The sequence below is a fragment of the Cupressus sempervirens genome, chromosome 3 (assembly GCF_028749045.1).
Source record: "Cupressus sempervirens isolate cs-2001-9-10 chromosome 3, ASM2874904v1, whole genome shotgun sequence".
Lineage (NCBI taxonomy): Eukaryota > Viridiplantae > Streptophyta > Pinopsida > Cupressales > Cupressaceae > Cupressus > Cupressus sempervirens.
The window spans coordinates 916,203,310-916,347,488 of NC_143120.1; positions in this window are offsets into that span (position 1 = coordinate 916,203,310).

A 144,179-nucleotide genomic window follows, 5' to 3' on the forward strand; every position below is an offset into this window, starting at 1 on the left:
TGCACTTAGATATTTATGTTTGATGATTTATGGTTATCTCTTATGGTGATGTATCATGTATGATGTATGGTTTCATTTGTGTTATTGCATCATGGATTAGAATTATAATGATATTATACTTTATTTCACATATGTATATTATTTTATGCCTTTCATACCCTGTGACATGTATAATAGATGATTGAGAAATCTGAAATGTAATCACATAAAGGACACTTCTTTATTGTTTAAGTACGTTGGATGTATCATTATTTATTCATGAGGATGTGATGTTAGATTATTAGTTAGTTTAGATGTAACTCAACATTAAGGGATCCATGAAGAATGTAACCTGTTATGTATGTTATGTTTACTTCCACTTGTACTTTTTCTATTGCTTTCGTTATTGTGTATAAGTGGTATTTACTTTCATGATTTTAAAAAAAAAATGCTACCAAACTTAGTGAAATTCTAGGTTAATTCTTTGGATCCCTTGGTGGGGCATTACATTTGGTATCAGAGCCCGAGTTTCTACATTGGGAGCTCTAGGTAAATTGGAACAAAACTAGGACTTGAAACTATTATGTGTATCTCTTTCAAACTTGAAACTAGGTGAACTAAAATAAAACTTAAACTGTTACTTGCATATTTTTCATACTTCAACACTTAGGTTTCAAACCTAAAAATTTTACTTAAACCTAACCATAGGCAAAACTGAAATTGAACTTAGTCTATTGCAAACATGTGTCTTTTGATTGTAATAGTACTTTTTACTATTGTATGATGGTATTTGGAACTAGGTCTTCTATTAGAGGCCATGGTAGAGGCCTTGGTTTTGGAAGAGCTATCAGTGTCCATGAGTTTGGCCATGGGGGATCTACTCATGAAGAGAGCCAAGGAGAGCACACTAGTAAGCAACAGGAAGAGAGCCGTAGAGAGGACCAAGCTGAGTCTGAGGAGGATAATTTGAGACAGATGATGCAAACCATTCTTGATTGTCTACCTCCTGCTCATGAACAACATAGAGCACATCAAACAGAACAAGAGCATAGACCCAGGTCTAGGAGCCCTCAGAAGGATTGAAAAAGATGCATTGTATCTACTCAAATTAAGGACCTTTCGAGATCCAAGGTCAAGCCCTTCAATAGGAAAGGTTCTGGTTATGTGGCCGAATAGTGGCTTATTGCCCTTGATAGGATTTTTTCCATGTAGGATTTCAACAATAATGTTAAAGCAAGATTCTACATTACTAATCTGGAGAATTTTGGGGCCACTTGATGGAAAATTAAGGAAAAGAAGCTAGATATTGATATGACAAGTGTCACTTGGGATCTATCCTTAGAATTTTTTTGCGAACGATTCCTACCAGAGGAATGGAAGCAGCAAAGGGCAGATGAGTTCCATAATCTTAGGCAGTATACTATAATAGTGATCAAGTATGAGTTTAAATTTTATGAGCTCATGTCCTTTTCAAGATTCAGTGAAAATTTAGCTCAGTTGACACAACACTTTATTAGAGGTTTGAACAATCGTTTAATTGGGGGTGTCAAGGTATTTGAGTCAAAAACCCTCAAGGATGCGGTACGTAAAGCCATCCTTGTTGAACAAAGTATCAACCTTGGTCAAGGAGGTTTTGTAGGAGCACCAGTAGTGTCAAGATCTAAAGGCAACTAAAATTTAGGTGGGAATAGGAAGCCTTTTTTTTTTCTAAGGGGAAATAGTATCAGCAGCAGCAGTAGAAGGGATCAAATTCTCAGGCTCAAGGTGGTGGCGGAGGTTCTAACTTCAAGAACAACCACAATACTTAGTGCAATAAATGGAATCAACCCAATCAACTAGCTCACAATAGTTAGTCTTTTGTTAGCAGGACTAGCTATTAGCAGTCAAATGCACCACCCATGGTAAAGGATCTGGCAGGAAATACATAATGTTTTTCATGTGGACAGATTGGACATTATGCAACTCAATGTCCATAGCGAGCACTTTAGTTTTTAGGACCTAGGCCAACATCATTAGAGCCTATAGTTGGAGATATAGGTAAAGCTCATAGAGTGTTTGCAGCAGTAGATCACTGTTAGGCAGATCATCAGGGAAAAGTGGTTGAGACCATAGGTGCTATTCGAGGTATATCTCTTTCAGCATTGTTTGATTCATGAGCTACAGAGTCATTTATTTCTCCATCTATAGTTGCTAAGTGTAAGCTAGATGCGGTGAAGCAAGATCATGGTTGGCAAGTAGAACTAGCCTCGGGCATTAAGGTCTCCAAAAATTCTATAGTTCATAAGTGTGAGCTTAGACTAGGAGGATTTGATACTGCACTTGACCTTTGGGTTATACCCTTTGGTTCCTATGATGTGGTTTTGGGCATGGATTGGCTTGGATCTCATAGAGCTAGTATAGATTGCAGGAAGAAGATTATGTTGTGCCAAGATGACCAAGGGAATGATGTGAAGATTGTGGGCATACCAAGGCCTATATCTCTACGGATGATTTTTGTTATGCAAATGAAGCAGAGTTTCCATAAGGCATGTCAAATATTTTCTATTATGGTAAATGATCTTGATGAGGAAGATCCTCTGAGGAGGACTTTAGATCACCCGATTTTACAGGAGGACGCAAATGTTTTTCTAAGTGAGATTCTAGGTATGCCTCCAAAGAGGGACATCAATTTCAGCATTGACCTAGTTCTTGGAGTGGAGCCTATCTCTAAAGCTCCTTATCGTATGACTACATAGGAATTGGGTGATTTGCATCTTCAGCTAGAGGAACTCTTGGCCAAAGGGAGCATTTTACCTAGTGTGTCACCATGGGGAGCTCCAATGCTCTTTGTGAAAAAGAAAGACAGTTCTTTGTGCCTTTGTATTGATTACATATAGTTGAATAAGGTGACCATTAAGAATAGGTATCCTCTGCCTAGGATTGATGACTTATTTGACCAGATCAAGGGAGCTACAGTATTCTCCAAGATCGAACTTAAGTCAGGATATCACCAGCTTCGCATTAAGGAAGCCGACATTCACAAGATCACCTTTCAAACTCGCTATGGGCATTATGAGTTCATAGTGGTGCCTTTTGGTTTGACTAATGCTCCATTGATTTTCATGAGTTTAATGAATGGGGTGTTTTGATGTTATCTTGATAGGTTTGAACTTGTGTTTCTTGATGATATATTGATATATTCTAAGTCTCACAAGGAGCATGAGGAACACTTGTGATTGGTTTTACAATGTTTAAGAGACAATCAACTTTATGCCAATGTAGCTAAGTGTGAATTCTTCAAATTAGAGATTCAGTATTTAGGGCATGTCATTTTAGGTGATGGTATTTCAGTAGACCCTACAAAGATTTAGGTAATAGTGGATTAGCCTACACCGACTAATGTGTCAGAGATTCATAGTTTCATGGGTCTAGCTAGTTATTATCGTAGATTTGTCCAAAATTTCTCTAGAATAGTGCACCCTATCACTTACCTTCAGAGGAAAGGAAAGAAGTCTATTTGGATAGAGAAGTGCGAGGAATATTTTTAGAAGCTCAAGGAGCTTTTGACCAGTGTGCTGATCTTAGCAGTACTCGATTCGGAAGGTGATTTCATAGTGTGTACAGATGCTTCCCTAGAAGGGATTGGGGCAAATTTGATGCAGAATGGACGAGTGATTGCGTATGAATCACACAAGCTCAAGGATCACGAGCTAAATTATCCTACACATGATCTTGAGTTAGTAGTGGTAGTTCATGCTTTGACATGGTGAAGACATTTCTTGTTGGGGCATAGATTTGAGCTACATAGTGATCATCGCAGTCTTCAGTACATTTTCACTCAGCCTAATTTGAAAGCTCGCCAAAGATGATGGATGGAATTTCTATGTGAGTATGAATTTGAGGTAAAGTACATCCAAGAGAAGGAGAATGTGGTGGCAGATGCTTTGAGTCATAGGAGACATGTGATATCATCTATGACTCTTAGTGTTGATTTGAGGAGTCAGATTCTTCAGGCACTTCCTACAGATTCTTGGTATCAGGAAGTGTGCAGATAGATAGATTCAAGAAGACCTTTGGAGGGTAATTTTGTATGCTATGTCCAAGAATCAGATGGTCTTTTGAGACAATCAGGGAGGATTTATGTGCCATTACAAGATGAGCTTCACACCTTGATTCTAGTAGAGGCCCATCGTACACCCTACTCAACACATCCAGGTGTCAAGAAGATGCATGCTGATTTGTGGAATTTATTCTATTGGTCCGAGATGAAGCAAGACATTGCTGATTATGTGGCTAGGTGTCTTGAGTGTCAGAGAGTCAAGGTAGAACAACAGCACCCGGTAGGACTTTTGCAACCAAATCTCATTCCTTCATGGAAGTGGGACATCATCTCTATGGACTTCATTGTAGGATTACCTATGATTTTTTGTCGTCATGATGCTATCATGGTCACTGTTGATTGGTTGACTAAGGTGGCACATTTTTCACCAATCAGGTCTTCTTACATAGTAGCTTCTGTAGCTAATGTATTCATGCATGACAGTGTGAGATTACATGGTATTCCCCAAAATATTATTTAAAATAGGGATCCTATATTCACATTCACATTCTAGACATCACTGCAGCATGAGCTTGGAGCACAATTGAATTTCAGTTCGGCATATCACCCAAAAATAGATGGTCAGACAGAGAGGGTGAATCATGTTCTAGAAGATATGTTAAGGATGTATGTGATGGATAGGTAGACACATTGGGAGGACTATCTCTACCTAGTGGAGTTTTCTTACAACAACGGGTATCACATTTCTATTGGCATGGCACCTTTTCAGGTATTATATGGACATCCTTGTCGTACACCCTTGAGTTGGGATAGTCTTGAGGATCGCATCCTATTGGGTCCTAAGATGCTTTGTGATATGGAGCAATAGGTAGTGTGTATCTGTGAGCACTTGACTACGACATATGATAGACATAAAAAGTATGCTGATGCACATAGGACAGATAAGTAGTTTGCTGTGGGAGATAAGGTTTTCTTGAGAGTGCGTCTGTGGAAGAGTCCAATTCGATACAGAAAGGGTTCAAAACTAGCTCCTCACTTTGTGGGACCATTCAAGATTCTAGAGAGGATTGGCCCAGTTGCTTACTACCTTTCTCTACCACCCAACCTAGCTCGCATTCATGATGTTTTCCATGTTTCAGTACTTAGGCAGTATATTCCTGATGTTGTACATGTTCTTGATTGAAATGTGTTGCAAGTAGAGGATGGGCAACTAGCTTTGGAGCTAGTTTGTATTCTGGAGCAGCGGGAGTTGACCCTCAGGGGTTGAACCATCAAGTAGGTAAGCGTCCAATGGGACCCTACTGATGATTGTTTAGCTACATGGGAGGATGCAACTAGATTATGGGAGTTATATCCCTACCTATTTGTAGGCTTCCAGGAGTAAGCCTAATCCAAGGGGGGGGGGTGGATGTAGTGCCTACCCTTGTTAACCTTTTTCTGGACACATTGTTGCTATTATTGTTAGACTAGTTTTATGTTGATGGATTAGTAGCATTGTTTCGAGACTCTTAGACATTACGTTATGGATTCAGTTGATATATGATGAGATTAATTAGACTCTACATTTCATGTATGCATGATGATCATTACATTGCTTTCAGTTATTGATTATCATTAGTTAGGTGGTTTATTCTCACATGTGTTTTATTATGGATACTTACCCCATACTTGCATGTGTATGGTGTGCATGTTTGTTCTTGATGTGGTTAAGGAAGGGAGTCGTAGTCACCTGCTAGTCAGGATCTACACAATGCACCACTTCCTACCATTGCCTATTTAGCTTAGCATTATATATATTGTATATACATGCATGGTTTTTATGTAGGTTGCAGGTACCGGGTATCGACTTCCCTGAATTGCCAGGATGAGCGTACCCCATTACACTATCTCAATGATAAGAGAAGGGAGATAAATTCTCAAGTCCAAATCCCAAACCCTTAAACCATTTTTCCTAGAGAGAGAGGACAAGTATCTGGATATTTTACCTTCCGAATATGTCGGATGACATAATTCATGACTTTTAACCCTTTAGACTGATTTTGTATGAATTGTTCTATGATGGATTTTCATATTTTATCTTGGAGGTCTATGGTAAATTTTCTATTAATTAAGTCTTAATAAATAGATTTAATTAATAAAATTAATTATTGGAGAAAAATTAATATAATATCATGATCTTTGATATTTCGACTATAATTAATTAAATAGAAGTTAATTGAGAAAAAGAATTAAATAAAAGAAATTAGAAATTAAAATTAATAATAATAAAAATAATAATAAAGTAATATAAAAATAATAATAATAAAAGTTATAAGAAAATTAAAATAAAAGTTATAAGCTTGCCTAGGAGTAAACACACCTTTTGATTGCACATATGTCAACAGCATAGGGGTTAGCACACCAATTAAGCACATGGTGTCTACAACCTTGTGACTCATCTAGAAGGTTGGAATAGACTCATGCTTAGTTGTCAACACCTTCTAGTTGTTTCTAGAGACATTCTAGGTGCTTCCTGAGAGTTCTTTATGTTTAGGCATTCCTAGAAGCTTAGGGAGAGCATTTGGAGCATTTTTGGAGGACTTGGAAACGTGGGAGAAGGAAGGAGCTTGCTTTGCAGTTTCTGAGGAGAAGCGAACTAGCATCAAAATTCGAGTAGACTCTTGTGATTTTACCTATGTTATTTTCGCTTCTTGCACTTCCTGTCTTCTTCGTGTCTTCTGAATACTTTTTGAGGATTCTATGTGTGAATGCTCCAATTATTTTGATCTTGTCTTGGATATTTAATTCTTATGTGAGGAAACTCCTCATGTGTAGATCCGAGAAAATTATGGGTCTAGGGTTAAAATTTATAGTCAAATCTATTAGAGGATTAATGGGTAAATTTAAAGAACAATTATTTTGTAGTAAAATTCTTAAATTATAAGTTTGGAAAACCCTTCTTGTTTAGAAATTATGTATATATTTTCTTATACATGTATGTCCCGAATCTACATATATATATATATATATATATATATATATATATATATATATATATATATATATGTATTAAAACACTGCATATTAAAAATAGTGGGGTGAATGCATCAATGAAATTATTATTAAAAAAATGAATTGGATCGCATATGAGTCAAATGTTTATTAAAAACTTTTTATTTAAAAAAATAATAATGATATAATGGAGGGCGGGTAGGATACCCCACCCCCGACTGCAATACATGGTAGGACTGCAAAGATCGCAAAGTACCTACGCGATCGCGGTGTACTTGCAATCTGCAGAGTACCTGCGATCTATAGGTCTCGCACAAGTACATGCCGATAGTGTATGAATATTGCAATCATTTTTTTGTTTAAAGGTCTGAAACATTAGAATTTAGTAGTATATGGATGTTTCTAAATAAAAAAATTCCTTAATTTATGTTAATATTTGTTATTTCATGTGTCATGTAATATATATATATATATATAATTTTATAATAATTAATAATTATTATATTTATTATAAATGAAATTTTAATATTAATTTTCTTTTAATAAAATTAATCATCTTATAATCTTTTAATTCTCATGATATAAATTTAATTTAAATTGTTTGATAGAATTTAAATGTGAAAGATAGAAAAATAATAAGGGGATAATGGTACTATTTACAATGTGTCCTATTGGAACTCGATAGGGGTCATTTTCAAGCAACGTTTATATTAACAATATATTATTAGAATAGTTAGAAAATTGAGTCTAATGGTTTTGGGGAGAAACTTTTATCAACAAATACATGAGTCTGGTAAAAATGTGTAATTTCTCCAATTGATATCTAAATTTGAAAAAAACAAAAAAATTAAGACCTCCAAACTTAGCAATTTAAACAAACCAAAACATGTGTTTGCATTGTGTTTTCTCTATGCTTTTATTTTGGGTTGACTAGTGTTGACCAGTTATAGGATGTCTACCAGAGCCTCGGGGGTTATGATTGTGATGTCATGATGATGTCTTTTGATTCGATCTTTATAAACCCAACCATAGTTATGTGATGGTATGCTCTATGAGATGTTTGTATTTACTGATTGTTAATACTTTTCAGTCTTCTTGAGTGAAGCTAAGTTATATGTGTCTGAAACACTTGACTTAACCATTTTGAGTCATCGATCAGTTATCCTTGGATTACTTTCCATTCGCCATGATGGGACAAAAATTTTGATTTATGATGTCATGTTGTGACATGTTTTGACTCAACCATTTTTGCAGTCTTCAATCAATATGATTTTGAGATATATTTTGGTTATTAAGAACTAATGGATACTTTTGATTATCAAGGATACCTTCAGTTGCCAATATAGAACTGTTGTGGTCATGACTATCTATTATGCTTTTCAGTTGACTCATGGAGATTTGATGTTTGTATTGTGGATTATCTTTTGTGATTTTGAGATTTATGATTCCATGAACTTAGGGTAGGTTATCTACTTGTAGTGTCATGAAGTGGCTTGCAATGGGGGCCAGGGCCCTAAGAGGCTGCCAGGGTAACTCATTGTAAGTTTCCTTAATAAGTGAAAACATTCACACCTAATACTAACTAAATGAACCTGAAAAGATAGATGTTTTGTTCTCACCCATGTCTCGAGTGCTAGTACAGACTAGGATGGGAGTAGAGAGAATGCTTGGTTGCGACCTTGCAATTCGTAGTATGCTTGCAATTCGTACTAGGGGGCCAGGGTCTATTGGGAGACTGCTAGGGTAACTCTAGCGTGATCCATATGATGACACTTTCCTACTTGCATAGTAGGTTTCCTAAATGTCTTTGTGTGCCTCTGGGATTAGATGTCATTTTTTGATTTGGAACCTTGTAGTTAGTATACTTTTAAGGATTCCTATACTTAGAGAGTATTTATACATTGTGATTGTTAACCTATTTGGGACTTGAGATTATCTCTTCATCATGGTGGGAGTGGACCACTTAGGTTCCATGTAGTTGGGCGGTAGTGTTTATCACTCTTATCATTTGAGATCCATCTGAGACACCGTGGCTGATGCATTCTTTGTTGGCATCTATCTTCATGGATTATGATGGTGGACATGTATCCTTACATTAATGATTTGCATATGTTAGATGATGATATCTTATGCTTTACTTTGTATGTTAGATTAATTTCTGCATTTGATGTATTATGATTTAGGAGTGACATTCCTACTATATTTATACCAATGGTCTCTTTGGTGATTTAGAATGTTACACAGGGAGGGATGGCTAGGACCCAAGATGGTCTAATGATGCTATTAACAGTTGGGACGAACCGTGCACTTAGATATTTATGTTTGATGATTTATGGTTATCTCTTATGGTGATGTATCATGTATGATGTATGGTTTCATTTGTGTTATTGCATCATGGATTAGAATTAGAATGATATTATACTTTATTTCACATATGTATATTCTTTTATGCATTTCATACCCTGCGACATGTACAGTGGATGATTGAGCAATTTGAAATGTAATCACTTAAAGGAAACTTGTATATTGTTTAAGTACATTGGATGTATCATTATTTATTCATGAGGATGTGATGTTAGATTATTAGTTAGTTTAGATGTAACTCAACTTTAAGGGATCCATGAAGAATGTAACCTATTATGTATGTTATGTTTACTTTCACTTGTACTTTTTCTATTACTTCTGTTATTGTGTATGAGTGGTATTTACTTTCATGATTTAAGAAAAAAAAATGCTACTAAACTTAGTGAAATTCTAGGTTAATTCTTTGGATCCCTTGGCAGGGCATTATAGATGATGAGCAACTTCTATGGGAACGTGAGTGAAATTCCTATGTAAGGCAAAAATATACTTAAGTGCATCATAACTATTACTTTTGTGTTCTATTTTGATGGCTTAGTTCGTAGCTAAATAGGTCAATTATTGATGTAAATCGTACAAGATGTCATTGTTTAGTACACCATAGATGAAAATTTTTTTTAATGTAGAGAACCCTATGATTTATGGGGAATCCAAGGCACTTGATGATGAGGGCCTTCTTTCAATCATTGGATTGTGACATCTAGGAGTGTTACAAATTTGAAGAGGTAGCTTATCATTCAATAGTCAACTCTCTCTCATGTATCCATAGGTTGGATTCAAGTTGGACAACTCTTGATATCCATATGGGGGTCATTATTGGATTGGTCTCTTAGTTCCAAGTAGGCACTCTGACCAGAGATCACATGAATGTCTATGAAGTTATTCATGTGTGCATGGCAAAAAGAGATTCACATGTGTGATTAAATTAGTTGTAAGGTTTACAAAAGAAATGGTTTCTATTTCATGCTATGTCCAGAAGAAGGATCCCATTCTTTGTTGCTATGCTAGAGATTTGAAGGAATTCTTGATTTGGAATGAATATTGTATGTTTATCTTTAAATCTATGTAAGGGTTGCACTACATGGATCCTTATATTCGAGCATAACATAAATGAATAGATGAGAGGAACAAAATTTTGAATATGGGGCATAAGCATAAACATAGGCATGTAAGAAGAAAGAGAAATGAAATCTTTGGAATGGTTACAAAATGCATTCCCCTCAATGTCTCTGAAGAAAAGTGTATCTGCTTATTCTGACTCCAACTGCAATTCGTACAAGTTCACTTACATGGTCATGCTATGGTCAAGGAGAGAAAGAATCAATTTTAACATCTACCTATAATGAGTGTTATTAGAAATGAGGATAATTCCTATCAAAATGGATTCATAAGGATATTGCCAATATACTTGCAGTGAACCTCTTTTATTCTATGCCTCCAACATACCACAAAAGCACTTTAGTTGAGAAATTTGATAGCCAAGATGAGGATGCCTACATGGCCACATTTATAGTTAGCATATGAGGTCTTCTTACAATGTACTTTTAACATATGTGTAGCAGATGTCAGACTATTGCTATCATGAACAATTGAATGAGCTCCCTATAGAAAGATGGAGGCTGCAATGGAAGCAAAATTAGAAGTTGCAACACTTGCACTTGACCATCACCAAACGCCTGAATTTAATAAAAAATTTCTCACATGGAGGAATTTCCTAATTTGATGCACATGGACCTTCATTGGAGTAACTTATATTATTGTAGATAAGTATTTATTATCCTCGGGTATTGCATGTATCTACTCATTGTAGTCTCTCTCTTATTTCGTACTTTTATAATTACTATAAAGAGCTATTTGCCTTGATCTTTTCCTTTTTCTCTGAGGATGTTCTTGTAGGAAAAGAAGATTGGTACATTAGGCATGCTACCAAATATTGTGCAAACTCAATATTATGATAGTAGCTTCAAAGAAGGTGTGATTTAGGATTCATTAATCATCTGACAATCAGGTTGGATAATTTGAGTCTCTTGAAGTGAATATCATTGATGATTGACATTATGAGAGGGAGTCCGATAGTTCAATAGAGGTAACCTTGGAGAAAGAGAGGGAGTACAAAATAAAATTCTTCAATCAAACTTTTGATGATCTTGGTTTAGAAGGAGTAGACCTTGTTGATGGATTCTCCACTAATCAGAAACTATAACAGCTTTAGGACTATGATTCATGGGATAAAGTCTCATGTTTGTAGGCTGGAAGACCTTATGCTATCAGGATACCTATTAAACTAGGTAAGCATTACATGACTTCCTACCAAGAGGTTAGAGGGATGATAACAGGTTGAGAGGAAGTTTGACACTTCATCAAAAAGAACCTTTTACTAAGAGGTCAAAAAAGGTGATAACAAACTAAGAGGGAGAAACCTTATTCTCTGACATGTTTTATGGTGAATGTTGTGACAACACCACATGATAGTATTCATGGAGACTCCATGGGAACTTTTGATGTCATACATGTATGAGCTTGTCCCCTGTGTACATCATGAAGAAGTGACGACTTCTAAATGATTATCACTTGAATTAGGAGAAGTTGTTGTAAAGTGACATCCTTACAATAACTTGTAGCATGATTCATTTTTTCTGAAAGTGTTTCATGTAAGGGCTTTATCTTGTAAATCAAGAACTAGGTAGTTGATATCATTAATTTAATTATCTACAAGTTGTTTGTATAAATATATTTTCAGTACTTGGTGTATATCATGCCCTGATATTTTGATAGGCCATTACCACATTGAATACTTGGTGGATATCATTTAGTTGATGTTCTAATAGGCCATTACTAAGAGTATTTGGTGAAAATCATTTGATTGATATTTTGATAGGCCAATGCTCATGTTACCAAATATGATATCAAATAGTAATTGGTGAATATCATATGTTGATATTCTAATAGGCCAATACTTACATGATATCATATTTTAGAAATCTTTTGATCAAAGATTTCCTATATATGTATTATTTTTGAAATATTACCTATGGTATAATATCTATGTGTTTTATCCTTCTTCATTAAGAGGGAGTGTTAATGTTATAATTTTGTTGGATAAATTATATTATATATATGAGATATATAAATAATATATGGCATATATTATATATGGAATAATTTAACTTATGTTATATATATATATATATATATATATATATATATATATATATATCTATATATATATATATATATATATATATAGATAACCAGTATAATATATTGAGAATATATTACTTGTATTATGACTATAACTAAGTAGGTTAATATATTAAAGAGACATGTCTCTTCAAGAGACATGCCTCTTTATTTCATATATATATTCATTCATATAATAACTTGGAAGACACATAAATATCTATAAGTGCTATTACAAGTTATAGATCAGATTTAATGGATCCTATCACTAACAAGCAATAGCAATGATGTTGGAAATCATTGAAAACTGAACATTGAATATGAAAGAAGACTCCCACTTTTGGTTTTCTATAGAAAAATTGATTAGTATCTTCTACTAAAAGCATGATATTGCAATGTACCGAATGGAACATCTCAATGGCACACACACTTCTACTATTTAGATCATACAATGCTAGTAGAAATATTTAGATCAAATTTGGAACTCGCAGATTGAGTTCAAAAAAATTAAGCTCAAAAACATTAAAATGCAAAATAGACTTGTACAGGGTTGTGCCCTAGCATAATAGACTAGTTAAATATCAATAGAGGATATCATGAACTCTAAATTACAAGTGATATAAATGTACATGTTGGTTTTGGTCTCCCATCAATGTACCTGCAATAATACCATTTGAGCAATCCAAATTAAAACCACCATGGGTACTAAATTGAATACTTCATAGCTCAAATTGAATTACTAAACTAGAGAATTACCAGTATAGACAAAAGGCCATTGATAATTTAGATGATCCTACAAAACCCCTAATAAAAAGGAATTCCAAAATAATTAAACAACTTGCACAATATGACATACTAAAGAAGGTCATGAGGCATCACTCCACATCAAAAGCCCTTGCATTCACAACTTCCTATCATGTTTACATCTTGCAAGAAAACTCTTATTACAATATAAAAAATAATTATTTAAAGTACCTAGAATCTTAGGACATTTCAAAGGCATTGATTCATCATCGTCAATCAACAACGATGTTTGTATAGCTCCTATGCTAGAAACACATGTAGCTCTAGGAAATGATGGTGAATTATCACAAATACATGCACTATGATCCACATTTGGCGGTGTACCAGATGGTTCATCTCCTACCACACAAAAAATAATACACTATGTGATGTACCCAAGATTAAAGTACAAATTATCAACTTATAATTAACACAAAACCAAATATAATAGAACAAGGATTTACCAGCTTGACATCCCCTTGTTGCTGACATTGTAGTTGACAATCTTGTATGGGTGTCTGTCAACCTCGTAGGAGTCTCTTGTACTAGATGACCTGAATAATACATTGCTAGCAAAGACATTCTAAAATAATAAAAGTAAGAGTTAAGAAGTTTTGAACGTTTGAAATAAAAAATTCATTCTAACTTGTCAACTAAAAGATTATTTTACCAGTGGTAGTCGAAGCTCTACTACTACCAGCCTCACCACGTTGTCCTTGACTAGGTTGTCGATCAATTGACAAAAAATCCTGTATAGCGAGAATTTAGTAGTTAAAGTTTCTTACAACTCTTTCAAAAAATTGCATCAATAAAGTATTTTTGCACATATTACATATTTTACTTCACAACATAAAAGATTATAAAATATAAATCTTTATTGAACTTTTGTTATAACTAAAGATTCATTACTACTTACTTCATAATGATGAGCTTGTGCTCTTAAATCTGATAGCCTCTTCATCATCTCCTCGGATTTCATATTTGGCTCATCCAAAATTTTCATTATTTCTAAATTAATTTTTAAATTTTTTTTCTTCAACATTTTTGTTACATTGGGAGTTTCAACAATATCCTCATAAGAAGGCATAGGTAGTGGCTTGGTACTTACTGCTGGTGCTTTACCCTTATCCTGAACATCAAATTGTGAGAGGAATATCAGTAAAACTATCGTAAAAACTCAAAAATTGTAAATAAAATAATGTAATAATATAACAATTTTCAACTATCTAATTTGTACAATTTCAATAAGGTTTACCCTTGCTAAAGAAGGGGTGGGAGTAGCATCCTAGTGGTCTTTATCATCTGTTGGATCCATATCATCTTGTCACAAATATTAAACATAAAAAATTCAGCTAACTAATAGACAACAAAAAAGAAATTATTAACAAAATGGTATATAGTATTTACAACCTCATGATAGTAACTTTGTTTGTATGTATGTGATTTAAATGGTAATCTATTAGCAGTTCTTTGCCTACACTTATTGATTTTATTGCACAAACAAAAACTTCATTCCCCTCACGTGCCTCAAATATGCAATTGGGTTTCTTACTAGTTGAGGAAGGTCATGTACTATTTATAAAACCTGCAATATTACCTATTTCTTTTGGTCTCCCATCAATGTTCATAGAAAATCTTTTACTTTGATCATTTTCTTTCTGTTGTATATAATTAGTTGATAGTGCATACCTACACATACTTTTTTTATATCAAACTATCTGCATCCAATCATTGTAATTGTAACATGGACCGATACTTGAACAATTTGACAACATTGTTGTAACATACCTTTATCCCATCCATGGAAAATAGGCCCAAACCATGTAATGAGGATGGAGCAATGCAATGTATCCTCTCATTAACACAAAAATCTGTGTTAATTGGAGGTAGCTCATTGGGTACCCATTCTTTCTCAATGTGTGTGTACTGAAAGAGCACCTTGATCTCACCTTTGGTCTCATCATCATAAGAACATGACCCCCCATTAGCAAGGAAAAATTACATGCATTTATCAAATTTTTTTCTAATCTTTTGACCTCTAGTTGATCTCCCTATTTTAGCCATACTACATGTAGATCTTTCATCTACCATTTCCTCATTCGCTCATTCAATGTAGATGGATCAGACAAGTACCTATTTGGTGGGTCCTATAATCCATCAAATGAAAAGTGAAAGTGACAAATATAAAATGTAGTAAGTTGAAAGTGATTATACAATTATATTACTATACGGACCTTCTTTGTCTATATATACATTATATGATTATATAATATGTCTATTTATAACATACGTGCTCAATGATAAACAAGAAGAATATAAGAAAATTATGTCTATTTATTGACTTATACCTATTGATCCATGTCACAGTGCATGATCCATGCCAGAGGGGTCAAATTTCCTACATATGTTAATCATTTATCTTAAGTTAGCTAAAAATTACATGATATGCGTAAACATGAACAAATTTACCTTATATATAGAATGCAAGATTGTCAATAGAAGGGGTGACGATGTACCTGTAGTCAATTGACTATTTGGTAAAAAGGTGATAATCAGACACAATATAAACATTAGTAATTATAAATAACATATGTTGTAATCATTAGAAATGAACACAATAAATATGTAATCAAATTTCCTGCATATGTTAATAATTTACTTTAAGTTAGCTAAAAATTACATGATACACGTTTGCTATAAATAACTTAGAAGACAACATGAACAATAGGAAATATCATAAACATGAACAAATTTTCCTGATATATGGAATGCAAGATCGTCAACAGAAGGGATGATGATGTACCTATAGTCAATTGACTATTTGCAAAAAGGGTGATAATGAGACACAACATAAACATTGGTAATTATAAATAACATATATTGTAATCATTAGAAATGAACACAATAAATATGTAATCAAATTTCCATGCATATGTTAATCATTTATCTTAAGTTAGCTAAAAATTACATGATACATGTATGCTACAAATAACTTAGAAGACAACATGAACAATATGCAACATCGTAAACACAAAAAAATTTACCTTATATATGGAATGCAAGATCGTCAGTAGAAGGGGTGATGACATTTGTAGTCATTGATTATCTTCTTATTCATCATCATCATCATCATCATCATCATCATCATCATTGCCATCATCACCATCATCATCGCCATCATCACCGCCATCATCACCATCATCATCACCATCATCATCGCCATCATCACCATCATCATCGCCATCATCACCATCACCATCATCATCATCATCACCATCATCTTCATCATCATCATCACCATCACCATCATCATCATCACCATCATCGTCATCACCATCATCTTGATCTTCTTCATCATCTTCAATATCTTCTTCTTCCATAACATTATACTTTATTGGCCTTCCTCTCAGATCATGTCTAACAACAAATGACCAACCCTATTTATGTGGAACCTCTAAGTAAAACACTTTCTCCCATTGGCTTGGAAGAACATAGGGCTCATCTCCAACTGGCTCAAATGACCTTGTATTAATCATTGTAAATCCATTATCATGGTGAATAACCATTCTATCTGGATCATTTTGATTTAGTCATAACCTGTACTATTTAACAATGGATATAACTACTTTGAAGGTGTTAAATTCACACTTAATTATATCATCCAAAATGCCATATTATTGATTTTGAGATTGTTGAGGATGAATGTCATTTCTAGATGATATATTAGTGACCTCAAAAACTACAGTTATCCCAAAATCACAAGTTTTCTTTGTGTCATCCAACTTTTTTATGCGAAATTTGTCACCATGATAGTACATAGATTTGTGGTGCTTGACCTACAAATTTTGAAGTGTGTGTAAATTATTTGCATCGTGAATTGATACAAAACATACGTTGAATTATGATCATTAATAAATTTCTACGTACCTCTCCACCTCTTAAACCCTTTACTAGATCAATTACCATTGACATAACATTGGAATATCCATTACGAAAAGCTTCTTTAACCAATGAAGCAACACCTTCCCATGTTAATGAGCAACCATTTTTTTGACATCATTCAATCCATTCCATCATCTAATCAAGATTTTTTGCAATATACAAATGTATTGCATCCCACTCTCGACCACCTGTTTCAAAAAAAATACACCAATTATAAATAACTTATATTAAAGATTTATAATAATTAATTAACCACAATAACATCTTAGATTTATCTCTTACTTTCCTCGTTCTACCTTTGCCCATCAAGTACTCCCCTTCGAATTTTTTAATTGAGTTGGGATCCCAAATATGATCTACATGGATCTTTGCTACAAACTTAGGAAGATATTCACTAATGTACACCATGGTCTAGTATACCATATATTCCTTCACCATAGAACCCTTAAGATATGCTCTCTATCAAACCAAGCCTTTCAAAAATTTCAAGTGCCTCTTAACCATCCACATTGACCTAGTTGGTGTAGGTCCACACAATTAAATCTCCTCAACTTCATGTATGAGGTAGTGTTCTTATGCATTGAAAAAACTTGAAGGTAGACACTTTTTCATCACACATCATAAGAGGATTTTTTCTCTTCCAATATTTTATATCTTCTTTATTGATTTCTTTAGATGACAACCACCTCATGTATTTTCCAAGATCATATATAACCTATTTGACATTGTTGGTGAAGTGGTGTGGGAGAGATAGAGGTAGAACATACTGTAATATTTGTAAAGTTATCTTGTCAATATTTTATAAAAGAATGCAATTAAAACTACATGTAGTATATAAATATATAGTGAATACAAAATAACATGAATTACCTTAATAAATGTATGCCAATCGTGTGTTTTCAACCCTGACCCAAATTCACTTTTCTCTGATATGAGATTGTTTATGTTTGCAACAAATCCTTTGGGAAATAGTATTTTTTTTTACAACTTCTTTTATGGCATTGCTCTGCTGCTCTGACAATAACCAACTAAGGGCACTTGTATCAATCTAGTCTCCATTGTTATTTGATCAAATGCCATTTTTTATTGCATGGTTTGATTCTTGAATGTCACTACAAGTTTTGACAATTTGGTCTTTGTCACACCTTCCATCCAAGATTTTCCATAATGTCTCTATTACATTCTTTCCAATATGCATAGGATCAAACAAATGCACAATTGGGAGTTTTTTGTAGTAGGGTAACCTAGTAAATTGCATAGGATAAATTTTTAGTCCCTTTGGAAGTTGGTCATTGATGCCTTGATGACCTTCACAAGAATCAATCACATCATTAGTAAAAAAAACACAATATCAAAATATAAATTTGAAACAAAAACCATTAGATGGAATGACCTTACCTCGACGATTTATTTTATTGTATGCCAACTTCCATAGGCAAGGTGTCATTCTCTATGGCTTTGATGTAGTCTCTTCTTTCCCATTGAAAAGATGTTTTTCGGTAATTCGATACTTATGATTCCTATGCAGAAAGTGTCTATTCTCATCGAACACCTACTTTCTTAAACTTTTTGAATGACAAGATTTCATCTTTGGACCACAAACTGGACATGCAAATTTTTCCTTTGTCTGAAGACCTATAAGATCATATATAATTGGATTAAATGTGTTAACTTTGACATACCAAAAAAGAGGTGTTAAGAAGAGAACATACCACAAAAATGTGTTAGCCTAGAGGCATTGTGTATTGTCCATACAAGCATTACATGAAATTGAAATTGTCTTTGTCCTACTGGTCTACAGATGTCATACATAGTAACCCCATTCTATAACACCATCAACTCATCGATAATAGGTTCAATATATACATTCATATCTTTAACTTGGTACTTACCTAGTTGAATAAACAAAAAATATTACATAATTATTATGACCATTTTGCTGGATTAGTAATAATAAATTAATTTAGATGACCACTAAATCAAAAAATACCTAGAACAATCAGTGTCAACATTATGTGCTCTCTCTTTATGGAAAACCAAGGAGGTATGTTATTGTTGATAACAAAAATAGGCCACACCAAGTAAGTATATCTCATCTCTCCAAAAGGATTGACATTCACACTGCCTGCTACCAATGAAAGCTTGAGATTAGAAGGTTCTTCTTTAAAGTGTGGCCATTTTTCCTCTATTTCCTTAAATGTCAAACCATCTGCAAGCATTTGCATAATGTTATCTTGACTTCTATTGTGTGCATGGTAATCCATAAATTGTGCCAAGCTATTGTACCTGAATAATCATTGCAAATGTGGAATAATGGGAATATGCCGAAGAACCTTGCGATGCACCTTTTTTGTTAATCGATCTGATTGATATCTACTAATATTACAAATAGGGCATTGTGTTGCAAATTCATGTTGTTTATGATATATAATATGATCATTCAGACATGCATGTATTGTTTGATACTCCATTCCAATATCTTTCATGATGGCAGATAATTCTTGGTTTGAGTGAGGTAGAATGTTTGATGGTGGTAACAAACAGTCACCTATCAATCTACGACCAAAAATATAATTTCTTAATTTAAAGAATATTAATTGCTACATGAACCCAATGTTAATTTTAAGGGAACTACGAGTAAAATAATGAAAGAAGATGGCATCCCTTAACATACATGTCATTGCTACGTTGCATAAACCATTCATAATGTTCAAGTTCACCAACAACAATATAATGGAAAGAAGAGTTGTTTTGGAGCCTTCATATAGGGACTCATGTACCTTCTCAAGTATAGGCACATCAAGCTCTACATTAACATCATCATCATCATCTTGATCATCTTGATCATTGTGATCATTTTGATCATTGCGATCTTCATCATCATGGTATTCTTCCATGGTATCATTACGTTTTACTTCAATATTCACACCTCCATGTTCCCTCATTTGGAAATCTGCATTCTCTGAATTGTCATGGTCCATAACATGAAACTCAAGGATGTTGACCTATATGAAAATGATGACCTTATATTAACCATGACCATGATGTCATCATCAAATCTTGTCTTATGTAATTTATAAACTATTAAAATACATACCAATGGATGATATTCATTTCCCCCTTCAATGTGACCATGTTGCCTATAATGTTGCTTAGTTGTTGCGATTATATATCTTTGAGTCTTTAAGCTCTTACAAATTTTGCAAGGAAAATAACATTTTCCATCACCTTTTCTTTTTAAGTTAGACCATAGTCTAGCAATTTTCTCCCTACCTTTTTGTTTGTTGATATCATTAGACATGGTCTTTCTTGAATGGAATGACTCGTTGGTGGAAGAAGGATGATTTTTTTGCAATCTGCAGATGGAGAAGTAAGAAGAAGACACATATAGAAATGAATACTAAAGCGAGATAGATAGAAAGAGGTAAAGAAAGAGAGATAGATTGATAAAGAGATAAAGAAATATAAAAAATGAAAAGAAACAAATACTTAGTTGATCTTCCATAACTTTACCTCTACATATTGCACTTGCTACATATAAGTACTTCCTGAGAAAATGGGCACCAATAACCAAGAAGGGAATATGAGAGTCCATTTGGCTCAACAGGAGGATGCACAAAGTGACCAATGGGCAAGAGGAAATTCTAATCTAGAGAGAGGAGAGTTTCTAATGTTCAATAGAACCCTACTAAAGACTATCACAAAGCAATAACCTCCCCAAAGAAATCCATTTTTTGGAACTCTTTGCAAGGTGCGAGGTAAGGTCTACAAAGTTATTGTAGATTTTGATTCAACTTATAATATAACCTCAGGAGAAATGGTAGAGAAGCTTGGATTGAAGAAGTTGCATCATCCTAACTCTTATAAAGTTTCATGGCTAAATAAGGAGTAGTAGGTCATAGTAAATGAACAAGTTAATGTTCAATTTCAAATAGGGGAGAACAAAGACAATATTGTCTATGATGTTGTAGAAATGGATTCTTGTCACCTATTGTTAGGAAAGCCCTAGCAATTTGATGTGAATTCTAAGCCAAAAATGGGAAGGAATACACCATGAGACCACTACCAAAAGATAGGAAGGAGATCCAACATGCATCTAGTGTGATGATGATTGGAGAGAAGGAGTTTTTGAAGACCCTCAAGGTGAAAAAAACCCCTTTCTTTGCCATAGTAGTAAAGCCAAAACTTGGAGAAAAAGGAAAGGAGTTAGGACATGCTAGAGTGGGGTCAGCTCAAGATATTTTGGAATCTTCAAGAACCTGGTAAAGGGTATCTAGAAAGGTGAAAATAAACAAGTATTTTTATAGCTACAAAGGAGGAATTGAGAGCATTATAAATAATGAAGAAGAAACTTAAATCCAGATGGCTTCACCTCTACTTACAATTTGACCTTTCTGCATGTGAAATATGACAATATACATCATTTCTAGTCACATTTTCACTTAAAAAAGAACACCAAATATACCTTTTCTACAATATCTTCTTCAAATTCTTTGTTATCAGATTCTTCAAAACTACAAGCTCTTGTGCAGAAAAAACATGAGATGTACTAAGTAGTTTTTGATGGGAAATATTTAAACAAATCAACTATCAATTTAAAAAAAAAAAAATTTAGTTGCTTTATTATGTATCGAAGACTTAGCAAGATGTTCCCACTTCTATGTATAGAATGCCTATTTGCACGGTTGTTTGCAAATAGTCTAGTATGGTGCCGCTTTTGAACAATAACAAATTTCACTAGGGCTGGTAATTTGGATCAAGAGATGCACAAACCTATTGACACCACATAAATTTTAGTTCATATAGCATTTAGTTGTCTTCTTTAACAAAATCCAAAGAGAATACAAACAAACTAATGAGCTGTGTCTATCTCAATTGAATAGCAAGTACTATAGTGAGTATTAGGAAACTGACCTTGTGAATATCATCCAGTTCATAAAGTAGAACTTGGTAAAATTGTCCTTCACTTACACCATCTCTGAATAAATACCAAAGCTATCACTAAGGAGACATAAGAAATGCATAACTAAATCTCACCACAAAAACCAATCAAAATGAAATAAATTACCATAAAATATGATTCACAGAGGCTTTTGTCTTGTTGATCTGTGAAAAGAAATTAGTAGCTCCTTGCAAAGAATCAAAGTGAAATAATCCTTCAAATTTTCTAATATCATACTTTAAATTTCAAGTAGCAAGTGAATTTCCAAAAGTCATATTTTTAATTTTGAGAAGCAGTAACTTGTCTAAGAATTTTCAATTTCATTGGTTGGTTCAGTGTTAATAAAATGCATAATAATCAAGGCACAAATTATGCTCTAGAGGGTTTTCTCCTCTTCCTCATTTAGTAATTTAGAACACGTCCCTAATCCATGGTGTGTGAAGTTGTAAAAGTTTTCCCCAAGTTAATTCTTTGTGACTTCAGTCCAGTCTTGAGATGCAACCACTTGACATTTGCACCAAACCCAAAATATTAAGATAAGCATTTCTCATATGAATTGTGTGAACCAGAACAACAACAAAAAATGATCTATATTGAAAACCTATTGCCACTATTGATGGACTAGAATCTTCTCCAGGGTGTGGATGTGTAACATTTGCCCCACAGGACTCTAAAAGACATTGTGAACTTTTTAATCAAGTAATTTTTCTTACTTTTAAGAAAACCTCAGAAACACAAAAGTTGATAATTTGAAAAGTTCTCCACAATTGCACATTAAATAAATAGCAACAGATCTGTAAAATAATAAAAAGGAAACTCAACACCAATTTGTATCAAGAATAATTGATCAAACTCGGATCACTTCAACATGAAAATTCATTTAATATATGGTGATTAAAAGTTAGGTTTTTTTCTCAAAATGGCTACAACTCAGAGGACCAAATATTTGCTGATTAGTTTAACATAGATTGGTGAACAGAAAATTCATAATAAAAATCTGATTTTTTTCCACACTTGTTCAAACCATATAATGAATGACAAAAAATGAATTGTATATGAGTCACTCCAAATCCTTAGCTTTTAATAAAATTCATAGATGAGATTGCATTATATGGATTGAACAGGATGTGGAAAAAAATGAAATGACAAAAACACTCCAAATCCTTAGCTTTTAATACACTTCATAGATGAGATTGGTCATGACTCAGTTGATGATTTGGAGTGATAAGGATACAAATAGAGTGTATTTGCTTTGTAAGCTCATGGTTTTTAAGTCGTTTTGAAGGTCACTATGTTGGAATAGTCAGAACCAAAGGAGTGTATGGAACAATCAAAGCTTTAAGTAATATATGAGATCTAAAATTACTTGTGACATCAAACAACCACTTTGATATGGCTTAGAGAACCTAATAATCCAAACATTATAGGGAAGCATCTAGCACAAACAAAGTATTTTTCACATACTTCACATGGATGATAATTTTACAAACTTGGAGACAAATAAAGCTCACTTAACCTTGAACAAAACTAATATTTTTTCTTCAAAAGTAATGAAGATAATAGAATACCCAAAAAACTTAACTTAGATTTGGTTGAATTTAACAAGAAGGTTCTAAAGACCATTCATTAGAGAAATCAATTCAAAGGTGATGTCTTGTTGCATATGGTAAGAGAATTTCACTTTCTAAAAGAAATAGAATGTTTACTAGCTTTGTGACACATTTTGATACAAAGAATTATAGTGACTAGTCAAAATATCAATATGCTCAATTTGGTATTATATGTCAAATTTTATAGTGCAACTTGACTTCAAAAGGCATAGGTACTATCTATCTTCAGTTTCTTAGCTCCTATTATTTAAGTAGACTTTGATGCAATGAAGCTTGAACTCTATTTTGAAAATAAAAGAGTTGCTGATTATTAAACTTCCACCAGTGCCACTTATCCAATTTATATAAAAATAATACCATCAATATTTGATAATAATTTCCACAATAAGCTGATGTAAAAAGAAGTAGAATGAAAGTATAGTAATAGTCTAGATTGAGTTGAAGACAAATTTATGGTATTCATTGATTGTGAAGAATATCAAAATCATATATTATAGATTCAAAATTTTGAAATAGAAGAAGATGTGAATGTTAATTTTAGTTCTAATCCAAGATATAGTTCTAGATATTTTTAATGGTTATATACATACTCCTGTCAAGAAATAAGCTTATTATTTTTAAAATAACATTTAATCTTCAAAGCCACCCAAATGAAAACACACAATATTTTGGTCTTTTTGTTTCAATAATCCACTTATCCAATGAGCAATCATATCAATAAAAGCTTCATTATAGTATTTATAAAGGTCTTAAATTTTGTCAATTTCAATCTTCCATAGAAAGAAAAGAAGTTACCAATTGCCCAGCCTAGATAATTTTGTTGAAGGAGATCTATGTTGTGGAACACTTCCAAGAAATGCAAGTTACACTTCAACACAAAAAAAGAAACACAAATTCAAATGGTACTTTCTACTTTTATAAATTCCATTTAACCCTAATATTAACATAAAATAGAATGAGTTTAAATGACCATAAAAAAATTGACTTTAGAAACTTTCATTAATTCTTGGAAATTTTTGAAACATTTAAATTGAAACCCAAAGTAACATGAATATTTGAACTTAGTTATCAAACCTTATTTTAGTAGCATACTGAGGACTCCAAGATCCTTACAACAACCAAGGAGGGTGGAAGTAATCCACAATTGGTAAGAAATAAAGATTGCATGTGCATATAGCCTCAATCAGAGAGGATGATCTTAACAAGAACATCACATAAGAAATAAGATTAAATATTGGAAACAATGATAAAAAACTTCAGACTGGTCATTATATCAAGCCATCATTTGGATAAAAAAGTGGATCATCACATACACAAAATTGATGAACATCAGAAATAGTGATGAGCATATTACTTTCAGATTGATTTAAAGTTCTATATTTGATTGATACAATATAGAAATAATATTCAACAATATAAAACCCTTCACCAATCAATACTTAAAACTTCAAGAGATGATACCAAACCTTGCTATAGCCCTAGGTTTCTTATAACTTTTGTTGATTTTTTTTGTGTTTAGATTCAATTAGCGTTCATATACACTTTTCTATTTTAGTGTTAGTTGTCACTCTAAGAATGATGCCATCAATACTTCCTGATATTGTAGTTAATGTCATTAATCTCTCTTATCAATGACTTGAAAACCTCACTTTTCTTTTACAAATTCCTGTTATGTTGCTGAAGATTACCTAAAAATCTTGTCCTTAAACTAACAATTTTCTTGACATCTTACTTCTATTTGATCAATAATTGATTGTCTGATACATCTTTATATGCACATTTTTAGAAAATTTATGTGATCTGTTTTGCATGGTGCTTCCAAATTTGATAGTCTGCACATACAATAGTCTACACATACATGTTCAGACTATCAATGATTATACATTAAAAAAATGTATCACAAAACCACCTTAAAAGTGCATATAAATAGAATAGTCAATTCAACTTGCCTGATGTACCTAAGAAGAGCAAAGTCATCAAACCTTAGGTTCAAATTTGAAAGATTGAAAGAAAATTTTATAATACGCAAAGTCTTGCCTCAATAATGTCTATCATTATTTCCTTAGAATGCTTCAGCAAGAGAAATGGCTCAAACAATGAGTGGTTTATAAGATGTGTAGCCTATCAACAATTAATAACTTATTATGAAATATATAATATAAACTACCAAAAATTATGCATAAATATTTATAATACATAAAACTAATAACCAATGTAACCTACAACATGTTCCTAAGGAAAGAAAGTTTCATCAATACATGAAAATGTTGTAATGTGCAAAGTCTTCTATCAAGAAAGTCTATGCCTATTGCCTAAATATGTTTCCAAAAATGTAGTAGTTTACCAAACAATGGTTGGTTAAAAGAATGTAGTTATCAACAATAAATAAGCATTAAGACATTTTTGAATGCAATAAAAATTTGATTGAACATTAAAGATCGTGATGATGCATAAAACAAACTACAGTCATCTCTCAAAAAATTGTGCCATCATGTGTGTGCAGTGTGCATGCCTACACACTTAGACAAGGAAAATTGTTTGATGAGAGGTGACTACAATTGTTTTATTCATAATAATATTCTCCAATATTTATTCATCACTTTTATTATACTAATTCATACCTGTATATTGTCAATGGCTATATTAAACATCCACTGTTTGATGAAAGAAACTAGATATATCCATCGTGATCTTGGAAACTAACTAACTAATTAACTCTCTATGTGTGTGATAGCTTGCTTTTTTTACTATAGGGGAAACCCCCACTTTCCATAGCCTAATTCCATGAGAGCATCAGGTTCTGGTTTGTACTTCTATATAAAGATATATAAATACACTAAGTGTATAAATTGTGAAAGGCCATTGCATTTTGTTTACTGCATCATTATGATCTTCAGTAATCATTTAACATTCTTATTTCTCTCATTCATTTCCTTTTCCTACCCATATATCTATGTTTATTACCTATAAAATACACACTAATTAATGAACTATTTGTCTTCTAAGCATGTGTGGACAAACTTTTTCTAAAAAATGAGAGAGAGACAAATCCAATTTGTTTCTTGCATTATCATAAATTCAACATTTTTAGTGCACCACCAATTGTCTCTGACTCTCTGGATTAGCCTATATATTATGTAGCTTAACACCATTAAGAAAAATAAATTGCTTCTTGTTTACACCCCAACTATCATGCACTCTTAACTTGTTCAAACTGGGTAAGTGAAATAAATTGTTTACTATTCACATCCTAGCTACTATATATTCTCAACTTTCTCATATTGGGATATTAATGATCAAAAAAAAAAAAAAAGAGTTATCATTTGTATTCTATTTCTAAAAAATTAGCAAAATAAGCTAATACATCACCTTGGGACATTACACTACAGTACTAATTCTCTAAGATATATTTATTGGAGATCCTTCCCAAAGATGGTTTGTAGTCAAAGTTCATTAAATTTGATGCCTATATGAATTTGAAATTTAGATACCAGCTTAATGCCTTCTAAGTTCTATAGTTAACATGTATCTAGATTCCAATGAGAAAATGGAGATTATGCCTTCTAATTGATCACTGACCATATTAATTTTGTACAAGTGATTATGCCTTCTAAACTTGACAATAGCACTTATTGCTTTAATCATAGTACCCTAAACCCTAAACCCTATCGTAACCTCTTCTATCGCATCCTGAGGACCTAAGGATGGATACTTGGATAAATCATCTAAAGCTCCCACTTTGGCCATGGTCAATTTGTTTGCACTATTGAATTTTGAAATCTCAGTCAAGAAACTAGAACAAATGATGTTGCATCTAATTGACTTGGCATAGGCTTAAGCTTCTCAAGCTCTCATTTTGTCCATGGCTGATTGCCATATTGGATTTTGAAATCTTAGTCAAGAGAACTAGATAAGTAGAGTTGCATTTGATTGATCTAGCATAGGCTTAACTAAACAAAGAATAGATTTAAAAGTAGTGGCAACCACCATAATGTCATACTCTTTAAATAAATATTTATCATCATCCTAAACAAGGTCACACAAAAGAAAATTCTTTAGATAATGCATCAAGTGTTGATATATTGAATAATTGTGATCTTATGCCCTTTAATCCTCATAGATAGTATTCTTCTGCTTGCCCTTGGGAACTCAACCCTTGCAACTTAAGGACTTTTTCCATACTAACCTCAATATTTATTAACTTATCCTATCACAAATCTCTCACCCAAGAACAATGTTGAATGTTCTTTATTATCAAAACATGTAGTTGATTACTCCTCCAAATAGTCTTTGAACCGAACATGATTTTAATACACATATATTTGGACATCTTCTAGACTCCACATTCTTCTTTTGATACCCCTCACAATGCTTCCCTATTTTCTTGTATGGACAAATTCACATCTACTCACTCTTGTCTCCATCCTCTTAGTAGTAAGATGATTTTCTTAGGCCCTTCTAGCACCTTTTGCACATGTTTCTTTGTGCATGACATCCCGCATCCTTGTGGATAGATTTTATATACCTTTCCACATATTATTTCCCAGATGTTAGATCTTATTGCATGTAAGATAATGTTAAAATACATTTCATACTGTTCTTACTTAACCTATATTAAGGTTTTGACAATTCCTAGAAAAATGATTTGATCTTTGCAAATAGCATAGGTTCTCAATCCCTACAAATGCCAAAGCAATGGATATTCAATACTCCACCATCTATACTAATGCATCTTTAGCAACACAATACAAAACTATGAAAAAAGAATTAGACTGTTAAAAATGTCAATATATAGGAATTATGTAGGAAATTCAATACTTTATTTGTTCAAAATAGGTTTACATTCATTCTCCTCATGTCATCAATCATTGAAAATTTTATAAACTTATACTAACTCCTAAAATTGACAACCAACCATAACTACCCCTAAACTGACCACAAACTACTTATTTTTTTAGTCTATTACATTATGTGTATGATGTCAAGTTGATAACAAATTAAATTTCCCTTGCATATGAATATTGGAAAATTATATCCAAATGATTGTTTCACAATATAAGGAACACATTTTGCTGACTATTTCTTAGTTTACCCCATCAAAAGATTCAAAAAGTATGAGTGCATGGGTAAAAACTCAGTGACATGGATAGCCAGTTTCTAGCTATCAACATAAATGGGTAATCTTCTGCTGACCATTTTTTCAGTTTCAAAGTATCAAAATCTAAACAAATTATATGGCCACCATAACCCTTGCTTTCATGAATTCCCCAAATACAGTCCTTGTTGACAAAACTTACTCTAAGAAACAATTTTTTGGGAAATACAATTGTTTCATATTTAAATCTTAAGTTCCCATCAAGCTCAACAAGCTCATTAAAAATGAGAGCATTTGTATGTACTGGTGGCTCACCTTTACAAACCAATATAATTTTGCCCCTGTACATAAAAATTTCCTAGGTCTTGTGCCATATACCTTTCCTCCCCACTAGAATCGAAATATTCTGGATAATGCCTTCTCCATTCAAATCAAACACAAAGACATAATCCCCATTTGAAGAAACCCAATAGATTTTCTGGTTCAACATCAAAATATTTGGAGTGAAGCTAAGTGTCCTAAATCTAGGAATCCCTCCTTCATAGGGAGCATCTCTTTTTTCCAATCTCTTTTTGGCAGCTTTATAAACCCAAAAAAAAAATTTCTTATTTCTGACATGGTAAAGAAAACCTATTATCACATTGAAAAGATTATTGTCTAAGAGCAATGCCAAGGATGATCTAGTTGCAACTAGAAAAAAAATGTCAGTTCAAGATGATACCTTGGTTGGCATCAAAGTCAAGTCCCTACACAATGCTGAGTTTGGCCCTACACGATGTCATCTCAATTTTCAGCAAAGCTGGCGAAGGCTATATAAACATATGCTGACGTGAGTCCTCTCTTTGGGAACCCCCCTTGAAGATCACACTATGCCCTCATGCGAAATGTTGGAATGCTCTGGAACCCTCGACACCGACTTGCGCTCAAATAAAATGTGATTTTTGCCTCTCTTTTTTTTATTTTTTATGTTGTCATGTGCATCACAATTGAGACCAAAATAATTGGTTGCAATTGTGACCAACACGAGCATGTTATTAAAAAAAACAAAAAGTTTGTTTCATATATTGACCAACCAACCCATTTAAAAGACTTGGTCAAATTTTTTGGTCAAAATTAAGGGTTAAATGCACTAGTGGAGGATACACCAACAATAATAAAAAAAGGAACAAAACCCTATTTGAGGATATACCAAAAGTGATCAAAGAAATGAGTACATATGTCAATATGTGGTGGACAAAAACACCATTTTAAACTTGTCAAAAAATAATTTGACAGGAATAGTTCCTCAAGGAATATGTTATAATAAGCATGAGATTGTTAAATCATTTTGGAAATCATCTGGAGTGTTCCAAAAGAATTTGAGGAGGAGTATTTGGGTTTTAGGGAATCGCAGGAAGGGGAAAATGGTGTTTTTCTGATACTACTCAAAATGGGAGAAGAACAATAAATGATAGAAAACACGTTTGTATCTGCATCTAAGATGGGAAACGAGACTTATTCTAATCGAGCTCTTTATTTCTTTTGGTTGCACCAGTTATATTGTTGCCTTAGCCTTGGGAATTCCAATGATAGAATCTGCAAGGTCTACATTTGTTACTTTTTTTTTAACATCCATCAAGACATCTTTTACAATAGATGTAGCTACTAGAAATTTATGTGTTTTGATAAGTAAATATAAATATAAAGTTTGGATTTAATTTTTTTATATTTTTTAGTGGAAAAAGAAATTATACACTAGGAAAAATAGATATTCGTATCTTGATTTACAATCAATTTCAAACATATAAACCCGCAAATGACAACATGATCACATATGGAGGTCAACATATCAACCATCATAATAAGAAACTAAACTTGGTCTAATAAAAATTCTTTCAGTTTATCTCCAATATATAGATTTCAAATTGAATAAAACTAATTTAATCATTCATTTTCTAGTCATTAGGAAAAATAATTTACCTCACAATATTTAGTGCTTCATCCTCACTAATTAGCTCCCATGTTCATCGTGAATGCAAATTACCCAAATACCATCCCTACTAGATGTATTTAAGATGACATGCAAAGATTGAACTGGCTAGTGAAAAACTCCATGGAAATATATAGTCAAAAATCTGAGTGTTTGTTGTGTGACTAGACCGAGTTTGGAAAACTATTCACAATATACTTATGTACTCATCTTCTCTCTATAGGCCAATTCCATAAAAAATAAATCAAAAATAGATTTTTCTAATTATCAAAATTTAAATATAAAACATCTTACTTATATATTTATCAAATAGACAAAATCATTGGATTCACTAAAAGGATGTAAAAATTTTAACTTAAAAAATATCTCTGTATTATTATATTTACATATAAATGAAGATACCAAATTTGTCAAATTGTACATTTTTCTCATAGTCTATTTGAAAAAGTTATTAGATTCGATTGGATAGGATTATAGTATTAATTTGAATGTGATATAAATGATTAGTTTAGGAAAAACAATGATTTTTTCATGATATAACTTATACCAAACTTACTACATTTGGGAAAGAATGTTGATCTCTTTCATTTGAAAACTATCCAAACTTATCACATTAATAGGGAACACTATTTTTTCCCAATAGGTAGTTGAAAAATTATTCAATTATGAATTTCCTTCAAGTGATATTGCTTTCTTTAAATATTTTTGTATTCCATGCATAGATAGAGAGAATTTTTTTTCCCATACTCTTCAAATCTTGTAGAATATGATCTTGATCTCATGGGACTAAATATAGCCAAGATAGCTCATCTATATAGATTACAAACCATTTACTTTAATGCATCATACTTCTTTCTTTTTGGACAAGGGAAGATTATAGAGCTCTATAGAGATCTTGTTGATAATTGGTTAATGGATTTTTATATCTCCAAAAAAAATAAAAAAGAGTGTATCTTAGGTTCCTCATTTGAAGTGGTGCAACCTTTAGTTGATCTTAACACTTTAACAATAAAAAAAGATTGCAATAGAAGATAGAAAGTTCGAGGTGGGTGGGGGGTGTGAATTAGTTATTTGATCAAGAAAACTTTTATTATCCTTATTAAATTTGAAACATGTAATGAACAAGTGGAATAACCTTAAGAAGATAATAATACACAATAACACCAGATTGTTAACTAGGGAAACCCTAGTGGGAATGGTACCCACAAAATGATCTACCAATTTATAAGTTCCTTATAAGAGGATGAAACCTATTAGGAGTCAATAAAATATATTTAGTATGTATTAGTCCTTATTCAGAGACTTTGAATCCTTGTGAGGAGATTCTAACCTATTAGAAAGGCAAGGTTGTCGTTGCATCAAAAGATTGACATGTCAATGTTTGATACAACCAATAGTCTTATATAAACATAGGAGGTGGTTAAACCATGTCACCAATCCTAGGAGGGATGCTGACCCACTACCAACTATCCCCCTCCTAGTGTCACTCCCCATGGCCTGTGAGATTCAAGCCTATCACCAAGCTCTGATACAAATTGTTAGAAAAGCTAGGGTTGTCAATGCACCAAAAGATCGACATGTTAGTGCTTGATACAACTAGTAGTCTTATAGAACCAAAGGAGGCAGTTAAGCCATGTCACAAATCTTGTGAGGGATGCTAGCCCATTGCCAACACAACCATGTTAGGAGTTTTGTCAACCCTATTAGGAGTTGAGGAAGGAAGGACCCATTGCTCAAACAACTTTAGGGGCAAGATCATTGAACTTCCTGTCCAACTGATCTCTATATTAGATTTAACATAATATTACCAAAACATTACCACTTGCACTCTCTACCAAATATAATAACTGTGCTCTTCTTCTTTGACTCTGCATCACCAATTACTTCTCAAATCTTAATACTAGATCCACAAACTTGCATCACATTAATTTCTTATATTTCTTACTTGCATGTAATTCATTTTTACTTGTTCTAGGCAATCCAAATATAAAACTTGATAGAAGCACAATTATATTATATACAACAAAAAACATTTCACTAAATATTGCATGATACTAGGAATTTCTACACTAAAGACTATCAAGAATTTAAATATGAGGATTTTTGTGGAGCTCCTTTCAAGGTACATATATCTATTACTTGATGCATTATATTCCTCCATACAAAGAAAAATATAAGTTGTAAAATGTGCTTTGTGAGCTATCACTCATATTTATATTCTGTAAACACACATATTATTGTGATGCTTGATGATCAATTCAATTGGGTAGTAAAAGAAATGAAAAAGTTCAAAAAGAAAAACTCCATATCATGAAGAAGGTTATTCAAATCGCAAAATGTGTTTGTGATGCCCTAATTTTTTTTTCCTTTTCAACCCTAACCTTAATCATAACGTTTAATTAAAATGTATATAAGTTTTGAAAGAATCTTCAATGATAAATTGACATGTCAATGTCTGATACAAACAATAGTCTTATATAAACATAGGAGGTGGTTAAACCATGTCACCAATCCTAGGAGGGATGCTGACCCACTGCCAACTATCCCCCTCCTAGTGTCACTCCCCATGGCCTGTGAGATTCAAACCTATCACCAAGCTCTGATACAAATTTTTAGGAAAGCTAGGGTTGTCAATGCACCAAAAGATTGACATGTTAGTGCTTGATATAACTAGTAGTCTTATAGAACCAAAGGAGGCAGTTAAGCCATGTCACAAATCTTGTGAGGGATGCTGGCCCATTGCCAACACAACCATGTTAGGATTTTTGTCAACCCTATTAGGAGTTGAGGAAGGAAGGACCCATTGTTCAAACAACTTTAGGGGCAAGATCATTGAACTTCCTGTCCAACTGATCTCTATATTAGATTTAACATAATATTACCAAAACATTACCACTTGCACTCTCTACCAAATATAATAATTGTGCTCTTCTTCTTTGACTCTGCATCACCAATTACTTCTCAAATCTTAATACTAGATCCACAAACTTGCATCACATTAATTTCTTATATTTCTTACTTGCATGTAATTCATTGTTACTTGTTCTAGGCAATCCAAATATAAAACTTGATAGAAGCACAATTATATTATATACAACAAAAAACATTTCACTAAATATTGCATGATACTAGGAATTTCTTCACTAAAGACTATCAAGAATTTAAATATGAGGATTGTTGTGGAGCTCCTTTCAAGGTACATATATCTATTACTTGATGCATTATATTCCTCCATACAAAGAAAAATATAAGTTGTAAAATGTGCTTTGTGAGCTATCACTCATATTTATATTCTGTAAACACACATATTATTGTGATGCTTGATGATCAATTCAATTGGGTAATAAAAGAAATGAAAAAGTTCAAAAAGAAAAACTTCATATCACGAAGAAGGTTATTCAAATCACAAAATGTGTTTGTGATGCCCTAAGTTTTTTTCCTTTTCAACCCTAACCTTAATCATAACGTTTAATTAAAATGTATATAAGTTTTGAAAGAATCTTCAATGATAAATTAAAACTATTAATTAATAGCTAATAATAAATCATAAGGCTGTAAAACCTTTTGCAAGGGATCCAATGCATACAATAACATACCATCTCAACTAAAAGTTAAGATTCTAAAATAGATTTAATATCTTACATCCAATGCATATATTTTTTATCTTCCTCAAATTGAGGTGAAATTAGAGACCTTTAAGTGGCCACCTCAATGAGAGATTCATTAGAGGAACAATGTTGAACCCTAATTTATCTTAGTTATAATTGTATAAAATCAATACATATTAACACAATGGCCAAAAGGCTTAAAACAAAAATAAATAGTGTATCAACACTTCATCATACATAATCTATTTATTTTAGATAAAAGAAACAATTTCATTTAAGCATGAGTTTAAAATTGCATATTCTTTCCCATGACTTCCACTTAAAGCGTTGAGTTCATGTAATATGGTACACATTATTCTTTTTCTAAATACAACTTGTAAAATACATAGCACTACACTTTGACATCAAAAGACTTGGAAAAAACCATAGAAAATTGTCCAATGATAAAGAGATACACACCAATTTGGCTATAGGTTTAAATGTGTGGTCAAGTACATCAATTACTATAATAAAGAAAGCTTCTACACTTTTCTTCTCTTATTCCTTATGCCACTATGCATTTTGCAATAATAAGTATCACGTAAATGATTGAATATATATTTTTTAAGCTTTGTCAATATAAGGTTTTTTTGGTCCCCTTTGTAACCACCTTTTATATAAAATAAGAATATAAGGTAGAGATCTATGCTTATTACATTAGTCATCTATTTATAAAAATGTAACCTTGACCACATGTAATAAATATGTTCTAACGAGTTTAAACAAAGTATCAATTTTTTTTGTCTATATTTGTGTGTGGGAAAGTGTGTACACAAACTCGTGCACATATGTTTCATTTATTCAAATGAGTTAAAAAACATCATAATATTATTATTTGAATAATAAATGGGGTTTTTACTTCATTGCAACTTATCCTTTTTAACATTTACATCTTATTTTTCTATGAATATCGTTCAGTCATTAGATTGTTTGATTATTGGTATCATTAGAAAGCATTAAAGACATAAATGCAGAGTAAAAAAATGGCTACCTATGATGCAAAGAAAAATAAAGTGCATGTGAGGAGAAGTAGAAGTCATTGGTAGTATGACAAGTGATATAAAATTTCTAGGTAAATGAAAGAATTTTTTACTTCTCATATATATATTATGTATGTATGTATGTTGAAGTTATGTATTTTTTTTAAAATGCAAAAGTGGGGTTACCACCATATTTTTATTAATAAATAGATTCAAAGACTCCCTCATGGAAGAACTAGAAAGAAACCCTAGGATCATAGTCGTATACAAATATATCAATATATCATTTTGTATATATTGGTTTACATGAGCAAACCATAAATCATTATAGGTTGATGCTTTAAAACACAAAAGTACTCTAAGTTTTATTATGCCAACCTAGACCAAGGACAAAGTTTATGAGAAGAATTACAAAATTGCAAAATATACTTATCAAGCATGTCGATGCTATACACTTGTATAACTAGTTTGATCATTCTTCCATGGGGGAAGATAAGCACTGAGCTTTTTCCCATAATACCATCTGCCAAGCAATAACTGTCGAGTGCAAATATGAATAGTGATAGGCATCACATCCATACACTTGAGGAGTCTCCATCAAATTCTACCTTGTCCAATTGGAGTATATGCTATATCTGGGCATCCTATTTTAGGATTACATCAGGAATAAAAGATTCATTGTCATATCCATCTCAACCTTTATTTGCTAAATAATTTGCTAGTTTATTTCCTTCCCGCAATGTATGCAAGATGTGGACTTCTTGGAATCTATCCAACAATTTCCATATTTTTTTTAGAATGTATGCAAGTCTCCAATTATGAGAGGCTCAGTTAATGCATGATTAAATTATGACCATAGAATCACCTTCAATATGAATATGTTGACATCCCCCCTTTTTTGCCAATATTAATCCCTCAAATAATGCTTGGGCCTCTATTATGTTGTTTGTTCCAAATGGTAGTGGGCAACATTTTATTGCTATTAATAAACCTTGGTGATCCTGAATACATACTCTTGCCCCAAAATTTCCCAGTTTACCTCTTGAAGAGCCATCAAAATTTATTTTACTAATCCCATTAGATGGTGGATTCCATTTGATTAATGCTCTCTTTTGAACCTTATTAGATTCTAATTGAGAGCACAAAAAACACATAAATTTTTTTCCATTCTTGAATTATAGATGAATCCCATAGAGTCATATAACTAGATTATGCTTTAATTTACTCTGACTAGCATTAAACTAGTTTAGATATTGATGTCTTAAGATGAGATATGATTGGACTGATAAGGTAGTTTTGTGAAAGATCCTTTTGTTTCTCTCCCATCATAATGCCCACACAACTAGCTTTGGTACACTTCCAGATAGCAAAGAAGAGGGATGAGGAGTAAAATTGTTGCCATGATTCAAATAGATCCCATAGCCTACATGGGAGTGGAGTAGAATAGTGTAATTTCCCAAGAACAAAAAACTAATAGTCCTATGAAAATTGACAATTTAGGAATAGATGATTTGTATCTTCATGATGATTATCACATAGAGGGCATTTGAAGGGTTGAGATATATTGAGTCTGTATAACCTTTCACTAATTAATGCTCTATTGTTCAAAGCTAACCCAGAAAAACAACATGCCTTTGGTAGAGTGAGATGATTCAAGTAGAATGTTTAGGCACATGATGGTTTAATGGTTGCATCTCTTTGTTGGATGAACTTATAACTTCCTTGATGGTGAAATTTCAATCTAATCCTAGTGCCCATATCAATTTATCCTCCACATTTGATAAGTAGACTATCTTTTGAGAGAAGCTCTTTTCCAAGCATTGGATCTCTTGAGGGGTCAAAGGTAATTCATGTGGATCCTTCTATATCACCTTCCTTTAATGTAAACATACTACTGATACATAATCTCTTAAGTAAGTACCCGGAGTATTTTTTGAAGTAGTAACTATGTCCTCTAAATCATCCATTCTAATTAAAGGTGGGCACCATTCCATGAATCATGCCAAAATTTAATTGAAAGACCATTATTCACTTCCCACATAATGAAGTTACATATTATTTCCTTGGAGGAAATCATGAAATCCCAAATGGTTGAACCTTTAGGTGGGTCTGATACTGTGAAAGTTTTGGATGAGTTTGCTTCATCTAAGTACTTCTTTTGCATAATTTGGCACCAGATGTTATGTAGTTTATTATACATTTTCCAAACTAATTTACCCCCAAAATCTTGATTTAATTTTTGCAAATCATGTATCCTTGCTCCTCCTAGCTATTTTACTTGTACCATCTTTTCCAGAGAGACTAAGGGAACTTTCTTTTCACCATTCATGTTGCCTATCCATAGGAATTCTCTAAGCATTTTCTGAATTTTTTGGATAACTAATGGGGGCACTTTGAGAATTGATAAATAGTAGTTAGGAATAGCTGATAGGAATGATTTGAAGCCAAATTCTGCCCGATAATGACAACAATCAAGTCTTCCATGCTACTATTTTGGATTTGATCCTTTCAATGATAAGTGTCTAATAGTTGATTTTCTTTTCCTCTATAAAAAAGGGAATTCCAAGGTATATAGATGGAAGGAAGTCTACTGAAAATCATAAGAGATCGACAATTTTATTAGATATAATTTGATTAGTGTTGAACAAGTAGACTTTAGATTTAAAGGCATTGACCCTTTGGTTTGATGCTATTGTATAAAGGTCCAACACTTCTTTAATTTTCCTTGCCTTTGATATGTTAGAGATTCCAAATAGTAGTGTGTCATCTGCAAAAAGGGAATGTGTCACTAAAATATGTGATTGGCCAATCTACACACCTAGCCATTTGCCTAGCACTTGTTTCCTCTGAATAAGTTTGCTGAATGATTCTTCCATGAGAATGAATAATACTAGTGATAGAGGATCCCCTTGTCTAACTCCTTGTGTGGATGTGAAGAAACTAGCCAGTACACCATTTATCAAAACCGAAAATCCAACTCCAGAAATACATGCCTCAATCAATTTACACTAACCTTTTGCAAATCCAAACTTCTACAATACCTTGAGTAGGAATGTCTAATTTACTCTATCATATGATTTCATCATATCCAACTTGATGACAAAGTGGGATGATTTACTATTGTTAATGGAATGGAGGACTTTATGTGCCACTAAAGCACCTTCCATTATTTACCTACTTGGTACAAAACCCCCTTGAGGTTGTGAGATAATGTTAGGAGAGAGATGTTGCATCCTTAGATAGATAGCCTTTGTGATGATTTTATAAATAGTATTGCATAGAGATATCAGTAAAAAATCTGCAAAAGTTTTTGGTGTTTTAATTTTTAGGATAATGGCTAAATTTGTAGTGTTGAAGTTCTTCAGCATGAATGTACTAATTCTAGATTCTTCAACTACACCCAAGAGATCTCATCCAATCCAATCCCAACATATTTGAAAAAATAGAGCAGCAAATCCATCTGAGCCAGGGGTTTTATCTGATGGCAAGGAGAAGACCACATTTTTGAGTTCTTCAATTTATGTATTAAAAGTTATAGATTTCTTTAATTTGGATAAATATTGTATGTTATTTATGATCAATAGTTGGGATAGGCAAGATAGGTTAATATTTGTGTTGGATGTTACTTCAACATTCAATCCTTCTAATGTGTGAAAATGTTTTGTGAATTTATTTAATGCTTATTTAATCTATATATTTAAAATTATGAATGTGAATTTTTTTTTTGAATATTAAAGAATCTTTTTGTGTTACATTTATTTAATTTGAAAATGATTTAAAAATTTAGAACATTGCATATTATTTTTGTCTTTTTAGTTATGTTAATTTCTAAGAAATTATAATTTAGTACCTATGTTAAATATAATTAATCTTAAAAAATTGTATGGGAGAATATATGAGGAATGTGAACTATGTAATAAAATGCATACAAAAAAAATATCGCCTATGTGCATAAAATGAATTTGTTGAAAATTCTTTGTAAATGCTTAATCAAATGGAATTAGGTTGAAAACTGGGCAAGTTATAGTTGTTTGTTCAAGTTATGAATGTCTGTTTCAAAATTAGGTGTATACAACAAATTATAATGCAATCAAATTTCTTATAATGAAGCGAGAATATCTCACTATAGGCTTCTCTAGAGATATGAAGATAACCTTGCATCCCTTATTCAAGTGAATCATTTTTGTAGGGCTAATTGAATTTTCATCTTAGTCTCCTGAGTTTTGACTTAGTGTTTTGTTTTTAATCTATAAAATTAGAAGTATGAGTATTCAAAGAAAGATGTTGAGGATCTTGTGTCCCTAATTATTCAAATAATAGACAAAGATATTAACAAGAAATAAGAAGTGGGGAAGCTGTTGACATATCAATCAAGTTTTTTATTAGTGACATACACTTATTGTATAGTTAACAATGTTAACCAAGAATTTCAGTTACTACCGAGTTCTATAGTTGCTACTAAGACCTTTGGACAAATTTCAGTGTGTGTCGAGTAGTTACAACTAGTGAGAAGATCAACAATGTAAACTAAGCTTCTTAGTGTATGCTGAGTTTACTAGAGGAAACCGAGCTATTTAGTTCTTACCAAGTTTGTAGTTCATGTAATGCAAGTCCACTGTTAACCAAGTGATTCAGTTTATACCAAGCTCGTTGAGGAAGCATTGAATGAGTCACACAATGTGAATCAAGCGATTTAGCTTATACGTTGAGTTTCATAGTATTCACCAAGTCACCAATGTAGACTAAGTTCAAGACTACTTGGAAGTGATCAATATGGACTGAGCTTCTACATCTACCAAGTGCATGGTGATGTCGAGCATTGATAGTGGATTCTGAGTATTAGAACCTCACCAAGTTAGTCTTTAGAACCCAAGTGTCTACGTTTGAGCTGACTTTGTAATATTTGTGTAAACTTGTATTATGGCTGACTTTGTAATTGTATAATTGGATTGGTATATATGTAATGAATTGTATCATATCCAAGTGTGTGAAAGCAATGCAATGTAATCAAATATAATTAGAGTAGAGCAGAAAGACCAAATTACAAAGGCTGCAACATTATAAGGAGCAACAAAGATATATCTATCACAACAAGATGATTTGTACACAAAGAAATCTCATTTGGAAAGCCAAGTTACAGATTAGATATTAGCTACTACTTCATCCTAATAGGTGGATCTATCAAATCCTTTAACAAGGTATACCTAATAGTCTTATGCAAATCTCTTTACCAAGTGCATACTTCATTGTATGTTTGTAAATCCTTTGACAAGGTGGACCTAGCAATCCTTATTGCTCCTAATAGGGCGTATAATCAAAAGTGATCAATGTAAGCCTTAATAGGCCAACTTTATACTACAAAACTAAATTTTGTGGGCATCATCCCCACCTCAGTTTTACTTTCTAGTTGGAAGGTTTTTGGGTCACCAAATCTATGTGTCAAAGTGTTATGTATGCTTGCATGTTTTTAGTTTCTTATGCATGCAATTAGATCAGAATATATGCAAAGGTTTAATTAGGTAATTGAAAATAAAAGTTTTAGATTTACCGATTCAACTCTCCCCTCAATAACTTAGCCTTTCATAATATTTCCAAAAATTGGTATCAGAGCATTTTGGTTCTTAGAAAAAGTTTAACAGCTTGAGCAAAGATTAAAAAACCATGGAGATATTCAGACTTGACAAGGTTATTAACAATGAGAAGCTAGATTTGGAAATGGCAATTGCACAACTTAAGAAAGCAAATGAGCAACTCTCTCAATCCCTAGAAAGAAGAAAAGATCTTGCAATTCAAATGAATTATCATCTCTACATTGAAGAAAGAATTGAAGACCTTCATCCATCAAGTAGCTCAAATGAAGAAAATGAAGCAATCAAAGAACTCTTGGAAAAGAATGGATCACTACAACAATAAGTGAGAAAACTAAGAAGAGAGCAAGAAATTCAGTCAGTGAGGCTATGTGAAGTCATGGAAGAGAAAAACTTGATAAAAGCATAAATAGAAGGAAAATATAATGAGATTCAACATCTATCCCTTTAGAAAACTAACTTCACTAACTAGCTCACCAATGCAGATGAAGAAATCATGAACATGAGATCTGAGAATGAAAGATTGCAGAATGATATAAACCTTGAAAGGAAAATCAACAAAAGAATGATGAAATCCCAAGTAGACATAAATCATTTGAATGAGAAAAAGCTCTATAGACAAAAAGAAAAAGTAGGAATTGGATACAAAGAAGAAGGTGAATCTCCAAACAAGGAGCTCAAAAGAATCAACGACCTACTTGCAATCACTATGGTAAGATAAGTCATACATCAAACAAATGTTGGAGCAATGGAAAATGAAAATTCAATGGAAAGTGTTACAATTATAACTAGCATGGTCACAAGGCTAATGAATGCAAAGAGAAACCAAAATTTGAATGCACATGTCACAAATGCAAGAAACATGGACACAAGTCATTAGAATGAAAAACCAAGATATTGAATCCAACAGAACAAATTGTGAAAGCTATATTTGGTTGGAACTATAAAACTTGGTGCATATTTCATTACTGTAGAGAATTTGGACACATTGGAATGAATTGTGTAAAACATCATATGAGGAAAAGAGACACTACTAAAAGATGTTTCACTTGTACAGAAGTTGGTCATCTTGTGAAGAAATGTATGAATACTAGAAGGATAGAAGATGAAAACAAGGAAAAAGAAAATAGCATCTAAAAATAGATGAGATAACAATGGGCTCCAAAGTCTACCATGAATGCAAGTCCAAACAATGGTGATCAAGTCACTCAAGAATTTAGTGACTCTATCATTTCTACTTAAGTTCTCAAAGGAGAACTAGAACTAGGCTACCAAAGAAGACATCCAAATTAGTTCTAGTTGAAAGGACAAAAGATCCATATCTATTTTTAAGATATAAAGGGATCATTGAGTGAGAGGGTACAAATTATTGCCCAGTTACTTTCATTACCAAGCGAGGTCGGGTTAAAGACTTTATCGAGCAAGGTTGGGAGTAACTAAATTTTATAAGGTTACTGAATGATGGAAGACTCTACTGATTAATCAATGTAAGTGAGCAGATGAGAGTCTATCAAATCAATCTTCCATTTGTACCAGACATTTATTGGGAAATTTGATAAAAGGAAGGAAATCAAAGTCATGTTTACCATGAAATTTCAAGAGCATTCAAGTGATTTGAGTGAATTACTACCAAAAGATTTTAAATTCTCTCAAAACCTACCGAGTGAAGAAGGCATCTAGTAGCAGCAAGGTGAAATGAGGTTCAAATATGTTGGTTCATGGTGTAGAATGGAAAGCATTAGACTTAAAGCTTACTCTAGCAATCACTGAAACCCTAGATCCGAGTGGTGTGCAATTGCAAATTCCTCCAAAGTTACTATAAATTAAGGACATTCATTCTCATTTTAAGTGCACAATTCAAGATATTGGTACTTTGGAAATGGACGATGCCTTAGAAAAGTTGTGTGTGAATGGAGTTTTGAAAACCGAGCATCAAAACCTCGAGACTAATGGATTAACCCATATCCCTCACATGCCCTATGATTTCCAAGTAGAATGGATTAGGTTTATTCTTAGTCAAGTCCATAATGGGAAGTTATGGTTAGAGTAGCTAATTGATGCAGGAGCATCCAGAGGTATAAGGGCAATCCTGTGTCACCCAAAAAAATGTACTTAGACTTAGTTTCTATTTCATGTCTTTACATTTTTGGATACCCATTTGGGTCAAATAAAGGTTCCAACTCTCACAGTTCAACTATCAATGTGCTAGAAAATCCCAAAAGAATAGGAGTATGCAATTTGGTAATCATTTTGGTGACCTAGAAGGTGTGAAATGGCCAGATGAATGTAGTCATGATTTAGAGCATTCCAAAAAAAGAATCAGGTCAAACGGCCCCACGGTTTGAAAGTTATTGCAGTTTTTCGGGTTTTGGAGACCTCCTAAGAATGCTTCAGAGTTAGGTTAGGGGCATTAAATGACCTCAAAAGGGGTTGAAAATGGGGGACAAGTGAAGCTTGTCTAGAGGGCTATAGAGCGCTTCGAGAGCTTTTCAAAAATGTAAATAGTTGGTCAATTGGAGCTATGGTTCAAAAGTTATGCCTCTCGGAAGTTCGGTTACCATTTTTGGATCCTTCTAGATTTGCACTGACTTCTAATGCAGCTTCTGGAACCTTCTATTTGGTCGGTGGATGCCTAATAGCACTTTATAGAATGTACTCCTAGTCCTTAACCCTCTAGGGTCTATTTAAAGAGATTTATGGCATTGTAAAAGGCAATTCGGAGTGGAGTTTGAGAGGAGGTACTAAAAGGAGAAATTATCTCCAGCTTTATGCTATTGTAAGCCCTTAGGGCATGTCTTGAAGTTTATTTTTTCTGTACTATTTGTACTAGCTTATTTTCTCAGTTAATACAATTTCCCTTTTCTGTTGTGTCCATTCTTTTCTTGGGTTGTGTCCCCATCAAGTGGTATCAGAGCTGGTTTTCCTGAGTGTGTAGATAGAGCGCCGACTGTGAGGCAATTTGCACCAGGACTGTGTGGTTGTGGGATTGAGTTAGAAGATGCCTCCATGAAGAGAGTGTGGAAAAAGGTCCAGAGCTATTAATCCTAAGGAGGTTAGAGCCTTCCAAAGGTAGGTACAAGCATTGCAAGAGGAGCTCCGTAGAGGAGCAAATGTTGCCGCAGGTGACAACAATGAGGATGAAAATGAAGAAGAAGTAATAGGACGAGAAGAGGAATTTGATGGGGAAGTTATGAATCATGTAGAGGAAAGGCTTTTTAGGGACATTACTAAGTTTGGGAAAAGACCCATAATTGAAGTGGGTATATTTTCAGGAAATCTGAAACCAGATGAGTTGATCGATTAGATCAATGAACTGGAAGAATACTTTGAGTATGAGGATATCAGGGACCCAGATAGGGTTAAGTTTGCAAAGGCCAAACTGAAAGGCCATGCCAAAATCTGGTGGCAAGAGGTCCAATTGGAAAGAAATAGAAGAGGAAAGGAGAAGATCACAAGATGGGATCGCATGGTGGACAAATTGAAGAAGCAGTTCATTCCTGTGGACTATGAGCTTGATTTGTTTAAGAAGATGCATGGGTTAAAGCAAGCAAGAAGATCAGTCCAAGAATATACAAAGGAATTTTATTGACTCTTGATTAGAGCGGGGCATGCAGAAGAAAATAAGGAGAAGGTTGCTTGTTATATCAGTGGGTTACGACCTAGCATCCAGGAGGAATTAAGTCTAGTAAGAATGACCAGCATTGAAGAGGCATACCAATTTTCCCTATGAGTTGAAGAGAAGCTGAATAAAAGGTTTGAAGGAAGAAAAAGAGGGCACGGTCAAGGAGGAAGGGGAATCAGTAGGTCATCTGGAGGCCATAATGAAAACCAAAAGAAAAATGAAGATGAGGGTACTAGCAGGAACCAGAGGAATGAGGGTTTCAACCGCTCCCATGACTAAGACTTTGGAAATCAAAGAGGAAGAGGTAGAGGATGTGGAAAAGGAAGAGGAGGCTTCCATGGTACCTATTTTCATTGCAATGAAGAAGGTCATCATGCCTTTGAATTCCCTCAATGACAAGGAAGGACAGATAGGAGAGTTGAGGGCCAAGCTAGGGTTGCTCATGTGGATGAGGATGCACAATCATCACATTCAGAGGATGTAGAAAGAGGAAAGACCTTGGTAAATGAAAGAGTCCTACTAAATGGTGAGATTGAACCAGGAAAATAGAGGAGTTTGTTTCGTACCAGATGCAAGTGTGAGGATAAATGTTGTGATGTGATCATTGATGGTGGTAGCACTGATAACTTGGTATCAGAAGAGATGGTCTCTAAGCTAAAGCTCAAGAGGGAGAAAGATCCCCAGCCCTATCAGATTGCTTGGGTAAAAGATGATCATAAGGTCCTAGTAAGTGAACAATGTTTAGTGAAATTTAAAATTGGGAGTTACCATGATGAAGTTCTCTGTGATGTTATTTCGATGGATGTTTTCCATTTCTGTTGGGTAGACCATGGCAGTTTGATAGACATGCAGTGCATGATGGACATGCAAACACATACTCTCTGACAAAGGATGGAGTTCGCCACAAATTGAAGCCCATGAAAAAGGAAGGTGAAAAGGTATGTAGCAGTGCTAGGATTTGTCTTGTTGATGGAAGAAAGTTTTTAGATGGCATGAAACATCAGCATATGTGCTATGCTTTGATTCCTAGGAAATATAAAGAAGGTAGTAGTGAAATACCACTTGAAGTTTCAGATTTACTAGGGGAGTTTGGAGATATTATCTTTGATAATGTTCCAGATGGATTACCACCAGTAAGGCAAATCAATCATCAGATAGATCTGATTCTAGGAGCTAGTTTGCCTAACAAGGCTGCTCACAGGATGACTCCTACTGAAACAGAGGAGCTAAATAGACAGGTTCAGGAGCTGTTGAGGAAGGGCTTGATTCGAGAGATCCTGAGTCCATGTGCAGTACCTGCAATACTCGCACCAAAGAAGGATGGAGAGTGGAGGATGTGTATAGATTCTCAAGCTATAAATAGGATCACCATCAAGTACCGGTTTCCTTTGCCAAGGATGGATGATATTATGGACTACTTGAGTGGAGCTTAGTACTTCACAAAGATAGATCTAGAGAGTGGTTATCACCAGATATAGATTCAAGAAGGAGATGAGTGGAAAATAGCCTTCAAAACCAAGGAGGGTCTTTATGAGTGGTTAGTCATGCCCTTTGGATTGACGAACGCCCCGAGCACCTTTATGCGACTCATGAATGAGGTACTTAAGAAGTTCTTGGGAAAATTTGTTATTGTCTATTTGGATGATATTTTAATTTGCAGCAAGATTTTGGAAGAACATTTACTGCATATTCATAGTGTCCTTGAAAGGCTAAGGGAAGAGAAAGTATTAATTAATCTGAAGAAATGTATCTTTGCAAAAAGGGAGTTAGTCTATTTGGGGTTTTTTATAGCACCTGAAGGTCTCAAAATGAATCCAGAGAAGGTAAAAGCCATCTTGGAATGACCTACTCCAAGGTTTGCTACTGAGGTAAGATCATTTCATGGTCTAGTTAGTTTTTACAGGAAGTTTATTAAGAATTTCAGTGCCATATGTGCACCCCTAACTGATACAATAAGAGGGGATAGAAAAGAGTTCAAATGGACTGCAGCAGCTGTGAGAAGTTTTGAATTGCTGAAGAAGAAGGTAACACAATAGCTTGTGTTGGAACTTCCAGATTTTAGAAAGGTTTTCCAGGTGGATTGTGATGCTAGTGGCAGCACTATTGGGGCTGTATTAAGCCAAGAAGGTAAGCCTATTGCATATTTTAATAAAAAATTGAATGATGCAAAGAAGAAGTATTCTGTTTATGATCAAGAGTTCTATGCAATAGTTCAAGCCTTAAAGAAATGGAGGCATTATTTATTGCCAAAAGAATTTGTTTTGTATACTGATCATCAGGCATTACAGTACCTAAATAGCCAAGGTAAATTGAATCAGAGGCATATGAAGTGGGTAGAGTTCTTGCAGAGCTATACATTTGTGTTGAAGCATAGAAGTGGAAAATCTAATAGGGTTGTAGATGCACTAAGTAGGAGACAATTGTTGCTTACAGTAATGCAGGTTGAAGTAGTTGGGTTTGATGAACTCAAGAATTTGTACCCCGAGGATCCTGATTTTGTTAAAGCATGGAAAGCTTGTAAAGAACCTATTGCTGTAGATAGAACCAAGTGGTTAGACTATTTGATTCAAGATGGCATGTTGTTCAAAGGTAGTCAATTGTGCATTCCAAGGAGTTCCATGTGGCAAAATCTGATTAAGGAGAAACACATTGGAGGGATGGCAGGACATTTTGGTCAAGATAAGACCATTACCATTCTTAGAGAACATTATTTTTGGCCTCAAATTTCACAGGATGTGAAGAAGTTTGTACAGAGTTGCCAAGTTTGTCAAGTTGCGAAGGGTTTTAGTCACAATACTGGCCTATATCAGCCATTACCTGTTCAATCAAGGCCATGGGAGGACATAAGTATGGATTTTGTTCTTGGATTGCCAAGGACACAAAGGGGTAATGAATCAGTATTCGTGGTGGTTGATAGGTTCTCTAAAATGGCACATTTCATTCCATGCCACAAAACTCATGATGCTATCCATATTGCAGACTTGTTTTTCAAAGAGGTGGTAAGACTATATGGTCTTCCAAGGAGCATAGTTTCTGACAGAGATACTAAATTTGTGGGGTATTTCTAGAGGACATTGTGGAAAAATTTGAGAACAGACTTAAAATTTAGTTCCACACATCACCCACAAACTGACGGCCAAATAGAAGTGGTAAACAGAAGTCTGGGCAATTTGCTGAGATGTTTAGTTGGGGATAAGCCCAAGGGATGGGATTTGATTCTACCACAAGCAGAGTTTTCTTACAATAACTCTATAAATAGGAGTACTGGAAAATCACCATTCCAAATTGTATATGGGAGTAGGCCAAGGACTGCACTAGAGCTGAGGAAGATAGAACAAGGGGAGAGGACAAGTGCTGAAGCTGAGGAATTTGCTGAACATATCAAGCATCTACATGAGGAGGTTCAAGCACACATTACCAAGATGAATGAAGAGTATAAAGCTAGGGCTGATCAAAGGAGAAGACATAAGGAATTCCAAGTAGGGGATCTAGTCATGGTGCACTTACGAAAAGAAAGATTTGCAATTGGTACTTACAACAAGTTGAGAATGAAAAAATTTGGCCCCTAAAAAGTTTTGAAGAAACATGACTTAGGAAATGCATATGAGGTGGAGCTGCTAGATGGTATTCACATTTCTCCCATTTTCAACATTGCAGATTTAACAAAGTATCATGATGATGGTGCAGATGAGGAGCTAGTGTTAGAGCCATGCCAATTCCTGCTTCTAAGAAGGAGGAGATAGAAGACATTCTAGATCATCATGTGGGTAGAAGTACCAGAAGTAGGCAGTATGAAGAGTATTTGGTCAAGTGGAAAGGACGGCCGATCGAGGACTCAACTTGGATTTCAGCAGCTGAGGTTTCCCATTTGGGATTTCCTCTACCATCCATAAAGCGACAAGGTCACTTTTCAATCTACCCTTGGTGTCTAATGCAGGAGCATCCAGAGGTATAAGGGCAATCCTGTGTCACCCAAAAAAATGTACTTAGACTTAGTTTCTGTTTCATGTCTTTACATTTTTAGATACCCATTTGGGTCAAATAAAGGTTCCAACTCTCACAGTTCAACTATCAATGTGCTAGAAAATCTGGAAAAAATAGGACCATGCAATTTGGCCATCATTTTGGTGACCTGGAAGGTGTGAATTGGCCAGATGAATGTAATCATGATTTATAGCATTCTAGAAAAAGAATCAGGTCAAAAGGCCCCACAGTTTGAAAGTTATTGCAGTTTTTTTAGTTTTGGAGACCTCAAAAGGGGCTGAAAAATGAGGGACAAGCAAAGCTTTTCCAAAGGGCTATAGAGCACTTTGAGAGCTTTCCAAAAATGTAAACGGTTTTTCAATCGGAGCTATGGTTCAAAAGTGATGCATCCCGAAAGTTTGGTTACCATTTTTGGATTCTTCTAGATTTGCACCGACTTCTAACGCAACTTCTAGAACCTTCTATTTGGTCGGTGGATGCCTACTAGCACTTTCTAGAATGTACTCCTAGTCCTTAACCCTCTGGAGTCTATTTAAAGAGATTTCTGGCATTGTAAAAGGCAGTTCGGAGTGGAGTTTGAGAGGAGGTACTGAAAGGAGAAATTATCTCCAGATTTATGCTATTGTAAGCCCTTAGGGCATGTCTTGAAGTTTATTTTTTCTGTACTATTTGTACTAGCTTATTTTCTCAGTTAATACAATTTCCCTTTTCTGTTGTGTCCATTCTATTCTTGGGTTCTGTCCCCATCACTAATTTTGATTACAAAGAAGATGATTCATAGAATTACTGGTCTCCCAATATTGGCCAAAGCTAAAATGACCAAAACCTTAGGTCAGGCTGAAGTAGAAAAGAAAATTGTAGCAGAATGGGAGAATAGAGACATGAAAATAAGTAGTATCACTGACATAGAATGGAGTTTGGCATTCACATCATTGCACACAAGATATGCAGTTCAAGCAGGTTGAATAGTGTGTCATGTGAAGTAGTTGACCTAGCATACAATGTAGTCAAGAATAATCTTTCTCTTGACCTTGTCGAGCTACTGCTGATACAATTCAACAAGAACATGGAGAGCATTAGAACATCAAAAAACAACCCATGTAAGTTTGGATCCCTATTGACATGTTTATTCTTTTATGTTAAAGAATTCTTTCCTTCAATTGACACTATTGTATGGAGAAAAGATGTGCTAGTACTTTACCGAATTAATGAGTACATTGCTAAAATTGGAGTAAATTATAATAGTTTCATGGATAACTATTTTGATGCATTTAAGGAGAAAATTAATAATTGATTCTGAATCCCCAAGAAGTTAGTTGAAGATTACAAGGATGATGTATGTTTAATGCTAGACAATGATAAGGTATACATTCAAGCAATCAGGCCTAGAATTACATGGGTGAAACCTCTTGGATATGAGGTTAATATTGATGAAACTAAAGATATTATTGAGGCACTTGTAAATGAACTAGTTTATCCCAAGGCAACATATTTTGGTACCTATGGTGAAGTAAAAGCTAGGATATAATTGGAGATCAAACTCCCTTAGGTGGTAAGCAAAGGCAAGAAAATAATTGCCAAGTTGCAAACCAATTCTACTCTTTTTTTGACCGAGGGAAAAGGTTAGGATAAAGAGGAAGATCATGAAGAATTAGAGGAAGAGAAACCACTAAATAAAAATGATAAGGTAATCATTACCAAGCTAGCCAAGCCATCCACTATTGTCTTTACCAAGAGGTCATCTAGGAAGAAAGATGACAAGGAAGGAAGAGACATTGTATTCAAAAAACCTCCACCCACCTTCCAAGATAGATTGAAAGAACTTGAAATAGGAGCCAGTATAACAAACTTTAAAGCATTAAAGTATGAGACTAGGACTAATGAAGAGAAAAAGAAGATAGAAGATCTAGTGATGGACAAAATGGGTAAGTGAAAACACTCACCTAACTAGCTTACTTCTCAAATTCATAATATTTTGATGAATAAGATCAAGCCAAGATTTGAATTTTCCATGAAAAATGTGAAAGACATCTATGGGAAAACCCATCAAATATTTTACCGAGTATAACAGACAAGGAGGTTAAGGAATCTCTAAAGAAAAATGAGGAGAAATTAACTCTAAAAGTCAACACTTGTCTGGTACTCATGAAAGGCGTTGAGCATGTTGTAAGAAATGCAACAAATACATTGAAAAATGTCTATCTTCTACATAAAATGAGTGACTTTCCTGTCAACGTAAATGATGATGATAATGATGATGATCAAGAAAAGGATGAAGAAGGAAATGATGAAGAAACAACACATTTTGTTACTATTGACTATGAAGAGTATAAAGAGAAAGAGGCTACTGAGGAAGCAACACAAGATGATGAGGAAACTGATCCGGTTAAGATTAATGCAACAATTATTTCCTCACTTCCTCACTCTCCAAGAAAGTTATTGAGAATATCAAACATGAAGAAAACCTCAACAAGATTGATTATGACCACCAATGACAATACAAACATCCAATCAATATTTGCACTAGTTTAGCTTAGCACATCATTGACTGAAGTATCAAGTACTTCATCTACCAAGATACAGATTCTTCCATTTTCAATAGTTTTGAACACATTACTTTTGGACACAACAATTTTGAACACATCAATTTTGGATACTATAGGTACTTCTACTAGTATTCAATTCAATAAGTGTAGTATCAATTTTTGTGGCAAGTCCTATTATGTCTACTATTGTTTCCATTCCAAGTAAGCAAGAAATAAGTGCAAGGATAGTTGAGACCAAACCTCAACTGAGCACAAAATTTTTGAGCAAAGGAAAAGAAAAGGAGGAGGAAATAGACCTAGATGAGGAAATTATAATCCCAAATTGGGACATTTCCAAGCTCAATTCAGATCAAATGCAAACATTTGGTGAACTTCTCCAAAAGAAATCCAAGTAGTAGAGGCTAAGCGAGGAAAGGGACAAAGAATTCAAAGTCATTGAGGACACCAAGAATATTTTGGCAGAGGCTATAGGCATAGAGGTTGACTCTACTCAACCAATTTTCCATTAATTGGCAAAGGCAGTCTAGAAGTTCAATGAAGACTTGGATGGTAGGACAAATTAGTGCAAAATATAGAAAAGAAGTTTGAAAATAAATTGTTAGAGCACATTGTTCAATAGATTGCCACATACCAAGTAGAACTCTCTAGAATTGTGGGATTTCTAAAAAAAATTTGTACCAATGTATCATCACTTTTTGGCAAGTTATGTGACGTTTCAAATTTTACCAAGGAAATAAAGGAGAAATTGTCCAAGATAGATGAAGATCTCAAGGCTAGTGCTCAACAGTTGTAGCTTGACCCTAGTTCATGTTCTGCTCATTTCAAAAAGATAAGATTTGTGACAAATATGTAGGATGAATTACTTAGAGAAGAAGCAAGAAACAAATCTACATTAGTAGATTTTCAAAATATGATTCTCCCTAACATGGATGCACTACAAAAGAACATTGCTCATGCAAAACCCCTCATCCATGACAACAACTTCTCCATTGTAGACCACATGATTGAGTTGTTAGTAGAAGTGGAGATTGCACTACACACATATAAGGTCTTATAGGACAATTGAGACAAAACCTTGGTAATTATTCTCAAGGTACATTCAGAATTCTTGTCTTAGTTGGGCATTAATTTGTAAATATATAAAATAAATCTTTGGCATTAATATCAAAAAGGGGGAGAAAAATGTATAATTGTGTAAAAGAGGAGATAGATAAAAAGTTGTAAAAAGTTATGGGGGAGAAAATGTAATAAGTTGTAAAAACAATGGGGGAGAAAGATGTGTAAGAAGCATGTACAGAAAATATATAGTGTATATAGAAAGGAGATGAATTGTATACTATATATTACACTATGGAGGAGCCTTACCATGTACAAATATTTATCTTACAAAATCAATTTTGAAAAATCTCAAAATAGTATACTCTATTGATCTCATAATGGTTTCGACAATTGAGTGTCAACACACTTATGCTATTTTCTAAGTTCATGCCGAGCAAATAGACAGTGCCGAGAAAGTAAATGTGCCAAGTAAACAATAGATGTTGAGCATGTTCAGGTGCTGAGCAAGAGAAAATTTTAGTATTGTCAAGCATCAATATTTAATAAGTGTTGATTAACACAAAATTGGCCTAGTTGTTTGTGATGGAATAAACAACTATGTAAACCATTTTTAATCTAACATATGGATAGATCTTGAAGCTTTAAAGATTGATAAGATTGAATCTATTTTGATTCCCTATGTAATCAACATGTAACCAATGAGAAAAATGGAGGGAATTGAGCTCTAAAATTAGATGAATCTCAATCATAGATTCATACCTAACCCTAAGCCACCAAACTCTTTTTAAAGGAAGACAAAGCCCCATAGTTCAGAGAATGTGAATACATGTGAGGAATAGATGCTAGCAAAGTTTGAAGGAAGAGAAAAGGGGTGAATTGATTAGGTTGAAGTTGAATTAGAATATAGAATTGTAGAATCAATTAGCAGAACAAAGGATCAAGATTACAATAGTTTGATATTATATCAGAGAGGATTGAGATGAACTGAATAAGGATCTAAAATCAGCAATATCAGATTGTAAGTGTTTGAGATCAAACATTCTACTGTACTTTCTAACAGCTGTATCAACAGGATGAAATCCTTGTATCAAAGTTGATTTAACAGTCATAGAGAAATCCTTTAATAGGGTGACATTCAAAGTGAGTGTTCTAAATTCCTTTAGCTAGACACACTTATAATAGGGTGTTAAAATTCTTTAATAGGGTAGGATTTAATAATTCTTTGTAAGCCTTTAATAGGGCAAGCCTTTCATAGGGCAGATCATGAGAATGTTCAAAGCATGTAACTTTAATAGGTGAACTTTATTGCTTTAGTAGTGAAGAATTATGGGTTTCATCCCCACCCCAATTTTACCTTCTCATTGGAGGGTTTTTGGGTAATCATATCTAGTGTCAAGTGTTTATGTGTTTGCATTTTTTTTACATGTTATTTCTATATGTTAATGCATGCAATATAAAGTTAAAAGTTTTAGATGTTAAAGTTTAGTACTTTTGATTCACCACCCCACGCCCCCCCCACCCCCAAGAAGTGTACTTCCCACTTATAAATTCCAACATACTCTATAGAGATAAGAATCAAAAGATGATGGATAAATGTATTCAAGAAACTTTTTGAATTCAATTTTTGCTGATAATTTTTTTTGTCACTAATGCCAAAGGGGGAGATTGTTGACATATCAATCAAGTTTTTTATTAGTGACATACACTTATTGTATAGTTAATAGTGTTAACCAAGCATTTCAGTTACTACCAAGTTCTACAGTTGCTATCGAGTCCTTTGGACAACTTTCAATGTGTGTTGAGCAGTTACAACTAGCGTGAAGATCAATAATGTAAATCGAACATCTCATTGTATGCCGAGTTTACTAGTGGAAATTGAGCTGTGTAGTGCTTACAAGTTTACAGTTAATTTAATGTGAGTCCAATGTTAACCAAGCTCCTTAGTGTTAACCAAGTGATCCAATTTATATCAATCTCGAAAAGGAAGCATTGATCAAGTCACACAGTGTGAAACAAATGATTCAATTTATATGCCAAGTTTCACAGTATTCACCAAGTCACCAATGCAGATCAAGTTCAAGACTACATGGAAGTGATCGGTATGGACTGAGATTCTATATCTATTAAGTGCATGACGATGCCAAACATTGATCTAATGGATGCCAAGTATCAGAACCTCACCAAGTCAGTCTTTAGAACTTGAGTATCTACATTTGAGTCAACTTTGTAATATTTGTGTAAACTTGTATTGTGGCTGACTTTGTAATTGTACAATTGGATTGGTATATATGTAATGAATTGTATCATATCCAACTGTGCGAAAGAAATGCATTGTAATCGAATATAATCAGAGAATAGAAAAAAGAGTGAATTACAAAGGCTACAATAGTATAAGGACCAACAAAGATATGTCTATCACAACAAGGTGATTTGTACATAAAGGAATCTCATTCAACAAACCAAGTTGTAGATTAGAGATTAGCTACTGCTTCATCCTAATAGGTGGATTAGTCAAATTCTTTAACAAGGTAGACCTAATAATCTTATGTAAATCTCTTTACCAAGTGCATACTTCATTGTATGTTTGTAAATCCTTTAACAAGGTGGACCTAGTAGTCCTTATTGCTCCTAACAGGGAAGATCTTTAGAAATGATCAATGTAATCCTTAATAGGCCAAATTTATATTGTAGTACTAAATTCTGTGGGTATCATCCCAACCCTAGTTTTACTTTTATTTAGAAGGTTTCTAGGTCATAAAATCTATGTGTCAAAGTGTTATGTATGCTTTCATATTTTTAGTTTCTTATGCATGCAATTAGATCAGAATATATGCAAATTTTTAATTAGGTAATTAAAGATAGAAGTTTTAGAGTTATTGATTCACCCCTCCCCTCTTAGTAAATTTTCCTTTCATAATATTTCCAATAGAAGGATGTTTTTCACATGGTGTCACCCACTAGCATAGACCTTAAAAAATTTACCCACAAATACATCCGTAATGATTAGTGTAATTTAGTTGAGAAGCTTCCCAAGATTGACATGTATTAAATAGGCCTAATACCCACATTAGAAAGGCTTGGGATGTTCAATATAATGTTTATGATTATTTCCAAACTCATGTAATTTAGGTTTTTACCTATTTATCTAGGCTTTGAATATTCCATACATTGACATTGTTTCTTTAAAAGCTCACTAAAAGACATTTCATTAAGAGATCCATCACAAGAAAGTTGTATAGTTTCAACCACTATAACCATAAGTATAAGGCAATAATACCAAATTGTAAAATGCACATTCAAGAATACCAACCTAAAAGGAACAAAAAATTACTTCGTTATAAATGGGGAGATTTTTTAATTGTTCAACATAATATTAAGAAAATACTAGGCCTCATTGACGAAACATGCTCATATCAATTAGTCTAAAATAAAAATATCTCCATTAAATAAATATAATATTGAGGGATAGTTTGATATGACATTTCCATCTCTCTTCCTAAATGTAGCTTCTCTACACATACAACTTGTTGGCAATTTGGCTAGGTAGATGGATGAGTGTTGTCATTTATGGAAACATATAATTTTTGGTATTTCATTATGTAATCAGAGATAGAAAATTGTCTAAGTGTTGGATAGTTGGTAGTAGCACAAAGATAGATTCGATATGTACAGATGAAAAAGTATAAGTTAGCACATGCATAGTTAAGGATTGATAGATGACAGTGTCATGATGATGTATGTCATTGCATAAACATATACAAATAGTACGATGTTAGTTATAGAAGAATTACTAGTACAAGTAATTAACAGAGTAGAAAAAAGAATGATAGTAAAATGAATTGTATGACTTAAGGAATTATTTTGGTAACAAAATAATTACTTAATCATGATGGGCTGAAATCCTATATGTTGACCTTGAAGCTATTTTATAATTAGCCAAGCACGTGGAAGCTTCAAGGCCGACTAATTAGAGTTTTGATAATTTGCAAGGTATAAGTAAAGATCATATCTTTTGCAACTAATGAGAAGTTAAAATGTGATTCAAACTACTATGAAGGAAGTATATGTGATATGGGAGCCTTTTATGATGCAAAATCTAATGTATGATCAAAGAAAGTGTGAGATACAACAATGAGACAATATTCTATGTATATCTATTCTTGTGAAGAAACATATTTGTATATTGCATGTTAGGGCAGTGGGCTCTTCTTGCATACATTGTATTTGATCTACCAACTCCTAATAGGGTTTAAGAAAATCCTAAAAGGGTTAAGGATTCTAATTGGGCCTAGTACTCCAACAAGGACCTAAGACACTATATGTATTTGAAAGACTTCTAACAGGGTCAATATCCTTATCAAGATTCTTTTGTTTTTTTGGATTATCTTGTGGGTATCATCCCCATTGGGGTTTTCCTTGGCTAGGGTTTTCCTAGTTACCAAAAAATGGTGTTATGAGTTCTCTATGTGTATGGTTTTATTTATTGTTCATCATTCTTGGTTTACTTTCATACACAATTTATGGAGTAGTTAACACTATTTAGTTGTGGACACAAGTTTACAAAATAATAGTTCACCCCCCTCTCATTATTATCTATTTCCAACATAACCACACCATAATGAAGTAAAAATATATGAGTATATACTACACTTGATGAGATCCCATGACCAAAGATTTGGGAGATGCCCACTTTTTTAATATTTTTCTCAAGCTTGTTGTAATTTTTGTAATGTTGTTTTGAAGAAAACATACTTGTCACCCTTGAAGTCCTATGGTCACCTTGTAGAATCTCCTAGAATCAAATTGGCCAAAGAGGTGATGCACTTTAGCTCTTCCATCATAGACTACAACTATATTAAAATAAATATCATGTTGATTTAAAAAAAACTATGAACAAATAGGGTCTCCCACCCTTTTCTTCACATTATGTATAGCATACTGATACAAGATGGCCTACAATTTTTACTCTCTAATAATGTGTTTCCCAAATGATAAAAGATAAGAAACACTTGGAAAAATAGACAAATAATCCCTATGTCACATCATTGTTTGTAAATGAATAATTCACAATCTTTCACAAGGAATTGATTTAAAAACTCATCAGTGCAAGATACCACTGGTGACAACATAGAAGATTATGATTATTCTCCCTTTCACTGACAATTCTGACTTCTACTTTCAATAATTTGTTAATGTACACATTAAAATATAGATATGACACTAGCAATTGCACCTTGGTGTGGTAGGTCATAGTTTTGTCTAATGAGTAATAACCAATTTTGTTGGATTATTAATTTTGAAAAGTCTTTTGTATACTAACTGTTTTATTTGTTTGTGTCTCTAATTAGTTTTAAATATTAATATTTTTCTTAATCAAGGTATTAAGTTTGTGTTATGAATATATTGTGTGATGAGTCTCAATTTTCCTAAATATTGATTTAAACTTCTTAGAAGTAATATTTCAAATAATACTTATTTTACAATAGATGTTGAGCTAAAGGGATTTGTTAAAAGTTATGGATTCTTGAGAGTGAAAGGGGTTCCTTAAAATAAAATGATGTAATATATGTACTACACTTAATTATTTTTGTAAATTATTGTGTTTTTTTTTTTATAATTTTTTTTTTTTTGTAGATGATTCCCATGTCTTCTAGCTGCTACAGAACTATTTATATAAAGGAAGGAAGGCCTTTAGAAGCTATATATATAGAATGCTATAATTTGCAATGAGAATAATAATCTCTCTCTAATTTCTTCTATTCTTATCCTTTATATTTTTCTATTTATCCCTCTCTACATCCCTTTCTATCTCTAGATATCGCTATCTCTCTCTCAATTTTTCCTTTTCCTACATCTCTCCTCCTTTATATATTTATCCATCCATGTTCCTCTCATTTTATCTCTTTCTCTATTTCTAAAATCTACCTAGATATTGGGGAGTACTTTCTCATAATTGCCCTCTTTTCTTGGCATGTATTTTGGGTGTTTTTTAAAAGTGCTTTTTGTTGCAAAGTGTGGTATTTTTGTAGAGGTTCATTTATTCATTTTTATAAAAAGATGGGTGGCAAGTTGAGGAAGAAGGAGCCTACAAATTGCAAACACTAGAAGGAGAAGGCTTTGGTATAGGAAATCCTTAACAAAGGTAAGGTTACTATATACCTTGAGGTATCACATGACTTTAAACCTCATATCAATAAGGAGTTATTTAAGAATTGGCCTTAGGGCTCATACGAAAAAAAGGGAGTAGGCAAGTTCTTCATGAAGCTAATTCTGTTAATTGATGAATATTGTATGGAGAATGATATGAAGTCATCTCGTTTGTGGGGAAAACAAAGAAAAATTTAGGGAAGTACACTCTAGATAATATACTCATAACATGATAATTAAGGAGATAAGTGAAGAGGGTATGAGAATTGAGTCAAATAGTGACTTAGAAGGTGATGAGGATTCTATGAAGATGAAGAAAATTAAGAAGCATAGGAAGGAAGGTAGAGTTAAGAGAAGAAAGATGGATGTTAGACTTGAAGAAGCCTCAGATCATGACAAAGTTCGTTTGGAGAAAGGGAAGGATGACAATGAGGAGAGGGAGACATAGAGTGGGGATTGCAGTTTAGACAATGAGGTGTATTATGATAATTAGGGTGATCCCTTGGTTAAATTTGGTGGCATGGGAAGTAATATGGGTTCTTAGTCGAGGAAAAAGGAACAACCTATGTCTTTGAACTCCTCTATGGATGAAATCAACCATGTTAATGAGAACTTGTTGACCTCTAAAGGTAGACATGAGAAAGGTCTTCTCATGGTCACCATATCTGACAAAAAAAGTATATGAACTCTTCTCTTATTACTATGAAACAAAAACTGATAATGCAAATCAAAAGGTTGAAGATGAGAAATAGACCTTGGATGGGGAGAGAAAGTTAGTGCCTGATGATGCCTAGGAGGACATTGACTATCTTGACCTAACACTATTGATGGGGATAATGATGAAGGAAGACTAGTGGGAGAATATTGTTCCTCCAAAAAGCCAAATTGATTCCTAGCTTTACAATAAGATCATCTCTCTAAAGAAAAATATTAGGGCTTTACATGACACCTTATAAAATGAGACAACCAAAAGAATTGAATTGGAAAGTAAAGTTGGGAATATCCCTGAGAAATGCATGGCCTGTGAAGTAGGGTTGAGATAACTGGATAAGTATAGTGGACAACAAATAGACATAATTACTTCTATCCTATACACAATAGTGATGAGTATTGGAAAGAGAAGAAATGAGGAAATAATTTCCCCTATCGTTCGATTGTAGAAGAATTCCTTCTGCAGGTTGTTAATACTGGTAGAGAATTGGCTAAAGCTATGAAGCAGCTGGTGTAAGTTTGCTCCTTTTTTTTTTGCAGGTTGGGGTTGCTGGTTTTGGCTCTTTTTGTTGGATGTTTTGCAATTTTTTTTCCTGCTTTCTTTATTGTATATTTGACTATTTTACTATTTGCATGTAGAGGAGACTTGGCAGTGTAATTGTAATATCCCAGTCTTCTCAAAAGTAACCTTATTTGAATATTAGGTGAGGAGGCTTTCAAATTTTTTTTCTTAACAATGATGATTTCAATTTTTGCACATTAATATTATTCTAAATTTTATTTTATATCTATTTTTAGGAAATGTCTAAATATAGGTATATAATGATAAATGATATGATTTGAGTGAACTAGTTGTTTCTATTTCATATATATTTTGAATTTTATTTGATTTGATTATACATGCATTCTTACATTTATCTATTTTATTATCACATTTAGTAATGATATAGCTTTTTTTTTAAAGTCATTTTCCATTTAGATTTTTGGGTTGTTAACTTCCTTTGCGTTGTAATTTAGACAAACTATACCCATTTTCAATGGATATTGATGTTGTCACCAGTATTGAAGGGCATCAACTACATTTATTTAGTAGTGGAGATTATCTTACCCATCATTTGAAAAAAAGGAGCTCATTCTAGGAAGAGACAACACTAATACACTCCAATTTGGCACAATGAAAAGAGAAAAATGTGTGTCTTAGGTGCTTTTTTTTTTTTTTTTTTTTATGTCTTTTAACATGGCTTAACCAATGTGTTTTGCCTTCATGATTTTTTATCTTGCAACCTAAGAAGAAAATTACCAATATGGGAAACTCAAAATTTCAAATAAAGAAGTAGAGCAAAAGACCTTATATCCCACAAAGTGAGAAATTATAAATTACAAAATTAAAGTCGAAGCAAAGGTATAAATTCATAGTCACAATTTTTTCCTAGACTTGCAAAAATTTCCTTAACATAGAGATCTAATAAAGTATTTCAAGCAATTACACAAGCAAACAAATATTGTTTCCAAACACTAATACCCAATATATATTATCATTATTGTAAATCTGTGCTTAATAACATTTGATTCATTCAAGTGATTGTTCTTATCTTACCACATTTATTTAATCATCTTGAACCTTTCACCCAAGGGAAACTTAATTTTCTTATTATTTTGGTGAAATGTACTAGAAATATAGAAGGATTAATTAGGGGGGAGGAGGGTGAATCAGTTACCACTAAAATAAATCTTAGATTCCTTAGATGTCAACAAAAAAAATTAGACTGAGAAAATTAATTACTGTTGTTAATCCATAAACACACAGAAAATGTTGTAACTCGATAAATGTAGAGTGTGAATTACTTTTGTGAATCCTAAGATGTTATCATTAGTTATTTACAAGCATGAAAGAAATAATATGAAGACATGAGACACTAAGATTTAATGTGGAAAACCAATTTGAGAAAAACCACCAATGTAACCAGTTACTATTTTTCACTCTTCTGAAATGAGCCCTATTAGGAGTCAATACTATTAAAGGTTACAAAACATATTATTAGGTGTGACCCTATTAGGGGATTTAATCACCCTGCTAAGAGTGGCCTTGCAAGAGGTCTTAAGAGAATTCAATGGAATTTCCACCTTCTTAGAGGATTTACAACTGGCTATTAAACCAACTCTATTAAGAGATTTTAGATCACTGCTACAATGGTTAGAGAGTAACAATAAAATGACTTGATTGTGATGCAGCTGAATTGTTGAATCCAGATCTCTTTTCTATGTAAACTTGATCCTTCCTGATCAAATTATTACTTTTATACTCTATAAAGATACCTTCTTATCCTTCAAGTTTTCTTCCTCTCTTTTCTTAATTCAATCAACACACTTGCACACACACTAGAAATCTCAACTTGACCTTTTATTTATATCTTCTAGATTGTCAAGTCGGCCCAAATTCAAATTACAATAACCAATATTCATCACCATAGTTGGCTAGAATCAATACATAAAATAATTAAGCTTCATATGCTAAAACACATAAAATCCTTTGAAAGCCAACCCTACTCAGTAGAAACTAACTTTGGAATGATTCTTTATGTTAACCACCAAAAGCTTGATTAAAACTAAGAACTTGTAGAAATCCTTTGGCAACTGAGTGAACTTGATTATTACTAACTTTGTCCATCTTTTCCTTTGTTAACTGAGTAAGCTTGGTTAACACTCTTTTCTGCCTAAATTCCTTCGATATCTGAGTGAGTTTAGGAGATATTGTCATCTATTCAGAGTAAACCTGTGAATGCTTGGTAGACAAGGAAAACTATCTTTATTGACCAAGTGAGATCGGTAAGCATTGTCTATACACTAACACAATATTTTTTGTAATATCAAAGCCAACACATAATTAATCAATTGTATCCAACAATCTCCCTTTTTGGCATTGATGGCAAAACAACATGTCATAGCATAAGGAAATTTTGAGAACAAGATTCCTTTTGACAGAAATTTTTGCCCTCTTTGATTTTACACAAGAACTTCTTTTTTATGCTGAATTCTTCCTTTTCATAACTTCTTTTCAAACTTCTCCCTCTACAAAATTTTAGAAAATAAAAGATATGACAGAAAAATTCTTCCTCTTTGACAACACATGCCAAAGATAACACGTGCCAAATTTGTATCATTGTACCTTGAGTATTGATTCATATGCAATATTCTCTTGATTATGTTGCATCAACTAATTGATCTTTAACTTGGTTCTGGTTGATGCATCACTAAAGTTTATGTAGTGACCTTCATATAGGGAAATGACCCCTAGCTTACTTCTTAGATACAAGAATGCATCCTTAGGTAATGGCTTGGTGAATACATCTACAATTTGTTCTTTTTTATGGGCATATTCCAATATGATTTCTTTGTCCTACACCAATTCTTTGACAAAGTGATATTTTATAGCAATATGCTTTTTTTTGGAATGCATCATTGGATTCTTTGATATGTTAATTGCACTGGTGTTATCACAATACATGACTACTGGCTCTTTGATTTCAACCTTCATTCCTTCCAACAATTGTTTGAACCAAACAATGTTAGAACAATTCACTACTGCTGCTACATACTCTACTTCTACTGTGGATTGGGATGTGCAGTTTTGGTTTTTGCTTGTCCAAGATACCAACCTTTTACTAAGAAAGAAAGGTCCACCACTTGTGTTTTTTCTATCATCAAGATTTATTGCCCAATCAACATTAATAAATACTTTTAGGTCTAGATTTCCTCCAAGTTTGTACCATGAGCCATAGTCTTTAGTACCTTTCAAATATCTCAACATTCTTTTGATTGCCATCATGTGATTTTCTCTAGGTTTGGTTGAGAATCTTAACACTATCCCAACTGCTAGGGCAATATCAGGCCTTGTATGAAATACATAAAGTAATTTTCCAATCATTGATCTGTATAAGGTCTGATCTACTTCTCTAAAATGATCATCTTTGGTAAGCTTGAGTCTACTACACATAGGGGTACCAACTAGTTTAGAATCTTCCATACCAAACTTCTTGAGTATCTATATTACATACTTGGATTGGGTAATATAGATACCATTTTTGTTCTTCTGTATCTGCAATCCAAAAAATAATTTTATTTAACCAAATATGGACATCCCAAATTATTTATTCATTTATTTTGAAAATGCTTTGCATGGATCATCATTTCCTATAAATAGAGTGTTATCCACAAATATCTCTGCCAACACAATTTTGTTATCTCGTCCCTTGATGTACAAACTACTATTATCATTTGTTCTCTAAAAACCAATATGTATAAAGTAGTTATGTAGTCTTTCATACTAGGCTCTAGGAGCTTGTTTGAGACCATACAGAGATTTTTGTAATTTACAGACCATGTCCCTTTTGTCAGGATCAACAAAATTTTCTAGTTGTTCAATGTAGACTTCTTCATCAAAGATTCCATTCAAGAATGTAGATTTAACTATGAGCAACATATGCAAGTAGGGTCCTAACACCTTCTAATCTTGCAACAAGAACAAAAGTCTCACCATAATCAATTCCTTCTTGAAAATAGCCTTTACACACTAATTTGGCTTTGTTTCTTGATACTTGTCCATCTTCATTCAACTTATTCCTGAATACCAATTTTGTTCCAATCACATTTTTATCTTTAGGCCCAGGAACAAGAGTCCAAGTTTTTTTCTTTCATGTCTGTTCTATTTCATTGTTCATTGCCTCAATCTAGATTTCATTTTCCATAGCATCCTTAACACTTCTAGGTTCAAAATCAACAAGTAAACATGTACCTTTTAATTTTATTCTTGTCATAGTACCTTCTAATTTATCTCCAATAATCTGATCAAGTGCAAGATGCCTTTTGACATACTTGGCCAATACATGTTCTTTTCCTTTTGAATGAATTGCACTGTCTTCATTTTGAATTTCAACTTTAGGCATGGATCATTCAGACTCAATAGGCATTGGCTTGGTAGCTTCAGAATGTGACTCGGGTCCTTGAAACTCAATAGCTATGGAAGACTAAAGAGGTGAAGTCTCTGTATTATTAGATGTGCCTAGCAATGTATCATGTTCAAAGTAAACAAATCTTTTGCAATATTTTGGTTCCCTTTTTCTTTCTTCTTTAGTATTTTTTGCAAATTCATCAATTCTCACATGTGCACTTTCTATGATTTTATGAGTAGACAATTCAAACATTTGTATGCCTTACTTCTACAAGAATATCCTAAGAATATACCTTCATCACCTTTCACATCAAATTTTCCTTTTCTAGACTCTTTCAAGATATAAAATTTACTGCCAAATACTTTTAGGTAAGTTACATTTGGTTTATAGCCATACCATAATTCATAGGGAGCTTTATGTGAGTCCTTCTTTAACTATACTTGGTTCAAGGTATGAGCTATAATTGCACTGAGACTAGCTTTGATTATTTCCACATATTTGGCAATATTTTCATCTTCTCTCATTTTCAACTGATCAAACTATCCTCTAAGGCTTTCTGATTTGGCTCTCCTTACATTATCATCACCACCATAGATGTTCTCTAACTTGTTCCACATATCAAAAATAGTTTTATAGTCTTTGATCTTATCAAATTCATCATATCTGAGAGTAGATGCAATATCAATCATCATGATCTTATGGTTCTTTTTCTCAGCAAGATCTCCAATAGATAATGTACCATTAGGAAGTTTTTTTCTTCATCGAGGTATTTGCAGCTTGAATCACTAATGGTAGCTAGATGAAGTCTCATGAGTCCCTACCATGCTAAAAATTTGTCTCTTTTTAGCTTTGGAATTTCTCTCTTGTAAGACATCTTGATCTTTAGCTTAGGTCCTTGAAACCTTTCCTACAAGCAGCAAATTCTTTGATACCAATTGTTGGAAATATAGGAGTGACTGAGGGGCGGGGGGGGGGGGGGGGGGGGGGGTGGGGGGAGGGGGGGGGGGGGGGGGGGGGTGTGTTGGGGGTGAATTAGTTACCACTAAATCTTAGATCTCTTAGATGTCAACAATAAAAATTAGATTGAAAAAATTGATTATTGTTGTTACTTGGTAAACACACATAAAATATTGTAACTTAGTAAATGCAAAGTGTCAATTACTTTTGTGAATATGAAGATGTTATCATTAGTTATTTGCAAGCATGAAAGAAATTCCATGAACACATGAGACACCAAGATTTAACGTGGAAACCCAATTTGGGAAAAACCACCAATATAACTAGTTACTATTTTTCACTCTTTTGAAGTGAGCCCTGTTAGGAGCTAACCTTATTAAATGTTACAAAACATATTGTTAGGTGTGACCCTATCAGGGGATTTAATCACCCTGCTAGGAGTGGCCTTGCAAGAGGTCTTAAAACAATTCAATGGAATTGCCACCTTGTTAGAGGATTTACAACTAGCTATTAAACCAACTCTATTAAGAGATTTTAGATCACTACTACAATGGTTAGAGAGTAACAATGAAATGAGCTGATTGTGATGAAATTGAATTGCTGAATCCAGATCTCATTTCTACTTAAACTTGATCCTTCCTGATCAAATTATTAATTTTTTGCTCCACAAGGATACCTGTTTATCCTTCATTTTCACTTCTTCTCTTTTCTTCTCAACTCAATCAATACACTTGCACAAACACTAGAAATCTCAACTTGACCTTTTATTTATACCTTCTAGATTGTCAAGTCGGCCTAAATTCAAATTACAATAATCAATATTCATCACCATAGTCAGCTAGAATCAATTCATAAAGTAATTAAGCTTCATATGCTAAAACACAAAAAATCCCTTCGAAAGCCAACCTAGCTCAGTAGAAATTAATTTTGGAATGATTCTCTCTGTTAACCAACAAAAGCTTAGTTAAAACTATGAACTTACAAAAATCCTTTCACAACCAAGTGACCTTGGTGAATACTAACTCTATCCTTCTTTTCCTTCATTAATCAAGTGAGCTCGATTAACACTCTTTTTTTCCTAAATTCCTTTGATGCCCGAGTGAGCTCGGTAGATACTATCATCTATTGAGAGTAAACTTGTGAATGCTCGATAGAAAAGGAAAGCTATCTTTACTAACTAAGTGAGCTCGGTAAACACTGTTTGTCAACCGATATGACATTTGTGTAACATCAAAGACAAAACACAATTAATCAATTATATCCAATAGAAATGATTAACCCTACATGAAACAACATTTCTATAAGGGTTTATATTGGAGTTTTCATAACTAGATTTTTTTGAGTTAAAATCTTAATTTTATATGTAACATTTTTTTTACCTCATTTCATTTTATTCATAAATTCATTCTGGTAGTGTTTGTGTGCTTGTCTATTATCCCTTTTACTAGCCTTACTGATGCTTGACTAACACAACAAATTTTTCTCAGTAGCTGATAATAAAATTATTTTGTAAAATATAATTTCATGTTAATAAATTAAATCATTAATAATATACAGTTTAAATAAAAATTAGGTAAATAGATTAAGGAGTTTCGATAAAATGTAGTGCAAATTAAATTTTAAAAAATAAAAAATACACCAAATTTTCTATCTAGTTGATAGTAAAATTAGTTTTAGAAATATAATTTTATGTTAATAAATTAAATTATTAATCAAGCAAGAGCATACAACACAACGATAACTTGTTAGCCTCTCATGTGGGAGGTCTTGGGTTCAAATCTACTTAACACATAAAAATAATTAATTACAATAAATAACAGTAACTAATTTGGGCTTCAATTCTTTACCTATCAAATTTTATTTATTTATAATTATATAATTTAAATAAGAAATGTTTTAAATTAAGTAATTAATATTTATGATTTTGATGGCTAATTTGACTGATTTGTCAAATCCTACATAGCTAAAATACATGTGTGTGACATGTTTCCAAGTAAAACTATATGGACATAAAGCTTTATAAGAAATTTTGGACAAACCTATTTTTATAGAGCTTGGTGAAAAATCCCCATCTTGACCACAAACCCTTCTACCATTACTCTTTATACTAGGACTAATTATCCTTATCGTATGATGATCACTAGTATCTCATCATTTAGGGCATTGCTTCCTTTCTAATTATCTTTCACCTTGTGGAAAATATCCTAGATATATAGTCATCTTTTGATGCCCACGACTTGTAATATATACCCCATTTTGCATCTCCATACCTTCATTGCTACAAGAACTATCTAGCTACCTGAATTTTTTAAGCAACTTTTGTTTGTTATTCAAAAGAATCAGCCTTGGTTCATTTAAGATCATCAATAGGAATTGCATGATAATTGTGACAAGATGTTTGTAGATATATCTCTAATATTTTATAAGACAACAAAATGGCATCTATCTACATCGATACTTGATATCCACCTTCATAATTACTCCATCTTCTTACGATTGACTTAATTTTAAGGCTTGAGTGATGTGAAATGGAACCTAAATTTAAAATCTTTTCAAGGGATCCCCTTTGGGCTCCATAGCACCAATTTTTTAGATCTTGTACATACCAAGGATCCATTTGTGTAGAAAAAGGGATGATGAAGCTCTATTCCTTCTAATCACACTATGCATGATCTTTTTTTGTTAACATAATTTTGTTTCAGACTACTATCAATTTATGAGCTAGGGTTTCATCTATTTAATTTACTATTTTCCCCAGGATTTGATATTTTTAATATGGCTATATAATGGGTGAAAGTACAAAGCTGTATCACCTTTTAGGCCGACTAATCAGAACAACTAAATATCAGTATTTCTATCTAAAAATCTTTTTTTTTTCAAACATATGATCTTTTTAAATTTATTCTAGCTAAGTTATGTATGGTCTCACACTTTTCTAATCAGAAATGTCTATTAAATGCATGTTTTACAGTAGTTAGTATCAAATTACCAAAGAGATTAGATTATTTCAAAAAACTGACGATTCAATAACTTTTACTAATTTTTATGATTTTTTTTTACTAATATATAAAAACCATTTTATAGAGCTCATAGTCAAGAATATTCTCATATAGAGTTCATGGTGTTTTAATTAGATATAATATATTGTAATTTTTTTTTTTTTAAGTACATATTTTAACACTCGAGAAGATGTCAATTTTGAGAAAGAAAAAAATAGTAAATCATATCAGAAAAATTTAAACATTATATTACGTTCTAGAGGAGAGACTCCTCTTAAAGAATCTATAATTTTTCTTCTGGTTGGAATAGATTTATTTTCAAAAATGTGGTGGGAGATGAAAACTATCAATTTGAATAAGTTGAAATTTGAATAGTTATAAAAGAGAAAATATAGGTCTAAAGTCAATTTTTATTTTTGATTGTTCTATCTACATATATTATCTATAGCATAATTTGAGATCAAAAGGAAATAAGTTTATTTCCTTGTGTTTTTGTGGTGGGAAGTAGACCCCCAATTTTTAGCATTTTTTGGCAACTAAAAAGTTATCTTTAAAAAATAGGAAAATCTATCATTTCTTTTTGCAAATAATTTTTGAAAATTATATTCCTAAACTTCATCCATTTCTACACATTTCATTAGTTTACTTCATTTTCAAATTCTAAATAATAATACAAGATTTATGTCATTGAAGTTGAACAGTTATACTTTTGTTAGCCTTTTCTTTTGTAAAAGGGTGACACAGTTTTTTACTTTTTCCCATATAGCTTGCATCCATGAGATAGATGACACTGACACCTCTATAGGTTGTGACAATCTTGGAAATGTACCTAGCAAGATTTCAATACAAGGTTGATTTTTGCATTGTTATCTTATACTTCATATTTTCTTAGATCTACAAACAATTTAAACCTTTGACGTGCACAAATCATCAATTGCATTTTGATATTTGGTGGATGACATTGGGCTTAGGTGATATTGATATCTCAATAGATAAATTACATTTTGTCTTGGTTGGCCATTGTGATTTTGAAGCTTGTGATGAAGCCTTTTGTTCCATATTTTCCTGCTATGTTCGAGCATGTGTGTCTTCATACGGGTGGAATAGTTGTGATCAATGAGATTACAAGTAATTTGAGGTTGAGTGATTATGGTATAGAGCATATCTACATGACACTTCACAGATTTGGGAACACTCCTAGTAGTTCTATGTTTTATGAATTGGCTTATTTCGAGGCAAAAGAATGAATTAAGGAAGGAGATAGAGTTTGCATGATGGCTTCCAAGACTGGATTTAAGTACATTAGTATTATCTAGAGAGCTCTTAGTGATTTCTTGCATGCCTCAAATACTAATCCTTTGTTTGATTGTATTCATAGGTATCCAATCAAAAATTAGGGTTCTAGATTTGTATGGAGATTGGAGTGATTATGTTTTTAAATGGGCTCTTTGATTAGTTAGAGATCTTTTAGAATAATGGATGTGAATGAATTTGGCTTGGGTCTTTCCTTCACTAGGGAACTGCAATTGTAGGTAGATGGCTATCTTGTTGACATTACATGATACAATTATTGATAACAAAGAGCATTCTTTTGTATGAAAGAGGCTTTGGCTCTACATCTTTTGAATAAAGCGTGAAGTTAGAGGATAATTAATTTAACTTGCTCTATATTGTTGATCTCTATTGTATTATCCTATTGAAACCTCCACAAAAGCTAATGAAAAATTTATGCTAGTTGATAAGAGCCTTTTTAGTGTATATGGAATGTTTGTGGATTGAATGATGTGTAAAATTATTATAGGCTTTTGGATTGTGTTAAAAGGATGCAATAATGTATTAAAGGATGCAATGTCACTTGAGGGACATTGGGAGGGACATTACAAATGGACAACCACCATACCACCTTTGGTCTCCAAAGCAAGTTATCGAGGTGAAGTTGGATTAGTTTCCATATTCTTTTAAGAAGCTAACACTCTTTGAGTATCTTGGTTTAAAAGTATTTCATAACTGTTAAAAACTAATCTAATACAAGGGACATAGATTTGACACATCTTACAAATGTTTGTAAATGGCTATTTATAATCATTTGTCATACAAGTGCCAATTGATATCAATGTATCCTTTATAGATCTGGCATCTATGTGGTGCACATTTTTGTTATCAAAGTAATATATTTTGGTTATCATTCACATATAATTGTCTATAAGGTTCTATTCTCAAAACTTTAAATCTATTTGAATTACGATAGCATTTATAGTAGCATACTAAACAATGGCATCATTTTGCATTGCCTAAAACCAATAGATTCACATAGTTAGTTTCCATGTAATCATAGGTTAATATTGAGCTTCATTTGGTTTGAGAATAGTTTAATATTCACTACTAACCAGGACCAACCATGTGAAGGTGGAAGCTCATTTGGCCCCACACCCCCCCAACATCTAAATTCCCTGTTAACATCTAAAATCTTTAGGAAAGGATCAATCTTTAAAGTACAAAAAAGGTTCCAAACCTACAAAAGTGACATCAATTTCCAATCTTCTGGTGAATGTCATTTTTTTATTACATCCAAAATAAGATTTTGCAACTCTGAATAAAGAATTCACATGCAACTATGTTCTATATGATGGACAATAGGCAGAGCTGAAAAAACCCACCATGTTTACATTTATTTAATAGGTCTATGCAAACCTCTAAGAAAAATACAAAATTGTTGGGTTTTTTCAGCTCCACTTGATGTTGTACGCATATGAATTGAGATTTCATACTAAATTATGATGTCCTTCTACATTTCCTAAAACCGATAGGTTCACATAGTTAGTAGTTATACAATCATAGGTTAATGTTGAGCTTCACTTGGTTTCGAGAATAGTTTAATATTCTCTACTAATCAAGGCCAACAACACAAAGGTGGAAGCTCATTCCCCCTTGCCCCAACATCTAAATTCCCCCTTAACATCTAAAATCTTAGAGAAATGATCAATCTTTAAGGTACAAAATAAGGTTCTAGACCTGTAAAAGTGACATCATTTTCTCATCTTTTGGTTTAAGTCATTTTTCTATCACATCCAAAATAAGAATCTACCACTCTGAATTGAGAATGCACATGTAGCTACATTCTATATCCATGGACAATAGTCACAACCAAAAATATGCAACACAATTACATTTATTTAATAGGCTTGTTAAGTTTTCAAAATTATAGATGATGGTGAACATTATAACTCTAGCTGCTATGGCCAAGAGAATGTCCTCAACAAGCCAGCACATAGAAAGTCTTGATTTTCTTGCATGCTAAGGACATTAACCTTGCCTATAAGAGTCAAATTTATTATATTTGTGATGATCTATAACTTATAATACCTCTAAAGAAATGCAAACCTATTGCATTTTTCAGCTGCACCTAATGTCATATGCATATGAATTGAGATTGCATGTTAAACTATGACCTCCTTCTGCATTGCTTGAAACCAAGAGATTCACATAGTTAGTTGTCACGTAGTCATATAAGGTTAATGTTGAGATTCACTTGGTTTCAAGAATAGTTTAATGTTCTCTAATAATCAGGGCCAATCACATGAAGGTGGAAGTTCATTCCCCCCTCGAAGCATCTAAATTCCCCATTAACATCTAAAATCTTTAAGAAATGATCAATCTTTAAAGTACTTGGAATGTCCTCATTGCCTCCTACTACTCTCAAGGAAATTCCATCTTTATTTCTCATAAGAAATTCATCACAATTCTTTAGTAATTTTTGTATATCTAACATGGGTACATCTTGTTGAAGTTGATGAAAGATCAACCCCATAGCTCCCAAGAATCACCTACATGCAAACACCTATGATAGAAAGAGAGAAGCAAAATCTATGGAGGATGGAAAATAGATGACACATTCTTGATGAGCGGAAAAATAGATTACTATTATCAAAAGTGAATGAATGAAAAATTACAAAGAGAGATTGTCCTTATAAAAGGAGATCAAAACCCTAACAAGTAATTAACCTAGGTTGCATAATAATAATTAATAAAAGAATTAATTATTATATGTCTAAATTTTAGCTTAAGTAAACTAGAGATAATAAGTGACTTAATAATTAAATCAAAATGATTTAATTAATAAGAAAATATCTTATTACTCTAGCACCCCCCTTAAGATAAACTTAGAGAGTAGCTAAAAACCTAGAAACTACTACTGAAAGAATATTTTGGCCTTGGCAATAAGGCCTGATGAGGTACCCAAGCACAATCAAATCTCTAAAAGGAGGAGAAATAGAGAAAACCACATGGGAAAAACCCTACTCCAAAAAGAGATGGAAAGAATGTGATGAAGGGTGCTCCCTTTAATACCATAAACACATAATAAAAACAAATAAATAATAGCAAATGCAAGAACTAAAATATGGACTTCTTATTATCATTACAAATACAAAATTGCACAATTCACAAGTACAATATGCTAGCCCACATGGTCACCTTCATTATAATAATTTGCAAGACTAAGATGTGAACTACCACCTAGAGCTATCATAGATAATGTTTGGGCCTTTCTTATATAGGTAATTTTATGTCATCCGAGAAGGTTCTACATGCTCAAACTTAATACCCAGGGCCGATAGACCCTAAAAAAACTTATAGAGTTGGCCAAATACATCCTTCAAAATTATTTTAGAAATTTTAGGTAGCCTAACTTTGGAAGGCCATAACTCTTGAATCGTTTCTCTGATTGGCTATTATAACCACTTTTCATAAACATGAGCTCCTTATCTACATGCTTGAAACCATGTAAGTGCCCTTTTGTCAAATTTTTAGACCTCATCCAGGCACTCTAAGGCCTCCAACAATGAGCCTAAAGGTTTTCCTACAAATGTTTCCACCAAAAATCTACAATAACTTCTTTGATACTTAAGCAAGAGCAATGAGATTTTTATGGTAGGCTTATAATTCTAAAATGAACCTTCATGTATAAAATGAGAACATTATGAGCTCATATGAAAAAATTACTAAAAATAGCAACCCCCTGTCTACTAGTCCTTATTAAAATAGAAAAGACTGAAAATATAATATTTTTGGGTGATGCAAGATTGCTCTTACACTTAAGATGCTCCTACATCAAACACCAAGGGTAATTTGAGAAGTGACTTTGTCATGTCTCAAGTGTTTAGAGGAAAACCAGGAAGGTTAACCTCCTCCCTTACTAACCATGACGAATCCTCTACTAGCCTCCCTTTCCATTTGACCAAGTATTCCTCATAAGTTTTGTTCCTTGTACTTTTTCCAAAATGACTGTCCAATATCTCCTAAATCTCCTGTGTAGTTGAATTAGTTGTTGGAATACTCCATTGTGCTTCTACAACTTCATCTCCATCACCTCCTTCATAATACTCTATCAATCTAAAATATTAAATACTAATAAAATATTCAATTTAGCAAGCAACTCCACTTCATAGGAATTTCTAGAATCATGCCTTTTCACTATCTTGCATGGTCCAAACTTCTTTATCTTCAGCTTATTATATGTACCCACTAGAGAATGCTCCTTTATCAAATAAACCATGACTTCATCTGCAATCTAAAATTCCTTATACCTCATTTTCACACTTGCCTTAGCCTTATACTATATATTCATCTTTATGATGTGCTTCCTCACCTTCTCATGGATGTTCTTAAAATGTTTAGCAAATTCTTCTACTTCAGCACTACTTATCTCTCCTTTATCCAACTGTCACAATTCATAAGCATTTTTTAGACTACTCTCATATGCAATATGGAATGGTGATTTACTAGTACTCCTATTGATAGAATTATTATATGAAAATTCTACCATTGAAAAAATCATATCCCATCCTTTTGGTTTGTCCCCTACCAAACACCTTAGCAAATTCCCCAAACTCTTATTCACAACTTTTGTCTGTCCATCAGTCTTTGGATGATGTGATGAATTGAACTTCAAATATATCTTAAACTTATTCCACAATGTATGCAAGAAATGCCCAATGAAATTAGTATCTCAATCTAAAATTCTACACTTTGGCAAACCATGTAGTCTCACCACTTCTTTGAAAAACAACTTTTCTACATGAACGACATCACTAGTCTTCTTGCAAGGAATGAAATGTGTCATCTTTGAAAACCTTTCAACCACCACAAAAATAGAATCATACCCTTTCTATATCCTTGATAAATCAAGAATAAATCCATGCTGACATCCTCCCACAACTTCTCTAGTACACATAATGGCTAATACAACCTCGTATTCTACTTCATTTCTTTCACCATTTGACATACTTTGTAATTTTGTAAAAAATTCTTCACATCTTGTTGTATTATGGCCAATAATAATTGTCAACAACCAAAGCAATAGTCTTATCTCTGCCAAAATGTACAACCAATCCTCTACTATACTTTTCCTTCATGAGATTCTCTCTCATTGAACTTCTAGGAATGCACAATTGGCTTCCTTTAAACAACATACTATCCTGGATCATGAAATTCAACCATTTTTTCATGTCAAGTGTAATAGGTTCTGTATAAGCTTTCCATGCTTCACCAAAATTAGGATCATTTGGATATAAAGTACTAAGTTCTTTGAACCCAACCACCTCTATCTGCATTTTTGTCAACAAAAAATGTCTTCTAGTAAGAGCATCTACAACTTTGTTAGACTTCCCACTCCTGCATTTCTAAACAAATGTATAACTCTATAAAAACTTAACCCACTTCAAATGCCTTTGGTTTAATTTTCCTTGACTAGTCAAATATTGTAGAGCTTGATAATTAGTATACAAAACAAATTTCTTAGGAAGAAGATGGTGTTTCCACTTGTTCAATGCTTGAACTATAGCACAAAATTCTTGATCATAAACATAATATTTTCTTTTTTCATCATTCAAATTATCACTAAAATAAGTAAAATGTCTACCTTCTTAGCTCAAGAAAACTCCTATTATAGTATCACTAGCATCATAGTCTACTTAAAACACCTTGTTAAAATTAGGAAGTGTTGAAACAGGCTGCTCAATAACTTTCTGTTTCAATATATTAAAACTCTTATCTTCTCCTATAGTCCACTTAAATGCTTTCCTATCCCCTCTCATTATTTCAATCAGGGCTTTACAAATACTGATAAAACCTCTTATGAACTTTTGGTAAAAAATAACTAGTCCATGAAAGATCTTAACTTCATCACACTCCTTGGAGTAGGCCATTCAAGGATAGCCTTAACTTTCTCTGGGTCTATTTTTAGACCTTCTACTAAGACTACAAACCCTAGGTACACTAACTCCTTCTTTACAAAACTGTACTTCCTCAAGTTTATCAACAACTTTTCTTCCCTCAACTTATCAAACACCTTTCGAATATGAATCAAAATGCTCTTCCAAGTGCTTACTAAAGGAAAAAATATCATCTAGGTAAACAATGAAAAAATTACCCAAAAACTCCTTTAGTAACTCATTCATGACCCTCATGAAAGTGTTCAGTGCATTGGTTAGCCCAAAAAGTATGACTAACCACTCGTACAATCCTTCTTTTGTCTTGAAAGTAGTCTTCCACTCATCACCTTCTCTAGTAAAAATCTAAGGGTATCCACTCTTTAAGTATATCTTTGTAAAATACTTAGCCCCACATAAATAGTCCATAATATCATCCATCCTTGGGAATGGAAATCTGTACTTGATTGTGATCTTGTTGATAGCATGAGAATATACACACATCCTCCATTCTCCATTTTCATTTGGTTTTAATATAGATGGTATAACACATGGACTTAGAATCTCTCAAATCAACCCCTTCTACAACAATTCATGAACTTGTCTATTCAACTCTTCACTTTCTACTGGTGTCATTTTGTGCACTGCCTTGTTTGGAAAACTGGCTCTTGAAACCAAATCCATTTGGTGACTGATCTTCCTCATTGGGGGCAGTCCATCAGGTACATTATTTGAATAGGTAGAGAAGAATAAGTCCGAAGAGATGATCAATAAAATATGGAAAGTATCTTCATGGCCTCCAAAAATAGGAATAAAAGAATGTCTATATGATAAATGATCCATCTCACCGAAATGCATAGGTATCTAGCCACTACAATCATGTAGTTCATAGAATCAAATACTGAATACATAGCTCACTCCATTGAACCAAGAAAGAATTAGATCAACCATAACCCCCCCCAAAATGTTGAGAGGTAAGACATGAACACTAAAACTAAATGCAATATCTCTTGCTTAATGAAGAACTGAGAACATCAAGAGTGCAAAAGAAGTACAAACACTTATAATGGCACATGTCATTAACACATTATGAGGCTAATTTCATGGAAGGAACACTCACTTGACAAAAGAAGATGGTGAATATGGCCAACATGAAACCCACCAAGGGACTTTATAATGTAGTGCAATTATAACAAACCACAAAGATGTGAATGATCCTGAAATGCAATAGAGTGGCACTATATCTCAGTGCGTTTGCAAAAATACTACCAAAGGATGTCAAAAAAGATCAAAAGAGACATTGATACAAGAGATTTCACAACCCATGACAAATCATCTAAAGAGATATAATCAATCCCCAGACTTGAAACAACCAAGATATCCATCTAAATGCAAAAAAGCGAAAACAAAAAAATAAATGGGATGTGCCTAGAGCAGAATCTGGAAAATAAAATGTCTCAAGATATGTCTCCTAGAGTGCAAAATAGAACTTATAAATTTGATTCATAAACTAGAAAACAAATAGCATTAAAATTCCAAATAAACTGTACGATCACGACGGGCTAGGAATCAACTTTCTAATACTTATTTCAGATCAAAACATGGAGTCTAGATGAGCAAGTTATGGCCAAAAAACAACATGCAAGTCAAAAAAGTTTTGGAAAAGAAAAAGAAATTTTACTACCTTGGGATCTGTTTCAAATGTCTTGAAAAGTGTACCCATTAGCACTATAAATTACCTCAAGAAGCATGTCAATTCTGTACCAAAACTATCTCAATTTGTGTGCCCAAAAAACTTGATTTACATTCCCAACAAAATCTTGATTTTTGTACCAAAAATCTCAAATTTTATGCCTCAGGAAATGTGCAAAATTATCAATTTTTGAACAAAAAATCTCAATTTGCATGCCAAAAATCCAAAATTGCCATCTGGACAAAATTAGAAAAATCACTACCTCATGAAATGTGCCCAATTTGGGAGCAATATTTTTTAGCCTCAAATTCTAACTATGTCCAAATTGGATGTATTTTATTAAAAGAATAATGGTTTTTGGGTGCTTTGAGCTCAATGGTGATATTCGTTTCGGCTCAAAGTGACCCAAAAATTAGTGACCCCCCAAATTTAATATAAAATAATAGTAAAAAATGAAACCCTCTGAAAGAAAAAATATAGATCTAAAAGTCGGGCCAAAATTTTAATAAACATAATAGGGGCAGGAAGATTTGGAGCTCTGATACCATGTTGAAGTTGATGAAAGATCAACCCCACAAGTCCCAAGAATCACCTGCATGCAAACACCTGCCACAGAAAGAGAGAAGCAAAAAGTATTAAGGCTAAAATTCCCAGATCCATAGATGAGACATTCTTGATGAGCAAAAAGTGAGATTGCTATTATCAAAAGTAAATGAATGAGAAATTACTAAGAGAGATCATCCTTATGAAAGGAAATCAAAACCTTAACAAGTAACTAACCTAGGTTGTATTATAATAATTAATAAAATAATTAATTATTATATGCCTAAAGTTTAGCTTAAGTAAACTAGAGATAATAAGTGACTTAATAATTAAATCAAAATAATTTAATTAATAAGACAATATCTTATTACTCTAACACATCCAAGGATGTCCTCATCTCCTCCTGCATAAAATGAATCCAATATTACAAAATGCCCCCTAAGAAATAATAGTTTAAGTGAAATAAACACATGAAAAATGAGAGAGAGAAAAGAGGAATCTACTTACAAATAGGTATTGCTATTGCATTTGTGGCCATGCTACTTTTGTGTGAGTTTTATATTTTTTTGTTGTGTTAAGATCTCTTTTTTTATATACATACATACATAAATAGGTACACACATGTATGTCTGTGTGTGTATATACACATACATACATACATACATACATATATAGAGATCACAAGGGCATGACAACAAGATGAAAAGATCACAAGGGAGTGACAAAATAATATAGGGATCACAAGGGCACGACAACAAAATCCTAGATTTCCACTAATCTCCACAATCCACAAGATCTCTTTGTATAAATACATACATACATACATATAAATACATACATATATACATATATACATAAATACATAAATACATACATACATATATAAATATACATACTTACATCATTTTCATTGTTTAGAGGTAATGACATTGTGGCAGATGCTTCTACAAGGGAATGAGCCTTGTGATTATGACATTTACACAAAAGAAGAACTTTCTTTTTCAACTCCTTACACTCAACTCTTCAATGAAGTTATTCTTCTAGTAGTGAGAATAGCTTCTACAAATTCCTAGGAGCTAAGGGACCCTAAATCTATGTTAAATTTTTTGGAGACATGGGAGAAGTGACTACCCACATCAATACTTCATAGCATTATGGATCATATAGTGATGCCCAAATCAACTACAATAGTAGATACTTGGGATCCTCATAGGGAGAGCTTGCCAATACATGCATGGTTACATCCTTGGCTTCCATTGTTGGGCCAGTGTATGGAGCCTTTATATCTAATCATTCATTAAAAATTGGGGAATGCACTTCATGCTCGGCTTTCAAGTGATGGATCTGCATATGCAATTTTATCACTTTGAAAAACTGTATTTGATCCTGCTAGTTGGGAACAATTGATTGTTCATTTTATTGTACCTAATTGGATGAAAATTTTATAGGAATTTGTAATGAACCCAACTAATACACAACTAGACCAATTTAACTGGGTTATGGCTTGTTTCTTTCTAAAAATATTTGCTATCATATGTTTTTGTAAAAAAATTTACAAACTTTTGTTAGAATTGCTTTAGAATAACTGGGGGTGGGGGTGAATCAATTATTCAAGGTCCAAATGTCCTATTCAAACTTTTCACTAAGTATAGTGAAAACATTCAACTATTCATTCATCCAAACTTTTACTTATCTAATCAGCAAGTTACTGTAAATCAACATGCAAGTAAAACACATAAGAGATCAACACATGACAAGTGATTTACATGGAAATCCAATTTGGAAAAAATATTGACATGACAAGTGATCAAGAACTATTGTCATGTGTTCTTGAATAACCCTAGCTTGAAACTATTGAAATACTGGTGCTTGGCACATACTATGTTACTCGACATCAATAATTTTTTTCCTGATGCTTGGCACCTGAAGATCACTCGGTAACTACTAAATTTTTTCTAATGCTTGGCACTTGATCTTCACTCAGCACTTGAAGATCACTCGACACATACTAGACATGTTTGTTACTTGGCTTCTATTAAGAATTTGCTCAGCTTCAACTAACTTGATCAATATCTACTGATGATCTTAGTTAAGGCTTTATAGTCAACCTTGTTACAACTCCTTCCAATGTATCTAAGTGTGACCAACCTCTGTATCTTTGAGTATGTCATCAATACATAATTTAACCATTGTCTTAATTGATCCTTGTACTTCTTTATAATATCATAACTCAACCTTTCCTTTAGGTGCTCTTGTTACATCTTGTTGATCATATCCTCTTCATCAATTAACTAAGTGATAGTGCTTGGATCTTATAAGAAAATATCATTCCTACAAATAGCAGGTTTGACATCAATGGAAAAAAAAATGATTGAAAAAATTCTTGTACAACAATCTCCCTCCTTGATTGTCATGTCCCCTTTTCAAATAATTAAGAAATAATAATCTTTGCTAAGGCAGGCAGGCCCAAGAAAGTGAAGTTTCAGAAAAAGGGGGTTAATCTTTGGAAACCGTTGGACTAATAAATGAAAATTATTATTAAAATATGTTTCATTAACCTCTCTTGGACGTGAGTTAAAGTTATGCCCTCTTTTAAGGGGTTTTGGAGGCATTTTGGGCACATTCCAGAACTTGATTTTTGCTCATTCTTTGTTATTCTTCAGAGGCTGCCAAACCTGTGGAGAAGGAGACCCAAGAACGGGAGTTTGCAGGTTTCCAGGGAGACCCAAGAATGGGAGTTTTTAGGTTTCCAAGAAGACTAAGGATGGGATTTTGAAGCCATTCCATGTGCATGCTCATACAGAGTTTGCCTTTGTGCTGAACAGTGCAGATTTGTGGGTTTTCGGGTGTGTTTTTTGTATGAGTTTGGTGTTTCAGTTGAGTATTTCATATTAGTTTAGGTTGCTGCTGTATTTCAGACTTTAAGATGTTAAAATATTGCTGAATATATGTATTGGGATGTGATTAAACTTCTGAGTTAGTTTATTAGTGTTTTTGTTGTGTTTCCGGGCATTTTTGTGTTAATTTTGGGAGCCTGATGAGCATAGTTTTTGTCCTACATTTGTGAGCTGTTGTATAAAGGTTATATAGATCTGGAAATGAAATTTTATAGGCTGTTATGCTGCTCAAATTTATGTAAAAATGTTTACTTTCATATTTATTAATAACAGGTGAAGCTGTGAAGCTTTTTGGCACTATTTTTGGCATACCCGATTTGGGCTTTCTTGAGAAATTTGGTGGATCTTTGTGATATTAGTTGTTTGATCTTAAAGATATGATTAAAGGTTGGAAATATCATATAAAATTAGAAAAGGGACATTTCAGTGGTATCAAATCCATGATCTTGCCAGCCTGAGGGTTTGTAGAAGTTTGCAGGTCAGTTTTGACAACTACCCAGATCTTGCATTTCAGTTTTTAGAATTACCCAAATCTTGCATGTCATAATTTATGGTTGCATGTTGCTTCTAATCAGTTGCATCTCAAAATCTATAGTTGCATGCTACTTCTAATCATTTTCATGTTAGTTCTTTGTGAATTTGGTGGTTGTAGAAGTTTGCATGTCATTTTTGACAACTACCCAGATCTTGCATGTTAGTTTTGACAACTACCCAGATCTTGCATGTCATAATTTGGTGGTTGCATGTTGCTTCTAATCAGTTGCATGTCCAAATATATGGTTGCATGCTACTTCTAATCATTTTCATGTTAGTTCTTGGTGTTTGAAGAAGTTATATCCTATTGGGGTTTCACTCTACTTTATCCAGAATGGACAGGTATAGTACGGAGTCTCAGAGGAAACGATCTTGGACAATTGATAGCCAGAGTCAAAACAGTAGAAAGGATGGTTATTTAGACATTCGAGATAAACTTATGAAAATAAGCCATGACATGTCTAAACAGTTGGTTGAGCACCACCGTATAATGAATGACATGTTGTCCGACCCAGCTAAGGTGGATAAGTTGACTGGATTTCTATTTGGCATATTTTCTCACAGGACAGATGACACAATTCCCAAGAACTTGCATGAGGAGTTTGAGAAACTAGCTGATAGCCAGGTAGAGGTCTCAGATTCTACTCTACCACAAGAGGTGGTGGGAAAGGATACTACACAGATTGATAGTAACGATCAACTTGATACTCAAATTGAGACAATTGTTTACAGGTCGTCAAAGGGTGATGCCACAGGTATTCAGGATGGTATAGTTACAACAGGCAGTGACTATAGTGTAGTGGGTTGAGATGATGATTATGAGGATGTTGTTGTGCAGGATGGTGAGATACCTAGTAGAGATGAGCAGACATTGAGCATTCGTGAATTTGCTGAGAAAGAGTACCAAGCACAGTTAGATGCTTCATCACATGAGGTTGAGGTTGGTAGTACTTCACATGATTTGTCCAGCCAGCTGAAGGTGAACAAAGATAGTATTGTGACTTCATTATCTCATCATGACAGGTATGTGGAGTTAGTTGGTATTGGTCATATTACTCAGGTGAGGAGTTTTCTTGAGTTACCAGTTGATTCTAGTTTACGGATATGGACTCGAGATTGTTATATTGGCATTTGGGATTCAGTTAACTGGAGATCTTTAACACTTTTTGGTAGCAGTGTTTGTTTGGGTGCTATCATGGATTTGATTAGCAGATTACACAGTGTTGTCTTTTCTTGTGCCAGTATCTTGTCTAATGTTGGTATTAGTTTTTATACACCAATATTGGGCTTTGTTCATATATCCAGTAGACCATACTTGCTGGAATGTGTTGATGATATTTCATATTTGGCAGTGTGTATAAATGAGTCCTAGGATCATATTGGCATTGATGACATCCAGGAGGATGCAGTGGGTAGTTTTGAAGACTTAGTTTCCTTGGGTATAGAGGAGTTGGACAGCAATGCTAATATTTTTTATACTCCATATGTTGATATGAGCTTTAGATTTGATTCACAGGATATGGATGGTAATACTCTAGAGATTAGTAACTTTGAGGATACTCCTTTAGATAGTGCATCAGAGGAGGTTTGTAGGAGACAGTCAAGCCAGTGCCATCATGTGTCTAATCAGTTGAGAGTTAGTGACCGAGACATTGCTATCACTTCCCTACATTTCGATGTTGCTTGTCAGTTGTTAGCAGTTTATGGATGGTGTTCACCTACTAGTGATGAGCGGGGAGGCAGTTATCTTTCCTTGACAGAGTTCCACTCTTTATGGGAGGCTATTCAGATTTTGAGACAGAATTATATGCAGTTGGTAGCTGACAGAGATTATCTTATGGAGTGGGGCAGTACAGCATATGATGCATTGTTGTCCAAGGAAGATGAGGTGAGTGAGCTTACTGAACAGCTTGAGGTGACTTCTGAGATTCTTGAGAGTACATAGTTTGCTTTCAAGGAGTCACAGTTTCATTTGGCTAAGGTGACCATGGAGTTAGAGTGACTACAGTCTTTACCTGATTCTATACAGTCACAAGCTGTGGTGTTTGGTGATCCGAGGATGTCCATGGCCAAGATTGTCAGAGACAATGGAGATGGGGATGCATACATCTTTGATACTAACATTGGCATATTAGGTTCATTCCCACTAGAGTCAGGTTCAGTTGAGTTGGGTGTTGTAGCAGATTTTTGTATGCCTGACATGGTGGTGGTCTCTAGTACTAATGGCATGAAGACTAGAGATGTATCAAAGATCATGTGTGATGTTGGTGAGTTGGCAATTGGCATGGTTCCTGCTAGTAATACTACTCCCTTGGTGATATCTTCGGAGGTAGTAGTCAGTTCCAACATGGTTAATGATCAATTGCAGTTAGTTTCATTTGGATTATAGTCTTAGCCACTAACTGAGATTGGCACATTCTATCGGCATTACACTATGAGGTACACTCATCCATTTACCTTTGATGACCATGTTGATGAGATGATGATACAAAGATGTACTTTGATTCCTAGTGCTTGTCATCAGTTATGGGATAGTTTGACGTCTCAGGATGAGAGTTGTGATGGGCATGACATGGTGATAGGTTCTACAGTTGATAGCTTGATAATACATGACTTAGAGCAGGAGTTTCAGAGTGATGCTTCAGTGGGTGTTGTTATTGATTCTACTCCTTCGGCTATGACATCTCCTAACTTAGATGGTGATCAGTCACAGTGGGTTGTATCACTTGTTCATGGTGAGCTATTGACTGAGGTTGGTTTTTATTATCAACTTTATATTGCAAGGTATGTACATCAGTTAGCATTTGATCCTTGTGTTGAGGAGTTGATGGCAGGAAAATTTGGTTTGGGTTCCAATTCTTGCTATTTATCTTGTGATGGCTTTTCACCATCAGGGGTGCATGGTAGTTATGGTTATGAGATAGTGGTTGGTGATCTACAGAGTTGTGTTGATTGCAAGCATTGTATAGTGTGTGGATTCTCCATACTTGGTACAGTTTCATTTGGGAGCATCCATCATTGTTGCAGAGTTGGATTGTACATTTCGTATAGGCCACTGGAATGCATTGATGGTATTTACTGTGTTGGTAGTCCACTTTACTTGGATTTTGATGTTCTAAGAGTTTGTGTCTCATGGGTTTCTGACTATGGAAGTTGTGATGTTGGAGTTTGGTTGAGCTATAATCGTCAGTTTGATTATGGATTCCTCTTGGTCATATTGCAGAGGATATTGCAGGAGCCTGTGTTAATTGGTAGTAGTATAGTTCATGACTACATTTGGGATCCAGGTGGATTGATTGGTTTATTGTTCAGCCATTGCTTGAGGACAAGAAATTTTTGGGAGGGGAGGACTTGTCATGTCCCCTTTTCAAATAATTAAAAAATAATAATCTTTGCTAAGGTAGGCAGGCCCAAGAAAGTGAAGTTTCAGAAAAAGGGGGTTAATCTTTGGAAACCGTTGGACTAATAAATGAAAATTATTATTAAAATATGTTTCATTAACCTCTCTTGGACGTGAGTTACAGTTATGCCCTCTTTTAATGGGTTTTGGAGGCATTTTGGGCACATTCCAAAACTTGATTTTTGCTCATTCTTTGTTATTCTTCAAAGGCTGCCAAACCTGTGGAGAAGGAGACCCAAGAACGGGAGTTTGCAGGTTTCCAGGGAGACCCAAGAATGGGAGTTTGCAGGTTTCGAAGAAGGCTAAGGATGGGAGTTTGAAGCCATTCCATGTGCATGCTCATACAGAGTTTGCCTTTGTGCTGAAAAGTGCAGATTTGTGGGTTTTCGGGTGTGTTTTTTGTATGAGTTTGGTGTTTCAGTTGAGTATTTCATATCAGTTTGGGTTGCTGCTGTATTTCAGACTTTAAGATGTTAAAATATTGCTGAATATATGTATTGGGATGTGATTAAACTTCTGAGATAGTTTATTAGTGTTTTTGTTGTGTTTCCGGGCATTTTTGTGTTAATTTCGGGAGCCTGATGAGCATAGTTTTTGTCCTACATTTGTGAGCTATTGTGTAAAGGTTATACAGATCTGGAAATGACATTTTATAGGCTGTTATGCTGCTCAATTTTTTTTAAAAATGTTTACTTTCAGATTTATTAATAACAGGTGAAGCTGTGAAGCTTTTTGGCACTATTTTCGGCATACCCGATTTGGGCTTTCTTGAGAAATTTGGTGGATCTTTGTGATATTAGTTGTTTGATCTTAAAGATCTAATTAAAGGTTGGAAATTTCATATAAAATCAGAAAAGGGACATTTCATTGATCTTTCAACAACAATGAGTTTTTCAATTAGATTTCCAACAATCTCCCTCTTTGGCATTGATGGCAAACCAAACTGATCAACCATCAGACTAAACTATTCAACCACAAACTAACTAGATTAGAATAGTAAGTCAAAGGCCAAAAAGTAAATTGTGACATCACATCTCCTACTACTATTCTGATTGATTCATTTCACTTCTCCCTCTTTTTTGTTGTATTTTGTATCTTTATCTTTCTCCCTTTGTGTTATTTGTCTTCTATTGTTCTGATCAACCTTTAAAATCTCCCTCTACTTCTCTGATCCTTTATCTTCAATAGTTGTTGATCGGTTGTTCACTTGTCCCTCTTTGACAACAATGCCAAAGTCATATTAGCATCTTAATATGCATATGTAACTCTTATAGGTTCATTTAATATCTCCCTCTGTCACCTTTCTTGTGACTGATTTTAAGTTTCAACACTTCTACTACTTTAGGCATGGATCCCAAAGTAAACATCCTCTGCATCAATGTGTAAAATCTTCAATATTCTATTTAGTTGATGCAGGGCATTCTTGCCTTTTGGTTCAAGCAGCCTTAGCTAGGAGTATCACCACTAACTTACCTCTAAGATACTCAAAAGCATCCTTAGGTAGTTCTTTTGTGAAGATATTAGTAATCTATTCCTTTGAGCTAACATATTTCATCTTTACTTGTCTATCTTCCACCAACTCTCTTACATAGTGATAGTTGATTGCACTATGCTTAGTTTTGGCATGCATTACTAGATTATTTGATATATTGATAGCACTTGTATTATCACAATAATGTGTCATGGGCTCAATTACTTCTTCTTTCATACCTTGCAGCAAATGTTTGATCCATACAATATTGGTGCAGTTTATAACAACTACCACATATTCAGCTTTAGTAGTAGACTATGAGGTGCAACTAAGCTTTTTTCTTGTCCATGTAATCAACCTCTTTCCTAAGAAAATTTCTCCTCCATTGGTGCTTTTTCTATCATCAATGTTACCTCCCCAATCTACATTAGTGTAAGCTTTTAGTTCAAACTTCTCATTCCTCTTGTAGTATAAACCAAAGTCATCAGTTCCTTTTAGGTATCTCAATATTCTCTTCATTGCCTTTAAGTGATTTTCTCTTGGATTGGCAAAAAATATTGCTACTATTCCAACAGCTAATGCAATGTCTAGTCTACTATGTACAATGTATTGCAGCTTTCCAATCATTGACCTATACAATGTCTAATTTACTTTAGCAGATTCATCATTCTTGGATAGTTTGTCACCTGTTGCCATTGATGTGCTAATTGGTTTTGAGTCTTCCAGCCAAATTTTTTTGAGTACTTCCTTGATGTATTTGGATTGGGTCACAAATATGCCATGCTTAAACTAATGTAATTGTAATCCAACAAATAATTTGATTTCTCCAAACATTGACATCTCAAATTCATGCTTCATTTGATCAGCAAAATCTTTGCATAAAACATCTTTTCCTCCAAATATTATGTCATCAACAAAGATTTCTGAAATCAAAATGTCTTTACCTTCCTTAGCTTTGATGTACAAATTGTTGTTTTCATTTGTTCTTTCAAATCCTATCTTTACAAGATATTTGTGCAACCTTTCATACCATGCTCTAGGTGCTTGCTTCAATCCATAACGTGCTTTGTGCAGATTGTAGACCATTTCCTTATTATTCTTATCAACAAATCCCTCTAGTTGTTCTATGTAGACTTCCTCTTATAGTATGACATTTAGTAAAGTAGACTTCATGTCCATCTGGTAGAATTTGAAACCTTTGTATGCAGCATATGCAAGTAATGTTCTTACTCCTTCCGTACTTGCGACAGGGGAAAATGTTTCTTCATAATCAAGTCCTCCTTCTTGTGCATAGACTTTGCAAACTAATCTAGCTTTTTTCCTTGTTATTTCACTGTGTTCATTAATTTTGTTTCTAAACATCCATTTGGTACCAATCACATTCTTATTAGTTGGTCTAGGAACTAGAGACCATGTTTTGTTCTTCTCAATCTAATCTATTACTTCTTTCATGGCTTTATACGAGTCATCATCTTGCAGTGCATCTTTTATGGTTTTGGGTTCAACCTTACTCACCAGACATGATTCACTTCTAAGCCTATTCCTTGTCATGGGTCTAGCATCCTTATTACAATTGATTTGATCTGCAGGGTGATGTCTTCTTATATACATGGCTAATCTGAGTTCAATCTTTCTTTCCATATTTCATCCTTCAGCTTCAAAGTCATTTATTTTTTCTTCATCTACCATTTCATCATTCGTTTATTGCATCTTTTACTATTTTGGGTTCAACCTTACTTAGTAGACATGATTCACTTCTGAGCCTATTCCTTGTCATGGGTCTGACATCCTTATTGCCTCTAATTTGATCTATAGGGTGATGTCTTCTTACATACTTGGCTAATTTGGGTTTACTCCTTCTTTCCATATTTGATCCTTTAGCTTCAGAGTCATTTTGTTCTTCTTCATCTGCCATTTCATCATTCCTTTCTTGCATACTATTCTCAAAACAAGAATGTACATTTTCTACATTTTGTAGCTTGGCTTCTAAATGAAACTTGAAATTCACTGGTTGAGACTCCACAGATACTAAAGTTTTTTGTTGATTCCCAACTTGATTTGCAACATTGTCTTCAACTATCATTCCTTCGTAGAAGTATACAAAGGATCTATAATCCTTTGTTTTCTTTGACTCATCAACCTGAACTTTTGCATGCTCATCAAAATTTACATTTGCACTCTCCACAACTTTTTTAGTATTAGTATTCAAACACTTATATGCCTTACTTCTAGTGGAGTATCCAAGAAATATTCCTTCATCACTTTTTGCATTAAACATGCCATTTCTATTGTCTATTAGAATATAGCATTTACAACCAAACACTTTGAAATATTTAACTTTAGGTGAATGACCATACCACAATTCAAAGGGTGTTGCATTTGTACCTTTCTTGACTTGATCTCTATTCAGTGTGTAGATTGTAATACTTACAACTTCTCTCTAGTATTTTAGTACAAAATTTTTCTCCATCATCAAGGTTCTAGCATAGTGAATCATTGACCTATTTCTCCTTTCAACAATACCATTCTATGGTGGAGTTCTTGGTGTTGATGTTTTTTTTTTATACCTTTGTCATGCAAAATGTTTCAAACTCTCTTGATGTGAACTCACCTACTCTGTCTAACATTAGGCATTTAAGGTTCTTTCCTATTTCCTTCTCAACTCTAGCCAAATACCACTTGAACATTTGGGATGCATCAGATTTTTCTTTAAAAACATAGTAGTAATCATCCTAGAGTAATCCTCTACAAATAGCATTATGTATCTATCTCCAAAGTAGCTTTGCACTTCTATTGGGCCACATGAGTTTGTATGAAATAACTCTAGAACTTCATTGGAGCATATGTTTTGCATTTGAAACTAGACTTAGTCATCTTTCCTAGTTGACATTGTTTACACATTTTGTTTTTAGGTTTCTTCAACCTGCGCAATCCTTTGACTTTCTTTTTCTTACTGATACTAATTAGATTATCAAAGTTAACATGACACAACCTTTTATGCCAGAACCACACATCATCAAGTCTAACAAAAAAACATGTTGCCTCTTGCATATCTAAGTAAAATAGATTACTTCTAGTTTGTTCACCTTTTCCTATCAAATTTCCATCAGTATCATAGCTCTTGGCAGTTTTATTTCCAAATTGAACTTTGCAACCTACATTACCTAATTGTGACACACTCAACAAGTTGTAGTTCAATCCTTCAACATAGTATGCGTTAACACATGAAATTTTTTCTATAAGTTTGATAGAGCCTTTTCCTTTGATTTGACATAGAGCATCATTACCAAATCTAACCCTATTTCCATCATATTGAGTAAAGGTAATGAACTTACTTTTACATCCTGTCATGTGATGTGAGCATCCACTATCTATGATGCACGTGTTATTGTTGTTCACATAGGTAACTAATGTTGTTGATTTATCTTCATCTTTGTCCAATCCATCCTTCATGGCTACATAGACTACTTCATCATCAATTTCATTAGAGTCTTCTTCAACAATGCAGCATCTCTTGCCTTTTTCCTTGTAATCTTTGCTATCATCTTCTCTTTTATTCCTAAACTTGTTTCCTTCTTTATAGTTTTTCTTCAGTGGACATTGTGCAGCTATATGACCTAATTCATTACAATTGAAACATATGATAGGAAGCTTAACTTTGAATTTTCCTTTACCTCTATGGAATCTCCTAGCCAGCAGTGCTTCTAACTATTCCACATCTTCCTCATTTGTACTGCTATCACTAGATGCATGTTTTTCTTTTCTTCTTCTTTTTCTTGATGTGTCCTCCTTGGTGTCTTTCATTGTCATTTTGGCCTTGAAAGTAGATTCAATTTTCTTAGGTCTGTAGTTGTCAAAATTGGATAGCTCAAATGTAGTAAGTCTTCCAACTATTTGTTCAAAGGTTAGTATGTTCCCCTGTACACACCTCAGCTCTTGGATGGATAAAACTCTTATAGCATAGATAGGGAGTAGAGTTATTAATTATTTGCTGATGGATTTTTCTTCTTCTAGTTGTCCACCTAGACTTCTTACTGCGCTTGCCACATCTTTTATTCTTGCAACATACTGAGCAACATTTTCACCTTCCTCCATCTTCATGTCATCAAAATTCCCTCTTAGGATTTCTCTCTTTGCTCTCTAGACATTCTGATCACCACCATAAATGTTTGATAAAGTTTTCCACATTTTGAATGTAGTATCACAGTCTTTGACATCATCATATTCAGCATAGCTAAGTGTAGATGCAATTTCCAACATTGCTTGGTTATGCTCCTTCTTTTTTTTTAAGTCATCTACAGTGAGGGGTCCTGCTGGAGTTACATGCTCTATTCCAATTGAAGTTTGTGCATAGTCACCTATTGATCCAAGGTGCAAATTCATCAAACTGTTTCATGCAACAAAGTTGTCTTTGTTGAGCTTGGGAACCTCTCTCTTTGACATCTTGATCTTCCTGCTTCTAGTACCTTGAAACTAAATGAACAAATAGCTCTGATACCAATTGGTAGAATTGCTTTAGAATAACTGAGAGTGGGTGGTGGGGGGGTGAATCATTTATTCAAGGTCCAAATACCCTATTCAAACTTTTCACTAAGTATAGTGAATATACTAAACCATTCATTCATCTGAGCTTTAACTTATCTAATGAAAAAGTTACTATAAATCAACATGCAAGCAAAACACATAAGAGATCAACACATGACACAGTGATTTACATGGAAACCTAGTTTGGGAAAGACTATCAGTAATATGTTACTTAGTAATCACCCTTCTAAAGTGATGCTCTATGAAAGGCGTGCCCTATTAAAGGCTTACAACACACTTTTAAATGTGACCTTGTTAGAGGATTTAACCACCCTATTAGAAGTGGGCCTAGTTAGAGGACTTTAGAACATTCACTTGGAATGTCACCCTATTAAAGGATTTACAAATGGCTGTTAGCCCAACCTAAGTCCATAGAATTTTTAGATCTAATACAATTGCTAGAGAGTATTAGAAAATCTTGACGTGACTACAACATACAACTTATCTTGTAGATCTTAGATTATTTTCTTAGGCCATACCCTTACCTAGCCTTCAATATCTACAACTCTTAATAGCTTTCCTTTTCTTTCAATCTTTGTCTCCTTGAGTCTCCATACTCAATGTACCAGTGCAATTATCTCTTCATGACCACTTGTAGAAGTAGAGCCTCTGTGCTCTTCCTTCTCCTAGATGTCTCCTTCTTGACACCCTTTTAACCACTTCGCAGATTTAGCACTTCAACAACAACAATATCAATAGCTCTTTGCTTCTTGGCTTATGACTTCTTAAATAGAAGTCTTAGAGTTCTTTTTCCCACTCGATTCTTCCATTTTCCAATTTCAATTCACATGGATTAGGTAGGATTCATTGTATCTAACCCATATTCTATTTTCTCTAGAAACATTTTGAATATTCCTTTAGAATTTTCCCAAAAATAGTTTACATAAGATTCTGTGCCAACAACTCATCATCCTTATCTTCTAATTCATTAACAAAATTTAATGTAACCACTAGGTCAGCTTAGATTTGGTGAATCTTCATCATTTGAAATAATGCAGTAGCTTGGCACATACTGTGTTACTTAGCATCAACTATGTCTTTCCTAATGCTCGACAGTTAAAGATCACTCGACACTTGCTAAATTTTTTTTGATGCTTCGCACCTGATCTTCACTCAGCACTTGAAGATCACTTGGCACATACTTAAAATGTCTATTACTTGGCTTCGACTAAGAATTTTCTCAGCTTCAACTAAGTTTCTCAACATCTACTCATGATCTCAGTTAAGGCTTTGCAGTTAACCTTGTTAAAACTCCTTCCAATGTATCTAAGTGTGACCAACCTCTGTATCTTTGATTATGTCATCAATACATAACTTAACCATTGTCTTAATTGATCCTTATACTTCATTACAACATCATAACTCAACCTTTCCCTTAGGTGCTCTTGTTACATCTTCTATATATAATCCTCTTCATCAATCAAATAAGTGATAGTGCTTGGATCTTATAAGAAAATATCATTCCTACAAATCGTAGGTTTGACGTCAATGGCAAAACAACGATTGAAAACATTCTTTTACAACAATCTCCCTCTTTGATCTTCGAACAACAATGAGCTTTTCAATCAAATTTCCAACAATCTCCCTCTTTGGCATTGATGGCAAACCAAACTAATCAACCATCAGACTAAACTATTCAACCACAAACTAACTAGATTAGAATAGTAAGTTGAATGTCAAAAATTAAATTGTGACATCAAATCTACTACTACTGTTCTGATTTATTCATTTCACTTCTCCCTCTTTGCTGATGTATCCTTTATTGTTATCTTCCTCCCTCTGTGTTATTCATCTTTTGTTGTTCTGATCAACCTCTTAAATCTCCCTCTACTTCTCTAATCCTTTATCTTCAAAGTTGTTGATCAGTTTTTCACTTCCCCCTCTTTGACAACAATGCCTAATTCATATTAGCATTTTAATATGGATATGTAGCTCTTACAGGTTCATTTAATATCTCCCTCTATCACCTTTCTTGTGACTAATTCAAAGTTTCAACACTTCTACTACTTTAGGCATGGATCCCAAAGTAAACATCCTCTGCATTAATGTGTAAAATCTTCAACATTTTGCTTATTTCATGCAGGGCATTCTTACCTTTTGGTTCAACCGTTCAAGTAGCCTTAGCTAGGGGTATCAGCCCTAACTTACCTCTAAGATACTCCAAACAATCTTTAGGTAGTTCTTTTGTGAAGATATCAACAATCTATTCCTTTGAGCTAACAAATTCCATCTTTACTTGTTTGTCTTCCACTAGCTCTCTCACATAGTGATAGTTGATTGCAATATGCTTAGTTTTGGCATGCATTACTGGATTCTTTGATATATTGATAGCACTTGTATTATCACAATAAAGTGTCACGGGCTCAATTACTTCTTCTTTCATACCTTGCAGCAAATATTTGATCCATACAATATTGGTACAGTTTATAGCAGCTGCCACATATTCAGCTTTAGCAGTAGATTGTGAGGTGCAACTTTGCTTTTTTCTTGTCAATGTAATCAACCTCTTTCCTAAGAAAAATGCTCCTCCACTAGTGCTTTTTCTATCATCAATGTTACCTCCCCAGTCTGCATCAGTGTAAGCTTTTAGTTCAAACTTCTCATTCCTCTTGTAGTATAAACTAAATTCATTAGTTCCTTTTAGGTATCTCAATATTCTCTTCACTGCCATTAAATGATTTTCTCTTGGATTGGCAAGAAATCTTGCTACTATTCTAATAGATAATGAAATTTCTGGTCTACTATGTACAATGTATTGCAACTTTCCAGTCATTGACCTATATAATGTCCGATTTACTTCAGTAGATTCATTATTCTTGGATAGTTTGTGGCCTATTGTCATTGGTGTGCTAACTAGTTTTGAGTCTTCTAGTAAATTTTTTTTGAGTACTTCCTTGATGTATTTGGATCCGGTCATGAATATGCCATGCTTCAACTGATGTAATTGTAATCCAACAAAGAATTTGATTTCCCTAAACATTGACATCTCAAATTCATGCTTCATTTGATCATAAAAATCTTTGCATAAAACATCTTTTCCTATAAATATTATGTCATCAACAAAGATTTCTAGAATTAAAATGTCTTTACCTTCCTTAGCTTTTATGTACAAATTTTTGTTGTCATCCATTCTTTCAAATTGTATCTTTACAAGATATTTGTGCAACATTTCATACCATGCTCTAGGTGCTTGCTTCAATCCATAAAGTGCTTTTTGTAGCTTGCAGACCATGTCCTTATTCTTCTCATCAAAAAATCCCTCTAGTAGTTCTATGCAGACTTCCTCTTCTAGTATGCCATTTAGAAAAGTAGACTTCATGTCAATCTGGTAGACTTTGAAACATTTGTATGCAGCATATGCAAGTAACGTTCTTACTCCTTCCATTCTTGCACTAGGGGCAAATGTCTCTCCATAATCCAGTCCCTCTTCTTGTGCATAGGCTTTACAAACTAATCTGGCTTTGTTTCTTATTATTTTTCCATGTTCATCAAGTTTGTTTCTACACATCCATTTGGTACCAATCACATTCTTATCAGTTGGTCTAGGAACTAGAGACCATGTTTTGTTCTTCTCAATCTAATCTATTTCTTCTTTCATGGCTTTATACGAGTCATCATCTTGCAGTGCATCTTCTATGGTTTTGGGTTCAACCTTACTCAACAGACATGATTCATTTCTGAGCCTATTGCTTGTAATGGGTCTAGCGTCCTTATTACCAATGATTTGATCTTCAGGGTGATGTCTTCTTATATATGTGGCTAATCTGGGTTCAATCCTTATTTCCATATTTCATCCTTCAGCTTCAAAGTCATTTAGTTCTTCTTCATTTTCCATTTCATCATTCCTTTCTTGCATACTATTCTTAGAACCAGAATGTGCATCTTCTACATTCTACAGCTCAGCTTCTGAATGTAACTCATCATTCTCTAGTTGAGACTTGGCAAATACTAATGTTTGTTGCTGATTCCCAACTTGATTTGCAACATTGTCTTCAGTTTTCATTCCTTCATAGAAGTATACAAAGGATCTATAATCCTCTATTTTCTTTCACTCATCAACCTGAACTTCTACATGCTCATCAAAATTCACATTTGCACTCTCCACAAGTTTGTTAGTGTTAGTATTCAAACACTTATATTCCTTACTTCTAGTGGAATATCAAGGAAATATTCCTTCATCAATTTTTGCATCAAACTTTCCATTTCTAGTTTCTTTTAGAATATAGCATTTACAACCAAACAATTTGATATGTTTAACATTAGGTGAATGACCATACCACAATTCAAAGGGTGTTGCATTTGTACCCTCTTGACTTCAACTTTATTTAGTGTGTAGATTGTAGTACTTACAACTTCTCTCTAGTATTTTAGTGCAACATTTTTCTCCATCATCAAGGTTCTAGCGTAGTCAATCATTGAACTATTTCTCCTTTCATCAATACCATTCTGTGGTACAGTTCTTGGTCTTAATGTTTTCCTTTTGATACCTTTGTCATTGCAAAATGTTTCAAACTCTTTTGATGTGAACTAACCTCCTCTATCTGACCTTAGCCATTTTAGGTTCTTTCCTATTTCCTTCTCAGCTCTAGCCAAATACCACTTGAACATTTGGAATACATCAAATTTTTTCTTTAAAAACATAGCAGTCATCATCCTAGAATAATCATCTACAAATAACATTATGTATTTGTCTCAAAAGTAGCTTTGCACTTCTATTGGGCCACATAAGTATGTATGAACTAACTCTAGAGCTTCACTGGAAATGTACGTTTTTCTTTTGAAACTAGACCTAGTCATCTTCCCTAGTTGACATTGTTTACACATTGTGTTTTTAGGTTTCTTCAACTTGGGCGATCCCCTAACTTTCTTTTTCTTGCTGATACTAATCAGATTATCAAAGTTAACATGACACATCTTTTTATGCCTCAACCACACATCATCATGTCAACAACAAGACATGTTGCTTCTTCCATATCTAGGTGAAATAGATTACTTCTAGTTTGTTCCCCTTTTCCTATCAAATTTTCTTCAGTGTCATAGATCTTGGCAATTTTGTTTCTCAATTCAACTTGGCAACCTACATTACCTAATTGTGATACACTCAACAAGTTGTAGTTCAATCCTTCAATTTAGTATGCATTATCACATAAAATTTTCTCTATAAGTTTGATAGAGCCCTTTCCTTTGATTTGACACGGAGCATCATTACCAAATCTAACACTATTTCCATCATATTAAGTAAAGGTAATGAACTTACTTTTATCTCCTGTCATGTGATGTGAGCATCCACTATCTATGATCCACTTGTTATTCTTGTTCACATAGGTAACTAATGTTGTTTCTTTATCTTCATCTTTATCTGATTCATCCTTCATGGCTACATAGAATACTTCATCATCAATTTCATTAGAGTCTTCTTCAACAATGTAGCATCTCTTGCCTTTTTCCTTGTAATCTTTGCTATCATCTTCTCTTTCATTCCTAAACTTGTTTCCTTCTTTATAGTTTTTCTTCTATGGACATCTTGCAGCTATATGACCTAATTCATTGCAATTGAAACATATGATAGGAAGCTTACCTTTGAATTTTCCTTTACCTCTATGGAATCTCCTGGCTAGTTGTGCTTCTAACTATTCCACATCTTCCTCATTTGTACTGCTATCACTAGATGCATGTTTTTCTTTTCTTCTTCTTTTGCTTGATGTGTCCTCCTTGGTGTCTTTCATTGTCATCTTGGCCTTGAAAGTAGATTCAATTTTCTTAGGTCTTTAGCTGTCAAAATTGGATACCTCAAATGCACTAAGTCTACCAACTATTCCTTCAAAGGTTAGTGTGTTCCCTTGTACACAACTCAACTCTTGTATGGCTAAAACTTTTATAGCATAGATAGGGAGTAGAGTTCTTAAGTATTTGCTGATGGATTTTTCTTCTTCCAGTTGTCCACCTAGACTTCTTATTGCACTCACCACTTCTTTTATTCTTGCAACATACTGAGCAACATTTTCACCTTCATCTTCATGTCATCAAAATTCCCTCTTAGGCTTTCTCTCTTTGCTCTCTAGACATTCTGATCAGCACCATAGATTTTTGATAAAGTTTTCCACATTTTGAATGTAGTATCATAGTGTTTTTTTTCATCATATTCAGCATAGCTAAGTGTAGATGCAATTTCCAACATTGCTTGGTTATGCTCCTTTTTGTTTAAGTCATCTACAGTGAAGGGTCTTGCTGGAGTTACATGCTCTGTTCCAATTGAAGTTTGTGCATAGTCACCTATTGATCCAAGGTGCAATTTCATCAAACTTTTCCATGTAGGACCATTGTATTTGTTGAGCTTGGGAACTTCTCCCTTGGATATCTTGATCTTCTTGCTTCTAGTACCTTGCAACTAAATCAGTAGATGGCTCTAATACCAATTGTTATAATTGTTTTTGAATAACTGAGAGTTGGGGGGGGGGGGGAGGGGGAGGGGGGGTGAATTAGTTATTCAAAGTCCAAATGTCCTATTCAAACTTTTCACTAAGTATAGTGAAAACATTAAACCATTCATTCATCCAAGCTTTAACTTATCTAATCAACAAGTTACTATAAATAAACATGCAAGTAAAACACATAAGAGATCAATACATGACATAATGATTTACATAGAAACCCAATTTTGAAAAAACCACCAGTAACATGCTACTTAATTTTCACCCTTTTGAAGTGATGCCCTATGAAAGGCCTGCCCTGTTAAAGGCTTACAACACACTATTAAATGTGACCTTGTGAGAGGATTTAACCACCCTATTAGAAGTGGGCCTAGTTAGAGGACTTTAGAACATTCACTTGGATTGCCACCTATTAAAGGATTTACAAATAGTTGTTAGGCCAACCTAAGTCCATAGGATTTTTCAGATCTAATACAATTGCTAGAAAGTATTAGAAAGTCTTGACCTGACTAGAACATACAACTTATCTTGCAGATCTTATATCACTTTCTTAGCTCATACCCTTGCCTGGCCTTCAATCTTTGCAACTCTTTACAGCTTGAGTTTTCTTTCAAGCTCTATCTCCTTGAGTCTCCATACTCAATGTACTAGTGCAATCATCTCTTCATGACCACTTGTAGAAGCAGAGCCTCTATGCTCTTCTCTTAGATGTCTCCTTCTTGACACCCTTTTAACCACTTCACAGATTTGGCACTTCAACAACAATAGTATAAGTAGCTCTTTGCTTCTTGGCTTATGAATTCTAAAATATAATTCTTAGAGTTCCTTTTTACACTTGATTGTTCCATTTTCCAATTTCAATTTGCATGGATTAGGTAGGATTCATTGTATCTAATCCATATTATGTTTCCTCTAGAAAATTCTTGAATAATCTTTTAGAATTTGCCAAAAAATGGTTTACATAAGATTTTTTACCAACAACTCATCATCCTTGTCTTCAAATTCGTTCACAAAATTTAATGTAACCACCATGTTGGCTTAGATTTGGTAAATCTTTATCATTTGAAATAATGTAGTAGCTTGACACTATTGAAATATTGGTGCTCGACACATACTGTGTTACTTGGCATCAACTATGTTTTTCTTAATGTTCAACACCTGATCTTCACTTGGCACTTGAAGATCACTTGGAACATACCAAAAAGTTTTGTTACTTAGCTTCTACTAAGAATTTTTTTGGCTTCAACTAACTTGCTTGACATCTACTGATGATCTTAGTTAAGTCTTTGCAGTCAACCTTATTACAACTCCTTCTTCCAATGTATCTAAGTGTGACCAACCTCTGTATCTTTGAGTATTTCATCAATACATAACTTAACAATTGTCTTAACTAATCCTTGTACTTCATTACAACATCATAACTCAACCTTTCCCTTAGGTGCTCATGTTACATCTTATTGATCAAATCCTCTCCATCAATCAACTAAGTGATAGTGCTTGGATCTTATAAGAAAATATCATTCCTAAAAATAGTAGGTTTGATATCAATGGAAAAATAATGATTGCAAACATTCTTTTACAAAAATCTCCCTCTTTGATCTTTCAACAACAATGAGCTTTTCAGTTAGATTTCCAACAACTTTGACCATTTTTTCTAGTCTGCATTATTTTTGTGCCAGATCTTAAGGTAAGTCACTGAGCATGATTTGAGTGAGTTTAATTGTTTTAGTATTTGGATTTTGGAATATGTATGTAGCTAGATCAATTTTTCTTTTATGCTAATATCTCTTTGTATATACACATATATAGGTGCACACACATGTGTTTGTATGTATGTATAGATACACACACATATATATTTATATACATATGTATATATATACATACATACATACATATACATAAATAATAGTAATATATGTATTGCATCTGCATTTTCTTTGCCATTGCTTATAAGAGAGTTTCAAGGTTCAGAACCACTCCAACATCCTTTGCATGGTTTAGAGGTAATGTCATTGTGGTAGAGGCTTCCACAAGGTAATGAGCCGAGTAACATATATTCTCTTAAAATAGTTAAGTTCTACCTAACTATGTACAAGGCATCTAGACACAAGAGGCATACTCTACCTACCAGGCTGCCTACGTACTCATATCTGTGAAATCAAGAACCTTGAGCTACTCAATCTAACAAATATATAGTTATGGGTTCTAATTATTTTGATATAGATATATTCCTATAACCACTGGCGAGCTTTACTCACCTAACAAAACTCTTCACCATCATACACCCACTCAAGCGAATAAGGCGATTTTATATAATTACAATATTGTAATACCCTAGTGCAACCTTTGTGTTATAGTTTATAGTTAGTGTAAGATTAACCTATATATGTCCTAACTGACTCCTTATTTAGTTATGTTTAAAAGCTTGTGACAATAATCAATGGGTCTAAATAGACTGGTCAAGTTAATGTTCAAACTCAGAGTTTAGCCTTCTATTTTGAAAAGCCAAGTAGACTAGGAACATCCATGAATATCCTCAGTGTGTCCTACATAAAAAGTATCTAATATTACAAAATGAACCCTAAGAAATAATAGTTCAAGTGAAATAAACACATGAAAAATAAGAGAGAACAAGAGGAATCTACTTACCAAAAGTCATTGCCATTGCATCTATGGCCATGCTATTGTTGAGTGAGTTGTATTGTTTTTCTATTGTGCCAAGATCTCTATGTTTATATATATACATATATACATACATATACAAAGATCACAAGCACATGACATAAAAATGTAGGGATCACAAGGGCATGACAATAAAATCATAGATCTCCACTAATCTCCACAATTAACAATATCTCTCTATATACATACATACATACTTAGACACACACATATGTGTGTGTATGTATGTATGTATATATACACATATATACATATATATACATACATACTTATATACATACATACATATATGCATACATACATATACATATATAGATATATATACACATACATATATACATACAAACATCCACATATGCAATTTTATCACCTTGGAAAATTGTATTTGATCAAGCTATCTAGGAATAACTGATTGTTCATTTTATTCTACCTAATCTAATGATAGTTCTATAGGAATTTGTAATCAACCTAGCTAATCAGAAACTAGACCAATTTAACTAAGTTATGGTTTGTTTCTTTCTAAAAATATCTGCTATGATATGTTTTTGTATAATTTCTTGTGAACTCTACACATTTTTCATGGTCTACATTATTTTTGTGCAAGATCTTGAGCTAAGTCAATGATTTGAGAGAGTTTTTTTTTTTTTTAAAATTTGGATTCTGGAATACATATGTAGCTAGATCAATTTTCCTATTATGCTAATATGTAATAAGCACCTTAAAGATCTCTCTGTATATATAAAGACTACAAGTTGTGCAATTTGTCATGTATTGCATCTGCATTTGCTTTTCCATTTCTTATAAGAGTGTTTCAAGGTTGGGAACCACTTCAACATCCTTTGCATGGTTTAGAGGTAATGTCATTGTAGCAATCAAAATAACTTTAGTGAAGAGTTGAGTGTAAGGAGTTACTACCTTGAACCTATGCTACAAATTCCTGGGAGCCAACAGACCCTAAACCTATGCTACATTTTCTTGATACGTGGGAGAAGTTATTATTGGCTTCTATACTTCATAACATTCTAGATTATATAGTTATTCCCAAATTAACTTCAATACATGCCTAGTTACATCCTTGGCTTCCATTGTTGGGCTAGCATATGGAGCCTTTATATACAACCATTAGTTATAAATTGGGGAATGCACTTCATGCTTGGCATGCAAGTGATGCATCTGCATATGCAATTTTATCACCTTGGAAAACTATATTTGATCTTGCTAGCTAGGAACAATTGATTATTCATTTTATTGTATGTAATCTAATGATAGTTCTATAAGAATTTGTAATCAACCCAACTAATAAAAAACTAGAAAATTTTAACTAGGTTATGGCTCCAACATGTGCTATTCCCATTTACCATATGGTTGCAATGTTGGAGGCAACATTTTTTCTAAAGTGGTAGCATGTTTTGTATCATTGTCTTTGTTCAAATCCTGATTTTAATGAAGTAACAAAGTTATTTTTAGGGTGGAAAGGACTATTTATCTCCAAGAGTTTTGCTAATGAGAGGATAAGAAGTTAGCTAAATGTAGCCCTTGAAATGATAAATCAAGTTATAAAGGGTACGATTGTGGAACAACTTGGGGCTAGAGAGAATGTAAGATATCCTAGGGTGATGGAGTAGCACCAATTTGAATCACTTCAATACCAATAGCATATGCTCAAAATCAAGCCTTAGCTTTTATGGGTAATGGGATTCAGCCCAATAATTCCATGGGTGCACCTCAATTGAGTTTGAAGGAAGTGATTGAAATATATGCACAAGAACATGACATCCAAATTTTCCCTAAAGTGGGATGCACACATGATGACCTTTACGTTTATGCCTTTGGAACTTTCAATATCTATCTAGATGATGTAAAACAACAAGTTCTTTAATAATCTGGATACAGATGGGTGATTGCATCATTGGAGCAACTAGTTGAGATGCACTTTAATCTAACCGGAGGGTATCATAGATAAAAAAAACATATAATGAAGAGGAAACTTGAAAATTTGAATGTTAAAAATGTTCAAATGAAAGATATCAAGGATCAAACACCTATGTTAGAGTTACAATAGAATGTGAAGTTGATTTTAGATATTAAAAAAAAACATGACATAAATCATTCCCCATTTGTTTTGATTATGGCGAGCTATGTGAGAAAGAGGGTGGACAGCTCTGAATGAGGGTGGAGATTTCATTTTTGTGCCCTTTTGATCACTACATTTTTTTTCATGCTCTTATTTTCTTTGCATTTCATTGTGATATCCTTGGCGGAGACTAGTGGAGATCTAGGAATTCATTGCCATGCCCTTGCGATCTTTGCATTTCATTGTCATTCTCTTGTGATGTCCATGCCCTTGCTTTATGTTTTTTTGTTATGTTGTGCCCTTGCTCTGTGATTTTCTTGAAACGGAGAAGAGGTACCTATGCAAATGTTCTTTTCTTTTTCTTCTAAACATGTATCTCTTTATATTTATCCTAGCAAGTGATTAGAGAAGCTTCTCTTTATGTATATGTATGTGTATATATACATACATACACACATATGTGTGTGCCTACATATACACATATATGTGTGTATGTATATATATAGTGATCTTTCTATTTATGTACATACATACATAGACACACATGTGTGTGTGCATGTATACACACACACACATATATATGTATATATGTATATACATACATATATACATACCTATACAAAGATCACAAGGGCACATTATAAATGAAATGCAGAGGTGCAGAGATGTGCACACACACACACACACATGTATGTATGTATATATAAATACAAACATACATTCATATATAGAGATCACAAGGACATGACAATGAGATGTAGGATTCACAAGAGCATGATAACGAAATGTAGAGATGGAGAGATACATATATACATACATATATAGATATCACAAGGGCATGACAATGAAATGCAAAAATGTAGAGATACATATATACATATGTACATATATACACATATATACATACATACATATAAACATACATATACATATGTATACATATGTACATACATACATATATAGAGATCACAAGGGCACAACAATGATATGCAAAGATCACAAGGGCATGACAATGAAACACAAAGATGCATAGATACATATAAACATACATAAATACATACATACATACATACATATACACATACATACATGCATACATACATACATACATACATACATACATACATACACATATATCACCTTGGAAAACCATATTTGATCTTTACTCAATGACCAAGAGATAATATAATTTGTAAGTATAGATTTCTGCATACTTAGTTTGTTATGAATAGTTTTGATTGAATTCATCCAAGGAGAGTGAGTTTACTCATGATGATAATGGATCCATGTATTGGGTCTTTAGAGGAGAGAGACTTACAAAACATTAGATGTTGTTTCTAGCTCAAAGGTTCCTAATTTTATATTCACAACTCAAATTCTCTCCCATGGCCTAAGCTAAAACCCTCATTACTACATCCAAAATTAAGGAATAAAATACAATTGTGTCCCCAATGGAGAATTGAAATGCATTTTTTTAAAGATTCCACTTAGTACTATGTCGATAAATTCAAGAAATTCTACTACCATTCAAATTAACTTACATTGATTCTAGAGCTTAGGCCCTAACAACAATTGAAAGGTAAATTGTTTTCAAATAATGTGTTAAAAACAAGCAAGAGTACATATTTAGAATGAACATAGATATTGGTAACAATGAAGAAACACATAATCCTTTCATACATAATCATAATTATGTCAGATATGAACTCAAAAAATTGAGCAATTTAGTAATCCAAATCTAACATTTCAATTACCACACTCTATCCATCATTATCATTTTATCAAACTGCATAGTTCTAGATATTTATCCAAATAATAAATTACACACATATAGAAAGCTCATACTGTGCAAGATATTCAAACTTGTGGACTATTAGGAATTAATACTACTTTACTAGTAAGATGACACTATAATGGAGTGATAGAGATATACTTCTAACATGGAGCACATTCTAAGTTAGTAAAATTCAGGTCTACAATTATTTGCATTTTTTTTCAAAGATATGGACATTGATTGCTTAGAATTTCTTGCATTTGTTTCTAGATACTACTCTTTATCATTTCCTTCCTCTAGACATTATTGTCATCTATAATTTTCCAAATCTATTGATACACACCTTCCTTCTACCTCACCATAAGTAGGGACTAGACCTACACACAACCCTTGTTCTCTAATGTGCATATGGTCAAATATAGACATGAATTACATAGGCATTATTTTATGACCTACATTTTACATAGTCCTCCATATGGCCTATTACAATTATATAGTCTAATTTTAAGAAAAATAATAATCTTAAATGTATATGATTAAATAAAAAAAACAAGTGTACTAGTTGTAGCTTATAATTCTAATATTAATGATTATGTTAAACGAAATGTTCAATAAAAAAAGTATGAAGTAACATAAATGGATCATCTGCTTGATCCTATTTTGACTTAATGTGAACTCATACAATCATTACCTAGATGATATGAACAAGTTCTTTACTTAATCATCAAGAGATAATACAATTTGTAAGTATCGAATTCTGCATACTTAGTTTGGTATGAATAGTTTCAATTGAATGCAAGGATAATTTCTTGTGTGAATTCAAGAAATGAATGATTAATTTAATTTAGCACAAGTACCATGCAAGTGTGTATGTATGCATGTAAAGAAGTTCACATAGTGAATTGATATACATACATACACGCACATATGCATACAATCATCATAATCTATTATCCTTGAATCTGGCCAAAGCTATTATATATAAACAAGAGATACATGTTTAGAAGAAAAAAAAAGAACATTTACAAAGGTACCTCTTCTCCCCTTGAAGAAAATTGTAGAGCAAGGGCACAAAGACAACAAGGGCATGAAACAAAAATTAAATGTTGTGATCACAAAGGAATGACAACAAAACCCTAGATCTCCACTAATCTCCACCCTTGTTCAAAGCTCTCCACCCTCTTTCATGTGCAACTCTCCACAATCAATCAAAACAAATGTGGAATGATTAATGTAATGTTTTATTTTCTTTTTTGTTCATAATCCATAATCCATAATCCACAAGATCTCTCTGTATATATACAAACATACATACATAGATACATAGATATGTGTTTGTATGCATGTACACACACACACACACATGTATATATATGTATATACATACACATATATACATGCATATATACATATATATATATATATATATATATATATATATTCATACACACACACACACACACACACATATACACACACACACATATATACATATATATACATACATACATATATACATACATACATGAAAACAACAATTCATTTTCTAAGAGTTTACAATTATTCAAAAAAAAAAAATTTACAAGAAAATGCACCTGAAGAACTGTTAGCTCAAAAGAAAGAACATGGTGTTGAAATAGTACAAAAATTTCTTGACATGAGAGGCCTACAAGTGAGGGTGTTGATCAATCTTGAAAACTTAAATGTTGAAATGACAGTGTCAATGATCAAACACCTATGCACAAGTGACAACATTAATGTGAAGTTAATTTTAGATAAGGTAGAGGCAGATAATCATAAGTTTGATAGTCAAAATTTAAGACACAAGATCAAAGGAGGAGGAGTGGCTTTAAAAAGAGATTACACCACAAAAACAACAGCCAAACAACATAGAGGATATTATGGGATCCACTAGATAGAATCTAGGGAATTTTTGTGGTAGGTACTATGACATTGGAATCACTTGCAAGTGCCTTTGAGAATTTACAATCCAAATATTAAGAAGACTACAAGTTGTACAATTTATCATGTATTGCATCTACATTATTTTATAAGAATGTTTCAAGTATTGGCACTGTCTCCCTGCGATGATCCCAAGTATCAAATGCTTATAAGAGTGTTTCAAGGTTGGGAACCACTTCAACATCCTTTGCATGTTTTAGAGGTAATGTCATTGTGGCAGAGGCTTCTACAAGAGAACGAGCCTCATGATTATGGCATTTACACAAAAGAAGAACTTGCTTCTTCAATTCCTTACGTCCAACTCTTCACTGAAGTTATTCTTTAATTCCTTGCATATGCAATTTTATGACCTTAGAAAACTATATTTGATCCTGCTAGCTGAGAACAACTGATTGTTGATTTTATTGTACCTAATTTGATGACACTTCTACAAGAATTTGTAATCAACCCAACTAATCAAAATCTAGACCCATTTAACTAGGTTATATCTAGTTTCTTTCTAAAAATATCTTCTATGATATGTTTTGTAAAATTTCTTGTGAACTCTACCTATTTTTCCTGGTCTATATTATTTTTGTTGAGGATCTTGAGGTAAGTCACTTAGCATGGGTTGAGTGAGTTTTATTTTTCTATTATTTATATTTTGGAATATGTATGCAACTGGATCAATTTTTCTATTATGCTAAGATGTAATAAGAACCTTAAAAAAGATCTCTAAATATACATGTTTAGATGGAAATATAAAGAGATACTTGTTTAGAAGTAAAATAAATAAACATTTATAGAGCACTAAAGAAAATCGTTTAGCAAGGGCATGGAAAAAAAATCATAGAGCAAGGGCACAAAGACCATAAGGGCATGGCATGGAAACAAAATCATAGAGAAAGGGCACAATAAAAAAATCACAAAGCAATGATATGACAACAAAATAAAGAGATCACAAGGACACGATAACAAAATCTCAGAGCAAGGGAATGCCAATAAAATACAGAGATCACAACAATGAAATTGTATAGCAAGGGCACAACAACTAAATGTAGAGATCATAGCAATGAATGCACTGATCAGAAGGGCAAGACAATGTTTAGAGCTCTCCACCCTCATTCAGAGCTTTCAACTCTCTTTCACATACAACTCTCCACAACCAAAACAAATGGGGAATAATTTATGTTGTATTTTTTTATTTATACTCATGCAAGTATTGTAATTATGACTCCAACATCAGTATTGCGATGATGTTGGGGAAAATTGCAAAAGAAAAACATGAAAATCACCACAAATTACGTCATCATCACAATTTGACCCCAAATGTTGTAGTGATTCCATCTTCCTTTAAGTTTACTCTACTACCTCATACATCTAAACCTCAAAATATTTCCTCTATGGTTTCTCCATCATTTCACAACCCTTCAAGGTATGTGTCAATGTTGATCTTACCACTTTTTCACCTATCCTTATGCAATCCTTTCAAGCCTACACTTATGTTCTATACACACTCCTTCTAGCCTTCCAAGGTATGAACTCTTTTCTTCCATATAAATTTTCTACTATCATCTTTGTTCCATGACCATAATCAACATCTTTGAGCATACCTTCTTATGGTCTTGGCCTATCATGACTTATCTTTCCTATAGGAGCTCTATTTAACTTAAAAAGCTTGACTTACTTCCTAAAACAAAACATTGCCTTGGTGAAAACCTGGTAATTAGGAACCTTGGTAGAAAAAATAAAGAGTAATAAATCCATCCTATGGTGAAAACCACTTCTTGTGGCACCTTGGATAAGTACCGTGATGAAAACCTAGCAAGGAGTCATGCATATGTAATGCCTACTCCTAGTTTACTTTTCATTTTATGTTGTCACACACTTTTGGGCCAGTTAATGGTTATGTTTTATGATTAGCAGTACTTGTTTACTAGATTTGATTATATGGTATTTTAGATGCAGTTTATGTATTTGATGAACTACTTGATACTCAGTTATTTCATGTGTTCATTATTATTCTTTCGATGATGGTACATGTATGTTCATAAAAAGACTTCAATTATTTCATGATGATAGTTAGCTGGATGATTTATATGTAGTTTGTATGGATACTTGCTCCATACTTGCACATGTATGGTGTACATGTATGTTTTACTTTATGTTTGAGATTTTTGATGTGGTTGAGGGAGGGAGTCATAGTCACCTTCTAGCCGAGATCTACATGATGCACCACTCCTCGCCATTGCATGTTTAGTTTACATTTATATGTATATGTACATGCTTAGCTTTTATGTAGATTATAGGTATTGGACATCAAATTCCCTGAATTGCCAGGATGAGCATACCCTATCGCAGTATATCAATGGTAAAAGAGGGGAGATAGTTCTTGAGTCCAAATCATAACCCTAAGCCAATTGTGCTAGAAAGTAGGACAAGTATATGAGATATTTACCCTTCAAAATTGATCAAGTGATGAAAATTCATGATTTTAACCCTTGAATTTGATTTAGTACTCTATCCTTTTTTATGGGTTTTCTTATTTTTTGAAAAAAGAGGGGGTAAAAATTTATTCAAACAAAATCAAAGTACAAATCAAGGGGGCACAACCCATAACAACACTACATATTCATGTCACCCAAAAACCAGCTACTCAACAACCCCACTATACTCAGAAGGTAACTCGTCCCTTCCACTAATATCCCATCCATCTACATTCTCTATAATCCACTTTTCCAAACAATCAACCAATCTATTCCATTCTCTAAGGATATGATGAAAGGAGATAGAGTTCAAGGAACTACAAAGACTTAAAGTCTGTCTAACCAAAGAAGCTAATTGCCAACTAACATACTCCAAACTTTGGTTATTCAACATGTCCACAACAATTTGAGAATCAGACTCATAGATGATCCTCTTCTAGCCTAAAGAGCAACTTCTCTCAATCACAATCTTAATAGCAAGGGCCTCCATCAGGTTATTAGAGTATTAACTTTTGTAAATAGAGAAGAGAAAAATCATACCACCATCATTGTCTCTACCTATGCCCCCAATACCAGCATGACCAGGGTTCCCATTAGAAGAACCATTTGTATTAATGTTCAAGGTCCTAGTTGGGGGGAGTCCACCTCCCATACCAACAAACTCATTGCTTGTTGTGGCAAGGTCTTTTACCAAGTGTGCAACCTTGTCTGCTATCTCCCAGATTTTAATTCCACACAGTAACAAGATCACCAAGATCAATACTTTTAGACATATCACACTTAGAAAAAATAGTCTCCTAAAGCCTACTAAGGATCATTCTCCATAATTGCAAACTTCCTAACTTGGAATCATAGATTATTCTATGGTTCCTCTCTAGCCAAAAGTTCCAGAGAATGAGAGTTGGCCTGAGCACCTAGGCAATGTACATGAAAGAAGTCTTCGTAGGAGGTCTGCCCAAACTCTCCCAAAAGTCAATTAGAGAGGTAGCATGAATACAACCATGTTGGCAAGCCTCCCACCATCTATTCCATATCTCACTCAAAAAAGGGCATAGAAAAAATAGGTGAGGGGTACATTCCTCATTGTTTGAACATAGGAAACAAATAGGTGGTCCCTAAAAACCTTGTTTGCGAAGATTCTCCCAAGTGAGGCATTTTTTCTCAGCTAGCAACCATAAGAAAAAATTACATTTAGGCCAAGAAAGGTAAAACTAAACCTTCTTCCACTAGTACACCTCATTTGGACCATGAAGGTTCCTATCAACCATAGCATAACCTTGAGCCACAATAAACTTGCCTTTTGGGCTAGGACTCCAAGCTAGAACATCTTGCTCACTAAGAAAGCTGCAAAACCTACTTTCCAAAGCTTTAGTGAGAACATCACGGTCCCCATAAAAGCCACCCATAGGCCACTCCCGAGGGTCCTTCCAACAAGTCACCTCCACCTGACCCATACACTTGATTGTCTTGAAATGCTCCACCATAAGCCATCCAACATTAGTAAAAATGTGGCGAAGAGGCTGAAGCTGGGGGAAGCTAGAAAGAATGGGAGGGTGGCCATCCAAAGAGTCCTACCAAAATAGGGCATCAAAGCCATTGTTACAAATCTAGAAGAGACCCACCTTAATAAGTTGAGCTCCCTTCTTAAGAGTGTCCCAAATACAAGAATCTTTACTTGCCAGAGTAAGTCATGGCACATTAAGACAATCAACACCTAAAAAATACTTGTGGGAAAGAATCTTTGCCCAATCTTGATCCTAACATTTGCACCATCTCCAATATAGTGTGGAAGCCAAAGCCATGACAAATAGAGCCATCGATCTAAGACCCAGGCCCCTAGTATGTTTCAGCCTACACATAGAATCCCACTTAACAAGCCTTTACTTCAAGGATAGAAGGTTGCCAGATGAGAGGAATTGCTGAAATAAATCATCAAAATCCCTCACAAAGGTGGAACGAGGAACCTAAACACAAAACTTATAAATTGGGAGAGACTACACCCGAGTCTTTAGGAGAACCACTCTCCTAGTTGAAGATAAGCATCTATAGGTCCAATGAATAACCTTACTCTAGAATTTATCCAAAATCCCCTACCAATAGTCTCTACGATGAGAACCTAAGACCAAAGGAACCCCAAGGTACATCAAAGGAAGGGATCCAATTTGAAATCTAAGAATCCTAGCAATCTTATTTTGAATAAGCTGAGGAGTGTTAATGAAATAAATAGAAGTCTTATCATCATTAATACACTATCCAGAGGCTTTCAAATAGGTATCCAAAGCTCTCCTAAAATTCACCACCTCACTAATTCTAGCCATGCCCATTAACCCAATATCATCCACAAACTAAAGATGAGAGTAGGAAGGAAGATTATTATTCCAGCTCTAACATTGGATAAAACCCTACCTCACCTAAGATTTTATAAATCTTCTAAGACCCTCTACCATGATGATGAATGAGTAGGGAGATAAAGGATCCCCTTGCCAAAGTCCTTGAGAAGCCTCAAAAAAATTTAAAAGGTTCCCCATTAATGAGAACAGAGAAGGAGGAAGAGGTCACACAACTTAGAACCCAATTCACCGACTCCTCATCAAAACCAAAGGCAAAAATAAATTTTTGTATGAACTCCCAACTCACCTGATCATAAGCTTTAGCCATGTTGAATTTAATAAACATAGCTTTCTCCTTAGATGCATCCATAGAGTGAATCACCTCCATTGCTATCACAACCCCATCCAATATCTATGTATCTTAACTAGAACCACTCTGTTCAGTAGAGATCAGATAACCAAGGAGTGGTTTGAGTCTCTGAGTGATCAATTTTTTGATGATCTTATAGATAACATTGCATAATGCTATAGGCCTAAATTGGTCCAACTGATTAGCCTCTTTCTTCTTAGGTATGAGAGCCAAGAAAGTAGAGTTCAAAGACTTCAACATCTATTTATTTCTATGAGATTCTTGGACCACATCTAGGAGATCAAACTTTATTATTTCCTAGAATTCTTGGAAAAGTTCAATCGAGAAACCATATGGACTGGGAGCCTTACCTTTTTCCATATTAAAAATAAATTTCTCTAGTTTAGGAAGCATGATAGGAATTAAGAGGGCCTCATTCATCTCTATAGGGACCAAGTGAGAGATATAGTCCAAAATGGCATGCTCCTTTGTCCTAGTAGGATGGTAATCCCTAGTAAAAAGATTAGAAGAATAATTTACAACTTCCCTAGATATTTCTTTGCAAGATGAGATCTACTCACCATCAATGGAGACAAGAGAGGAGATAGTATTACCCTATCTCCAAGCCTTCACCAAGTTGTGAAAGAAATAAGTGTCCCTGTCCCCTTCCTATAGCTAATCAACATGAGATTTCTACTTCCAAAAGATATCCTCCTGAAGCTCCTATTCCTCCAGTCCCTTTAGAGCCGAGGATTCAACTTTACTCAAATTAGATGTCAACCCTTGGTCTCTAATCTAGCAAGTAATTTTATCCAAATTAGTCTGAGAAACTAACTTCTAAGCCTAGAGATTGCCAAAATACTATTTATTCCATCTCTTAATCTAGTACTTCACATGTTGGTGTCTCTTATTGAAAGTATACATAGTCATTCCATGGTCAGGTATCCCCTCATATCTCCAATCCACCATAAGGTCAGGTAAGGACAAGTCTCTGAGCCACATCAACTAAAATTTGAAAGAGTTGTTTTTGGTGACAATGTATGAGGTGATGGAAAGCTTAATGGGCTAGTGGTTAGAGCCCCTCCAATCAATAATTTCAGAATTGGTGATCCACCTATTGTTCATCCAATAGCAGGAAACCAAAAATCTGTCAAGATTTTCTGAGATAACCTCACCCCCACATCTCCAATTATTCCAAATAAAGACACCATTGGTTGGATTCACATCAATGAGATTCAAGGAGCCAATCATTTCCCTAAGAAAATTTGAAGATGAGTCTAGCCTAGAGAGCCCTCCTCATTTTTCCTCCAGACTAGTGATAGCATTAAAATCTCTAGCTATAATCCATGGGAGAAATGGGTTCAGGGACTAGATGAACTTGATATGATCCCATAAATGGGATTTCCCTACAAAATCAGTAGGAGCATATATGTTAGATAAAAGACACCTTTCTCTAGTTTTAAGGATAGAGGCAACCAAAGAAATGGAGGACTATCTAGAGATCCACCATAAAGGGGAAACTTTTCTTGGGTCCTAGAAGCAAGCCACCACTCGCCCCCCCTGCCAAGAGCCCTGGGGCTAGATATGAGAAGCACAGTTACCCAATACATCCACTATAAGCTTAGTTTCCTGAATAAAAATTACATCAGGAGACTGAGACCCAATTATTCTATGAACAAGCTTTTGTCTAGGGATGTTGTTCAACCCCCTTACATTCGATGACAACACAATCATTTATGGGGGTGGAAGAAATGAGAATCAATGGGTTTCATAGACCGAGACTCAACCAAATATTCACCCATTATCTTCACCTTCTCCTGATCAATCTTCCAACCACTTTTTGATAGTTTATCCAAGGCCCCTTTTTGAAAGATTTCTATTGTATGCCTAAGACAAGAGGGGCCTTATTTCCCTTTCCAAAATCTAAGGTCCCCACGGGCATCAAGGGGTCCCCTTTCCACCAAGATCTCTAATATCTTGAACAAGAGGAGGTAAATCAATATCCAATTGTCTAGCTTGTTGATCTCTTGTAGTTAGGATTTGATCCTCCCTCTGCATATCCTCAACTTGAATTTCAAGCTGACCTTTGGCGCCAGAAGGGAGCTCAACTGGGATACCTTCCTCTTGGACCAATTCACCAAGAGCATCAAATTTGTTAAAGGTGTCATTGGTCTACCTGTCCATCTAAGTTTTCTTCTTCCCTTTACCTTTGTTATGAGAATTAACATGAGTAAATCCCTTGCTATCAACAAGTCCATAAGATGAAGTAGCCTTCCCCTTGTCCTCTCTAGGGGGTTTGAGAGCAGCCAAGGTGGGGGACTTATTCCTGGGACATTTGTGGTGTAAATGTCCATATTCATGGAAGATTCTACATCTGAATGGTAGGGTCTCATAGTCCAACTGTTGGATCCAAGAAAATGATCCCATGCAAATTTCTATAGAATCTAGCAATAGATTATTTAAATAAACTTCTACACAAATATGGGCAAAAGAAATTACATTACAATCTTGAGCTTTTGTAGCCAACATCAAGATTGAGTGAAGACTATCTTCCCTTTAGAATTCTAAAGGAATCCTTAGCAAGTGCACCCACACCAAAATTTGTGAGGGAATTTCCTCAGCTGAGTTAAAGCCCATGTGTTAGAGCTTGATGAAAGCAATAGTTGATTAAAGAAATAATGACCTCCTTCAAATGCTTTATTCCTATCCATCATATTTGAAATGATAACCATAAAATAGTTATTAGCTACTAATAGAATCACCATATTTCCTTCTAGGTTCTACACTTGGTGAGCCCAGGATTCCAACATAGACAAGGAGAGGTGAAGGCCCAAGAAATTGCAAATAAGAGCATGATTGATCGAGTACTTGACATACTCTAAGACTTGTTCAAGTTGAATAATCAAAATTGGTCAATCCCTGACTCTCTATAAACATCCATTAACTTTCTTTAATCAAAACATCCCTTTTTGAGAGGATTCACCTTCCCCCAATTGGGGTTTATCATTTAGACCCTTATTATTGGCATGCAACAAAGAAGACGACTCACCCATGTCGATGTCTCCAATGGAAGGCTAGGAGGAGGGTATACCTCGATCCCCCATTCACCACTGAACTAGGATTTAGCAAAAATGAGGAGACGATGGGGCAAAACCCCACAAACATCAAACCACCGCAAACCCCACTGAGGATGAAGCAAAATAGTGTTTGAATTGCACAAAGGTCACCTGTGAGTAGGAAGAAAACCTGGCCAACCAAGCCACCAACACTTGACCAAGGGAAAAAATGGCAACCCTAAAAAATAGCCGACCACCACACCTCAGATTGCAGACCAAAGATGCTGCAAGGGCTAGGGCACGGAGGCCCTAGTGGAAACTAGGCTCGCACCCACTCACCATCTGTCTCTCACTAAATTTTTTTTTATTGGGTTTTCTTATTTAGTTTTGTGGGTCCTATTGTGATTTTCAATTAAAACTAAATCAAATAGAAAGATTATTAGATAATTTAAGTTAACAAAAGAATTGTAAGAAAAACCAATATATAATTATATTTAATTAATTGAAGAATTAATTAAATAAAAGAATTAAATTTAAAATATTTAATTAAAGTTCTAATTTTGGCATAATTATATTTATTTAATTTAATAATAATTTATTTAAAAGTTTCATTATAATAATAATTTCTCTATAATATTATTAGTTAAATTAATAAATACTATATTAAAGATGTCTTGTCATTTAATAAAAGAGAGAGAGAGAGAATAAATTTCATAAATTTTTTAAATTAAAATGTGAAATGTTTGTACATGAAATTAAAATAAAATAAAATAATAAAGAAAAAGGTTTCGTATGATTGCAAAACTAAAACCCTAATTAGAGAAGACTCTTTATTAAGAAATCAGAGATCATTTCTCCACATAGGTTTGGAGGAGAAAATTTTGAGAAAGAGGGATTTCAAGAAACGGTGAATTCTTGCAAGCTTTGAGCATTCATCTTGTTAACATCAAATCGAGGTAAGATCTTTTTGATATTTGCATAGTAGTTTCCCTTCAAAATTTCTCTATATTCTCTGTGTTTGTTATGGACTTGTCTTTAGAAATTAATTCTAGTTGAAACCCTTGTTTTTAAGATTTTTTGTTCATTTTGTACAAAACATTTGTGAATGAAATGAATTTTGAAAAAACCCTCGTGTTGAGTAAATTTTGTTTACTAATCAACTTAGATTCGGTTTGTCTTATTGGGGTTTTCAAATCTGTATTAAAATTTGGAAAACCAGTTTGTTTATTCTTTAAAATAAAAGTGGTTGTTGGAAAACAATTGTATACTAGGCCCTTAATTGTGGTTTTTTTTAATACATGATATTATTGGAGGGGGTTGTTTCCTATAATTTGAGGCATAATTTATATATTATAAATATTATTATTAAGTTAATTATTATATTATTTAATTTAATATTTTTATTATTAATAATATAATTATTAATAATTTTTAGATTTTTAAGATTATATTTAATTATATGATTATTTATAAAATATGATTTATTTGTTTTATTTAAAAAAGAAATATATTTATATATTTGAATAAATAAATAGAGGAATTTCAATCATGTTTAAGAATAGTTTCTTTTCATGAAGGATGTTATTTTGGGAAATGGTTTAGTTTTTTTTTTTATGAAAATGATTTCTTTACTAAGTAAGTTTTATTACTTTTGTGAACTCAAAAACTTGAGCATATGTGACTCTTAGAAAATAAAAATTGGAACCCTATTTTAAAATTAAAATCTTATGTTTTCAAAACCAAACAATTATGAAACTACGCTTGTTATATGCTTGATGTGATGTATGGTTTACTAGTGTTGGTTTCAAGTTTGACTTAGTACATTTACCAGTTAGGATGTTTACTAGTAGCTAGGGAGTTTTATTCTATGATGATTTTATGGTAATTATTTGGTCACGATCTTTTATATTTGACCATTGTGATGCATTCATGCAGTTCTATGATGAGTGTTGATCAATTGCTTGTTAGTTCTTTCAAGTTACTTATATAGAACTGAGGTGAATGGTGTGATTTTCCTGGTGTAACCATTGAATTTCAATCAGATATCTTTTGATGCTTTAGAGTTGGTTGTGTAGAACTGAGGTAATTATTGTGGCTTCCTTACTATAACTTATGAGATTTTGATTAGTTGTCTTTTGGTGTTTTCTAGTTGCTTGTATAAGACTGAGGTGAATATTGTGATTTGTCTTTATGTTCTTTCTAGTTGCTTGTAAAGGACTGAGGTGAAAGTTGTGATTTTATGAGCTTAGGGTAGGTAATCTATGCGTATGTTGGGAAGTGGCTTGCAATAGAGGCTAGAGCACTAAAGAGGCTTCCTAGGTAACCCATTGTAAGTTGTTTTAATAAGTGATAACATTTCATTAAATGGGTTTAAAATGAATTAATAAGAGTCAATGTTTTCCTTTCTCATGCCTCGAGTGCTAGTATAGGCTAGGATGGGAGTAGAGAGGATGCTTGGTTACGACCTTGCTTCATTAGTATGCCTTGTCTATACTAAAGGATATTGCTGCGATATTGATGCCTTGTTTGTACTATGTTATATCTTATTGTTATTATCTTTCAATTTATTTATTTATTCTCAAACTTAGTAAAACTTTAGGTTAATTTCTTTTGGGTTCCCTAGTGAGGCATTATAGCATAATTCTTCCATCATCCATCTTTTCCATATTTTCTCTTTGATCTTGACAATGTTGAGCTAACATTGAGCATTTGTTATTTATCCATAAAATTCCCTATTTTTCTTGTTCATTCACTTCTAGCCTTCATATCAAACTTTATTATTTCTCTATCATATTGCTTTCCTATCCATTGACCCCTCAGTCTTGATCACCTAAAAAAAAATGATTCTCATGGGCCTCTTGACATATCTACTCTTTTAGAATATACACTCTCATGCTATCTTTCTTATCAGCTTCCATTGCTTATCCTACATGATATCCCCTTTCTTGGCTTTCTTGGGTCATACAACACCAAATTCAAACAACCTTCACCAAGTTAGTTTGATGCTAATACTCAAGCTCTTAAGACCACTTAGGTGATATTCTGACACTTGGAAATATTGTGAACATGACAAGCTCTAGAATTCGGTTAACACTCATGCTTAGTCCACATTGAATACTCAGAGTAGGTATGAACTTGATTAGCACTTGAAAACTTGATGAACACTGCAAAACTTAGTAGACATTGAAAGGCTTGGTTGACACTATAGCTTAGTTGACACTACTTTCCTTCTGCTTGGTTATCATGTCTAGCTTAGGAGACACTAATAAGATTAGTTAACACAAAAGATCTCGATTAACATTATTTCCTACATGCTTTACACTAATGAGCTTGGTAGACTCTATGAAGCTCATCATACACTACGTTCTTCTTGTGGAGCTTAGTAGACTTTGTGGAGCTTGACTTACACTGCATTCTACCTCTAAAGCTTGATAGACTCTTCTTTTTTCATGTGGAGATTGGTAGTAATGTAATCAAACTGATGAAGTGCTTAGTCACTAATTGACAAATGATCTGACCATAATGTCAACAATCTTTCTTGTTGGCATTAGTGAGAAAAACTCTTATCATACCAAAAAATTGATTACTCAAAAATATAAGTCAAAACTCCCCCTATCAATATACTTGGGTCTACAACTTGTTTTTGACTACTGTGTTGATAACTTAGTAGAAATTGACTCTATTTTTTCTTATTCAAAATTGTTTTTGTAGCTTTTTGTACATGGATTCCTCCTTTGTATATAGATAATTTCTTCCTTGATTTTATTCCTTATGATATACACATCCCCCTTGATTTTGACACAGATGCAAAAAAATACATAATTAGAAGGTAACACCAAAATGTGAAAGGAAATATATCTTTAATGTATCAACAAATATGTCTAATATGTCTTCAAGCACTTGATTTCTCTTTTTCTTTTAAGATCTCAACTTCTGTTGTCTTGCTCTTTTCTTTCACATCTCACCAAGGGTGTCCATTTGATCACAAGTTAGATTGGAGAGATCCCAATATGGTATAAGTATGTCTTCCTCTAGATCAATTTCATGATTAGAGACTTCTACCTCTTTACCCTTTTCTTTTTTAATAGAGGAAGGAACAATTTCCTTTCCCTTGCTCAAATCCTTTATGCCTGATTGAGGGTTAACCTCAACTGTCATTGCACTTATTTCTGAAACGCTAGGTGTAGAAACAATATTACTCAATGGATAAATATAAGCTATAGAAGAAGTGCTTACAATACCTTGTTATGACTAAGTAAGGCCTATTTTTGTGAGGAGTGGAGCTCTTTTCTTGGTAGATGAAGTGGGAAAAAAAACACTAATCATTACACTCAGTAGAATTTCTTTAATAGTTAATTGGGTGCTTGGTTTATCTATGTTTACCCCAATTGACTTGGTAGTAGCCTTATCTAAGCTGGATGGAACTAAGGATTTTCTTGAAGAGTTAGGGAGGGAGGTCATTACCTCTGTTTCTATCTTCTCAGGATTTGAGTCTTGAATTCTTTGAATTTCAAGAAGATCTCCACTTGTTGCTTGATCATCCTCATCCTCTTCATCATCTTCTTTTACATTATCTATCTCCTCATCATCTTTCTCCTCGACCTCTTTCTCATCATCCTTCCAATAATCTATTCCATTTTAGTCATTTCCTTAGGAGAGTACTTTCATTTTTCCACTTTAGCCACTAGGGATACTTCAACTTTCTTATGTGCTTCCTTAGTTCTAGTTTTGCACTTAAAAAACTTAAAATTAGACACACCTCCACCATATTGTAGTATTTTTAGCCTTTGTTCAAAGGTGGGGATAGACCTTTTAAAAGATACCTATTCCTCTTCTTCATCTTCTTTATCTTCATCCTACAATTTGAGCTTCTTTCTAGATTTTGCAGGTACCAATGTATGGTGCCTTAGGGTCTACTAGCTCATTGACAAGAGCCTCAATTATGTCTCTTGTATCATCAATGTTCACCTCATATCCAAGAGGTTTCACCCATGCCACCCTTGGACTAACTACCTATATATGTACCTTGTCATAATATACAAGGAAGCATATATCTTGCTCATAGTCATCCACTAGTTTTTTGGGAATTCTAAATCTTCTTTGCATTCTCTCCTTTAATGTATCAAATTATGCATCCATGATTTTCTCAAAATTGTATTCCATATCAACTATAAATTCATTTATCTTATATACTATAGGTATATCCTTCTTCCATACCATAATGCCCTTGTAAGGAAAGAATTTTTGAATATATAAGAATAGATAGTTCAATAGTGATCCAAACTTACATGGATTTATTTTAATGCTTGGATACTCTCCATGTTCTTGCTTAGTTAGTTCAGCTATAACTCGACAAGGTTGAGTGAAAAATTGTTCTTGACCACCTTAAATGCTAGGTCAACAACTTCACATGGAACGTTGTTCAATTTGATCAAACTAAATTTTTTGGGCAATTACATGTATCCAAAACTTGATATCCATATCTGTAACTCCATTCAACTTCATACCTATGCCATCCCAATCGGCAAGAATCTTCTCTAGTAGTTCAACTCAACCTAGGGTTTTGGTAGTTGATTGTTTTTCTAGTTTTTAACACCAAAACTTAGTCAACACTATAACCTTCCTTCTACTTTGTTATCATGTCTAGCTTGATAGATATTGATAAGCTCGGTTAACACTATAGAGCTTGGTTAACATTATTTCCTACATGGTTTACATTGATGAGCTTAGTAGACTCTACGAAGCTTGGCTTGCATTGCTTTTTTCTTGTGGAGCTTGGTAGACTCTATGAAGCTCAAATTAGATTTCATTCTACCTTTGAAGGTTGTTAGACTCTGTGAAGCTCGATAAACTCTTCTTTCTATATGTAGAGCTTGGTAGCAATGCAATCAAACTGATTAAGTGTTTAGTTACTAATTGGCAAATGATTTGTCCATATTGTCAACACATAGGTCATCTTAGTGATGGTTTTATGATCTTTCAATGTCCCTAATAAGGCTTGATGATACAAAAATACCAATAAAGAGGACCTACTTTTGCAACCCTTGCATCATGTATCTTCCATTTTAGGGTTCATTCCTAGGAGTAATCTTGCATTTCGAGTGTTGAGAGAGCCTCCATCTTTTATGGACTTGTAGTTGGCTATGTTCATCTTCACTTTCTTCTTGATCATATCTTATTATTTTCTTGATCTTTCATTCACCTCTTTTCTATCTTGTCATCAAAAGGGTTAATCTTATCTTCACATTTATCTTCCCTTTTGAACCTCTACCTAATTTTGATATTTTGGATTCATTTTTGGGCTTAAAATGAAAAACTTAGTTTATATTGCTTGTCAAATTGGCTTTTTAAAATTATCTTCCTCTGTGCATTTCACTATTCTTTTGAGGCATTATCTCATCTTTTTCTATGTGTTTGAACTAATTCTAATTCTTTATTATTCTTGGTCAACTTAATTACATTGGGGCATGTTCTATCATTCTAGTGGTCACTTGTCTACATCAATTAATCTATCATCTTGAACTTAATTCTTTATCAATTTAATCAAAAATAACTATTTGGGCATCTACATCTCCTCTATTATCATTTTGATTATGATTTTGAGAAGAAAAATAATCTATCACTTCATCCTTGTTCTTGTTCTAGGGTAGGATTTTTTCTCAGTTGCTTAGTTTTCTTAGTTTTATTAGTTTGTTTAGTTCTCTTAATTCTCTTAGTTTTCTTATTTTTCTCAATTCCCAATCGGCCTTGCTTGATATTTTCTTAGCCTTTGACTTTTTGCATTTAATCTTTCTTATTCTTTGATCATCTTTCATCTTTTCTCAGTCCTTACTCTCAGTTTCATTAGTTCTTGCACAATTCTCTCAATCGTTGATTTGTCTTTGCTCAAATCTTTTTGCTTAGCCACTTGTTCCATTTTGGGGCAAGATCTTTCACTTTTGCATTGACATCATCATTCTTTGATGTGATGTGTTCTTAGAACAATCACACATTAGTCAAAGAGGGGTAAATGTAACCACCTAAAAATGGTTTAGTAAATTATCAGACATCTTTCTCTCTTTTAAAATTATTCCAATACAAGACTATAAATCATTTATCTTGATCAAATCTATTTATTTGATTATAACCTATGGTTTGACCATTTTACCTTCACTCTCTTATTTAATTAAAAGAGCTTTCTCCCTTTTAATTAAATAAAAAACCCCACTTCCCACTTATCCTAAGTGTGTACACATAAAGCATTATTCCTATTTTAAAAATAAAAGAAAATACAATTTTGTCTATGCATGAATTTACAACTTTGTATGTGAAAGGAATATTTTAATTTAAAAATAACTTCAATTCTCCTCTATACATTTTAAACCCTCTCAGTCAACTATTTATTGTGATTGGTGGAGATGCTTGTTCACATTGATTACTCAAGATGCATTCTCCTCCCTTGATTATGCCTCTTTTTCCTCTTAGTATCTACCATCTATTTCTCTTTAAAAAGGAGGATCTCTCCCCCTTCTTGCATAAGGTTGAAGGAGTTGGAGCTATTGTCACACTACTAGTTTGAAGCCTTGGTACTTTGGAGTCTCATTACATTCTTTGAATACTTGGATTTTGCCCTCATCTTGTATCTTGGACCTTGTTCATCATGGCTAGGTTAACATCTATCCATCTTGCATTTTAATTCCTAGATTAGTCTGTTTTCTTCATTACATTACATTGCACTTTTACGTTCTCTATATCTAGGTCTTGTACTTAATTTACTTTAGATTTTACATTTCATTTGAATCTTCCATTCTATGGTGCACCTTGCAAGGGTTTCTTGATTGGGTTCATTTGAGAGCCATTAATATATTATTATTTTCTTTCTTCATCCTTGCATGTCATATATAGGAAGCTATAAGCCACCTCTTGAGATACTCTTTATTGTGGGTATTCTCAAGTATAATGGTTTATGAAGTGGGTGCACATTTTTCACACAAAAATACATAGTTCAATCCATCAAACCAAAAAAGCATAAGAATCAACTAAAGAACACCTCTTAATGTAGACAAGGGTGAGGTGACCAGCAATTGAAAAAGTGGGCCAAAAGAACTGCATGACAAGGAACCATGATCAAGATGCACAATAGAGTACACATGTGTGTACTAAGGTGATCAATCTTAGACATGTCATGTGGCTAATGTCACCCAAGGGAAACTCATTGAACAAAGGAGGATGAAAAATAAAGGCAAAATATCAACCCCCCCATGAAACTTTAATTAGAGTAGTGCATTACAATAAGGTACAACATATGGAAAAATAAATAGCATCACTAGAAAGAGCTCTAAAATACCTTTCCAATGATATAAAAAATTCCAAAATCAGATATATGATGCTCAAGATATGTCTCTAGAAGTGAAAAAAGGAACCCCTAACTTTGATAGAATAAAAAGCCATAAAAAATGTATCAAAACTAAAAAATACTTATACCAATGTCACAGACTTGAAACAATCTTTTCGGTGATATCTTGTTTGTAGAAAATATAGTTCGTATACATGAGATATGAGAAGATGCAAAGGTCGGTCCAAACAAGGCTTGAAGGAGTGACATGAGTATTGATGCAATGTTGACATCAATGGATGAAAAGCATAAATTTGACTGTCAAATGGTCGTAAAGGCAAACAAATTGCCAAAAAATTGACCATATTGCTAAAACAATGTTCTAGGTGTTGGAAAAGTAACTCTATGCCAGAAAAGGTAAGTTGACCCATCCTCCAAAAGACTACCAAAAAAAAAAGAAAGTGCCCCAACAATGCATGCACTTTCTCTTGAAAACCATAGGCAAGTTCCCAAAAAAAATGGATGTTGACACAATTTTGAAGACACAAACTGAGGTGGGGTCAAGGTCATAGTTTCATGCATAGGGTGCCTATTCACAAGACAAAGTGAAATAACTAAAAATTAAAGGACAAGAAAAAATGGAGAAAGCACTAATTAAATCCTAGCCATGGATCAAATTCAACACAATCCTAGTTATATCACTACTTGTGTTGCATTGAAAATTTTCACCATGGAAACCACCTAAGAGCATTATAAGTATGAATAGAGGGAAACTCCCAATTTGATTTGTATGTGTATTTTTACACAAAAAAACACTCCTTCTTTACAAATAAAAAATGGAGGACCAAAAATATAGTACATGTGCATGGATCCCATAAAACAAGGCAAGGTAGACAAGAGTAGAGCACTTTAATCAAGCATATGAACTTGGGAGGTGAGCCACTTACATGAGGCCAAAACATGGAGATTCAAGACTAACATAACTTGCATGGGAGAAGAGGTAAATCCCATACATAGTGCTAAAATCCAATTGATGGAGCCTAAGAAATGCATAGATCCCATCAAAAAATGCCAATCAATATGCTTAAAAACTCAACAAAACGTGCAGCTCTCAAATAAAGAATTCACCACTGTGCATTTGAAGGATATTAGAAAAATTGCATGGGACACTCACCAAAATGATTTTTATGTGTGCCAAAAAATATCATTACTCCCATTTGAGTCAAAACTACTCATGTGGGCCTAAAGGCTTGCACTTGATCTCAAATACCGAGCGTATAACTTGAGATCGATGAAAAATACCCTTGTGCATGCACTATAAACTTAACATAAAGTCATGCAAGTGGAAGTTGAGAAGATATGTAATTAGAGGTGGGGTCAATCTCCCCTAATTAACATGCATCCTCCAAAAAAAAAAAACCTAAACCCCAAAAAAATTCACCACTCACAAAGCCACCCTCGTTCTCTTCTTTTGTGCATGAGAAAGTCATGTGTGTTGTAACTACTACATGAACAGTTACAAGTAGAAAGGACCCATGATGATCAATTTTTTTCCATGATCTAGAGCTCTAATACTATGTTGAAGTTGATAAAAGATCAACCCTACAGCTCCCAAGAATCATTTGTATGCAAACACCTATCACAGAAAGAGACAAGAAAAAGCAATGGAGTCTTGAATTCTAGGATCCATAGATGATACATTCTTGATGAGAAAAAGGAGAAATTTATATTACCAAAACTGAATGAATAAATTACGAAGAGATCATCCTTATAAAATGAGATCAAAACCCTAATAGGTAAAGCCTAGGTTTCATGATAATAATTAATAAAAGAATTTATTATTATATGCCCAAAGTTTAGCTTAAGTAAAGAAATCATCCTTGGCTTATTTAAGATCAACCAAAGTAATTATATGATAGTTGTAACAACATGTTTGCACAAATATCTCTAGCATTTTGTAAGACAACAAAGTGGAACCTATCTACATTGATACTCGATATTTACCTTTATAATTATTATTTCTTCTTATAATTGACTTCATCTTAAGGCTTGAGTTATGTAAAAGGGAACCTAAACTTTAAACCTTTTCTAGAGATCCCTTTATTTCTCCATAGCACCATAGTTTTAGATCTTGTATGTACCAAGAACCCATTTGTGTAGAAAAAAAGATGATGTAGTTGTTAGAATATATAGTCAACCAATATAGTTGAGAGGGGGAGGGGGGAAATCAATTTTCCAACTATTATCATAAATATAAAACTTAATAAATCTTAACCATATGAGAAATATAATCATAAACCATAACATGATACTCATGCACATTAGCACTAGATATGTTAACTAGAGAAACCCTTGGTCAAAGGGAAAACCCTGGTGGGGATGGTTTCCACAAGATGATGTAGTAAAATAAATATTCCTTTTTAGAGGATGGACCCTGTAAGGAGTCAGTGAAATACATTTAGTACATATGAGTACTTGTTAGGAGAATTTGAATTCTTGTTAGAAGATTCCAAACTTGTTATGAGTTGTGGCAACCTTATTAGGAGTTGTAGAAGGTAGATGGACCCACTGTCCAAAAAAATTTAGGGAGAAAGACCAATGAACCCACTGTCCAAATGATCTTCATCTTATTCCTTGTAGAATAATAGAAATGAATAGTATTACTCTTTATTTCTTTGTCCTATAGATAAAAATTCTACTCCTTCAAATCTTGTTACCAACTCACAAATCTCACATCCAATAATCCCTTGGATCTCTTACTCACATTCACCAAACACTCTACTCCTTTTGCAGACTCCCTTGCACACTCTACTCCTTTTGTACACTCCCTTGCACACTATGCAATGGATACTCTTAACACACTCTTTATGAACAAGGAAAGCATATTTTATTTATACCATATCTTCAAAATAATTCCTTGAGATGGTCATGAGGCTTTCCCAATTAGTTATAATAAGATAATTATTTAATTCACAATTACAATAGCACTGTCATCTCACAGTCTATACAACTTCTCACATGTGTGTTACTAGGGCTTGAACACTTGTTGACATCACCATTAGACTATATTCTATTACTTTCTAATTGCGCATCTCCAGATTATATCTCTACTAGAAGATTTAATGCAATTACTAAAAACTACTTAATAGCTACTCTATCTCTACACTACTCTTTGTAAATTAGTTATATCTTCCATTCATCTTCCACTTAAATGCACTAAACTACATCATAAGGACTATGTGTAGAACATTTCCTTGACCACACATCACCAGACAATCAAAACCTTGTCCGTAAAACCAAGATCTCTATCTACTACTATGTCAATCTTCATAGACTTACTGCTATGTTGACATCAATGAAAACACAATCATGAATGCAACATGTCAATACTCTCCAATGCTTAGGATACTCCCCCAAAGGAATATCATAAACATTCATGTTAAAAATATCCTCCTTTGACATTGATGAAAACATAGTTGAAAAACATCCAAGTTCCAAGAATACCAAATAGTACTTTATTGTTGTTGTTCTCAACTTCTCAAATCCTATAGAATAGTTCTTTGTTTTGCATCTTCTTCTTTCCGATTGACAGCAATTGTTCACACTAAAAAACTCACAATACATCAAAATTCTTCATGTTTCATATCACCCCCATTGAGATATTCTTTCTCTTCTTTATGCACTCTTCTCCCCCATACATACTTAGGATATGTACACTTCTCCCCCATTACTAAAGCTATATTTTTCATGCTCTCTTCTCCCCCACTGACATCAATGACAAAGGCCTCATTATGTCAATTTACTACTCCAAGTCTTCAACCAACTCAAGTGTCTAAAGACACTGTTGAAGACCAAACACCAAGTGTCCTCAATGATACCTCATCAAAGATACTCCCCCATACATGATGTTGATCAAAGATTAATACAAGTATGAGAATGTATTTCAATCATTGTTTTATCACTAATGTCAAAATTTCTACCTACTAGAGAGACAATTTCTTAGTTGATCGAAGTACTATCATTTGTTTGATTGATGAAGATAATTTGATCAAATGAGGTAACAAGGGCACCTAGAGGAAAGGTTGACTTATGATATATAAAATAAGTATAAGGATCAGTTGAGATAGTGATGATATAGTGGATTGATTATCTACTTGAGGTTGCAAAGGTTGGATAAACTAATTAAGTCCAGAAGAACAAGTAAAAATAATTGAGTATACTAAGCTTAACAATCTACACAAGTAGGTCTCAAACAATGTTAGTGTAACCCAAGCATAAAATTAGTTGGAGCTCAGAAAATTTGAATTTTAGTGTATGCCAAGTGCATTGTAGATACTGATGAGATAAGTTCATTTTACTGAAAGTTGAGTGAAGTTTAGTTGATGTTGAGCATAAGTAAACTTTAGTATGTGCCAAGTAATTTACCAGTTGATGTTGGGCAAGATAGTATGTGCCAAGAATCAAGATGTTAGTTAATGTCGAGTGACAACATTATTAGTTTGATCATGAATTTGAGGAATCTGAGATGAGAAGGTTGATTTCTTGAATTATGTGAACCATGTGGGAGATAAGCTTGATGAGATGGTGGCATGGATACCATAATTCAAAAGGTTTAGCATGAGTACCTTTCTTAACTTGTATATGGTTCAGGGTTTAGACAGTTGTACTTATAGCTTCTCTCCAGTATTTAAAAGAAACATTCTTTTCCATCATAAGTATTCTAGCATAGACCATCATAGATCTATTTCTTCTTTTAGCAATCCCATTTTGTGGAGGTGTTCTTTGTAAAGATGTCTATCTTTTGATTCCTTTGTCATTATAAAACATCTCAAACTCATTTGATGTAAATTCTCCACCTCTATCAAATCTTAGACATTTCAAGGTTTTACGTATTTCATTTTATACTCTATCCAAGTACCACTTAAACATTTAAAATGCATCATATTTTTGCTTTAAAAACATAATTGTCATCATCCTACAATAATCATCAACAAATACGATAATGTACTTGTCACCATTATAGCTTTGCATATTAATTGGTTCACATTAATTAGTATGAACTATGTCAAGTATCCCTTTTGAAGTATAAGTCTTACTTTTAAAACTTGATTTAGTCATCTTGCCTAACTGAAGTTGTTTGCATATTACATTCTTTGGTTTCATTAGTTTTGGAAAAATTCTTACTTTTTTCATCTAACTGATATTGACCAAATTATTGAAATTTACATGACATAGTCTTTTGTGCCATAGCCACATATCATCAAATTGTACAAGTAGACAAGTAGCATAATTCATATCAAGATATAATTCATTACCTCTAGTCTGATCACCATTACAAATTAAATCTCCATTAGCATCATAAGTCTCAACTTTTCTACTTTCAAATTCAACCTTACAACCAATACTATTTAGTTGTGAAACACTCACCAAATTATAATTTAGTCCTTCAACATAATAAGCATGATCATAAATGATCTTATCTATCAACTTAATTGATCCTTTTCCTTTGATAAGACATGGTACACCATTCCTAGATCTAACACTATTTCCTGTTGGATATAATTGTTTAACTATATTTTGTCTTTGATGTTACACAAATGTCATATCAATTAGCAGATAGTATCTAACAAGCTCAGTTGGTCAGCAAAGCAAATTTCAAAGTCTACCGAGCATTCTTGGAAATTACTTTGGGAAAATAGTTTCTATTGAGCTCACTCAAGCATCAAAGAATTTTGTGGTAGAAGTTAGTGTTAATCGAGCTCACAAGGTTAGTAAAGGAAAGTCAGTGTTTACTGAATTCACTCAGTCTCCAAAGGATTTTGTAGGATTCACTGTGTTAACCAAGCTTTAGTTGGTTAAGAATGGAAATCAATTCTGGAATAGTGTTTACCAAGTAGGGTCGACCAATGAAGGGTTTTTTTGTTTTGGGAAATAAAGTTTAAATGTTTCATGTAATGATTGTAGCTGACTGATCTATTGATTATTGGTAATTGTAACTTATAAATGAGCTGAATTGACAATTTGTAAGGTGTAAATAAAAGGTCAAGTTGAGAATTCTGAAGTGTAATGAGTGAGAATGCAAGTGTATTGATTGAAGGGGAAAGTGTGGGAAAACTTTGAAGGATGGTCAGATATCCTTAAGGAGCAATAAAGTTTTATTCGATCAAAAAGGATCTAGTGAAGTAGAATAGAGATCTATATCAACAATTTAGTTGCATCTCATTCAGGTCTATTCATTATTACTTTCTCACCATTGTAGCAATGATTTCTAAATCTCTTAACAGAGTTGGTCTAACAGCCATTTGTAAATCCTCTAACAAGGTGAAAACACTTTTGAATTGTTCTAAAGACCTCTAGTAGGGCCACTCCTAATAGGGTGATTAAATCCTCTAACAAGGTCACACCTAGTAGTGTGTTTTGTAACCTTTAACTAGGTTGGCTCCTAACAAGGCTCACTTCATTAGAGTGAAAATCAGTAGTTTGTTACTTGATGGATTTTCCCATATTGGGTTTCCATGTTAAATCTGGTCTCTCATGTGTTCATGTTATTTTATTAATGGTTGCATGTTAATCATTTTGAATGCTTAAAGATTAGTAATAAGTTAACATACACTTCATCTAGGGAGTTACAACATTTTGTTGTATGTTTATCGAGTGACAACAGTAACTAGTTTTATTAGACATCTAAGGGATCTATGGATTTGTTTTTGTGGTAACTGATTCACCCCCCTCTCAGTTAATCCATCTATATTTTGAACAATTGGTATTAGAGCTTTTGGTGCTTGCAAGAAGGGTTTCAAGGACCTAAGCTGAAGATCAAGATTTCTTATGAGAGGGAAATTCCAAGGCTTAACAGGGATAACTTTTCAGCATGGCAAGGTCTCATAAGACTCCATCTGGCTTCCATTGGAGATATAGGATTGAAATATCTTAATGAAGAATATACAACTCATTCTAGTACATTATCTATTAATGACGTTGCTGAGAAGAAGACTCATAACACCATGATGATAGAAATTGCATCTTCCCTAAGCTATGAAGAATTTGATGATATCAAGGACTACAAAACTGCCTTTGAAATGTGGAACAAGTTGAATGATATCTTTTGATGACAATTTGAGAATAGCCAAAGTAGAGAGTCTAAGAGGAAAATTCAATTAGATGAGGATGAGAGAGCATGAAAAAATTGCCAAATATGTTGAGAGAGTCAAAGCAAGTGTCAATGCAATCAAAGCTTCTGGAGGAGACATCAAAGAGAAAATAGTTGTAAGTAAAGTTCTTAGAACATTATTTCCCATTTATGCAATTAGAGTTTCTACAACTCAAGAAAGAAGATGTGAAGCAAATCCTAAGATAAACTTGGAGGCCATAGTAGGAAGGTTGACTTCATTTGAGCTAGATAACTATGAGAATTATGTTCTAGCTTCCAAGAACATTGAATTAGCATTTGAAGCCAAGATTTCACTCAAAGAAAAGGGCAAGAAGATTAAGGATAGTTAGTCAGAAAGTGAAGAAGAATCAAAAGAAAGTTCAGACAATGATCTTGAGGTTGTTGAGGCTCTACTAGCAAGGAAATATTCTGGAGGCAAAGGAAAATACAAAGGTAAGGTTCCCCTAATCTATTTTTCATGTGAGGAAATTGGTCATATTGAAGCTAGGTGCCCAAACAAGCAAAACAAGGATGAGAAGAAAGGTCATGAGTGCAATGGAAAGAAAGATTTAAAATCATTCAAGGAAAAAGGTAAAAAAAAATGTTTTATGGCTAAGGACTCTAAGGATTCTGACAATAGTGAAATTGAAATTGTTTACATTGCTATGAAAGATGAATTTGATAATGATGAGGAAGATAAGATGGCACTTATATCTCATATGAGAAAAAATGATATATGGATCATAGATACTAGTTGTTCTCATCATATGACTGGTGAAAAAACTAAGTTTGAACATTTTGAAGACTCTGATGCTGGTAGTGTAAGGTTTGGAAATAATAAAACTTGTTGCATAAAATGAAGAGGCTGAATCTCATTAACCAAAGAACTTGTATGTGATAATGCCTATTGGGTTGAAGGACTAAAACATAATTTTTTGAGTGTGGCACAACTAATCAATATTGGATTCAAGGTGGAATTCATGCATGGAAAGGCAAGACTACTGGATGACAAAGGAAATTTAATTGGATTAGGTAGACAAACAAAAGGTTATTTGTTTTATCTTGAACTTGGTGAATGCTCATGTTTTATTGCTCAAGTTGAAGAAATTTAGTTATGGCATAGAAGGTTATGTCATGCAAATTTTGATAACATGGTAAAGATAAGAAAATTTAGGAAAGTAAGATGCATTCCTAGTTTAAAGAAACCTAATGTTGGTCTATGCAAGAATTTTCAGATTGGTAAGATGGGAAATACTAGTTTTAAAAGAAAAAGCTATCAGTTTGAAGATATTTTGGAAATTGAGTATACTAATTTGTGTGGACCCATTGGAATTGAGAACTATATTGGAGAAAATTTATTCATTATTTTTGTTGATGACTACTCTAGAATGATGACTATTATGTATCTAAGAGAGAAGTCAAAAGCATTTGAGAAGTTCAAATGGTATTTGGCTAGAGTGGAAAAGGAAATAGGGAAAAGACTGAAATGTTTGAGGTTAGATAGAGGTGGTTAGTTCATCTCCCATGAATTCAATAATTTTTGCATTGAAAGGGGATTTAAAAGATAGGTATCAGCTCCTGGAACTCCCAAGTAGAATGGAATAGTTGAAAGGAGGAACAGATCTATCATGAATTGTGCAAGGACTCTAATGATTGAAAATAACATTGCTATCAAATACTAGAAGGAAGCTATTAGCACCATAGTTCATACCTTGAACCGAGTGCAACTAAAGAAGGACTCATTCAAAACCCCCTATGAGTTATGGTATAGCTATAAACCCAATATAAATTACCTAAAAAAATTTGGAAGTAAATGTTACATCTTGAAAGAATCTAGAAAATGAAAATTTGATGTGAAGGGTGATGAAAGTATATTTTTGGGATATTCTTGAAAAAGTAAGGTATATAGATGTTTGAATTTGTCTACTCACAAAATCATAGAAAGTGCACATGTGAAAGTTGATGAGTTTGCACAAAGGACTAAAGAAGAAAGCAAAAAGGAACTAGAAGATTAAAAGAGATTTGTTTTCGTTGAACCTAATACATTTCCAGATACATCTGTCAATCAAGTGACTTCTACTCCTGAGTCTTCCTTAGTCACCAAGTTGCAAGAATTTCCAACCGAGTCATAAGGACTTGAGTCATAGTCTAAAGCTATTGAGCCAATGCCTACCAAGTCTAAAGGACCTAAGCTACAGACAGATCAACCAGAGCCAGAAGTTGAAACTCAAAATGAAGGTAATGCAATTAATTCAAGAGGCAAGAAACCTATATTGGCCAAGTATTTCAGGAGACATCATACAATAGATCAGATTATTGGAGACAAATATGAAGGTACTATGACAAGAAGTAAGCTAAAAGGTACTTGTTTACTTGTTGATTTTGAACCTAGAAATGTCAGAGATGCATTGGAAAATGAAAGTTGGATTGAGGCTATGAATGAAGAGATAGAGAAAATAGAGAAGAATAAAACATGGACTCTTGTACCAAGGCCTAAAGATAAAAATGTGATTGGGACTAAATGGGTGTTTAGAAATAAGTTGAATGAATATGGTAAGGTATCAAGAAACAAAGCTAGATTGGTATGTAAAGGCTATTCTCAAGAAGAAGGAATTTTTTATGGAGAGACTTTTGCTCTTGTTGCAAGATTGGAAGGTGTTAGGACCTTACTTGCATATGTTGCATACAAAGGATTTAAGGTATATCAAATAGATGTCAAATCAGCATCAATGGTATTCTAGATGAAGAAGTCTACATTGAGCAACTTGAAAGTTTTATTGATCCAAACAAAAAGGACATGGTCTACAAATTACACAAAGCATTGTATGGTCTAAAAGAAGCCCCTAGAGCATGGTATGAGAGATTGCATAACTATCTTATTCAGATTGGTTTTTAGAGAACTAATGATAACAATAGCTTGTATATCAAAGAAGGACTAGATAACAAGATTTTTTTGGAAGAAATATTTGTGGGTGATACTTTGTTTACAGGGAATGATGATCTATGCAAAGATTTTTCAGAGCAAATGAACAAAGAATTTGAAATTTCTATGTTTGGTGAGATTAAATTATTTGTTGGTATTCAAATTTAGTAGAGAAAGAATGGTATCTACATCACTCAATCTAAGTACATCAAGGAGATACTCAAAAAATTTGGTATGAAAGATTCAAAACCAGTTGCAAATCCTATGTGTACTAGACTAAAGCTTACTAAAGATGATGATTTAAAAGAGGTAAATCAGACCTTATATAGATCAATGATTGGAAAATTGTAGTATGTAGTTCATACAAGGCTTGATATTTCTCTTGTAGTTGGAATAGTGGCAATATTTTCAAAAAAACCTAGGGAAAATCACATGATGGCAATCAAGAAGATCTTGAGATACTTGAAAGACACTAAAGATTATGGATTGTGCTATAAATTTGGAGAAAATTTGGACTTGAAAGTATTTACTAATGCTGATTGGGTAGGAAACATTGATGACAGAAAGAGTACAAGTGGTCGAGCATTATTTCTTGGAAGAAGGTTGGTATCTTGGACAAACAAAAAGCAAAATTACACATCCCAATCTATACCAGAAGAAGAGTATGTTGCAGTAGCAGTGAACTTTTCTAACATTGTTTCGTTTAAAAAATTGTTTGAAGGCATGAAGGTTGAGATCAAAGAACCAGTCGTTATGTTTTGTGGCAATACAAGTGCAATTAACATATCAAAGAATCCAGTAATGCATTCCAAAACCAAACACATTGCAATAAAATATAACTTTATTAGAGAATTGGTGTAGGATAAGGAGATCAGATTGGAATATGTCCATACAAAAGAATAAATTGCTGAAATATTCACCAAGCCATTACCTAAGTATGCATTCTTGTATCTAAGAGGTAAGTTAGGGGTCATTCCCCCTATTTGAAGCTCACTAAAATAAAGTTTTAGTGATACATCAATAGGAACCATTTTGAAGATCTATCAGTTGATGCAACATAGTCATGGGAACATTGCATATGAATCAGCACTTAAGGTACATTGTTACTCATTTGATATGTGCTATCTATGGAATATTTTGTCAAAGAGGGAGAGTTTACTATTATATCTTTCTAAAATTTGAATTTTCTTGTGGAGAATTTGTTGTTTGGAAAATAAGTTATGTAATTCCTTCGTAGAGGGACATTACTGCATTAAAGAAATTTGTGGCATAAAATATAAGAGGGAGAAAATTTCAATCAAATGAAGACCTATTTTCACATTTCATTGTGGTATGACATGTTGTGTTGCCATCAATGCCAAAGAGGGAGATTGTTTGATACAATTGTTTAATTGTGTGTTATCTTTGATGTTACACAAATGTCATAACAATTAGTAGATAGTATCTACAAAGCTCAGTTGGTTAGCAAAAGAAATTTTAGAGTCTATCAAGAATTCCTAGAAATTACTCTATGGAAATAGTTTCTACCGAGGTCACTCAGGTGTCAAAGGATTTTGTGGCAGAAGTCAGTGTTAACTAAGCTCGCAAGGTTAACAAAGGAAAGTCAGTGTTTATCAAATTCACTTAGTCTCGAAAGGATTTTATAGGGTTTATTGTGTTAATCAATCTTTAGTTGGTTAACACCAAAAATCAATTCAAGAACAGTGTTCACCAGGCAAGGTCGACCAATGAAGGGTTTTGTTGTTTTGAGAAATAAAGTTTAAATGTTTCATGTAGTGATTGTAGCCGATCAATATGTTGATTATTGGTAATTGTAACTTGTAAATGAGCTGACTTGACAATTTGTAAGGTATAAATAAAAGGTCATGTTGAGAATTCTAAAGTGTAATGAGCGAGAATGCAAGTGTATTGACTGAAGTTGAAAGTCTGAGTGAACTTTGAAGGATGGTTAGATATCCTTGAGGAGCAAGAAAGTTTTATTCAATCAAAGAGGATCTAGTGAAGTAGAACAAAGATCTATATCAAAAATTAAGCTGCATCTCATTCAGGTCTATTTATTGTTACTTTCTCACCATTGTAGTATTGATTTCTAAATCTCTTCATAGAGTTGGTCTAACAGCCATTTGTAAATCCTCTAACAAGGTGACAATGCTTTTGAATTATTCTAAAGACCTCTAGCAAGGCCACTCCTAACACGATGATTAAATCTTCTAACAAGGTCACACCTACAAGTGTGTTTTGTAACCTTGAACTAGGTTGGCACCTAATAGGGCTCACTTCAAAAGAGTGAAAATCAATAGCTACCTACTTTTTGATTTTTCCCATATTGGGTTTTCATGTTAAATTTGGTGTCTCATGTGTTCATTTTATTTCTTTTATGGTTGCATGTTAATCACTATGAATGCTTAAAGATCAATAATAAGTTAACATGCACTACATCTACTGAGTTACACCATTTTTCTATTGGAGTTGAGGAAAGCCAACTCCAAAGACACCCAAGATCACCTGCATGCAAAAATCTATCAAAGAGAAGCCAAAAAGAGGAAGATCATGGAGCAAGGGGAAAACCCTAAATAGACATGAGAGACCACATATGTGCAAACAAAAAAAGAAAATGTATTTACAATGAGAAGTAATGTGATGATAATACAATGAGAGAGCCCGCTTATAAAGAGCTCATGGAAGCTTGTAGAACAAGCTGGAAGGTGGTAGAAGATAAGGATGACAACTCAGCACATATCTACAAAAAGGTGGAACATGCTAGAAGGGAACAAACTCCTATGTTGTCATCAACTAACCACTACATGCATTAACCTAAGTAAGCTTAAGTAATAGAATAAATAATTAATAATTAATTATTTACTCTAACACCTCCCCTTAAGTGCAACTTAGGTAAATGCCTTAAGCTCACAAAACTAAGATGAATGCAGAATGGGTCCCGACAATGAGGCCATGTTAGTTACCCAAGTACAATGTAAGAAAATGAAACCTCTGTAAATGGGGAAAGAGAGAAAACCACATGGGAAAAACCCTCCCCCAAAAAGAGGTAAGAACCTAGTGAAGAACTGAAGAAGCCTCCAACTAGGGAAAATGTCCCCTAAAACAGGAACAAGGAGTGATCATGAAGAAGCAACATCACTGAAGCATGAAGAGTCGCAAAATCTGCCAAATTGCTGATCTGAAGAACCTCCATGGAAGAAGAAGGCACGAATTGGGCATGTCTATATGGTAGATGATCCATCTCACTGAAATGCATAGGTAGCCAACCACTACAATCACCTTGTATATAGGATCAACCGCTGAATGCATAGTTCACACTATCGAACCATCGAACCATGGATGCATTAGAACAACAACATAACCCTCCCTTAATGTAGATGGGGTGAGATGGTAGGCAACTGAGAAGGTGGGCCAAAATCTCCTACAGACGAACCAAGAATGATGAGAGAGGGAAAGAGGTACAGACACCTATAAAGACACGATCTAACTGACTCTACATGGGGCTAATTTCATGGAAGGGACACTCACTTGACAAAGGGGGAAGGCCTAAAACAACAAAAAATTATCCCCCACATGGTGCTTTATGAAAATAGTGCATGTACAACTGACTCAAAACAATGTTCATGATTCTTAGAATGCAAAAGTGGCACTTTATCTCAATGCGATACAAAAAAGTGCTTCAAAATGATAGCTACAATGATTAGAACTAAAAATGAGCTACAAAAAAACAAAGTATAGCTGAAAGCAAGAGAATCCATGCCAGGAAAATGATCCTGAGGCCTAAAACACTAGAAATATCCACCATTTAGCAAAAATGCCAAAACTATGATAGAAAGAGTAGAGGCCAAAAACTCAAAAAAGGACCACATTTCTGAAAAGGTGACAGAATCAGCTTTCCAAAAATATAAATTTTTCAAAAAATAGGCATGGGAAGCAAAAGATATGCATGCCGAAGTCAAGAAAAGAACTTTGGACTTCAACTAAAAAATAGGCAATAAAAAAGCATCAAAACCTAAAAATACCTACACCAAAGTCTCTATCTCGAAACTAGCTTTTTGGTGCTTCTTTTAGATCGAAAAAATACCTCTGTATGCAAAAGTTATGGCCAAAAAACCACAAGTAGGTCCAAAATAGAATCAGGAGATGTGCACGCAAGGATGATGCAAGTGTTGATGTCATGTTGATGTCAGCAAACTGCTGGCTTAAAATTGATAGCCATGTCAGCCGTCATGCAAAAAAGAGTGCCATGTGGTAGCCATGTTTCAAAAGGTTGACGTGGTAGTGTCCACATGGCAAAGTACCATGTAGCACCACTACCACGTGTCACGTGGTGATAGGTCCTGACTGTGCTGAAAAAGCCACGTGTCATTGATAGAGCACGCTGAGTTGATCGGAGGTCTGCTGGCTCGACGAGCTGAGCTCTGAGGTAGAGGTGGAGGACACTAGTGGAAAGGGGAGGCATGGTGGTCATAGACGGGGGAAGCGAAGAGAAATGGAAGCGCCGCCGATGGCATTCTGCGATCGAGTGGTGGTCGAGCCACGACAGTGCTATGGCTGCGCAACCGGCTGTGAGCGCCTGTGGGTTGAGCGGCGGTGGCTGCCTGAAAGCGAGCTGGTGATGCGCCCAAATTAATTATTTTTTTATTTTTTTCGACTTTCACTCGTCTGTATGACCGTACAACAGACCCTGTAACAAAAAAAATTGGCTCCCGAAGCTCTATCTCCAAATTTGACAAGTTTTATATGAATCCTGACTGCAAATGGGCTTTCGGATCCAATGGTGATGTCCGTTTGGTCCCAATGTGCTCCAAAAAATGTTGATCCCCTCATTTGAAGAAAAAATGCATAAACAAACTAGGGTTTGTGACTTCAAATCACAGCTTCAAAAATTCTTTAATGAAGCAGCAGCAGGAAGGCTCTGATACCATGTTGGAGTTGAGAAAAGCCAACTCCAAAGATGCCCAAGATCACCTACATGCAAAAACCTATCAAAGAGAAGCCAAAAAGAGGAAGAGCATGGAGCAAGTGGAAAACCCTAAACGGACATGAGAGACCACATATCTACAAACACAAAAAGGAAATGTATTTACAATGAGAAGTAATGTGATGATAATACAATGAGAGAGCCCACTTATAAAGAGCTCATGGAAGCTTGTAGAACAAGCTGGAAGGTGGTAGAAGATAAGGATAACAACTCAGCACATATCCACAAAAAGGTGGAACATGCTAGAAGGGAACAAACTCCGATGTTGTCATCAACTAACCACTACATGCATTAAATACAAAATATTAAATAAATGCATTAACCTAAGTAAGATTAAGTAATAGAATAAATAATTAATAATTAATTATTTACTCTAACATTTTCTATATGCTTACTTAGTGACAATAGTAACTAATTTTTTCAGACATCTAAGGGATCAGTGGATTTGTTTTTGTGGTAACTGATTCAACCCCCCCCCCCCCCCCCCCCCCTCTCAGTTACTCCATCTATATTTTCAACAATTTCCATCATATTTCACTAGGGAATTGAACTTACTTTTATCTCTAGTCATGTGATTGGAACAACCACTCTCAATGATCCATCTATCACTCTTGTTTACATAGAATACAAGTGTAGTTGCCTCATCTTCATCAGATTCATCTTTCATTACAACATAGACAACTTCATCCTCATGATCATCAGATTCTTCATTGAATTCCTCTTTAGCAACATAGCAAGATTTATTTCCTTTATACTTGTAGTCTTTTTTGTTCTCATCTCTGTTTCTTTTGAATTTGTCTCCACCTTTGTGATTCTTCTTCTTTGGACATCTAGCAGCAATATGACCTACTTCATTACAATTGAAACATATAATAGGCATATTACCTTTGTATTTTCATTTGCCTCTATGGAATCTCATAGCTAACAATATTTCACATTGTTCAACATCTTCTTCATCTGTATGACTACCACTAGAAACATATTTTGTCTTTTTCTTCTTCTTTACACTAGATTCTTTTAGTGACAATTTAGCTTTAAAAGTAGATTCAACATTCTCAGATTTGAAATTATCAAAATTAGAAAGTTCAAAGGTAGTAAGCCTACCTACCAATCCTTCAAGTGTCAAGTTAGTACCAGATATACATCTTAGTTCTTGTATAGTAGAAACTCCAATAGCATATATGGGCAAAAGTGTTCTCAACACTTTTCTCAAAACAATGGAATCATCAACTGTACCAGTAGAACCTCTTATAGAATTTGCAACTTCTTTTATTCTAAAGCAACCCTAAATAATATTCTCACCTTCTTCCATTCTCATCTCATTAAACTTGCCTCTAAGACTTTCAGACTTGGCTCTCAAGACATTTTTGTCTCCTCCATACATGGTTTGAAGTGCATCCCACATCTTCTTTGTAGTATCACTTATTTTCATGTCATCAAACTCAAAATAACTTAAGGTAGATGCAATCTCTAACATTGCATGATTGTGTGCTTTCTTCTTTTTCAAATCATTTGTAGTGAGGGCTCTACCAGGGCCAAGATGTTCAACAGAAATAGTAGTCTTTGCATGATCCCCATGTCCTCCTAGGTGTAGCTTCATCAAAATATTCCATGTAGGAAAGTTCTCCTTGTTAATCATGGGCACCTCTCTCTTAGGCATTTTGATCTTTGACTTACAATACCTTGAAACAATCTCTCACAAACAACCAATGCTCTAATACCAATTGTTGGAATAGTTTAGAATAACTAAGAGGCGGGGGGGTGAATAAATTATCCAAGGTCCAAAAACTCCTAGTAAAACTTATCAATGCTTAACAAAACTCATGCATATATCATCTTCTCATAAACCTTACATGCATCCATTAGATCATTCAAACCATAAACTTGTAGGTTACTGTCCTAGATAAAAATCACTTTGCAGAAATGGAAACATGAAACATAATAGAATCATTCACACATATGACACAAGGATTTTACATAGAAACTCAATTTTGTAAAAACTACCAATAACATGCTACTAATTCTCACTCTTTTGAAGTGATGCCCTATGAAAGGCCAACCATGTTAAAGGTTACAATATACATTGTTAAATGTGACCCAGTTAAAGGATTTGAATCACCCTATCAGGAGTGAGCTTTGCTAGAGGACTTTAGGCCATTCCATTAGCATGCTACCTAGATAAAGGATTTACAAATGACTATTAGGTCAACCTTAATCCAAATATTTTACCTAAACTAATATAATTACTAGAGAGTAACAATAAGGCTTGATCAGATAACGAAATAAAACTCACTTTGCTGATTATAGATCATTGTTCAATCCTCAATTCTCCTTGGCTTCATTCAATTTAGCTCTAATATCTTCCCTTCAAACATTTTTCCCCTTAAGCCTTCTTTCTTTTCATTCCAACTATAGACTCTTTCCTTAGGCCACCATATGAAACAACACCCTAGATCTCTTGTCTTTCTTGGGTTCTCATAGATGCCAACTATTTCATCTAGCCTTGCATTCCCTTTTAAAGAGAATATAGATATTTTTCCACTCAATTACAACCATCTATTCTAGGTTTAGGTAGGACTCATTAAATCTAACCATATTTCTATTTTTTCCCCTCTCGAAACTTTCTTAAGATTCCTCTTTGAATTCATCTTGAAATAGTTTATCTTGAATTTTGTGCCACCATCTCATCATGCTTATCTTCCACATGATTCACATGATTCAAGAAATCAACCTTGTCAACTCAGATTCATCAAATTCATGATCAAATTGATAATTTTGTCACTTGACATTAACTAACATCTTGATTCTTGGAACATACTATTTGGCCCAACATCAACTAGCAAATTACTCAGCACATACTGAAGTTTACTGATGCTCAGCATCAACTAAACTTCACTCGACTTCCAATTAGTTGAACTTATCTCATCACTATGTACAATGCACTTGGCATACATTGAAATTCAACTTTTCTTGGCTCCAGCTGATTTTCTGATTGGTTTATAGTAACATTATTCGACACCTACTTGTGTAGATTGTTAAGCTTAGCATACTCAATTATTTTTAATTGTTCTTCTAGACTTAGTCAGTGTATCCAACCTTTGCAACCTTAGGTAGATAATCAATCCACTACATCATCATTGTCTCAACTAATCTTTATACTTCTTTTACATATCATACCTCAACCTTTCCTCTAGGTGCTCTTATTACCTCATTTGATCAAATGCTCTTCATCAATCCAAAAAATGATAGTACTCTAATCAACTAAGCAATTATCTCTCTATTAGGTAGAAATTTTGACATCAGTGACAAAACAATGATTGAAGTACATTTTCATATTTGTATTAATCTTTGATTAACATCATGTATGGGGGAGTATCTATGATGAGCTATCATTGAAGACTCTTGGTGTTTGGTCTTGAATAGTGTCTTTAGAAAATTGAGTTGGTTGAAGACTTGGAGTAGTAATAATGAGGCCTTTGTCATTGATGTCAATAAGGGAGAAGAGAGCATGAAAAATATAGCTTAAGTAATCGAGGAGAAGTGTACATATCCTAAGTATTTACGGGGGAGAAGAGTGCATAAAGAAGAGAAAGAATATCTCAATTGGGGTGATATGAAACATGAGTAATTCTAATGTATTGTGAGATGTTTAGTGTGAACAATTGTTGTCAATCGTAAAGAGAAGATGTAGAATACAGAACTATTCTAGAGGATTTGAGAAGTTGAGAAAAACAACAATAACAAAGTACTATTTGGTATTCTTGGAACTTACATATTTTTCATCTATGTTTTCATCAATGCCAAAGGAGGAGATTGTTAACATGAATGTTGATGATATTCCTTTGGGGGAGTATCCTAAGCATTGGAGAGTATTGACATGTTGCATTCATGATTGTGTTTTTCATTGATGTCAACATAGCACTAAGTCTATGAAGACTGACAGAGTAGTAGACAAAGATCTTAGTTGTACAGAAATTTTTTTGATTTTATGGTGATATATGGTCAAGGACATGTTCTACACTTGGTCCTTATGATGTAGTTTAGTGCACGTTAATTAAGTGGAAGATGGATGGAAGATATACCTAATTTACAAAGAGCAGTGTAGAGACAGAGTAACTATTAAGTAGCTTTTAGTAATTGCATTATATCCTCTAGCAAAGATATAATCTGGAGATGCATAATTAGAAAGTGATAAAAGATAGTCTAATGGTGATGTCAGCAAGTGCGCACGCCCTAGTATCACACATGTGAGGAGTTGTATAGACTGTGAGGTGATAGTGTTATTGTAATTGTGAATTAAATAATTATCTTATTATAATTAATTGGGAAAGCCTCAAGGCTGACTCAAGAAATTATTTTGAAGATATGATATAAAGCAAAGATGTTTTCCTTGTTTATGAAGTGTGTTAAAAATATTAATTACAAAGTGTGCAAGGGAGTGTGAAAAAGGAGTAGAGTGCTTGGTGAATGTGAGTAAGAGATTCAAAAGATTATTGGATGCAAGATTTGTGACCTAGTAACAAGATTTGAAGGAGAAAAAGTTTGATCTATAGGATAGAGAAAGAAGGAGTAGTATTGTTCATTTCAATTATTCTAAAAGGAATAATACAAAGATCATTTGGATAGTGGGTTCATTGGTCTTTTCCCTTATTTTTTTGGATAGTGGGTCCATCTACCTTCTACAACTCCTAATAGGGTTGCCACAAGTCCTAATAGGTTGGGAATCTTTTAGAATTCTTTAGAATAACTGAGAGGTGGTGTGAATCAGTTATTCAAGGTCCAATATGTCCAATTCAAAGTTTTGCTAAACCATAGTAGTCCCATTCATACTACCATTCATCCAAGCTTTTATTCCTTATCCTAGCAAGTTACTCTAAATCAATATGCAATAATAAAACACATACAATCAACACATAACATAGAGATTTACGTGGAAACCCATTTTGGAAAAACCACTAGTAACATGCTACCTTCTTTTCTCACCCTTCTGAAGTGATACCCTGTAAAAGGCCTACCCTATTAAAGGCTACACCACACTATTAAATATGACCCTATCAAAGGATGTCAACACCCTATTAGGAGTATGCTATGTTAGAGGACTTTAGAACATTCAACTTGGAATGTCACCCTGTTAAAGGATTTACAAAAGGCTCTTAGGCCCACCTAATTCCATAGGACTTTCAATCACCTTCTCAAAGGCTTCACCACCTAGCTATTATGCTTTACTATCAATATAGGATTTTCAATATCCAATACAATTGCTAGAGAGTATTAGAAAGCTTTGACCTAATAATTTGCAAATCAACCTTGCAGATCTTAGATCACACTTCAACTCTTTCAATCTTTGCTTGGCTTTCCTTCCTTCCAGTACTGATAGCTTGTTCACCCATACAAGTTCTATCTCCTTGAGTCTTCTAATCATTATGCCAATGTAGTTATCTCCTTTTGGTCACTTTATTGAATTAGAGTCTTTGTGCTCTGTTCTTTTTCATCGTGTCTTGCCTTTGACTCTTCTCACTAGCCTTCTCGTGGCCTCTTCCACACTCTTCCACTTTTGATCTCTGACCTATAAGTCCTTATAAAGAAGTTTTGTAGTTCATTTCCCACTCAATTCTTCTCGCTCATAACTTGATTTGACTAGGAAAGAAAATAATATAACTTTCCCTCCAAATTATTCCTTCTAGAAACTTCATGACAAATTCATTTGCATTCACCTAATGTTAGTCAACATAAAACTCTGTGACACGAGCTCATCATCCTTATCACCCAACTGGTCCACAAAATTCAATGTAACAACCTTATCATCTCTAATCTAGCAAATCCTTGACTTTTTAAATAATGCAGCAACTTGGCACTATTGAAATACTGGTGCTCGGCACATACTGTGTTACTCGACATCAACTATGTAATTACTAATTCTCAGCACTTGAACAATTTTTCTTAGCATCCACTTTATTTTACTGATGCTCGGTACTTGAACTTTACTTGCAACACACTAGATTTTTCACTTGCTCGATTTCAATTGAAAATTTGCTCGACTTGAACTAGCTTGCTCAGCACTCATAAAGGAACTTAGTTAAGCTTTTCAATTGACCTTGTTACAACTTACACTTCTAATGTATCTAAGCATGTCCATCCTCTATATCTTAGAATATTTAGTCAATACAATATTTCATCAATGTCTTAGTTGATCCTTATACTTCATTACAACAACATAACTTCAACCTTTCCTCTAGGTGCTCTAGTTACCTCTTATTGATTAATTTCTCCTTGTCAATCAACTCAATGATAGTACTTGGATCGTATAAGCAATTGTCATTCCAAAAATTAGCAAGTTTGACATCAATGACAAAATAATGATTGAAAACATTCTTAGATCCATCGTTCTTTATTCAATGATCTTTTAAATCATTTCCAACAATCTCCCTCTTTTGAATTGATGACAAACCAAATTGATCAATTAGTTAAGCTAATCAACTTAGTTACTAGCAAACTTATATGCCAAAAAAAAAAACTTGTTGTCATTTCTTATCCATTCCATATCTCCCCCTTTGTATCATATCTCCCTCTTTTGCTAATACAAATTGATTCCTCTGTTCTGCTTCTCCCTCTTAACTATTGTTTCCTTTCTCTATATGTTTGATCTTCTTCTATTGCAATTACTCCCTTTTTGTTAATAAATTCTACTGCTTTCTTCCTTTGATCCTTTTTAGCTGTTGTTGATTAGTTTCTCATCTCTCCCTCTGATCTACTATTGATCGGTTTCTCATAAATCTCCCTCTTTTACATTAATGCTAAATATGTAGCATCAGTGAATATGGTTGGTGTAGACTTTACATCTCCAATTTTCCTCCCTCTACCACCATTCTTGTGACTAATTTGGAACTTTAGTATTCTTTAGCATCCTCTACATCAACTTTTATTAATTTAGCATTCAATTCCTTTTGATGCAAGGCAATTTTGCTTGTTGGTCAAATATCTTGGGTTAGGGGCTTTACCCCCAACTTACTTCTAAGATACTCATAAGAATCTTTAGGTAATGGTTTAGTGAAGATATCTACTACCTGCTCTTTTGTGTGAATGTATTCCATCTTCACTTGCTTATCTTCTACCAACTCTCTAACATAGTTATACTTGATTGCAATGTGCTTGGTTTTTGTATGCATTACTTGATTCTTGGATATGTTTATAACACTTGTGTTATCATAATACAGTATCACTAGCTTGGTTATCTCTTCATTTAGTCCCTTCAATAGATGTTTAAGCCATACA